General features: G+C 35.6%; 6 protein-coding genes across 12 annotated transcripts; 3 read left to right on the forward strand and 3 right to left on the reverse strand.

Moving 5' to 3' along the window:
• The first annotated feature begins 4659 nt into the window (after positions 1-4659).
• LOC120623864 (circadian clock-controlled protein daywake-like) lies at positions 4660-14369 on the forward strand. The gene is made up of 5 exons (XM_039890139.1): positions 4660-4789; positions 9503-9731; positions 12509-12645; positions 13405-13557; positions 14120-14369. Exons 1-5 carry the CDS (start codon positions 4711-4713, stop codon positions 14284-14286), a joined length of 765 nt encoding a protein of 254 aa, XP_039746073.1. The 5' UTR covers positions 4660-4710; the 3' UTR covers positions 14287-14369.
• A 1899-nt stretch (positions 14370-16268) lies between these two features.
• Positions 16269-27824, reverse strand: LOC120623930. The gene is made up of 10 exons (XM_039890224.1): positions 27778-27824; positions 25480-25785; positions 23980-24110; positions 23266-23520; positions 21241-21403; positions 19812-19987; positions 19043-19217; positions 18529-18837; positions 17842-18011; positions 16269-16543 (listed from the first exon to the last, which is right to left on the reverse strand). The coding sequence occupies exons 1-10, from the start codon at positions 27822-27824 to the stop codon at positions 16269-16271; spliced, it is 2007 nt and encodes a 668-aa protein (XP_039746158.1).
• LOC120624023 (TIP41-like protein) lies at positions 26923-32900 on the reverse strand. Its single transcript, XM_039890331.1, has 6 exons — positions 32646-32900; positions 32416-32573; positions 31905-32084; positions 30787-31000; positions 29751-29909; positions 26923-28792 (listed from the first exon to the last, which is right to left on the reverse strand). Exons 1-6 carry the CDS (start codon positions 32658-32660, stop codon positions 28691-28693), a joined length of 828 nt encoding a protein of 275 aa, XP_039746265.1. The 5' UTR covers positions 32661-32900; the 3' UTR covers positions 26923-28690.
• Positions 32901-34200: 1300 nt separating this feature from the next.
• On the forward strand, positions 34201-52695 carry LOC120623713 (dynamin-1-like protein). 5 transcript variants are annotated; one of them, XM_039889895.1, is made up of 15 exons: positions 34201-34454; positions 35531-35675; positions 38016-38224; positions 38634-38844; positions 40736-40845; positions 41595-41732; positions 42459-42699; positions 43290-43435; positions 44567-44710; positions 45338-45517; positions 46881-46952; positions 48351-48422; positions 49171-49294; positions 51379-51590; positions 52459-52695. In XM_039889895.1, the coding sequence occupies exons 1-15, from the start codon at positions 34353-34355 to the stop codon at positions 52513-52515; spliced, it is 2163 nt and encodes a 720-aa protein (XP_039745829.1). In that variant the 5' UTR covers positions 34201-34352; the 3' UTR covers positions 52516-52695. The 5 variants fall into 5 exon arrangements, with proteins under 5 accessions (XP_039745829.1, XP_039745830.1, XP_039745831.1 ...); XM_039889896.1 differs by lacking the exon at positions 46881-46952; XM_039889897.1 differs by lacking the exon at positions 46881-46952 and having other exon boundaries at positions 45338-45499.
• Positions 52696-59008: 6313 nt separating this feature from the next.
• On the reverse strand, positions 59009-100345 carry LOC120623669 (gamma-tubulin complex component 2-like). Of its 3 annotated transcripts, XM_039889835.1 has the most exons (17): positions 100240-100345; positions 99995-100162; positions 99691-99835; positions 98826-99012; positions 97888-98183; positions 97302-97430; positions 96077-96250; positions 95592-95769; positions 94257-94545; positions 93079-93194; positions 92294-92465; positions 90427-90595; positions 65186-65329; positions 63286-63363; positions 62029-62037; positions 60722-60882; positions 59009-59518 (listed from the first exon to the last, which is right to left on the reverse strand). In XM_039889835.1, exons 1-17 carry the CDS (start codon positions 100308-100310, stop codon positions 59431-59433), a joined length of 2574 nt encoding a protein of 857 aa, XP_039745769.1. In that variant the 5' UTR covers positions 100311-100345; the 3' UTR covers positions 59009-59430. The 3 variants fall into 3 exon arrangements, with proteins under 3 accessions (XP_039745769.1, XP_039745768.1, XP_039745770.1); XM_039889834.1 differs by lacking the exon at positions 62029-62037 and having other exon boundaries at positions 99676-99835; XM_039889836.1 differs by lacking the exons at positions 62029-62037; positions 63286-63363 and having other exon boundaries at positions 99676-99835.
• Positions 69604-88591, forward strand: LOC120623667 (transient receptor potential cation channel protein painless). The gene is made up of 2 exons (XM_039889833.1): positions 69604-69723; positions 85480-88591. Exon 2 carries the CDS (start codon positions 85500-85502, stop codon positions 88359-88361), a length of 2862 nt encoding a protein of 953 aa, XP_039745767.1. The 5' UTR covers positions 69604-69723; positions 85480-85499; the 3' UTR covers positions 88362-88591.
• Positions 100346-144179: the final 43834 nt, after the last annotated feature.

Below are 144179 nucleotides of genomic sequence, written 5' to 3' on the forward strand. Positions count from 1 at the left end.
ATACACTGTCATTATTTTAAAATCTTTAAATTTATCTCTCAATGACTCTCTCGGACCCATTTTGTAGATAGAACGAACAGCCCTCTTCTGCAGCACGAAAATAGTGCTAATATCAGCAGCATTACCCCAAAGTAAAATTCCATATGACATAATGCTGTGAAAGTAACTAAAATATACCAGTCTCGCAGTTTCTACGTCGGTCATATGGCGTATCTTCTTTACCGCATAGGCAGCAGAACTAAGCCTGTTCGATAAATTATTTACATGAGGGCCCCATTGAAGTTTAGAATCTAACGTTATTCCTAGAAAAACTGTCGTATCCTCCAGTTTCAGTTCCTCATTATTAAGTAGTACAGTGGTTTTCACGTGTTTAACATTAGGTAAAGTGAATTTTATACACTTGGTTTTTTTTCCGTTAAGAACCAAATTATTAGCTTCAAACCACTGTACCACTTTAGCGAGAGAGTTGTTTACGTCGTCAAAAGCTAGTTCACGTCGATTTATTTTAAAAGTCAGTGATGTATCATCGGCAAACAGAACTATCCCGTGTTTATCCTTGGCAAGGTAAGGAAGGTCATTAATGTAAATAAGGAACAGAAATGGTCCTAATATAGACCCCTGTGGGACACCTATTTTCATAACTGATCCATTAGACCGTTTTCCATTCACGTCGACTTTCTGAATTCTATCGCATAGATAGTTACTCATTAAGTCTAGAGCTACACCCTGAATTCCATAGTGGTGTAGTTTCCTAACTAACGTTTCGTGTTGAACACAATCAAACGCCTTAGATAAGTCACAGAACACACCAAGTGCATCACGTGACTCCTCCCAGGCTTCAAATATGTTTTGTATATATCCAAATAATATTTATGTGTATTAAATATAAACGGGGGTAAAGTTCTCCTATTCCATTTTCCCGTGCTTTAGCAGGTGGACACGTAATTGTATCCCTTGTCAGGGAATATAGTCGGGATATAAAATGTTTGTCTCCTGCCTTTGCTAGCACTGCTGGTGAGATTAAAGTCAAGGGCTAACTTGTTCTTCTTCTTCTCAGTCGGTTCGCTCTTGTCAGAGCGGTCGTGGTCGTCATTTAAGGGTTGTGGCACGCTTAACTATTCGTCGCCACTCCTCTCTGGCAGCTGCCTTTCTAGCACACTCATGTAAGGGGACAGCCACTGCAGCCTTTATTTGGTCAGCCCATCTCATGGGCGATCTTCCGCGTGATCTGGTGCCCTCGATTCTTTCTTGGACAACCAGACGTTCTTTGGTCACGTATCCAGACTCTTCTGGATACGTGACCAAAGAACGTGAGAATACGAGCCTGTACTATGGAGGATAGACGTTGCGTGATGCCGAGTTCTTCAAGAATGGCCTTATTGGTCCGGAATGCATTCCAAGGTATTCTTAGCATTCTTCTCCAGCACCACATCTCACTAACTAACTAACTAACTTGTAGTGGAATAAAATAAACAATCAAATCATTTGTTTTAGACGGCCGATTGGCGCAGTGGGCAGCGACCCTGCTATCTAAGTCCAAGGCTGTGGTTTCGATTCCCACAACTGGAAAATATCATGAATGTTTTTCAGTATCTGGGTGTTTATATGTATATTATAAGTATTTATGTATGTTATTCATAAAAATTTTCATCAGTATCCTTAGTACCCATAACACAAGCTACGCTTACTTTGGGGCTAGATGGCGATGTGTGTATTGCCGTATTATATTTATTTATTTATTTGTCTCTATTGGGGATTTCTGTCCAGAAAGTGTAAGTCATTTCAAACAAAGTATCCTGTATGTTTTATAGTACACTAACACCACCACAACCTATAAACAGAGCAACATCTCGCAGGGCATGCATGGAACACGTTTCTCAAAGTGCCGCCCAGTATCCATTAATCTGAGACATAGGTGTTAAGCATCATTCTATAATTTCATCGGCAAACAACCCCTTTAGAACTGAACCCAGCAGTAGTGTTTGGCAGCAGAAATAAGCATGTCGGTACTACTTCTCCGGAGGAGCTCTGACACGATAAGCTCAACTGCTGCAAGGTCTCAAGATCAAGGTCACAGACCAGAAAAGCAAACCAACCTTCTTTCTTGCTAATAATTTAATCAGTTTCCTAATACCTCTAACTCTCAGCCAACCTGACAACAACAAGCCAACATTACGCCTGATTTCAACAATTTATATATCGAGTAGTTCAACTCAAAAGGGCTTAACTTTATGCATTTAAACTACTTAATAGGAAAGTCTCACCAGTTCAAAGGTTGAACTAATCGATTGGACCTACAAAAGGGAACGGGCGTAAAAGTATACTTTTGCCAAATTTTTTTGTGTTGTAATTGAAATTACTATACCGATTTTTAAAATTCTTTTACCATATTCATCTAATTTATTCAGAATTAACGTAGGGTTTATTTAATTTCTCAAATATGACATTTGTTAAGCAAGCTTTTTCCTTTTTTTCTTAATTTAATTTATTTCTATTCCAAGTAAGTATTTCATTTTACAGGTATAAACATTGTTTTTGGTAGTGTGGGTGGTGTTGTACATATTTATTGCAATTATAAATATTTTACTTCATTACAAAAGGGGTGCTTTTATTTGAAACTCACTTGAGAGACATCCATATAATATAACCGAGGCTTCATAGCCCTACTAATTTTTCATGCTTTGAGTGTTAGAATATTCAACATTTACCTTTTAATTATACTCACCGCCGATCCTAGTCCAGATTTTTTTACGAGGTCTGGGATTATCTCTGTGTGCATCCTGGCCACCTGCGCTACCCTGCAGAAATATTTTATTCATTTTTATTAAAAATTTCTTGGTATTTTCCGATATTTTCCAACTTTTCAAATTTTTACTCGCAATTTTCCACAGTTGCGTGTACTCCACACGGCCTGCATTAACCGCGCACGCGCATTCGACTGAAACTCTCATCTTTTCGACAGTCGAAAGACAAAATTTAACATAACCGAGGCCTCATAGCCCTACTTATCTTCCATACTTTTAGTGTTAGAATATTCTCCATCAACCTTTTTATTATACTCACCGCCGTTCCTAGTCCAGATTTTTACGAGTACCTACTGCCTGGCCTCCTTCCTCCACCTTCATATACCTATTATCGAACATTGACGCATTCAATGCTATAGATTTAATGTTTTCGGTCCTGCCCTTGATCTCTTTCCGGTCGTGTCGGAGCTGCCGTAAGTGATAGAAAAGAGAGCGCACCTATGCTTGCGCAAAAACTTGGGCACTATAATAACTCCCACGTATTAAGAAAATCTCTCTGGAGATTGACCACCGTGGCTGAAATCGGTCAACAAACTGTTGTTGTTGACTATGTGTTGTTATCGATTCTTATTTCATTAAAATATCTAAAAAGAACTACTAACTATCCCCTTATTTCCTTAATTTACGAAGCGAATAATCTGAAATGGAATAAATTTAGAAAATGTATCTAGAGCGGTATATAGTTTTACCCATACAAAGCAGTTTCCGTGACTAACATAGTTTAAAAACCCCAGCAATAATCCTTGTAGCTTAACGTGAAAATGTCGGACCACTGGACCAATTTTTTTCTAGTTACTTATCCTTTATAGCAGCCAAAGTTTCAATATTTTATAGCAGCCAAAGTTTCAATATTTTATAGCAGCCAGCTCGTCTATCATTAGCATCAACCTCAGCAAATTACCGCCAAAGCACATAGATGCTCTTCGCATAGTAGAATTTACCGGGACCGAAAGCTAAACGTGCTTTTATGCGATATAATTATAAGTTATTATAATATACGAGAAAATAACATCCATCATACATACATCATACATCACACATCACAACTTATTGCCCGAACCAGGGTTCGAACCAATCAACGATTCTCCTTTTTGACGACCTCCCTGGCGGGCTTGACAAAGATGTGCTGCCAAAAGAGAACGATGCGGTAGATATTGACGGCCGATTGGCGCAGTGGGCAGCGACCCTGCTTTCTGAGTCCAAAGCAGTGGGTTCGATTCCCAGAACTGGAAAATGTTTGTCTGATGAAGATGAATGTTTTTCAGTGTCTGGGTGTTTATATGTATATTATAGTATTTATGAATGTTATTCATAAAAATGTTCATCAGTCACCTTAGTACCCACAAGCTACGCTTACTTTGGGGCTAGATGGCGATGTGTGTATTGTCGTAGTATATTTATTTATTTATTTTGGAAAAGAGCAACTACTGAGTTTCTTGCCGGCTCTTCTCGGTAGAATCTGCTTTCCGAACCGGTGGTAGAGTCACACAAACATGCATACTTGACGTTTCAAAAGTGCTTATAAAGTAGGCCTACTTGAAATAAATGAATTTGAATTTGTATTTTGAATTTGAATTTAATAGAAGTATGGGTTAAATGTAACTCTCATATCTCTAACAGGTTAGCCCGCTACCATCTTAGACTGCACCATCGCATGTCATCAGTTGAGATTGCAGTCAGGGCTAACGTTTGTTAACATTGCAATTTTTTTTTTAACCTTGCAATTTAAAAATTTTAAAGACGTCACGTTACCGGATTATGAATCCTTCCTAGTTGCATGGCATTGACCGTCAGGACCATAAATATGTAACACAATGATCGCCCTGCACAGTTAGTACGAAGCCGTTAACAATAACTGTTCAAATCTGTCAATATCCTAGTGCTCCAGTTATCTCAGATCGCAATAATGGAATATTTATTAGCACTTGTTCTTCTAGTTTCCATGTGTTATGCTAAAGTTGAAGTTGAAGAGGAAAGCTTCTTCCGTAAGTTACATTCTGTTTTTATTTATTGATACTTACTCAATTTTATATATGTAAACAAAATATCACTTTCTTAACGGTGAAGGAAAATATCGTGAGGAAACCTGCATAGCCTGCCTTAGACTTCTCCGTATTATTAATAAAAGCGTTTTACTATTTGTTCGAATATTAATAGTTTAGTCCAGATCCTCGGTTTACTTATAAACTGACTTTGTTTAGTTTCCACGATGAAATCAGTGATTAGGATTGAACTAAACCTTTTAGTGATAACGTCGCCTTTTGTCTGAAATATTTTATAAGAACTCTTAGATTTTCCTGTTCTATGCAATAAAGAAGTTTTAATATACAAATAAAATAGGATTCACATGATACCTAATACCTACCTACTACCTAGCCGGTTTAATCTATGAATTATAGCTTAAATCTCTACTTCAAGGCACCTATCAAATCGCATTTAGTTTGTTTTTATTTGTGAAATTACAAGAGTATAATATGATATATGCACCTGCCTACCTACTCATACAATGAGAAACATTTCATAGAAGGTAAATAGCTACGTAATCATTATTTTCCTTGTGCTGAAATATTCATCTCAGTCTAGGCGCTACTGAGGCCGGAACTGTCATTTCTACGTTAACATTACAATAATTGGAACTCGAAGCATAGACCAGCACGCTTCTAAAGTATAGAATTCATCCGTATTTGAGAACATTGTGGAGAACCCTCAGCATGCAAGTTTTCTTCACAGCCGGCCGCGAACTGTTACAGTCAATACTCAACAAACCTATTTTCCTTGAGAAAACACGAGCGTTACAATAATGAATATTTTCTTCGAATTACCTTATTTCAACCTTTAATAAGTAATGAGATCGGTTATAATATCTAGCAGGGAGATATTGTATCCTCTTATACTCTTGGCATTGAACTCATTCCATTTGTTTTTAATTAAGCAAATATTTATCTACCTTATCCTTAAAACCTTATAAATATAGAATCGTTGTAAGGTAAGTATAATGGTATCAATCATCGCTTAGTTATTATCAGCGGCGTTTAAAAAAAAAATCATTCATTTTACTACTATTTTCCGCGGCTTTTCCTTTTTCTTGCAAATGGAGATCTGTAATATAAATATATCACAAGGTACAGGTTAATATATATATTTATAAATTGCACATTTACAATACTAGCTATTCCCTACGGTTTATTAATCCGGGTTACCTGTGGATCGTAGCGCAATTATATTACCATAGTCTAACCGAGTATACATACACATTTACGTAAATTCACCACTCGACCCCCAGTGTCTAGTCTAGTCTAGTCTAGTCTGACTTGAAAAATATTTTTTTTGTTGAATAAATAGCCCATTTATCAAGGGTCCATTTGTATTATGCATAATATTTTCTGTTCTACTTCTTCTAACTAAATTGTAATCATCAACGTTGTTATTTGAAATTCAATTCGATAGTAGACTACGGTACATTGGCCTAGTGCGGATTAAATCCCAACTAATATTATAAAAGTCAATGCAAGTTTTTGTTTGTTACGCTTTCACGCAAAAACTACTTAACCGATCCTCATGAAACTTTGTACACATATTCTTGGAAGTGTTAGAAGTAATATAGGATACTTTTTATCCCGACATTAGGCTCGGTTCCTTTGGGAGAGGGGATGAAAGTGTTTGACGACTTTACACCATGACTCCGACAAATTATAACCGATTTAAATAATTATCTTTGTACTATACAGGTTATAATAATATGTTTCATTTTGCCTAAACTTTGTGATGAACGAATGCCTCATCAAATACAAAATCAAACGCAGACGAAAAAAAATATACTACGACAATACACACATACGACATCTAGCCCCAAAGTAAGCGAAGCTTGTGTTATGGGTACTAAGATGAGTGATGAATATTTTTATGAAATATATACATAAATGCTTATAATATAAATAAATAATACAATAATATAATATATTACACATAAACACCAAAACGTTGAAAATCATTCATGTTCATCACACAAAAATGTTCCAGTTGTGGGAATCGAACGGCCATGGACTAAAAACGCAGGGTCGCTGCGCACTGCGCCAGAGGGCCGTCGATTGTTGGACTCTTAATAATAAACTAGCTGACCCGTGCAACTTCGTTTGTACCAAATCGGTTATTACCGGAAAACACGAATAAAATGACATCTAAAAATTAATCATAGCTAGATCGATTTATCGCCCCCGAAGTCCCCTGTATGTATATTTCATGAAAATCGTTAGAGACGATTCCGAGATACCAATTATATATATACAAGAATTGTTCATTTAAAGATATAAGATAATACTTAGATATATTTTAAATGCGAAATTGTGTTTGTTAGTTTGTTTGTTGGTCCTTCCGTTACAAAATGCTCTACTACTACTAAGCGAGTATAGGGGCTAAAACAAAAAAAAACAAAAAAAAACTGTTAGTCTGTAGTCGGGTAAATAGACGATTATTTGGCAATGCACTCATTACATATCGAAGTACCAATTTAATTGTAGTCGTAGCCAATTCATTATTTCAAAGTAAATAGACGGATAATTAATCGACACGTAAATGTAGGAAGATACGTAATTGTATCTAGAAAAAAGCATCGACCACTAATAATATACAATTAGCTCTTATTATTGCTTACATTGAATATCAAAGGGAAATTGTGTAACGGTTGTTATAACATTATGTTATTACTGAACAAATAAAATTTACAAAGTAGTAATTAAATCAACGTTTACTTTGTATTTAATGCGAGCCTTTTATACTAACTTAACTGTTTGTAACAAAAAGCGTTTAATAACCTTATTGCTTATTAATCCAATTAAGACACTTGGTAGTAGGTCGGTGAATAATGTAAGCTTTTTAACTGACTTCAAAAGAGGAGGTTCTTAACTCATTTGTATCTTTGTAGTTTTATATTGGGTTATAGGTACACGCTATCTACCTATAAAAAGAGCCTTCAAAAGAAGGTACTTAGGTAGATATAATAAGTCCTCGTAATCTACATAGCTTCTTAGATATTTTATACCGAGAATACGGGGCTATTATAGGTAGGTACACTACGTTTTTTCAAACTTATGTTATAATAGAAAACCATTAAATCATTACTTTTTAGTGTTAAGTATGTTTTGAAAGATATAAAAAAATTAAATAGAATATAATAAAAAAAAACAAAAAAGATGTTCTTTATGAGTTTGTGTTTTTTATTATTTCTTAACAATTCATAATATACTTTACACTAAAAAGTAACGAAAAGATTATTTTCATTATAGCACATGTAAGAGAGAGTTGACTTTATGCCAACTTCGAAATGAATAAAATAATGGTAGACGAATGATAAACTTAACAGTAACATTTACCAACTTACTAAATTGCATATTCTTTGTTTCTAAATAGGTACATTTTAAAAGTTTACTAACACTAACCGATACTGTCATATTAATATTAGAATAGCTAATAATCGATACGTGGCGAAACGGCCAGTGGAAAATATCAGTAGGTATCACGTATTCTTCTTCTAGAAAGAACTTACTGTAACTGAGTGAATCAATCATGATCATCCTATCTCACTGCTAGACAAAGTCTACCTCTCCCTTTAAATAGAGGGAGTAAGAGATTATAGACCCTTATGTACCAGTTCAAAAGGTAGATTACCAGAAATCTCTTTAGAGATTAGTTGTCGGAACCTTTTTTTAATTACTCAGCCTTTGTTTGCTGCTTCATTGCGGCTTGACGGATAGTATTAAAATTGAAACGTCGCGACATTTCTGACGCAGGGCGTAGGTTTCAAAAATATTTTTATCACACTGCTTCTCATCGATATCACGATCAACTTAATCTACCGGATTGTTTTGGGTTATGTGGGTAATGGGTTTCTACCTTTAGAGAAATAAGTACCTAACGGTCTTTACTTTCTTAATTATGATAAAATAAGTTCAATATCACTCTAATATCCTTATCAATAGATATATTATGTTTATCAATATAAAAAGTAATAATGTTATCCTTATTTCCGATAAACGAAATACAATGTTGCATAGCTATCATGTCTGTGCCTGTGTATCAATCTAAGATAGCAGATCTATTCGTAAATTAAGGCATTTCCGCTCCCTAGAGCTATTTCGCGTCCCTCTGGCAAACTTGGGACACCAAACGCCCCAATTATCCAACCCCTATTTGACAATACGAATACATAAGTAGGTCCCTATTACCCCTTAAAATAAACGAGTGCAGAATAAAATATCTTTTCTGATATTTACGAGATTATCTTAATCACATGGATCAACTATATATTGAATTTTAAATATAAATTAGTAATTTTCCCTCCTTACAAATCTTTTATGGCGCGATGGACGCGACTTTTCCTGCGAATAATTTCTGTTTTCTGCTTTTATAATATGGTTGACCTTTTGAATTGAATTTGAGGAACGTCCAGTTTTTAATTAAATTTATGCTAATTTTAGGGGCTTTTTGTCTCACATGTGCTACATTGTATTAATGTAATAAAAAAACCAGGCTAGAATATTATTTAAATAGGTATGTTTTGTTTGTAATCCTATTTCACTGTGTTACAATCCAGCACAAATGTATTCACGTCGATGATATTACTTACATAAATAAGTATAAGTAGGTATAAGAGGAGTAAAACTTACCAGCATACCAGTAAAACTGATTTTTTTTTATTGCAGCTGAATATATCCATCCCTGCAATTTTACTGATGACGATTTTGAAAAATGTGTAAAGGAACAAATAGAGGAGAGTCTACCATATTTCGCAAAGGGTATTCCTGAGTATTCGGTGCCGTCCATAGACCCTGTGGATTTGAACGACATAGTCATTGACGGGAATGGGCTGAAACTAAAATTCAGCGATACCAAAATGCATGGTCTCGCCGGCCTAAAGCTAACGGATTTAAAGTAAGGCTAATTCCATGATTGCAGCATTATGACCTGTTATAATAGCCGTATAGGATATCTAAGTAGTTATTTTTTTTTTACAATATTTTTCGAATAATCAACTATTTCACGTGTAGTTAAACCTCAATTTTATTATGATGTCCAACAATATCACGTTGCATCCTTCGTTGTTATATAATATAGCTTTGAAAATAAGTTGATCTAATCTTAGTCGGCTGTGTTATACAAATAACTCTAGATATTATTAGACTAATTTTTCAAAAAAATAGGTAACGTAGTATGTAAAATGCCCTTCCCAGCACTTCTTTGTTGCCGCAGTCATCATCATCATATCAACCTATTACCGGCCCACTACAGGGAACGGGTCTCCTCCCACAATGAGAAGGGGTTAAGGTCGTAGTCTCATCCACGCTGGCCTAGTGTGAAACGTGGATTCCACACACTTTTGAGAATATTATGGAGAACTCCCAGCAGCAGATTTCCTCACGATGTCTTCCGTCACCGTTGAAGCAAGTGATATTTTAATTGCCTAAAGCACAAAAAACTTGGAATATTATATCATTATATATGTTGTATATGATTGTTAGTAGTTTACATTAATTATGGGTAATTTCATATATGTTTATATCTTTTTTGTATTTATATATATATATATATATATATATATATATATATATATATATTTATATATATTTGTATAATTTTTAAATCTTATTCATTGCACCACCTACCTCTTTCTATGTTTTTTTTCTTTTACGCCATTGGTTGCCTGGAAGAAATCGCTATGTAGCGATAAGGCCACCAAATTGTAATCTCCTGCTATGTATTTATATGTCTGTAACTACTTTTTTTCTTTGGTGTATAACAAAAGTGTATTCATTCATCATCAGAAAATCTCCAGTACGAGTTTTAGAAACCTTACAGTAGGCTTTTTATAACTCCAAAAATGCCTACCCTTAAGGTTTTTATAACTTGTGCTGGAGTTTTTTTTTCAACCTTTATCATCTGCCTGCTTAGTGCATACCCTGTGCTGGGTACAGGGTACTGTATGCAAGCCACTGATCATCATCATCATCATATCCACCCATTACCGGCCTTCTGCATGGCATAGCTCTCCCACACACCAGAAGGGCTCAGGAGGTAGTTTACCACGCTGGCTTAGTGCGGTGCACACTCAGGCATGCAGGTTTCCTTACGATGTTTTTATTAAACGTTGAAGCAAGTGATATTTTAATTGCATAAAACACACATAAGTTAAAGGTGCGCGCTGGGATTCGAACTCGGCCCCTCCCGAAAGTGAAGTCGAGTCTATCACCGATTTTTGCCATAGTAGGACACTAGCTGCAAAACGGCATTTCTTTACGACAGCTTAACATGGCTTTTATTTCGGAGCAAAAGGTAGTCAGAAGGGGTTTTTAGTCGCTAGAAGTCCGACACTATCCATAGGGATGTCCTTCAGGATTTTCCCCGCCTAATTACAAAAAAAAGGTAGTCAATACAAAGATGGATAACGAAAATGTAGCCAGAGGATAGCCATAGGATATCCGTCTTTCCGATTGCACCAACGCACGCTTCAGTTTGGTTTTTGAATAATAATTAACCCATCCAGACAGTTAACAATGGACTACATACTTGCGCATGGCGAAAAACTACACATTGTATGTAAATGATGCATACACATGATCACATGAATCAGAACTCGATACCTACTAGGTACTTCAGGTTATTGAGGTCACATAGACAAAGATATCAAAAATCCAAAAGTGCACGCCTCATAAATTTATAAGATTATTCTAAAGAAAAAAAAAGTATTCTATAAGTTTTTTTATAATTAAAGACAGACATTTTCATTTCGGAACAATTCGGTGTCATTTTGAAGCTACTAAAATAATAATGGTTTATTTTTTGGGCGTAATCGTGGCACATCCACTGATACACACAAGAAGTGTTTCTATTCAGTTTTTTAGTTTCTGCTTTTAAAAATAAAGTTCTACATATATATATCAAGAAAGCAGTGATAGCCTAGTGGTTAGGACTGCATTTTCGGGAGGCCGAGATCGAATCCCAGCACGCACTACTAATTTTTCTAAGTTATGTGCGTGACATGCAAAACAAAAAAAATATAACTTGCTTCAACGTTGAAGAAAAACATGGTGAGTATACCTGCATGCCTGAGAGGGCACCGTACTGGGCCAGCGTGGTAAACTACCGCCTTTACCATTCTCACGTGTGGGAGACCCGTACCCAGAAGTGGTAATGGGTTTATATGATGATGATATACTTACCCGTATATTAAGCGCAAGGGTTGTTTTTAATGTTGTATTAATATTTTCTTGTAAGTGCAGTGTATTTTCTATATTAGTAAGTCCAGATAATGGCCTGACTTAGACATGTTGATAACAACACTAACATCAAACACTTCCTGTTATGAAGCGGGCAATCATCCTAATCCTCCTAATATTATAAATGTGAATGTAAGTTTGTTTGTTACGCTTTCGCGCGAAAACTACTTAACCGTTCATCATGAAACTTTGTACACGTGTTCTTGGAGGTATCAGAATTAACACAACTTTTTACTAAAAAATATATATATTTTTTACGAAAGATAAAAAAAATGTTTGTCAATTATCTTATGACTATAGGTGTAGAGTGTAGACTATGTAGAAGTACGCTGCGTCCCGAAATTAACGCGGTGAAGCCGCAGGGCAAATCTAGCATATAATAGGGCAAGCGGCAGGGTATATCGAGTTTATTGTGTATTTTTTGTTGTATTTCAGGATTCAGTTGGGTGGTGATAACGAATCATTCACTCTATCATTGAAGGGAAATTTAAGTTTAACTGCCCAATACAATGCAGATGGAAGAATTTTGATACTCCCAATCAAAGGTGAAGGAGATGCATTCATCAACTGCTGTAAGTTGAATACCTAGTTTTATGCACTCACTGGGGCCACATAAATCGTTGTTACACATCCTTAGTAATCGATATATGACCTTAGTTAATTAAATTTGTTGGCTATGCGCCCGGCAGCATGTCAGGTGATATATTATTATGGGCACAGATTCCGCCCATAACTGTTATGTCAATTGATGTATCTTTGGACAGAATGAGAATGGATCCGGTCCAACGAACCCAGAAGCATGTGGTACTTGCGGAATTTCTGCTTTTTTTCTACTTATGCAGCAACATTTTTTTAGCAGCAAAGTGACGGAATAATTAATAAGAGTATGCACAACGTACCTAAATATTCTAATGAACTGGGGCCTTGGGCGGCAAAGACTGAAACATCACTGGTCAGGATAACGTCACCCGGGTGCGCTAGTATCTCAATCAATGTATCATCCCGTCGGATGGAAGCTTACCTAATAATTTCAGTTAATTAAGATAAGAAGAAAAAGTGTAATGTCAAATCATTTAAAAATTAATATCTAAGTATTAATTTTTAGTAGCGCTTTCAGTAATTAGAAACCTTAAGTCGACTCTTTTCAGTGATACAACAACCGGTTATGACAGATTTTCCGGAGAAGCGGGCAAGAAACTCAGAAGTTCACAGATCATTTTACATTGTTTAACAATCAATAATCCTGTAGGAAATTAATCAACTGTATAGTATCGTCTATGTTATAAATCAGTGTTATGTTACTGAGTATTTTTTTATAAAATGTTTCGTAGATAACATCGAAGTTAACATAAGCAGCAATCTGACACACGTGAAGGGCAAAGACGATAAGGAGCATTTAAAGTTGTTAGCGCCGAAATACAAGTATGATATTGAGTCCACAACTTTCGATTTGAAGAATTTGTTTAATGGCAATAAAAAATTGGGTAAGTGCTTGTACCGCCATATTTTTGTATCTTCAGTTTCTATATCCAAAAATAACTCAATTGATTTCATGAAACTTTTCTCATCTTTTTGGTTTGCCTTGTCCACGCGCATGAAGGCTTCGGCTTCCCTTTCGGGAAACTGAGTTTGAAACTGAGTTTATCTGCACGGACCTTTAACTTTTCGGAGCTATGTACGTTTTAAGCAAATAAAATAGAACTAGCTTCATCATGAGTTTCCCATTATGTTCTCAAGGGCGTGTGAAGTCTACCAATTAGCACTTGGCTAGCGTGGTAGGGCCTAAACCTTGATCATTCTGAGAGTAGACCCTGTGGTGGGTCGGTAATGAGTTGATGTGTTTGTCGTCAAAGCCTTTGGTTACCTAAACTTCAATAATAACAAGGTAAAAGTAACCAAGTGAATCCTTTGGAAAATGCTTTCATTAACTGAATAAGTAGGTAATGACATCGATCACCGAACATCTTCAATGATATTCATCTATGGTTGAATATCCATCGTAAAACTAAAGGGTAAACATGTGATTTTATGCCATTTAATTTTCAGCGGAAACAACACTGCAATTCGCTAACGAAAACTGGAGTCAACTCATGGACGATCTTGCCCCTCCCGTGGTAAAGCAGATTGTTAAAACCATAGTCAAAACTATCAACAAATTCCTCTCCAAAGTAACCATTCCACGCATCATCATCGGCTACAAAGAGAGACTATAATGTTACTTCTATTTGTTACGATATTTTAATATGATCTCCATTATAATAATAATAATAATAGTTGTTTAATTCAGGTAAAACCAATCTCAATATACACGTAAAAAAAGTAGCAAAGTATTTTAAAAGATCTAAAAAATAATAAATGAAATCAAAACAATTAAAAACAAAAATTAACAACAACGTTAGGAATTTATGTGATGTCTAGTTATTCGGATAAGCCTCCGTTGTATATAATTAACTCCATAATTAGGAGATATGTTTGGCCAATTTTAATTAATAAAATAGTTATAAGATAATTATTACAAGCTACGGAGGCGTATCCGAATAACTAGACATTACATACATTCCTAATGTTGTTGTTAATTGTTGTTTTTAATTGTTTTGATTTCATTTATTATTTTTTAGATCTTTTAAAATACTTTGCTACTTTTTTTACGTGTATTGAGATGGGTATGTCCCCTTTTGAACACTTGGTGTATGAGTGTGTTCCATAAAGGGATTTTCCCATTTATTGCTTAATATTTTCAAAATACTGTTGGAGCGTCCGCGTATCCTGCTCATCATTGATGCAGACCTTTTTCGCATGATTGCGTCAAAGTCATCAACGTAATTCCCCGCAAACATTTTTGATGCACTGCAGAAGCGCGGCAGCCCCATCAATACATCAATAGCCATTATTGTACTGTGTGTATATCGTGATGATATCGATTTTTTTCTCAGATTTAACTAATATTGTTAAGATGTAAAAAACATCATTGCTCAGTCATTTTTGGAAATTTTATAAACTAGAAATCATATAATAATTAACTATATTATAAGGCATCAAAACCTTACTCTCGCTTTATTTTTTTGTACATGGACAGTCTTCATTTATCGATAAATAAACATTTATTTTTGTAATTGTTTCTTATTCTTTATCAAATACATCACGTTGGCTCCTGTAATCATTTTTTAAAATAATCAAAGTACAAGCATCGTCAATGCCTAAGATATAAGCGCGCTAATCTGGGTAACCTAATCTGGTGGTCAATGACCGTGTTACCAGAGCGATTTGGCGTTCCAGTAGTATTTCGCGTAGAAACTAATTGGGGTTATGGAACAGTGAAGAGAAATTTGCGGTTAAACGAAAAAGCCCATTCTGTTGTAATTGAACGATCTATGTTGCTTTGTCTATGACACAGACAGGAACTGTATTACTATAGACAATCATTTCTTCCTTCAGTAATCTGCTCTCTCTTGTGTGCTTGTTCATCCTACTGTGAACTTGTTTTTATTGCAACCATGCATTGCTACAAGAGAAGTTGCATTCGGGCTTTAAAACAAGGCTTGTTAAAAAGGGAATTCTAAGACGATATGTCCTTAGTCCTTTTCTTCCGCGTTGGCTAAGGGTCGCAGTGTAATGCTACATAGTATTCACCTTTTTAAGTAAATGGGCTACCTAGCATTCAATCGGACTATTAGATCCAGATATACGCCTTTCTAATTATATGGACTACCTAGAGAAGACTTTTTCAGTCGGGCTATTAGATACACAAACAAACAGTTAAGCTTTATAACAAATGTTAAGTGCGTAAAAGTAAATATAGCGATGCAACTTTATATTCGACTACGGAATGCGGGAATATATATGGGAACGTCCCGGGGACCTAGAACTAATATTTTACCTAACCCTACCACAAAAGACACTTTAAAATCGAATTATCAATATAAAATGACTTTGATGCCAAAACTTAAATGCGCCTACGCTTTTTGATATTATGATCATTTCTTCGTATATTAGTTATACTTTTTATATTAGAAAGTTCCTAGTCAAATTTTTCATTTATCGCATCAAGGGACTTTACAAACCTAAGACCTTTCATAAGTTGGGAACCTTTATTTGGTACTGGACAGATTCTGGACTCTTCATGTTCGCATATGGCAGATACACAATGAAAATTAGCAGACTTATTTCAAACTTTTATTTAAAAGGTTATTCAACATTAAGCACTAGCTCCGACTGATTCCTCGCTGCTTCCGCTACTAACACTTCCTAAGATAGTACTGCTAATGCTTCCCTGTGCAGAGCTACGAGATTGGAAGGCATAATCTCCTACAGCCTCGGTATTCGTAGTCGCCCTTCGGATGCGTAGAGTAAGCAAACGCTGTATCCAACCTCGTTTATATGTAACGTAGCCGATAAGGATTACCACAAGTACCGATAGACCAGCACTTGTTCCGATGATGCCAGCTTGTAATCGGGGACGACGGGGTGCCACTACAAGAATACATATTATTAGTTGAATAACTTACATCATCCTTATCAACCTATCACTGCCAATCATCATCGTGTGAAATTTTCTACCTACGTTTACTTATTCAATCGCGTGAAAGTTAACTACGATTAATATGATATCTAAGCAGCGCCATCTAGTAACAGTACTGTGAAACCGTAACGTCACTAGATGGCGCTCTTTCTTTTCTTTTCTATTATAAAAACGTAGGTAGAACACTTGGCACTCTGAATGGTAGGCCGTAGTCCACCACGCTGGCCAAGTGCAGAGTGGTGGACTTACCAAGCCCTTGAGAACGTTATGAAGAACTCATGCAGGTATCATCACGATGTATGCTTCACCTTTAAAGAAGTGATGTTTAATTGCTTCAATTAAACACGCACATCAGTCTGGAAAGTTTGAGGTAAGCTCCTTAAACTTTCCGGATATACGTGCTAGAGATCGGACTCGGTTTCCCCGAATGGAAGGCCGAAGCCTTAGCCACTAGGCTTTCACCCCCATAATAACTTAAAATCTAATCTTATATAAATGACTAGCGGTCCCTCCCAACTTCGTCCGCTTACAAGTCAATCTTAAAAGATAGGCATAAATTTTCAATACATAATTTTGTAGAACCTTTAAACGCGCACGCAGCGAAAGCTTTCAAAAGGAAAGAAAACCTCGATTTTGAAAAATTCTTCATTAGTGCTATGCTCCTACTGCGTTACCGTGATGATATATAGCCTTTCCTGATAAATGGGCTATCCAATACTGCAAGAATTTTTCAAATCGGTCCAGTAGTTCCAGAGATCATCGTGTTCAAGTAAACAAACAAACATACAAACAAACTCTTCAGCTTTATATATTAGTTTAAGATGTTTAATTATAACTCAGCATTATTAGGCCCTATGTAAATAATTATAGACTGCACAACTAAAGTCAATCCATGCCATCTGACTATTTTGGATTAGATTGATTTATTAATAACGGGGGTTAGAATACTGTTATTTTTGTTCCTTTTTCTATAATTTAGTGTACACTAAACTATATTTAATAATTTAAATTGATGTCCTCTGAAAGATTAACTTGAAGAGAGCAAATGTTATCAAAGTGTTTGTCTTGAAGTACTTAAGTGACGATGTAGTCCAAGATGAAAATGCGCTAACCTGTATTTTCATAACTGAGCTTTAAATACCTGTAACTAACGACCTGTACCTAAACAAACTTACATGTATCTTACCTACTGACCTTATCTTAGTTAAGAAATCGAAAACCCTATAAGCTGAAGGTCTTTGCTACTCACCACCAAGAAAAACTCGTATGCTATCCCTCGACTCAAGTATCTCGTTGTCAACAACTGCAGCACAAGTCCATGTACCTATATCTTCCTCTTGAACAGAAGTTATACTCAGGGAACAATCGCCAAAGTTCAGATCCCGGCCGGTGGTAAAAAAGAAACGGGCTAATATCGCGCTGAAATGAAATATGATAGTGATAAATAAAATATTGGCAATCTGAGTGCTTAGCGGACGAAGCTATTAATAGGCTATCTAAATCCATTTATTGTAATCAATTCAGGCTCTCAAACTTACTGTAACACGCAATAATATGAAGTGCTTTAAGAAGGCTGAGTTTATTGAATTTATACTTCGTATCGCTTAAAATGGACTTGATCTCATCAATAAAAATTTACTTGGTTTCATCAATAATTAAAAGTATTTTTCTGGTGTTCTCTTACCAATCTTTTTCTGAGGAGATAGCCAAAAAGGAGTTTTTGCAAGACACACAAGATTAGTTGATTTTAAGAGAGAAGAAAGATAAGTAAATTTAGGTTTTCATTCATCTTACAATCTTTATCCGAGGTATATTCAAGTTAAGTTTTGTAAAGCAAATCTCTGAAATTAATTTCTCGTGCGGTAATTGAAAGCTTATTACAATTAAAAAATCCACACTTATCTAATCGATGTAAAAAATATATCTCGTTACTTACTTCTCCGGCGTTACAGAAGAGTCTACACTCATGCCCACAAGCTGGGGTGAAAGGAATCTACAGTACTTCAACGCTCTTCTTCCATTCGATGTTTTACAATACAAAGTTGCATTTTCTCCGACGATTACAGGAACCTCTTTGAGATTTGCAGCCAGTGGTCCAGTAACTCGAACTTCAACTTGATCTTTTATTTCGATTCCTGTATTAAGCTTTGGACCCATGAAGCATGACCATTTGCCACTGTCAGATTCGTTAGAATGTGCGAAGGTTATACCACATTCCCCCACTTCGAGACTTTCGCCGGTATACCTATCATCAAACAAAATAAGTAGTTTCAAGATTTTGTTACCATCGATAAACATTTTTAAATTATTCTGGAAATTTAGCTATGCCGAGGAAACTTTGGCATTAGAAATGGATAAGTCTTATTTATTCTAGTAAGTATGGGAATTGGCAAATCACTATTTGTGTTTTGGGTAAGTTCTTACAAATGATATAAAAAAAAAGAACTTACCAGAACAATTGTTCTTCATTAGCAAGTCTTACTGGCGTGAACTGAGTTCCATTTGGATGTTGGAACCAACAGTATCTGAGAGATATTCCAGCGTTACATGATATTGTAAACGGCGAGTCTTTTTGAACAAATACGTTTCTGATTGTACCTTCATTCTTCTCCAAATTTCCTAAACCTAAAAACGACTTTAGTATTCAACGGCGGTATTAATTTAATATAGTTTCTAGTATAGCAAATAAGCTTAGGGCATTAAAAGAAAGGTCAGTCATTCACAGGAGATGGAGAGGACTATGATCGGAGTAGATACTTAACTCTCTACGTGTTCACGTGATTTAATTAATGACGTCGAGATAGCCAATCATAAATCACAAATAAGGAGTTCCCTGGGAGAACTAGAGTAAACCATCACACGTTGGCATGTTGCGATGTTAAAGTGGCAATGCACACGGGGCACATAGCTCGGAGAGCTGATGGAAATAGTGGTACCAAGGTGCTGGAGTCCGACCCCTCACTAGAAAACCTAACGTTGATAGATAAAAGACCCCTTAAGCGATCACTAAGTGGACAGACAACATCAAAGTGTTGCAAAGAGTCAATTTGGAAATCCTGACAAATGACAAATGCAAGTCCATCGATTGATCATCATCATTAGGTGCCATCTTCATATTGAAGTTAATATCGATTGATATCAAAATTAAAATGAATGCAGATGCTTATTACTAGGAAAAAACTCAAGATTGAAGAAAACAAATGACAAGAAATTAATTACTTTTAATGTTCGGTGCGGTGACGCTAATCAAAGCTTGCATCGGGGTTTGCTGCTGCATAGCATTTCCAACTTTGATTTGTACGCCAACTGAACATCGCCATGTTGCGTAGTCTTTTGCCGATGGTTTCTCTATGGTGATCCCACACTGTTTAAGTTCGAAACCATCGCCGAAGTAACTAAAATTAAAAACAAACAGTCTACCTCCTTGGCTCAGTCTGGTGAGAGGTCCCAGTTTTTATGCCTACGCTTTTGCTCCAATTTTGAAATGTATTATTTCTTCACTGACAGTGATCTGGTTTGGTGGAAGAATTCAGTCGTGGCTAGTTAGCACTTTATTTACAAAGACATGCCGCCAAGCTATTTAGCTTTAAGCTATTTAGCTTTTCAGTACAGTGCCTCGTAGAAACTTAGTGCTTTGGAGCAATAAAATTGGCATACCTTAGCCGCGGCCATCTTAGACTGTATCTTCACTTAATACCTGATGCGATTGCAGTCATTGGCTAACTTAAAGCTAAATAAAAAAAACAACAATCATGCTACAAACATGTACTACAAAGTGCCGCCCTGTGTCCATCAACCTCAAGTACTTATAGGTGATGTGCCATAACACTGGCAACCACGCTATTCGGAACGGAATACAGCAATGCATCTTGGCGGCAGAAATAAGCATGACGTAAGTATGGATATGGGCTCTGTCACAAAAGCTCTACAAAAACTGGTGGCAGAAATAAGCATGACGTAAGTATGGATATGGGCTCTGTCACAAAAGCTCTACAAAAACTGGTGGCAGAAATAAGCATGACGTAAGTATGGATATGGGCTCTGTCACAAAAGCTCTACAAAAACTGGTGGCAGAAATAAGCATGGATGTAGCATGACATTTTATATTTATTTTTTACATAGCTTACTTACTATATCATACATTGGGATATTTTCTAAAGAGATAGGTAAATTACTATATACTGTATTGTTTTAAATGACTGTTGTGAACAACAGTCATTTAAAACAGAAAATTGGCTAAACGCCAAAATACAGCTTGCAACCCATATTTCATGTTTTAATGTTTAATCTAGCTACTGAATTGAGAATATATTATAATAATCAATAATACCGCCGCAGAAATATAAAATATTTCCGCACTTCTAACTTTTCTGATCTATGTGCGTTATTAATAATTAAATGAATGTGCGTTATAATTAATTAAAGAAATTAAATATCACATGCTTTAACGGTAAAGGAAAACATCGAAAGGAAACTTGCATCGCTGAGAGTTCTCCATAATATTTGCAAGATCGTGTGAAGTCCGCCAATCCATATTTGGGCAGCTTGGTTGCAGACTAAACCATTCTGACTGTGGATAGAGTAGACCCGCGCCCTGTAGTATGCCAGTAATGATGACGATTATGATTATATATATTAAGACTGTCACCTGTAGCTGCCATCGCTGAGACCGTCAACAACGTTGTATCCATAGGGATTGGATGTCTTCTGGAACCGACAGAAGGTAATCTCCTTGTTGGAATGTAGAATGTTACAGTACAGATGTAGCCTTTGTGCCGCGTCATGCACGTACCCGACGTCTAGTCGTTCAGCTAAAATTTTTTTTTACAGTAGGTATTAATTGACAGATCAAGCAGATGACCCTACTGATTCCTATAAACAGAACAACACTTCGCAGGGCATGCCCTAGGAGCACCGAACACGTCCAACGAAGTGAGCCCCTATGTCCATCAAAGAGAAGTAGGTGTTAATATAATATAAATAAATATAATATAAATAAATAAATATACTACGACAATACACACACCGCCATCTAGCCCCAAAGTAAGCGTAGCTTGTGTTATGGGTGCTAAGATGACTGATGAATATTTTTTTTATGAATAATATACATGAATACTGGTAAAATACATATAAACACCCAGACACTGAAAAACATTCATGTTCATCACACAAACATTTTCCAGTTGTGGGAATCGAACCCAAGGCGTTTGACTCAGAAAGCAGGGTCGCTTCCCACTGCGCCTATCGGCCGTTAAATGCCTCATGTGTAAGCCTCATGAGCTTGTAATAACACGGCACCCACGCCCTGCAGACCGGAAAGCAGCATTGCAACAGTGCCGCAATGATAAGCGTGGTGCTACCACCATGCTTCCCCTACGAGCTTTGTCGCAAAACCTCTACTACTACTTAACTTTACTCATAAATAGTTAAAAGTCGCTTTAAGGTTAATTAAGAAGCGGTGATAGCGTAGTGCTTCGGCTACCCTTTCTGGGGTCTCTCTCTCTATTCTCTCTTTTTGTACCTCTCCACTACTGGAGGTTGGCCGTCACCTCAGCGAACTTCTCGCGGTCTGGCGCCAAGCGAAACAATGTTTTTAACACTATATTTGTATACCACATCGTTAACATATAAAAAACAGAAACATGAAGAAAGAAGTAGAATACAAGAGGCGGCATTATCGCTTATTAGCGATCTCTGCCAGGCGACCTTAGAATTAGGAAAAAAAAGAGGAGAAAAGGCTGGTGGTACATTTTTTTAAATACATACTTACATGCGAATAACTACATACTAATACAGCTAAGCTATGTGCGTTCAGTAATTAAATATAACTTGCTTCAACGGTCAAGGCAAACATCGTGATCTCCATAAACGTCTCAAGGACTATTGGTAAAGTCTACCAATAGCCACGAGGCTATCTTGGTGGACTAAAGCCCCTGTCATTCAGAATAGGCAGGAGACAAAAACTATATCCCTTCCAAAGCATGGCAACAGGGAATAGGTGAAATTTACCTCCGTTTATGCTTACATAAAGATATAGTCTTTGGTTATCATTTCCACTTGGACGCCAATACTCGGAGAGTTGATAAGATAAAAAAATCATAATTCATTTATTTCAAGTAGGCCTGAATAAGCACTATTAAAAATCAAGTATGTATTTTTGTAGCGACTCTACTACCGGTTCGGAAGGCAGATTCTGAAGCGAAGGAGCCGCCAAGAAACACACCAGTTGCTCTTTTCCAACATCATTTTACAATTCGACAATCATTGTTCTATCTTGTGTAAGATGAAAGCGGAGCAGCTTGCTTCCAAGCTACCTTGTCATTATGAAAATCATCAAAAGTATAATAACCTCGATGTATTAAATGTGTTTTTATGTAAAGGTAAATCTAATATTACCTTAAATTCATATAAAATCGTGACTGACTGATAAACAACGCACAGCCTAAACCGCTGGGATTAGAAACATGAAATTCAGATAGTAGGTTTTTAAGTAGGTGTAAATTTCACACCCAAGAGAGTAAAATAGGGGGTTAAATACTTTTAATGAAACTGCCGGTCCTATATGTGATATTTTTTGAAAATTTTAATTATTTTTTGTGTGTCTGTCTGTCGGTCTGTTAGCGCATTACGGATATTACAACGGATTTAAGTGCAATTAAGTATAGGTACTTACTTTGAACTGTAACGTGCCTCTTCGTCTGCACCTCAGACACTCTTCCCGGCAAACCCAGGAACACTTGCCAATTCCCTTGTACAGCTCTAGTCGTCCTATCAAGAGTCACGGTACATTGTCCGGGCACTAAAGAGCTCTCTGCGAAGGGTTTAGCCACTACGCAATACGCGTTGTCTATTGATGACAAAGCCACTTGCGTGTGAGTCTCTCCGTCCTGGAGCGATATTGGCGGTGCTGCTTCAGGCGATGTTATGTCTAGAAAAGATTCTGCTAGATTAAAGCATAAGTCGGCTATCTGAATCCCTCCCTAATGTTATTAATGCGAAAGTGTATTCATAAATGTAGGTAGATTAGTTCTACTTTTACGTAGCAATAGATCAACCAATCGAAGTTATTTTATTATATAAGCGATAAGTGGATTATACGGGCCCATGGAATTTCTCTGGCTCGGCGGCACGCCTTTGTCAGTAAGGTGGTTTCTAGTCATGCCCGAAGCCTCCCACCAGACCAGACCGGACAAAACACTGTCGCTGTGCACAGCGCTGTCAAAAGTATGTAGATAAAACAAAAAGACCTTTGTCCAGGAGTTGACCTCCGCTGATGATAATTCTTAAGTGTAGCTTTGCTATTAAGTACTTAATTGATACAAGGGTGACTTTATATTTAAAGAAGTCCTGACGATATAAAAAATATTGGAAGTCAATAGGTATTTACCTAACACATCCAACTCAATCCATCCCACGATGGAGTCGTTGGCTTTACTGGCAGTCAAGCGCCAACGTCCTTCGTCCTCTTGTTTGATGTTTTTTACTCGAATTCCACATCCATCGCCCCATTTCTGGTACCTTTTGTTTTAATACCAACAGACAGTGAGCTTATAGTAACATATTAAATCGATACCAAAAAATTAAATACTTTAAACTATCAAATCCCATAGTAGTATGGGACACTAATATGCTGAGGATTGTGAGACCGGCCTCAGACCACAGAAATTTAGAGCTACAACCATCCATGTTGCTCTAATGCGGCTTGGTGGACTATATATTATTATCTATCAAATGTCAGTAGCTGGAACCAACAGCTGCGTAAATTGCTTTCCAAGGCATACAATTTGAATGCCTACATATATATACTAGCCGGGATACAGAATTTATTGATAAAAAAAGCCACCCCAGGGCCACATGATCTGTGGTCGAAAATGACTAGGTACTACTAGAGGCAGTTCTGTATTGTTGTTATATAAATATCTTAACATTCAGAATTAATTTTATTTTTCTAGTACAACCCGTACAAAAATCAGAAATCTGTCCGATCTACATTTAATACACTCCCAAACAAAGCCCCTCCAACCAATTAATATCCAACTGCTGCGAGCCGTCCTATCATAGGAGTAAGGATTAATGCACTATTTAGAACTTAGGGTGGTTGAGCTCCGTCGATGTCCGGAGTTAGGGTTTCTAACTACCTAGCTGTCATTTGACGGCAGAGTGGCGCAGTGAGCAGCGACCCTGCTTTCTGAGTCCAAGGCCGTGGGTTCGATTCCCACAACTGGAGAGTGTTTGTGTGATGAACATGAATGTTTTTCAGTGTCTGGGTGTTTATCTGTATATTATAAGTATTTATGTGTATTATATTCATAAAAAAATATTCATCAGCTATCTCAGTACCCATAACACAAGCTACGCTTACTTTGGGGCTAGATGGCGATGTGTGTATTGTCGTAGTATATATTTATTTATTATTACACTTCAATAATTTAGGGCCCAGACTTAGTAGCTATATATTGTGTAGTATAATCGATGCTTAAGAGCTTAGATGCGCCACGAAGGAATGCGGGTTGGTGGGCTATTGCTATTATTATTTATTGTAACACCTCACCCCCATTAACGTCCCACAGCTGGGCAATGGCCTCCTCTCTTGCTCCTCCTCATGCTCACCGAAGCATGGGAATGGACACCATTAATTTCCGAATGAGGTAAGGCTAGTAATGCAGATTTTTAACAGAAAAATTTAATACCCATAAACTCTTGGCACGACCTGGGAATCGAACCCAGGACCTGATAATTCGTAGAACCATGAGGCAGACCCATATAGATATAAAAATAGATGTATCCATTTAACTTTATTTAGTCGTATGGTATTTTCTACGAATAAGCGGTTTAAATTAATCATAGCATTCTTTATCACTTAGGTACTAAAAATAAAACAACTTACCTATTATTAGGGGGCTGTTGAACATCAAATTCATTACCAGCGGGATCAGTAACAAGACATGCACGCTGATTGGCCAAAGGTATTCTCAATTTCATGAGAGCCTCATTCCCTTTGGCTACTTTTAACTGCGAGGGCCAACCAAGTCCATTTTGTGCGAGGAGAACATTATCGAAATTCAAATCGATCGTAGCAATCGCATTGTTACACGCGCCGTATGTTATGAATCCTGACACCCGCAAATAAATACAATAAGTCGGTGCATTTAGGATATAAGGGTCGCCTATTCTTTGGCCTGATTTACAGACCCTGCCGATAAAAATAATTACTTCAAAAATACAAAATGTCAATTTTAACATTTTGTATTTTTGAATATTTTATAAACATCTTATTTTTATTCCTAGACGAAAACTATTTATCCTTCTATAAATGTAGCCTAATAACGTACCTACCTTTTTAACTTTGTATATATAAGATTTAACTGTGCACCTTTTAGGTACATGTGTACAAGTTTGATCAGTAGAATCTTTAACCTTCTTAAGATTAACTTTAACGCACTCAATGGTACCTGTATCGAAAGTGCTTTTTATCTCCAAGGTGCCATTTCTGTATACAAAATATCTAAAATGAAATAACCTTACAAGTCGATCTAAAATTTAGTACAGACCGTTTCACTGTATCCTCTGAAAAGGATAGCACTAATGTTATACATGTCAATTCAGTTTAGAGAATTGTGTACGAAAATGACACCTTTATATATTTTTGGAGATAAAAACACTTGCGATACCTACACAGTGGCATAGCAAAAGTGGATTAGAAGAAGGGAATTATTTTACCAATCAACTTGTATTGAACAAGGTTAACATTAAAATCATGCAAAGTTAGGTAGGTTAAAAGGCTGGGTGTTTAAAGGGATATTTGTAAAAAAGGGAATCATAAATTTCACGTTTACTTGTACGTTTAAACTAGATATAAGATACAAGTGTCGAATAATGTGTTGGATGGAATTAAAGACAGATTGATAAATCATCATAAATATAAACTCAAATCTATCGCCGATCATGCGCATAGAACCGTCAATACAAAAGTACTCTGATAATTATGTAAAAATAAAAAAATAAAACATTAAAAATCCTTTTCATTTGTCATTTTATTTAATTTTTATAGTAATTGTATTTTTTATACCTAATTAAGTTTTATGATGGATCAATTAAGTACCTAAGTGTCATAATGTAAATAAATGCTGGCAAATATTAAACCTAGATTTAAGAAGCATATGATATTATACAATTTGAAAATTGATAATCGACAGTTTACTCAGAAAAGCACGAAAAAATTGGCAAAATAAGTAATAAGCAACCCACCATATTAAAGTTGCAATATTTCATTAGGTATAGAATTAATTAGGTATAGAAGCTACACGAATCAAGACCACTAGGACGTTACTTCACTATATGTTTTTATTGAAACCACACAACCTCTGTATACTTACCACAGATCAGAATAATAATATTAAAGTATAACATCAACATTTTTATAGAATGCTATGATTTATTCACGTCAGTCTTTTACATAATAAAATTTCACTACAAAGTATTGCTCGTGCGGTAATTATATTAAATCATTATTATCTTTTATCACAATAGATCTTGGCTGATAAATTTCAAAATTCCATGATCGCCATCCGTGTCTGAATGTCACAATACTTGAGTACTGAGGATGATTTGTTTATTATTGTTAGCCTCGAGAAATATTATGTCAAAGTAACCGACCTAAGTTTGTCTTTTAGCAAGGTTTCGATAAAAGTGCTGTTTTTTTTTTTTTTATTCCACTATAAGTTAGCCCTTAATGCAATCTCACCTGTTGGTAAGTAATGACTGCAACTTACGTCTGATAAGGTTAAACTGCGCGTTAAATTAGTCGTGAACGATTGTTTTTGTGGTGCCCCTATACAGTCTTCACGGGTCTTCTCCCACAATGAGGAGGGGTTAAGGCCGTAGTCCAACACGCTGGCCCAGTGCGGATTGGTGCCCCCATATAATGAATGATTTCAAATAACCCAGCCATCATTTCGGGGTCAATTCATTTCATACGCACAGTCAATTATTATTTAAAAACTACGTAGAAAATTGGCAGAATAACGTTACATTACGGCGTGGCGTTAAGTTGACATATTTTTATGGACTTGACAAGTCGTGACGTGAAAGTTATTTGTTCATATGAAGCGCTAAAAGCTAAATCTTATGCCCACGCGAGCAGTGGCGTGCACTTCATATATGCACAATAGCAGGTACTGCATACCCAACATTTTCGGGTATGCGGTACCCGAAAATTTTTGTATAACTCATAATGGGGAATGATTTTTAAATTCATTCCCTGGTCAAAAACCATGTGAAAGCCACTGTACTTGAGATTAACTTAAACAGTGTGCTCTGGCCCTGAGTATATTATAAAATTGACAAACGTTACGTTAATCTGCCATAAAACTAGCATTCATATATTTTGGTGCATAGTCCGATTCAAAATGTATGTCGTCTCGGAAGTTAGCTACGAGTGTACCACCCTGGTGACTGGCTGGCTCAAAAAGTTTTATTTGGAGTACTTTTACCTATAAAGTGATAGGCAAAAACCGATGTCACGTTTGTGTAACATAAGAGTATTGTTACCACAAACAACTGTGTGTCATATTTGTATGGAATTTACAAATCATAATGATACAATCCATACAAAACGACATAATATTGTATTGCCTTCGCTTATAATCCCATACCGCGTAGCTAACATTGTTATACAGGTTCATAATATCATCAATTAAAGCAGTAGTATTTTTGTATTCTAAACGCTCATTTTTTTAAATAAAAATAAGCAAAATCAACAAAAAAAACTGTTATAAACAATGATTGATTGATTGATTGCATTTCAAAAACAAAATACGAAAATTGTTTCTTCTTGCTCTAATATATTCTTATTTCTGAAAGTACTTTTTCTTTGGTGTACAACAAAAGAGTATTAATTCATTATATTGGATCACAACTTTTATTAATCACTGACACACTGTACTTATGTTTGAGGTATTTTACAATGTTAGTTATGTGGTACTGAACTATTAACAACATGAAATCATTTCAGTATAAAAAACCTATTATTTGCATCAATACTTTATACATAAAGCTATAATACACATTACTTATGTATAATTGAGATCACTTGCTTATTAATTAGTATGTGTATTTACTAGTAATTTCTCTGTTATTTTTTCTTTCACAGGTAAGAATGCTATCACATCGTCAGCCTCCTTCATTTCAGATGTTGGGATCTGTTGACAAATAAAACACCTATAAATATACAAGTAAATGCCTAAATGATCACAACAATGCTAATCTAATATCTATCTATCTATAACTAATAATTTCGTAATCGGGAGGGAAAGAAAGGCTCTGGTACTGTGATATGTTAGGTTGTTCTCATAATAGCTTTGATTATTTCTACTCATTCAAATGTTATTTGGCACTTAACAAAACTAAACATTTTGTAATAAAATAAAAATAGTATGGATGAAGCGGTGGTAGCCCAGTAGGTGAAACTTCTGCTTTACTTTTAGAGACCAATCATACCCAGTCACAAACCTAAGCTTTATTGCTTAAGTGCGATTTAAATAATTATAATGTATATCTCCATTTAACAGTGAAAAAATATTGTTAGGAACCCTGCATGGCTGACAGCTCCCCACAAAAACGTGTAAAGACGACCAATCCACACTTGGCGAGGGTGGTGGAGTACGGTTTACAGCTTTTACCCTTCTCATTCTGAGAAGAGCCCTGTGCCCTGGAGTGGGTAATAAATAATAATAAATAAATATACTACGACGATACACACATCGCCATCTAGTCCCAAAGTAAGCGTAGCTTGTGTTATGGGTACAAGATAACTGATGAATATTTTTTATGAATAATATACATAAATACTTATAATATACATATCAACACCCAGACAATGAAAAACGTTCATGTTCATCACACAAACATTTTCAGTTGTGGGAATCGAACCCACGGCCTTGGACTCAGAAAGCAGGGTCGCTGCCCACTGCGCCAATCGGCCGTAAAGGGTAATGGGTTAATGATGATGATGAATTTTAAAATCTCAACTGATTTTTAAATTCATTCAATTCATTCACTCATTTTTTATTTTTTAAAAATGTTAATTACTTAAGGTTAATTTCTTTTCACTTTATTAGAAATAAATTAAAGTAGATTTGAAACATAATTTTTACTTACATTAATATCTTGTGCCTTAGCCTCTTTGGTAGAGTATTCTCTGAGAACATAGTCTGTGTTGAGCATATGGAACATTCTGGTCTCATGAGAACGCACCATCACATCATCCACTCTTAGGAAGTATCTTTGTAACACATACCAATAGGATGGCATTACTCTCTGAAAAGCAAGCAATATTTTATAACTCCCTTGTTAAACAAGTGAAGAAAAGTTTCTGAGTTTACTATGTGAAATTGCACTCCATCTGTCAAAGCCCTATAAAGCCGGAATTCAGGAGCATAATATCTTGTAATCCACAAAAAAGATATTAATGTTAATATTAAAAGTACACTACCATAAAGCTGATATTCACAGGCTTGTTGATAAATTAAGAATTGTAGAATATTTATTTATTATTATTATTATTAATACAGAGTAGTATTTTGATACCACTATATCCACTATATTGTTACTATATTGTGGCCTATCAAATCAAAGCATTTCATTATCACGTTATCCATCTCAAAAAGCTATAATTTTAGCAAAGGAAATGAATGGTGGACTGGCATAAATGTTTAAGTTGTGAATTTAGAAAAAAATGTTAAAAGATAAATTACTTTACGAGTGTTAAGCACTCTCTGCCGGTGCTGCATTAAACTAGGAAATGGGTTGCCGTTTAAATATATATGTTATGTTTATATTTATTATAATTATTGAAAATACCATATATTACTGTTTCTATTCATGGTAATATATGGATGGCTTAAATCTGAATTTATGAGACTCTAAATATGAAATTGAGTTAGGGTTAGAATTATAATGCTTAACACCTTAGGTGTTCACATTTACCCAAAAATATATTTATTTTGTTTTTAAGTCAAGGTATTTAAAACAATTCATTTTCAAAACCACCAAAAAACAAAATTTAAATACTGCAGCTTGTTCTGATACAATAAAAGTATTCCTAACTGGCAATATTTTTTTAAAGTTTTTTAGTTCAAAAACATTTACAATTTTCCTGATCAACCCTATATATATAAAAACTTAAAATACTCACAATTTTAACAGATAATTTGGAAATCCCATGATCATGAAGTTCATCTTCAAATAGAGTAAGATCATGGTAAAACAAAATTTGATCTTTACGTTTTAATAATTCAAAGTCTATTATCTGATTTGTTGTCTCCACAGCAATGTCATTAGAAAGAGTGCCTTTGTAATCTGTCGAAAATGTCCAGTCAAATGGCTTCTTGGGTTTCTCTGCACCAGGTCTTAAAAAAACAAATTAATAATATAATTATTGCTATGTTCAAGGAATTCAAAAGTTCAAGAATTTTCTTCTAAATAAATATTATAATATTATATTGTATATAAATATTTATTTACATTTTTTTTTACTACTAGGACGCAACTGCAATTACACTGGTATGGATAGCATGGGCACAAGACGATGTGTTTGACGGCCGATTGGCACAGTGGGCAGCAACCCTGCTTTCTACTTTTTCCCACAACTGAAAATGTTTGTGTGATGAACATGAATGTTTTTCAGTGTATGTATGTATATTATAAGTTTTAACGTATATTATTTATCAAAATATTCATCAGTCATCTTAGTACCCATAACACAAGCTACACTTACTTTGGGGCTAGATGGCGATGTGTGCATTATCATAGTATATATATATATATTTAATTGTATCCCTAGGGAGAGGATAAAAATGCCACTTCTCTCACAGCTTTATCAACTCTTTAGAGCACTGGCGCAAAAGTAGAAATAATATCGAAATTATATATGTGTAATTTAAACGGGAGTAAACTTCTCCTATTCCATGTTCCCGTGCTTTAACAGGTGGACACGTTAATTAAATTTCTTGTCAGGGGATATAATTGGGGGATATATTTTTTGTCTACTGCCTGTGCTAGCCCTTCTGGTGGTAAGTAATGATGTAGTATAAAACGTTAGCAGGCAAAGCTACATTATAGAATATACCTTTCTCCCATCAAAGTAGAAGTACAAAAAATTTAATTTAGTCAGAAATAAAGAAAAATATTCTGAGGCATTAGGCTAAGCTAATTAGGAGATACACATAAATGGAAGTCCTTAGGAAAGAAATAAATATTGTTTAAATAACTACTACTATATCTCTTCATAATTGTAAATAACTTAAACCTTACCGAGACTCCAGCCAAGCTTCAGCACAAGAAACTTCTATAGCGTCTAATCTGCTTGAAACTCTGCGTAATGCATCCAAGGGATTGAATTGTATCAAGGCACCATTGGTGTGCTCTAACCTCAGAACATTTTTAGGAAACACCATGTCAGGGAAATGAGGTATGCTTAATTCTTTACAGTATCTGGAAAAAAAAAATTGCTGAGAAAATAAAATACTCCACCAATGAACATGCACTCTTTTATGATATTAGGGATGGACTGACAGCATATTCTAAGGTTAATTATAAACCATCAACATTATTAGAAAATTTATTTATCAGAAACTGTCAAAAACGATTTTCTGAACTGGCATTCATCATATGAGTAGTTGCATATAGATATTGACGATTTTGTGTTATAATATTATGAGGGAAAAGCCTGCCAGTTCCAAGCCATGCAAAGTTTACAAGAGATACTTTGAATAAGAGGTTCATTCAACCCAGAATTAATAATTTATGAAATAGATAAACTTACAAACAAAACTGGCAAAACTGATCATCATTGCGTTCGCAAACAACTTTTGTTGAACATACGCTGGGTAATATACAACTTATATCGTATGAAATGTGCCATGGGCCAAATTCTATAGAATTTGAGTTCGTGGTATAACGCCCCGAATCGATACGGCTGCCCTGTAAACAATAAATTATTAAGAAAGATGTTTTTTAAACCCTAACAAACTTTATTAGAAATATGGTAGGTACCTCAGCTAGAAACATATTTCTTCACTCTATAAACAACGAGGATGAATATTTTACAAACATAAAACGAATTATTTTTTCAGCGTTCTTTACGATCTCTTTTCTAAAAAACTGCTGCAATTATACAATTGGGAACCTATGTCATTAATGACAAACTTTAAACCTCGATAATTAAGTGTAAAAAGCAAATAGGGCTTCGGCATTTGCAAACAAACTAGGTACCTAAAATAAATGCACAGGTATTTGACAGGTACTCAGTACACACGACACAGATTTAAATGAAATTGGAATGTCAACCTTCTTCTGTCAAATAAACAAACCACAGACTAACATTCACTTATATTTTAATCAAAGAATTATAAAAGACAAGTTGATCCCAAGAACAGGAAATAAATAGTAATTAATAACAATATGCCATTTGGTTACGGCAGATCAGAATACAGTTATTATCACTCCTCTTTTTCTCCCAGGTGTAGTACGAGGAGACTAAGAGAATAAAATATATAATGGAGATCGGACAGCAGCGTCCTTGTTGCTATTATTACCATAGGTACACGTCGCGTCTGTCCAGATTGATGAATTGGGCCACTCCACCCGTTTCATAGGAAAGTCCAGTCCAGTCCAGTAGTTTAGTCCAGCCGCTAGTTTTGAATAAATTATAGGCTCTTGATGATTTATGATTATCAAATAGAAATAACAATATAATAGTTTGCCTCAAATGTTTTAAGACAAATTATAGAAGTTATACTTCTTTTGGCGCGATGGAGTTTTAAAAATGATGAGAATGAATTTTTACGATACGCGCGCACACCGACACCTGAATTCTTCGTCGTAAAGTTAGATCTAGGTGGCATGAAAATCCATAACTATGTTTAAGTTGTATATTCTAGTATTTTATATTTAGAACACGTGTTAACAGTACAAAGAGTGTGAATATATATTATTACGTTAATTAAACCTTTTTTATTTAAATAAAATATTTTTGATTAATTTTAATATTTATCGTTAATCACTACTGCAGGGCTAGCACGGGTGGGAGATAAAATTTTTATCCCCCGATTATATCCCCTGACAAGGGATATAATTAACGTGCCCATCAGCTAAATCACTGGAACATGGAATAGGCGAAGTTTACCCCCGTTTATTAATACACATATAGTATTTGGGTATTATATCCACATGTGCGCCAGTGCTCTGAGAGTCAATAAAGCTGTGGGAGAAGATAAATTTATATCCTTTCCCCGGGGATATAATTGTCTCTAGCCCATGCTAGCCGGGCTGCATTTTAGTTATTTTTTTGTCCATACGCCAAAGAAGTATAACTTCTAACGCGTGTACATAAGTACACACACTCTTTTTTATAAAAAAGTTTGGGTAGGTATATAAAGAATGTAGGATTGGCACTTGAGTGCACACATAAAAATGTGCACCGATCTTGGTGGAGTTTAGGATCCTGTTGCCTGTGCACAACCCACTACCCATCACTGACCATAGATGTTAGATGGCAGATGATAATCTATGATAGATTTGCCTGTCATCTTTATTCTTTATAGTCTGTTCGCCATAAATCAATATGGCCGTCTTTTACCGGTCGGTTTATATGTTTTGATGATTTCTAATTTAGATTCAAAGTCGTCGGTCGTCATAACAAGTGAATCAGTGCTGATTATCTAGGATAATTTTCTATCGTTAATTAGTGTGAAAATAATTATGGAAGCGCTTATTCCAGTTATAAATAAGCTTCAAGACGTTTTCAACACCGTTGGAGCTGATGCCATCCAATTACCTCAAATTGTTGTACTTGGGACTCAGGTTATTTTATTTTTTATATCTCTTGGACATGCTATTTTTGTTTAGAAAAACCTCAAAGCGCTCTGGAGTCCATTTTTTGTTCGAAAATATCGTGACGGTTATGTAAAGATGTCACCGAGATTCTTTGTCCTCATTATGGTCTGTTGGACTTCCCTGTCAATGACCATTCACTGGTAATTGAATGTTGATTGATATGCAAAAGTGATATAAAATGTACCGACGGAAAGTTATTATTTTTTGCTGCATTGTAGAATTCTGTAAATTTTGCAATTTTCGTTATGATAGAAAATAGCAGTTCTTTTATTGCCTACCAGATAATGCAATATTCAAAATAACACAGGGTTAAGAAATATAAAAAACGAATTTTCTGTATTGGAGCATCCTAAGGAATACTAGCATTCACATACAACTGTTCCCACTGAAGATGAATACAGTTTCTGGCCTTTCGAGAAATCTTTCAGGAATTCATTCAGTTTGGAACTTGAAAGTATACTTTGTACTAGTTCAGGACATGCTCTGTCCTTTTACCCCATTTCATTGCAATCCACTGAGCAACTTTACTTTTCTTAAGGAACCAACACATCTTAACAAACTTTCACATGCATGTTATACTTTTAAAAGTGTGTGTCTTCATTTGTTTATCTGTTCATTTTATTTGCATCATGGAGCACAAAGAATTCTCTATATGTTAACTAGGTACTGTGGGGCTATAATTTACAAACACAACCTTAGTTACCTGTGGAAAGCTTAACCAATCTATATCAAAATTTTGCATGTAGTTGGAATTGCTGTACCTGGAAGATCAACATAAGATATTTAAATAGGATGGTTCCTGTGGGATTTTTGACAAATACTATTTTTATATTTTTAACAGTGTTATTAACCACACTTTGAGTAAATATCAATTTTATAAATTTAAAATGCATGTTATAATTTTCCATTTAATCACTAAGCTATGGCTCTCCTTCTGAGAGTGTTTTAGTGAGATATTTTTATATGCAATTTATATTTATAAAAATGTTATTTTATTTATTATATAATTTATAGTAAGTTGCGCAAATCTTACATTTTTGCAGAGTTCTGGCAAAAGTTCTGTAATAGAGAGCCTTGTTGGGCGTTCCTTCCTACCTCGAGGTCCAGGCATTGTTACAAGACGCCCACTCATCCTGCAACTAGTGTACAGTCCAAAAGATAGTAAAGAACATCGCTCTGCTGAAGAAGGTATCTAATATCATCCACATGTTTCATTTCAATATTATGCTTAGCTTTTTATCTGTATATTGACAAAAAATTATCTTATATACTGCTTGATAGTGAATTATTACAATAATTTGAGGATTATTATAGAATTTTATCTGATATTGGTGACATAATTCTTATACTAACCTGTTTTTTTTCTAATAATTTTCATAGATTTTATTTTCAAAAATACAAAAATGATATTTTGAACTTTATAGTGCCTAAATTTTACTAGACATCATACTTGATACTTATGACCATGTCTCAGGATTTCAATAAAATACAGTCACAAACTAATTGATTTAAATTATGTATGTTTTTTTATTGTTGCAAAGTCTTATAACATACTTGAAATTGAACTTAAAATCAATATATTATGACACCTTAACCTAGTTTTGTGTAACAATGATGATTCACAGGTGATTACCAATGTTTACGTTTTTTTTTCATAAAATACAAGCCTTTGTTATGCAGCTCTTGATTATTCAATTTTCATTGTCATTCTTGTAACTGAAGCAACTGATCTCACAGTATTGTGTTAATACAATCATTATTTTAACAATGATGAGTTGATGATTTGAACTAATTATTGTTTTTATTTGCTAATAATTTAATTCCTCCAATAGTAATAATCATTGCTTGTATCTTTATGTTCCATTAATTATGCTTAGTTAATTATTGCTAAAATGTTCATTCCTCACTTCTAACTCTATAAGTGCATTCCAAAAATGCCTATACTCTGCATCTGTTCATATTATTTGTTTGTTACTATCTGTGTTTTGAGATATTAACATGGCATAACATCTGAGTAGTTGTGCAGTGTTTGGTCACAGTCCAACTCAAATCACTTTTCAAATGTTACTGATACTGAAAACAATGCTGTTGTATACAGATGATTAGCCACTTCTCTTTTTCCTAAACTAAGAATACATAGAAATTTTTTTTATTCTAGTACAAGTCAGCCCTTGACTGCAGTTTCACCTGGTGGTAAGCCATTATACAGTTTAAGATGGAAGCGGGCTAATCTGTTAGGGTGTTATATATAGGTATAGGAGAAATCGATTAGAGGAAAGTCTTTGTCGGTAGGATGGTAACTAGCCACACTAAAATAACTAGCCAAACCAGAGAAAATTCAGAAATTATAAATTTTCAAATTGCCCTTGCCAGTATTTGAACCCTTAAAAACACAGCGCTTACTACTGAGCCATGAGGCTTGTGAAAACAATAAAAACACAATTATTCTCAAAACTTGGTAATATTTATTAGAGAAATAAAATGCTGTATCTCTCATGTTATATAGATATTCTTATAAGTTACTAGCTGACCCCAGATTTGTGAATCTAAGCCATCCAGGGTGCCACCCAAACGCGTACCGAAAAATTCACTCAAATCGGTCTAGCCGTTTAGGAGGAGTTCAGTGACATACACACACATACAAGAAATATATATATAAAGATATATATATATAAGAGTATTGATCTCATTCAATTATGTGTTCTTAATTAAGCTAATGTATTTTTCTTTGTGTTACTAGTAATTGTGAAATGTAAATTGATTATACACATACATATAACCACAACATGTTTTAAATAGCTTGACTCACTCAATAAGTAACATGTCCTATCACAAATAGTTGATTTAACCTTAGTACCTACTTTGTATTATTACTTTGATTTGTCTATAAGTATATTATTTTGATCACTTCAGTATATAGAAACCAGGAAACAGGAAGTGTATCATGGAATCCGTTAGTTCAACTGTCCCAAACAATTATACCCAAAGGTTTGTATTTCATTGCAATGGACATTATATATTCTATCCATGTCCATCAAACAAATAGTCATTATTCAATTTATCTGTAGTTTATAATGAAATGGTTTTGTTTTGATAGCAACAAAACTTATTGTTTAGGCTATTAAGTTACTAGTACAAAAATGTATATTGAGACTTCTAATTACAAATTAATGTCATGTGTGTGTAATGCTATTTGGTTTAACTATAAACAAATATTTTACTTGTTTTTATTATTGCTTCATCAATAACCTATAACAGCCTACTGGACTACACCCTCCCAACAGGACGGTTTGCCCATAATCACCACGCTGGGCAGATTGGTTGGTGGGCCCAGTAGGTGTTAGTAGTAGCACATATGTTGCTGCTGCTCATTCTCTGTTATATTTCCGTATAACGAATTACTTATGAATACATTTTCATTTATTATCATAAGAGGAAAAAGGGAAAATTAAACAAATAACATCCTTCCATGTTTAGCTTATTGTTGAATGGGTATAGATATTTCAACTTTGTTTTCTTTTGTTTTAGGAACTGTAAATTTAGAAGAATGGGCCAAATTTCTGCATACAAAGGAAAGGATCTATTCAAACTTCGACGAAATTCGACTAGAAATAGAAAGGGAAACAGATCGCATGGCCGGCAGCAACAAGGGTATATGCCCCGAGGCGATAAATCTGAAGATTTTTTCAACCAAAGTTGTCAATTTGACACTTGTAGATTTGCCTGGAATAACAAAGGTAATATGCCCTGATTCTGTGGAATTTCACAAATGATTTGATAGGTAACTAAGTGCTCTGTAAATAAAAAAAAAAATGGTCATAACAGCCATCTAGGTTGTAGTTTCTCATAAAATACTAATTTGTCTGTAAACTACGCATTATTTTTATTACGACTCACGCACCTCTAACTTTTCTAAGTTATGTGCGTTTAAGTAATTAGAAATATCACTTGCTTTGACGGTGAAGGAAAACATCGTGAGGAAACTTGCATGCCTAAGAGTTCCTGTTTCTATACCTGTCCAATTAACCCCTTCTCATTGTAGGAGGAGACCCGTGTCCTGCAGTGGGCTGTTAATGGGTCGATATGATGAACTCCATTACCTTTTTTAAAAAAAATTGTGTCATAATAAGAAACTGACTTTTGCAGGTGCCCATAGGTGATCAACCCGAAGACATAGAAAATCAAATTAGGAATCTTATTATCAAATATATCGCCAACCCTAATTCAATAATACTGGCGGTCACCGCCGCTAACACAGACATGGCAACAAGTGAAGCCATCAAAATGGCTAAGGAGGTGGACCCTGATGGTAGGAGAACATTGGCTGTGGTTACAAAACTTGATCTCATGGACGCAGGTGAGCCTTTTTAAGACAAACAGTTGTCATTACCGTATGGCGATACCCTTTTCATATAATCTTCAGCGACAACTTCCAGAATTAAAAAACATGTTTATTAATGTGTAATAAAAAAATCAGCTTCTGTGTGTGTTTACTCGAACAGTACTTTATCTTAATATTTAAGCAATTTTTTTCACATTGCATTTCTTTATAAGAGTGTTTTTTTTTATATAAGTACTTTTCATACCTAAGTTTCAATGGAAATGGGAGTACAAGAAGTATAAATGAGTGCACAGCTAGTATTTAATAAAAAATTTAAATTGTTTCATTGAAGTTTTATGTGGGTACGTAATACATGATTTAGATCCCGATTGTAAAATGTATACATAACTTTTCGTCAAGTGGCTCTTCCTGTAGCTATTACTAAAGATAGATAGATCAATATCAAGTTGTCATACTGTTATGTGCGACCTTTACATGTGTTTAGTTATACAATGATCATTCTTTGGCACTAGATTAAATTTTATTCATTAATAACAGTGCCAAAATTTGAAATCACTATTAAATCATTGATTATGTATCGTGGTTCTTAAATCAACACAAGCAATATCCACAACTATTTTCGGATTAAACTTAATTTAAAACCATTCCGTGCGGGCATGACTTGGACAGTATTTAGTTTAGTTTTACTGTAACATAATTGATAAACTTATTTTATTATTTAAAAAAAAACAAATCGAATCTAGCATTAACGAATAAATCATGAATAAATCATTTACATCAGGTTTAACTAGCAGTCTTGTCGTCAGATATGTGGGAGAAAAAATAACAAGGGATGTGTGGATATTCCATCCAAGAAACTTTTCGTTCTGATTGTTGCAGGATGTATTGTTTCACAGATCATACCTTTGCTGTCTCACATTTCTAACTATCGTAACACATTATTGCTGGAATAGCTCCTTTTGGTATAACGCTACATGCAGTTCTGAGTAAAGTCAAGTGCAATTATTATTAACAAATAAATAAACTTTTTTCAAATATTTATTGCTCAATGAATAATACCGAAAAAGTAACACGTCACATAAGATTAGATAGCAAAACCATATTAATGCAGGAAGGTATACCAAACATTTAAAAAAAATCATTGTATGACTAGAATCTGTTCAGCTTTTATCCATTTATTATTTAGCTATTCGGTTTTTATTGCCCGAGATAAAATACAGGAAATATAAAAGAGAATGAGTTGTACGTTATATATATATAAAAGAGCGCTACGCGCTTTGATATGGTACACTTATGCGCTGTGCGTTAAATAGATTTAAAAGTATCACATTTAAGGCTTAGATCCGATAACTATGTCTACACATTTTTTCGTCTTATCTCATTGAAATAGGACGAGAATATGGTAGAAATAATTATCGCGAGCGCGCCTGTTAGGGCTCTACTATAATTCTCTGTGTAACTGAAATCAAGGATTATATTTCGTTACGCAAAAATATTGACACCTTTTTATAAATGAACAGATTGCGCTATCTTGCTAGCCGGGCTGAAATCGGCACTCCGCGATGTTCGTGCATATACCATTTCCAATTTGAACATTTAATTCCCAAAAACTATCAGCTTAGACTCTTGTGACCTTTTTCTGTCTGAATCACACATCACATTACGGTTCATATGGATTTGCGATTAGATTTAATAGAGAAACACGGCCCTGGGGTGTATTGGCGCTGAAAAAAGCGCAATATTCTCCGCGTAAAACAATTATATACCATAACTAAACAAGAACTAGTCGGTCTTCAAGTGTAAAGAAGACATGTTGCGCCGAACTCAAAACATCAAATAAGGCCAAAAAGAAGAGGAAGAAGTGGCGCGAGCAATAGTGATTTAGGTACAAATAACTATATTTCAGGAACCGACGCGATCGACATCCTGTGCGGACGAGTGATTCCTGTCAAACTGGGAATCATTGGTGTCGTAAATCGATCGCAGCAAGACATCATCGATAGAAAAACAATAACGGTAATAAAATAAGGATATCTACTGTCATTATTGTATTTCCAGTGTTATTGTATCTGTTTCTAGGGCGAATACGAAATGCAATGAAATCCATTATAGTATGTAATGTAATGTATCTACTAAAGTGAATAATGTGAAAGGTGCATATTCTTTTAATATTATATTACCTTGAAAGTAATATTATGAAAACAAGATATATATATATATATAAATAAATAAATAAATAAATATACTACGACAATACACACATCGCCACCTAGCCCCAAAGTAAGCGTAGCTTGTGTTATGGGTACTAAGATGACTGATGAATATTTTTATGAATTATATATACATAAATACTTAGAAAATACATATAAACACCCAGACACTGAAAAACACTTAATGCTCATCACACAAACATTTATATATAGGTGTTCAATTACCCCAGTAACAAACACTCTTGATAATTTCAGAAACCTGATCAGTTTTAGCATTTATATTTTTTAAATAATAAATTAAACACACACGTTACATTATTACATATACGTATATCAATGGATATCTGTGGATATTAGTATTGTACTATTGCAGTGTCAGTAAACAGTTATGGAGCAATGTTACATTATGCCCTATATGTGTTCTCTTACGAATATCAATAAATCTTAAGACATTTTCACATCCAAAAATAGTAAAAGACGTGTATCTACAAACACAATAAATATAGCACGAGTTAATCAAATACAGTTTTAAATAAAATAAATGTTTCCTTATAGGATGCCTTAAAAGATGAAGCTACATACCTCCAAAGGAAGTATCCAACGATAGCTTCACGTAACGGCACGCCGTACTTGGCGAAGACCCTAAACCGGCTTCTTATGCACCATATAAGAGACTGTCTACCGGAACTAAAGGTAGGTTAGTTAAACTAAGTGACACTGTCAATGTTTTTAATTAACGAAAAGCCATTCTATGTAGCCACCTAAAAAATTATCACTGAGAGCTTTGTATGTGCGGATGCATAAATTTTGACAGTTATTCCAAGTTATTATTTCTACTGGAAGCGTGTTAATCTCATCGTTAACAAAAAAGTTGTATTTTGGTAAAACATAATATGTAATATTTTGGACATTTTATTTCATGTTTATGTATCTTTATTAGTATTAGTGTATGGACTGACCCAGTTACTAAGATTTATAAAAATAGTAATCGATAATCATAAGGTTCAATAAAGATTATGCACTACCCCATCCCTACTGGACATCTGTCAAAATTAAGTAATAAATAAATAATCGTCCTGAATAAGAAAAAACATAATCGAAACCGTTAATTTCTATTTCAGCAGAGAGAGAGATAATTTATATTACTTATCTCTACATTGCGAGCAAATAATAAATAAAAAAAGGAGAAACAGATTTATTTAATTTTAAATTTATATATAAACATGTCTTCATTGTCATTCGCGACTAGTAACTCCGGCCTTTCTTAATAATAAACTAGGCTTCAAAATAGGTATGAAGTGTTTGTCTCACTTCACCTTTTAAATGAAAGAGCATGAAAGAGCGAAATGAAATATCTTAACTATTACGACGTTAACTACACTAACGACACTAGGGAATAATGTTAAAGTTTAATTCCAGGTACGCGTTAACGTGATGATATCACAGTTCCAATCATTGCTCAATTCGTATGGTGAGGATGTATCTGACAAGTCTCAGACCCTCTTGCAAATCATAACGAAGTTCGCCAGTGCGTACTGCTCTACAATAGAAGGCACAGCAAGAAATATTGAGACTACTGAGCTATGTGGCGGTGCTAGAATATGCTATATCTTCCACGAAACTTTCGGACGCACACTGGACTCTATACATCCTTTAGTAGGTCAGTAAATTTATCTTCTTTTCAAATCACCAATAAGCTGTGACAATTGAATACTTTTAGTTTGGGCTTTCCTATTGTTTTATTGTTTCGCATATTTACATAATTTTCTTTCGTAGTAGTGAAACCGTTTTAGGTCATTGCTTCTTTATGATTTTGTTTGATTTGTGAAACTCATGTAAAAAATGTTAGAAAAGTTAGTTGCTCCTGCGCCATACTCGTACGAGCAATAAAAGTGCAGAGCACTTTGAAGACGTTTATTATGATATTTAAGTAGCGATTCTGGCGACGTCTTCCGCCCACAACTTCTTTAACTTTTTTGAAGTTGATTTTTTTACTCTGTTTTTAAGGGTCGAAACGTAATGTTAAATAGTTTATCAGTATGCTTCCACATTCTAATGGGAATTTCATTTTATTTTTCCACGCGAAACCCTCATTCTTTTTCAATAATAAAAGCAGTCTTAGTTACTCCATAAAATCAGTAATCTGTCAATAAAAGTCCCGACAAAATAGGTCTACCGCTTCGGAGGTTAGCCAGCCAGAACAAAATGACATACCAAAATATGATTATTAAATATGACATAACTGTGCAGGTTTAACACGCATGGATATTCTGACTGCAATAAGAAACGCTACCGGTCCAAGACCAGCGCTGTTCGTGCCAGAAGTCTCATTTGAACTGTTGGTCAAACGCCAGGTCAGAAGACTGGAAGACCCCTCATTGCGCTGTGTGGAATTGGTAAGAGACTACTTGCCATATTCTGAATCATCTATTAATTACGTTACAGGGTTTAGGATGGGAAAATAAAGACATGTTTTATCTTTATCGATAAATAAAAACATGTTTTGCATTGTCTTTTGAAATCTCGTTTTCAATTTTACTAGTACGTCGGCTGAGAAGCAATTTGACCGATATAAAACTTACATTAAACGAACCACCATCTTGAATAGCGCGCCCGTTGCTTTCCCCTAAGGGTCGTAGCGAGATGTTAAATAGCCTATCTCAAGAATAGGACCAATTAAATGGCAGTTACAGTGAGTGTGTTCTATCAAACAAACAAAATTCTTCAGCTTTATTATAAGTATAGATTTCAAATTGTTTTCATTAAATTTCCTGGACGGTTAACCTATAATAATACAGATTTGCTTTATGTATGTATCAATTCTGGATGGGTTTTATCCTGTGACCTATTAAGGGGCGCTGTAATTATCAAATTTAAATTCAAATCTCTATTTGCGTGATTGCACGTTAACAAATGTAATCTTATAATAAAACATTACATGTTCCGTGCTACAATCTGCCATTCTTTGGTATGCAAAATATAATTTATTATTAATAACACATTAATTATAAAATTATTTTTCCATTTTATATAAATGTCAGAAAATTAAGGTAACAAAATTAAATAAAAATGTAAACTTAGTATTAAATAATATATAGTAAACCAAAATATAAACCTAGAAAAACAATAATTTAAACCTTTAATTATTGTTTTACAAACACCACACAGACCATAATAATAACTGTTACTAGGGAAACTAATCTTTAGGGAAATTATATATATATTATTTTTTAAGTGTTCCTTTTTTGTTTCAACTTTAATCTTATCTTTACTTTTGTTTAATTTAATTCCGTGTTGTGTACACATACTTTGGGTTGTAGCTTAGAACAAAACTTGTTATTAGTTATATTCAGATCTAATTTTAGTTATTACCTGTTTTGTGTACCTAATAACAATAAACAATAAACTAGGGTTTTATTGTTTTACTATGTTACAAGGATGGTATTTCGAGTCTTTATGTCTATCTGTGTCTTAATACTTAACTAATTGTTTTACTAATTGTTTAACTTACTACTAATTGTTTATAGGTCCACGAAGAGATGCAGCGTATAGTACAGCACTGCGGTACGGAGGTACAACAGGAGATGCAGCGCTTTCCTCGGCTGCATCAACGTATCGTGGACGTGGTCACGCTACTACTGCGTACTCGTTTGCCTGCTACCAATGCCATGGTGAGATACTTCACATTTGTTATGCAATCCTGGTATCATATATCGTAAAGTCATGTAAAGTACTTTATATTACAACAAGCTTCTACCCGCGACTTCGTCGGCGTGCACTACAGAAATGGGTCTAAAGCTTCGCTCGAGTAAATGTCCTTTTCCATGCATAAAAAATTTCAGAACTGTCTGCCCGCGGCTTACTTCGAAAACAACTTTCAATTTTCCCTCGGGAACTTCTTAAGGAATCGGGATAGAAGGTAGCCTTTGTTCTTTTCCATGTGAAAGGCTACATGCATGCCAAATTTTATCCAAATCCGTTCAGCCGTTTTTGTGTGATTGTGTAACAAACATCCACTCTTTTACATTTATAATATTAGTGGGAAAGTAGGATTAAAAATACGCTTTACACGACTCTGTTCTTTATAATCCCAAAATAAAACTACTATACGACATCCTGGTTAGATCTTTCCGTCTCCAGTGTTGTCCAAAAAACTACACGATTTGTAATAACTCGGGCAACTAGAAAAGTCCTAGAAAAGTTTGCGTCCCGACACGGGTTAGACACGCCTTAAGTCAATTAATCTCAAATTTCAATTTAAAATTAGGTAATAAATTGTGTTTTATTGTTATTAACAGGTTGAAAACCTAGTGGCCATCGAGCTAGCGTACATAAACACGAAACACCCGGACTTCCACCGCGAAGCCGCCCTCGTTTCGGCGTTACTGACGAGTGACGGGCTCGTAGAGGAGCACGACCGAATGTACAGACAGAAGAACCCTCGCTCGACACCCACGCCGGTATCCTCAATTTTCAAAGTATATATCGCTTTTAATCTAGCATGGGGTAAGCAGTTGTGCTAACAACTACTAACAGGATGGGTAAGTAGAGCTTAGTTCACCTAATAATTGGATGGTATTATGCAAAAAGCTTTATTTTGGTTTCTCCCATATTTCATTAGTAAGCTTTTTGAACGGCGTTATGCAATGAAGCTCTAAATAGGTTCTAAGTTTTTTTTGGTTCCTTTTGGGACATGGCCAACGAAAGTCATTAGTAAGAAATACAGTCCTCTATGCTAGCGGGTATCCTCAGTTTTCAAATATTCATCGTGTATATAGACTCGAAATAATACTTCACATGCTTAAGAGGTATATTATGTACTGTCTCTGAGACTTATCTTTGAAAGCGAAAACCTAATAGTTTTTGAGTAAACCACTGTTTATTCTTAAAGAAATCAGATACAGCCCTAAAATCACATGCAAAAATTGAAGTCATGTGACTCCTGCCACTTTATTAGATACCCGTCGCGTAGTGTAGGTATAGTACCTACACTACGCGACGCTTGTCGGTCTTTTATCTTCAATAAGGTTGTCATAAGTAAACCCTTAAAATGTAATGAATTCGTTTGTATGGACATTATTTCGTAATACGTTTACACGTTGTATATATTGATTAACCTCTATGATAGGATATGGAGTTGTGCTAACTGATACTAACAGGGTGGGTAAGAGGAAATATATTATCAACTTAAATATATTATAAACTAACTTATCGTACGGTTTAACCCAATGTAGTCAAACTTCTATATATATATGTCCTTGCGTGTTAAAATTTTGCCTGTAATGGTTTGATCCAAACATACCACTATAAAATAACATAGATCAATTTTACCTTTATGGTATAGGGTTTCGATAATCGAAAACAACTAACGATTCTGCATATAACCCTCATACCAGGTTGGTGGCAAGCACGTAATCTAAGATCGAACTGCTAATCTAGAATGGGTATGGTAGTTTTTAGTGTTCCTTACCCAAAAGGGTAAAACTGTGCCCAATTACTAAGACTGCTATCCTTCCGTCTGTCTGTCTGTCCACCTGTCACCAGGCTCTATCTCGTGAACTGTGATGGTTAGAGACTAAATAAACAGAATAAAATGAAAATAAATATGTATGGGTGCTCCCATACAACAGGCATGATTATTTTTTCCGTTTTCACGGAAACTTTTGTGCGCGAGTTCGACTCGCACTTGGCCGGTTTTATTTTACCCTGATTTAGTTTCTACACGAAATCGTGTCGGAACGATAAATATCGGCACGTTTTTGTCATAGGGTTAGAGCCCCGCCCGAAGCGTGCCACAAGACTTAATTTCCAACTATTCTTACTGTTGCGAATTGTTTGTAGCTATTCCTTCGCCAAATGGGTGAAAGAGGGTCCATACTGGTATTCTTGGCAAAGGTACTGGATCGCGGTCAGGTAACCTATCGTGAGCTTACTTCATACTAAATAGCATTTCATTGTTCCATAGAGCATTTTTAAAACGTCATGCCATAGCTTTGAAACATATGGGCTCTCTTTCGACAAGCCGTAGCTGTAGTTGCAATATTAATGTAGCTTGAAAATCCTTTAAAAAAATTCACTTTTCATCAGTTGCACGGGGTAAGGAATTGTACTAAAAATAGTGGATGGGAAAGTATGAATTTTCAAACTTGGTACTGGTAAACTTTGTCAATTGTGTTGTGAAGTTTTTTTATAAAACCAAAGTGTGTTTTATGTGAAAATCGGATAAAGCTAATGTTGCAGTTCTAAAATGGTGTAGATACGTACCGATTTATATAGAAAATTTGCAATATTATCTTAAAACATAACTCAGTTCTGTGCGATATAGCCAGTGTACAAAAAGTTCATAATAGTGAAGAGTTGAAATAGGATAGATCCTTAGTCACTTGCAACGAACGCGCGGCTAGTCTCCACATCTAAACTTCCACTTGAAAGCATCCATTTTTATTTTTTATAATATATACTCAAGCTGATTTTCGTTCAGAAACGTACTAAAATTTGGATCGAGAGATGTGTGACTAGGTTCGCTTAGATTAATTGCCCTCCCCCTATTACTATTAAATAATGCGATTATAATTATAATAAACGCATAAATAAGCAAAACAGGAAAGATAACAAGATCGGTAATCCGTGTTTTATTTGACACAAGGTTGTTTATGTTTGCTATCTTTAAACAACGCCATTTCTCAAAATGTTCGATTTAAAGGAATTTAATTCTGTAAAATTAATAAATTTATTGTTTACACATTAGATCGTGAGTAATAAATATTGCAACTTCAGTAGAGCTTTAAGGTAGAAAAACATTCAATACCCCCATCAGATACAATATATCGACATATCATTACTGATCAATCAGTTTAAAAAATGCATGGCTTATTAAAAGAAGGGCTCTGAACCGGTTTTAATTTAGTATTAAATTTTGGTAAGTAACCGGTTCTTTGTTTAACCGGTTAATTCATTTAAAGTTTTCTCAACGAAATACTTCATAATGTTGAATTAACCTTAATAAACCGGTGTAGGATGATTAAAAAAAACCGAAAATTTAAGAAGTAACTGGATACTTTCACAGTATTCCACTACTTTTAACGTATTGTTTGATTTTTTATGCTAGTTTTACTCATCTTTTGCAATGGGCGTGAAAAAACACAAAAAGAGATACAAATTATGAGCTCGATAAACTTTCTGTTAATTTAACCGGTTAAATAAGTTAACCGAAACAGTTGAAATACCAGGTTTACTGACCGAAACGTGTTCTAAGCCTTGGTTATAAGTAACGCAGTCACATGACAGAGACATGGTATTGTGATGTTTCAGCATGTCCCAGCTATCACCGACGGTCAGGACAGATCACCGCCTCATCCTAATGACTCTCCTATGACACCTCAGGTATGACATGAGCAACCCAATTAGCAGCTATTAAATTTATTAATGCTCTTTGGACACGGACAAAACGAGATTATATCACGGCTAAAATGTTCATGCGCATGGGGATACGTGCAAAGTATATTAATTCCGTACAGGATTGACGCGCTTAGTAAAACAAAATAAACTAATACTTATATAAGGTACTTAAAAGTTAATTAAGAGTGGTATTCGAAGTAGTCGTAGAAATGAAGTTCAAAGAGCGCTTGCTTTTGAGAACGTTAAAAATTTAAAAAACTACAAAAATTTACAAAATATGTGTATCACTTTTTTGGGCGAGTTAAGTGCTTGCTATTATTTATCACATAAATATAATTGAATATTTAAATATATACCAATCTTAAATTATACAAATGAGTTTTAAATTAGTCGGTAATCGAAATTATTTTTTAATGTGACGAGTGAAAAACGCCCCTAAGATCCTCCTTCATTAAGATCGCCTCAGTAGCTGAGTCACAGACGCACTTATGCTTTTATATAGATTAGTATGGCTACAATAGATTACGATTTTAAGGAAATGGGCATCATTATGGTAACATTAAAAATATTAATAGGTAAGCTTTTACTAAACTTTTATCCATTTTTATAAACTGATCCCTCATATTTCTACTAACTCCATACTGCTGTTGCTGAAATAATGTTATGTATTTGAGTTTGCATGTTCTTACGTTAAACACTCCGATCTTGATATACAAAGTTAGCATACAAATAGGTGAATGGCAGTCCAGAAAACAAAGCGATGACTCCACAGAAACCTGTAAACTTGCTACCTGAGGTGCCGAGCCAGACCTCCAGGAAGCTCTCCGACAAAGAACAACACGACTGTGACGTTATTGGTGAGAAAACTTTTGAATTAAATCGCATTAACCATAGATGTTCCATGTTACGAAATGTTACACTTTTGTTTGTGGCCAATGTATTTGTGTGTGTAAATCTGAGAAGCGATGGCAATAAAATAAATGAAATTTTATTGACTAATTGACATATTTCAAAATATCAAGTGAAAATGAATACAGAGTTTCTGCCTCTTTTCATTATTTTTTTAACTTTCCATTCTAATACAGTATTTATTTTTATTTCTATGGAACTAAAATGACAATAATGCTTCAACTTTATCACCGATCAATTATTAGTACTTTGGTACAACATCGACGATGCGAGGTATACTTTATGGCATGATAAAATTGTGGTTAAGTGCGCATTTTCTGCATAAAGCTTCGCAATGCGTTATTCTCAATTAAGGCGCAGAAAATTGGCCTCAAATGAGTGCTTTGTGTGAAATTTTCTAATTATTCGATCACGTAAAAGTTAACTACTATTTGTATGAAATCAAAAAAGCGCCATCTTGTAACAATATTGTTTTCCAGAATTTTAACTAGATGGCGCAAATCGTAGTTAACTTTCACGCGATCGAATAGAAAGTAGGTAGAAAATCTTACAGTAGGCATTCTGGAATTAAGCGCGTAATATTTTGTTTTAGTAAATTAAGGTGTAATAGTGACGCAAAAAGGTTGTTTTTATGTAATGGTGGCACTGTCAATTTTATATAGCGATTGTATATGGGAGTATGAACACATCTCGAGTATGAGAAGCTATAAGTGATGTTGTATCAAGTATTAGTTGGCCGATGATTTACTTTTAGCCTGATATAGATATAGGCATTTTACTAGTTTTCTCTTGTGATGCTAGGTGGACGGAGCGACACTACAATCCAAAATTCTAACACAAAGACCATTGAAGGCATCCGCATGATGCATTTGAACCATATGGGTGACTTAGTGGGTGAGACTACCGATAGTAGCGTTGCAAATGCTTACTCAATAACCATTCTCTTCACAGATAGGTTTCCGACCACCTTCCATCTAAATTGCTTATGTGCTTTCCGCTTATTGTTGATCACTCACTGCTGAAAGATTCGCACGGAACTAATTTTCCTATAACGAAATGTGAATTACCGCTGTGAAAGGAATCGACTACAACAGAAATATTTTATTCTGTACCCTCAGACAGACGGAGAGGAATAAAAAGTTCGATCTGCCCCCCCGGCTGCTCGAGTGGACAGATCAAACGAATTATTTCCGATCCGTCCCTCCACTGTTTTGTTAGGTGAAAAGACGTGTCAAGGTCATTCGAACTTTGCCACCTTACGATATAGTGTACTCGTGCTTCTAAGACAATTTCATTTTCAGACATTGGGACAGATTATTTCAGTAAAAAAACCTACTGACACATTGAAAAAAATGATTCGGATGAAAAGTTTAATTTGGGAAGCGTTTTGGATAAGATTTTGCGCGTAAACACAGTGTAAATGCTTTAAACACGAAACTAAATATATTATCTTATTAATAGGTATTCCATATAAATATTTAATAAGAATCTTAATTACAATTTGTGAATTTAGCTACATTTAAAATCTCAATGTTTTTCTTCTCATTAATTACGAGCACTTCACTGCCAAACATGCACATGCAAAAAATTATTTTAATTTATTAGACTAGGCACACTACACTAACTTGTCTTATATTGTAAGCAATCTTTTCATTACTTTTTAGTGTAGTCTGTTTTAAAAATATAAAAAGAAACAAGTGCGATAATATAAATGAAATAAACAGAATAGAACACAATCGAATAAGATTTTCTTCATGCATATATGTTACTAAACTGAAAGTAATAAAAAGATTGTTCACATTAAAAGACAAGATAGGTCAATAGAATGTACGTAGTATGATCACTATTAAGAACAACAAAAAAAAACCCCCGTTGCTTCAATGAGGCAATTTAATTTGTAATTTTCAACTTCTTTTTTATTTATGTTATTTGTTCTTGACAATAATAATTTAAATTCCATCGAATATTCACGGACAGCGTTAGGACCATCATGTCGTAACCCTTAAGTCCCAAGTCAAATTTTTGTTTACAGAGCGTCTGATAAAATCGTACTTCTACATCGTACGTAAGTCGATCAAAGACACTGTACCGAAGGCTGTGATGCACTTCCTAGTGAACTATGTCAAGGACAACCTGCAGTCGGAGCTGGTCACGCACCTATACAAGTCGGACCAGGCCGACAGCCTCCTCAACGAGTCCGAACATATCGCGCAGCGGAGGAAGGAAGCCGCTGATATGCTTAAGGTATCGTATATGAAGTATATAATTTTCAAATTTATTGCTATTTATGTAGTACTAGCGACTCGCACCAGTTACATTTAGATACCAATGTGGAGCAGTTTGGAGTTATTAAATGTAGTAAGACAATAACAATACACACATCGCCATCTAGCACCAATGTAAGCGCAGCTTGTGTTATGCGTACTAAGATGACTGCTGAATATTTTTATGAATAATAAACATAAATACTTATAATATACATATATATCATTTACGGTTCAGGCTATTAAAATATGGAACGCCCTGCCGTTAGATATCCGTGAGGTACAGTCGATTGGGACCTTCAAGAAACTAGTGAAGGATCATTATTTGTCTCTATCAGCCGAACCTCGCTGAAGCGGATCATCTTAAGTGTGTAATTTTACTTATTTATGTATTTCATATAAATTGAGGATGTTATCTATGTATATTTATATCTAGGTATTTATGTTATATATTTTATATTTAATATATTTATATGTAATATATATATATTTATATATTACATTTAAATATATTATTATATATTATATATCGTGCTAAAATTTTGAGCGGTGCAGAACTTTTTGAGTTTTTGAAGCGTACACAAACCAACATAACATTTTTATGTATATAGATTATTATTAACACCTACGCCTTCGGTTAATGAACTCAGGGCGGCACTTTGCAAGACGTGCCTCTTGCATGCCCTGCGAAGAGCGCCTATGTTTACAGGCGATAGGTTTCCGCTCACCATCAGGTGGGCCATTACTGCGTCTATTACTGTAAAAAAGGTCTTTGCCTTCAGAGGCGTTTGACATTGTTTACTTTATTGCTGAAGAAAACATCAACTCATACCCATATTTGTTTGCAGGCTCTACAGCGCGCCGGACAAATTATAAGCGAAATTCGCGAGACCCACATGTGGTGATGGTCAACCGAACAAGAAGACTCTAGTCTGTGAATTAGTGAATTAGAGCTTAGAGCTCTGTACATACATACTCGTGTATCTACACTCCATTGTTTTTAACTTGTATTATAATGGAAACAATCTTTTCGTAATCTTTTAAGTGTGAAGTGAAGTATGTGTTAAAAATATAAATTTATTGCGGTAAAATAAATAAAAACAAATCTTTCTTTCAGTTTATATTATTTCTTAAAATGAAAAGAACAAAAAGATTGTTAACATTATAAGAAAAGTAACAAAAAATAGACTTTAGGTGAATTTGTGCATAGGCATTTTTACTTATTAATAAAAATAAACTTTACATACATTTGCTTCCGCGCCGGTTATATTTTCTGCGGCTCCCCGCATCCCGCTCTCATGACAATCCGGCTTTGTATTACTTCTTAAGTTTTGTATTTTAAAATACCAAAAATCTGAGCCAAAGCGGAGAATATCGGAGCAAATGTGTGTTAATGACCTTGAGGCTTGATGCTATTCTTCGAATATGTGATAGAAATGAAAAATGCACACAAGGTAAATTACACCTTTTCTTACTATGACAAAGAGGATCATTTTGACCTATAATTTAGTCAGAAACTAATACTTATATTAGCGTATACCCAATTGCACCTGCACATGGCGTGCATAGAGGGTATGCAGTGTATGCAGATTATATAAAATCAAGAAAATCCCCAATACGAGTAACAAACACTTAAGGGTAGGCTTTTTATAACTGTTACAATGCCTATCCTTAAGTTTTTTTTAACTCTTACTGGAGATTTTCTTAATTTTATATCATCTGCATACCCTGTGCATACCCTCTGTGCACGCCACTGCGTGTATGTGTGGCGTATAAAGAATACATAAATTGTATGCGACTAATTGCCGCAGATTATTGAAAAATAAGCTTAATCTTCATTATATATTTTGAAAATTGACAGTTTGATAGGAACCTTGACTGATAAGCGACCTTCTGTATATCAATCAGATCCTTGTAATTTTTTTTTTAATATTTATTATCCATCTCTTACCCAATAATAAGTCTATACGGCACTCTTTAAGGGAACAGGGTTCTGTTGTCTCTGTGGGACGTTCCTAAGGCTTGATGATTAATGAACCTCTTACTTAGATCGCCTGTTGTTTAACATATTCGATTCATAAGATCATTCGCCTCTAGGTCTATTTTATTAGTGTTATGAACACTTTTTGAGACACGCGCTAAAAAACGCAAAAGTGTTTTTATGTTTTCCATTAAGTATTCGTTGTATTAATTATTCGAAAATATACATCAGTTTATTGGTTATTGTTTAACGCAAAGGTGGTTTTTAATTTTAATAATATATGAATAACCAGCAATGAAAAAAAATTAACAGTCATTAGCAATTGCACTAAATGTTGTAGCGCTTGTTTTTCCATTTAGTTTCCAAAGTTACCATTTCACTTTTAATCATGTATTTACAATTTTATTATGATAGTCAATATTCACGTGTACATTAGTCTATTGTCAGTGATATTAATTGTATTGTAACAACTTAAAATTATCCTCCTCGATATTAGAATGTTTAATGATTTTTTTAAACTATAATTTTTTTTTCTGTAATGAACTGCGATCGTTCGTGTGTATGTTTGTATAGATGAGTTTTGATTACTCATTTGTTATTTTCTCCTAAACAGGGCAAGGTAAAGTTTTAACTTTATTGTTTTAAACGTTTTTGAATTGGCTATTTAGATATTTCGTAATTTTTCATTCTTACATTAACTCATAGTTCCTCGTTGTTGATATCACGCATGCATTCTCGTCATTTTGTGTCATCGTTTAAACGTATTTATTAAAAAAAGAATTTTATCATCGCCAATATATTAAAGGTAGTGAGTAATTCCAGTGTTAGAAAATGTATTTATTGTTATAGTCCGATGTGTGATGTGCTTTATGTACCGAACGAAACCATTTGAATGTTAAACAAGATTGTATTTAAGTCTGTTAAAAATATAGAATATTGTGATGTAGTCTGGGTTTTTTTTTACCACATATACAAATGATTTCATTATTCCACCTACATATATACACACACTTTATCATTTATAATATAACGATTGGAGCTTAAAGAGCTAAAAAAAGGATAAATACAGGAACAAGTCCAAAATAAGGTCAAGAAAATTAACCTTCCGTTCTATCAAAAATTGCAATTAAAATGTATCGCGTTCAGATCCACAACCATATCTAACAAATTGGTGAAGTCCATACCAAATATCATAATTGGCTATCCAACAAAAACAGAAGTGTGGCCATCAAAACAAAATGAACGTACAAATTGTGATGCATGGTGAAAATGTATAAAGCCACTGATGAACTTCTTCGGAGAGTTCTGTCAACAGCCAATAACACGCAATAATTATAATACATTAGTTTAGTAACTTCGAATGAATCTTGTACTATTGACTCTAGTTTATAAATATCAAGATAAAGTATTTCGGATCTGCATTAAGGGTTTGGATAAATGAGGTTGGTGGAGGCGATATTTCCATTAAGAGCCCGTAGAAACTTGTCTGCGGGATTTGAATAGACTGCATTCAACTTGAAGGCGCATTAGCTTTTATAATTACAGTATGCGATTTCTAAACTAGGATTATGGCTTTACATAAAAATACGCAATATAAGACCCATGTTTTTTTTTTAATGTTATTAAAATTTCAAATGCAAAGGGAAGTAACGAGGGGAAAAAAACCATTTTATTATTAGATTTTTATTAGCTATTTTTGTTCATCAAGAAGTAACAAATATTAAACAAACAATTATCAAGGTATCAATTAAATGTTTATTTCGAACTTTTGAATGTAAAAACTTAGTGGTTGCAAAACTAAGCTGTGTATTAATACATCTTAAAATAAATGATATACTAGTTGTACTATTTCTGTTTAAAGGTCAATATAAGTAATTAGTAAATAGCACAGCCACTAAGGATATTTGCATCAAAATTACAACACATTTACACATACATCAATTCACAACAATTATTACATGCATACAACGTTATTGATATGGCGTTTTGTTTTTCATGGCAAGGAATTATTTTAATACCACCTATAATAATCTACGTTGAATACTAATACAACACATTTGGGACACTCGCTTATTCTATAAATGTTTTAATACAATTTATGGCTTCAGAGGGCTTACTACTATAGCTTAAACCAGTATTATTTTGGTATTGCTGGCGTATTTTTCATATTACAATCTTCAAGTTATAATGTATTCATTTTGAAATATTAGTGCTTATGCGATGGTAGTAACTACCATCTAGTAGAATTGCTACCATCGCTATGATGCGATAATTTGAAGTTCTTAAAATAAGGAGTATAATTCAGAAAAAAGAGCTTGAACAAAACAAAAACAATACTGCTTTTTAGCAAAGGTAGGCGTTATCGAATTCAGTGACTTTTTCAACGGGTTGCAAATTTTTGACCGTCCAGTCAATGCAAATTTTGTATGGAGATAACAGATCGAGAGCGGTTAGCAACTTTTAGAAGAGTTACTAAATACTGAGTATTTGGGATAGGGTCCTGATTATCTTTAACATTTTGTTATACACTCGCAACCACAATTAAGTCATCTTATGAATAGGTGTCAAAATTTAAGACTGGTTAAAGACTTCAATAGCAGGGAGAATTAGGATTCAGGACCCAGGTAATATGAATTATTCTCTTAGATCAATAATATAATAGACCTGGTAGTCGTCAAAGCGTCTGTGTAAAAAAGAGAAGAGAAAAAAGAAAAGAGTTCATTTCCTTTAAAAAGTAAAACGTTGCGTTTGCTAGTAAAAAGTCAACATGTTCGCGCCTTACGTCCGAAAACACAATTAAAGTAGGTATTACCGTCAATTTAATTGCATATACGTTGACTTTATACTAGCAATCGAAACGTTTTAGCGTGGTAGTCGTCAAAGTGACTGTTTAAAAATTAGAGTTCATTTTCGTTAAAAAGTAAAACGTTTCGTTTGCTAGTAAAAAGTCAACGTGTTCGCGCAATTAAATTGACAATAGGTATTACCGTCAATTTAATTGCATTTTCGGACTTAAAGCGCGAACACGTTGACTTTTTACTTAAAGACACTTATTATATTACAAAAGGCAAAACAAAATAAATACTGTCCACTTTTTCTGGTTTGGGACTACATATCTAGTATGTTATTGATCGAAGATTATTCTAAACTACTGTCTTATGCTCCATTATTTAGCACTATTACGGCTGTAAAGAACTTTTTTGATGGATGATAAACAATATCGGTCAAGACAACCATATACGCTGATTGTCTTCAATTGAAATAAGTTTAACAGTTTTTTTTTGAAACATTTACTATGTGATGTAGGCGTAACTTTGTGGAATTTCAATTGTAATACAATGCCAAGATCCGGAAAACCAGGGAAATCTTTTTATATAATTGTTGTTAATTGTAAAGTTAACGTCCTAGAGATTCTCGGTGTCAGAGCGAAACGTGGGTAGACAGCAAATTTTGTATGTTCTATTTTTTGTAGAGTATAAAGATAGCACCGGACAGAATTTCTTTGTTTTCGCCTATTATAGCAGAATAAGTTTCATTTTCAATGAATATTAAATATGTATTGTCGCCGCCCAACGATTGATGAGCTATGTTAATTTCAATTCAGCAAAAAAGAGATCAAACATTGGCAACTATAATTCTCGATTGCGCTGGGTATTACCTTTGGACCATCGAAATACCAATAAGGTAAGTATGGCAAGGTGTTCATATTAAATTGAAATCGAAATAAGGATCGAATGAAGATAGATAAGTTGACACCAAATCTTCAACCCAAAAGTTCCAAACGATCATATGAATAGCTTGCAAACTTCTTTGGTTCGTATTCAAAAACCGAAATCGGTCTCGGACTGAGTCAAATCCTCGATGCCAACTCTCCAAACGTTAGCGGCAACATTACATTTCTTGCCTATCTAAGGATTTCCTAACTCCTAAGGTAAACAGTAGTTACTTTATGTTTCTGTGGCGACTCGGAACACAAATAACAAGTTTTCTTACTAACTACTTATGTCTATTTTTTGAAGTGATATACATATGAAAAAAAATCAGATCTTAAATTTTTTACTCTAGTGGTGTATTTTATATTCGAATTATAACTATAAATACGGACATACGCATCCACGATTCATAATTATTTAGTAAAATATTTGGGGCATCATTTACCTGTAATAGTAGACTGCTAATTTCATGATAGGTATATTTTTTTATTTATTTACATTGATACAATTATTGGCTACTTACTTGCGCGAACCTAGTCTCTGAAAATATAATGTACATACTTTTATTTCGAATATTTTTAGCCCCGTTAAGTGGGTAGTAGCTCGTTAAAGAACAACTTGACAAGACAAGAAGCAATTGACAAGAAGCATGTCTAGAAAATCTCACATTAAATTCAATTTGCGCGCGGACTGCCTCATCGTATAAAATTTTGCATACAAAAATTAATATCAGGTCGAGTATTCAATATAATTTGTACTTACTTCAGTGTACTTTAGACGCAAAGGAGAGTTTCCGGATGGATTGTACAATTTAGAGCGCTATAACTAATGTGCCCGTATTTTGCTTTTGTTAGCGTGTCTTTATGTTAAAAGCGTAGAACTAACTGTTAAACTAACCTAACATGCGGTTATCTTACTTTGTAGGAAAAGTTAACTATAGTTGTAAAAATGTAATAGGCCCGTTTTGACATTTGTGCAAGACCATAGAATGTAACTTGGAACGAAACTGAAAGAAACAATAAAATAAAAATCAATTACATACAGTGTTTTAAAAAATACGTAAATTTTTTTGGTACGTTAAATAATATGAAAGAATATATCGCGAGTATTCTTTTTGCGCTTACTTTATAGTAGCATGCAATTTATGATTGTTGCGAAACGTTCCGAAAACAGTTACGTTTTCAGTCTTTTTTCTTTTTATACTAGAGCTGTAACCATTTTTTTACTGAATATCGAAATTAAATATTGTGTAGTAATCTTTACTGCAAAGAATGAGCTTGGTTCTCAAAATGGGTTCTAAATAATGAGTCTGAGTTGATGTATCTGACCAAGCGGCACATGACTGAAGCGTCCCCGCGCGCACTGCGCAGTTTTTTGTTCCTCATCTTGTAAAGTTGACTGTGCGCTCGTTTAAGTTTGATATATTTTGTTTACTATTACGTTAACTATGGCTCTTCTATTTTGGACATTAATTTAAACATAGTGATTTGACTCGATTTTTGTGTTTGTTTTTATATAGTACTAACTCTGTTTCAACATGTTGAAAAGTGGACGTATAATCAACAGCCAGTCACGCGTATTGGTTGTGAAGTTAAAGGAATAATTTGAACGAACGAACACTTTACAATACATAATAATATCAATCAAGTACTGATACAAACTTGAATTGATTTATCGTGAGTATCGAGTCCCGAGTCTTATGGTTCCATAACTAGTTACGTCGCGATGACAAATGTCAAAACGGGCCTATTACTTTTTTACGACTATAGGTGTACATATTCGCGAACGATACTACCTATATACCCATCTAGAAAAATGACAAATTATCACAATTTAGAACAGGTAGATATCTGCCTAATATATAAAATATTTCTAATTAAATTATTTTGAGTTAACTAAAGACTGGAGATTATCAGAGGCATATATTTTATAATTTTATTTCTACGACCGAATTATTCATTGTGCTTATTTAATTTGTGCATCAGAACACATGCACCCATAAAAAACATCCGTGGTAATTAATGATATCTAAATTAAAATTGATTAGATTATGTTAAACATTAATATACAGTTAAAAATTGTTCGGTTACACGTGTTTAGACCGCGGTAACACGCGGAAATCTGTGCTAGGAGGATTTCTTAGGCTTAGATTCAAGTAGCTTCTCTTCGGTGAACCTCTCCAATTGCTTCACGTAATACGTGTTAAAGTTTAATCTGAAATTAAATAAGATTAATAAAAAAACAATAATTACTCAGGAGAATAAGGCCTTAAATTAAACAACTAGTTAAAACAGTTTTTACAAGACAAAATCCTACAACTGAGATATTATTAAAAGAGCGCAAATCGTTTATTTTACTGATTATAAGTCGGTAAGTATATCCAAGAACGACCGCCGAAACTGCCATTTCTATCTAGAGGCAAATTGTATATTGTCTGCTCAGGGCCTACATTGCCTAGTGTTACGGTTTTGTGTGGGTGGTAACTAGCCTCCTAACAGACAAAAGAACTTTGGTTTACCTTCATACACTTCCTATGTTTATATTACAGTAGCGTCGCCTTGAAGCATAGTCTGTGGAGCGATCGACAGAGCGAGATTTTATTCCTGATTGTATATAGCTGGTATCCAGAGTAGTTGCGTACGCGTCGGTTGGGCGTGCGCAGACGTTCTGCCAGCGGTTGAGCCCTAGGGTTCGAAGTAATTAGGAAGAGCCATATTCCAAGTCGCCTTAGACGAGACTCGGTATTCCGCTTAGGATGATCTTGTCTAACAGGGTAATTGATTAAGATTAGTTCCAACACCAATTAATGGAAGTTAATGTTTAGAACCTGATGTCATCCGAAGCTTTGTTTTCGCAGCGTCTTCGCGGTCGAAGACGTCCTATTTCTCTTGCTCTACTTAGTAGCAGTATTTATCGTTTAACGAAGCAACTGGGAGAATTGGCATTCCATGGAAGTAAAAACCGGCGTTGTAGCAACGTGTAATGTTCTCGAGTGCCATCTAGTCCAGACACAGCTACTGAGAGAGCGAATCCGCAAGAATACCTACACACCTGGCCGATATTTCGTGTTATTGTTATGAGCCATAATGAAAACAGCGTCGCTGTGAACCGCAAAACCTAGTGCATATATTGAGCCATTGGTTGATGTTATCCTTAGCCATCCGTCTATGATGGTCAGCACTGACAGCAACTTCGCTGTTAAACGCAGCCCCTAGCACGATGCAAACTGAGAACTGAGAGAAAGATTCCGCGGAAGTAAGAATTACATACCTGGGGGATATATTGAGCATCGGGTTGTACTGTTGCGCGTCATCTTGTTTTTGATGGCCAGCTAAGAGAACAACCGCGCCTTGAAGCTCAGCTTGTGAGACATGACACTGAATGATAGAACTGTTCACTGAAGCAACAACTATGTACCTGGCGGATATGTTGAGCAACTTGTTTGTGTTGTTGTCGCGCGCCATCTGGTCTATGATAGCCAGCACCGAGAGCAGCGCTGCCGTAAAGCGCAGCCCGTAGCGCGACACCGACTGAGAGAACGAATCCGCAGAACCGCTCATGTTGCCGCAACCTTCAGCCTGGCATGGAATTATTAAACAATATGTCACAAAAGGTTAGAACTTTGGAGCTCCGAATTTAATCACTCTCTTATAACCCTGATATTGCTGCAAAGAGTTTAAGTTCTCGGCCCGAAATGTCTATTACAATCGCTAAGGTGCTACGCGATTTCTGAAGAAATTGATTCCATACCGGGTTACAACTTAAAACGTAGTCATAGATAGTCCTTGTATAGAAAGATATCAACACTTTCGTTTAGAATAGAGACCGTAACGAAAGAGCATATATTAGGAGGAAATTTTATAGCATTTAAAAGATACCATTAGTGCAATTGAAATAAAATTTATTTTTAGAAACGATAAGGCTGGATAACTTTCATCACTTATAATAAATTCTTGTGCAGTGAGGACAGGTGACGATCCTAATGCCCGTTTTCACCAAATCTAGGCATGTGTGAAACCTAAGCAATGTTTTAGGCGATGTCTTTAAAAATAAACTTTCCACGATGTATGCCTAGGAATCTCCTTAGATTAGGCATTACTTATTTAGGCATTGCCAAGTTGAAAAGGGGCATAAGATGATCAAATAGTCGTTCAATTCTCTGTACACATAGATAGTTATGCATGCCGCTTTAGGATGCTTACTTTACTCTGTTGCTTCATGTATATCCTTTAAGTGCACGTTAAAGTTGTATTTAAGCATGCCCACATAAAATCTCTGACTATCCTGCTTGTAATTTCTACCTACCGTCAACATATTGGTGCCTTTTGTAATGCAGATATTCATAGGTGACGGTAATGACCGGGGACGAAAGGACAGATAATTTATATTTATATTTACCTAAAGTAATTTCATGCGTAACTTGTGGTAACAAAATTCTGATTCCAATATTAATAGATCGACCCCAAGTTATCATAGGTAGGTATTAGATTTCATTAGAATCTGTAATTCTCTAACACCAGTTACGTATGAATCTACGTATGAATAAAGATAAAAATCTGTGGCCTGCTGCCGTGGCGTTAGCCTTTACAAATGGCTCAATTGAGTATTGATATATAAAAACAAAACTTCATAGGTCAGTGAAACAAAACATATTTAATTATGCTTGTAGTCCAAGAGCAACTAAAGCTGGATCAGTTAGATACAAGATAAAAGAAAACACTCACCGTATAACTCTAAAACAGAAAAGTCATGAAAAAAAGCAAGAATATGTTTGTCATGATTTCGATTATTCACAAATACTACATGAAGGCAGTACTTAACTATGAAATAATTTGTTCTACAATATTGTATATCCGCTATAATATAGAATATTATATTACAAGTCTATTGGTTTGTATAAAGTCGGGTACAGGACACCTTGCTAGTTTTTAAATCAGGACTACATTTTACATTAGAGCTTTCATTGTTTACTTGTACGAGTATGTGTGAACCGATACACTTTCGGAGTGACGATCATAATTTTTGCCCTCTGAAATCGATTGATATATCATTACTTTATCTTTTATACCTAAATAATACATCAGTTATTTACTGTACTTTCTGAAAATCTAATATTACTTATAGGTGCAAAATATTTTCGATTTATTAAATAGTATATGTATTTTTGTGTAGCTACTATCGAATGATATCAAAATCTCAATACTGAAATGCTAGAAGATGGTTTCGTAAAATAACAAATAATAGTGGCAATCCAACGGTTGTGATGTGATGACACATAACAACCGTTGGATTGCCACTGCTGGACTTCTAGTTCTTTATTGTGGAATTCTTAATTCAATGGGTTGTGCCACTAATATACAGCGGATCATTGCGACGCCCTCCACTAATCCCAATGATTATCGATTCATCGAGCTATGTGCCCCAAAAATAGACCCTTTAACTTTGCCAGTCCTTTATTAGCTGTCGGTAACAGTGGTTCTTCTGCGGATCACCGTATTTTTGTTATTTTGACCACGTAGAAATACTCTGATCATCATCATCATTACTACAGGATGCGGGTCTCCTCTCAGACGGAGAAGGGTTTGATCAAGTGCGGATTGGTAGAATTCACCCAACTTTAAGAAAGTTATGGAGCATTCTCAGGCAATGCAGGTTTCGTCACGATGTTTTTCCTTTACTGTTGAAGAAAGTTATTTTTAAACGCTTAAATTAAAAACAATCATGGCTCCGACCAGTAGGCTATCACCGCTTCCGAGCGTAATTATCGCCTTTTGAGTAACTGAGCTTTTCTTTTTAGATTGATATTTAAATATACCTCGTATTCAACAAAAAAAACATTTTATAAAAAAAATATATAGTGTTCCCCAAGTCAGATGAATACTAAATACACCACGTTAATGGTTTTGTGCTACAATGCAGTGGTTTGATTACATGATTACGCTGTAGTTTAGTGCGCAAGTGGTATCTATAATGCTTTATACCTCACTATAATCAGAATTGTCATACGTCGGCCCAAGCATACTGTTAAGCTCTGCATCCACGAAGTACTTGTGCATCTCCTTTTGCCAATTATGTGTTTTGGTTGCGTTAAAAATAAAAACAAATTAATTACTAAATAATACATTAATTAACAAGTAAGCGAGTGGAAGGAGCGTAAACAAAAAATGCCTTAAACATACTTTTAAATAAATACTTTCTCAATCTGTTGGTAGTCCTGTAAAAGAAAATCATCGGTTCTATTAAAAGCGTGACTGAAAATTGGTTGGCCCTTCGTACACAAGAGTTCGACGAGTTATGTATTCTGATGCCACCGAATTGAATGATATTTTCTACCTATTCGATTGCGAATAGATAGAAAATATAGACAAGAAACTCTGATGATATTCGTTGCCTTGAGACTCTTGTCTCAAACCTTGCGCCAACCGTTAATAATACTATTTCCCAAATCACACACTAGGCAATTCGGCGACGCCACTGTACCAGGCTACCATAAAATGTTGCGGCTGGTGTTTTATTGCGTACGAAAGGCCTGATAAGGGTGCCTTTCTATCTCAGAAGTGTCTCAGGTATTGAAATGATAGCTTGCTAATTAGAGAGTTCAACGCAGCTTTTTTTTACCCCTTTAACGTTGAGGGATGTTATAATTTTTTCTGTCTGTCAATATTATTACAGTTCTGTAACGGATGAGCGACTTGAATGTTTTTTCGCATTAAATACACTTCTAGGCAGGTTACACCATAAAAATTACATCTACTCACAACGGAGCGACAAGTACCATTTTTTTTCCTGAAAACATACTACAGACTTTAATGCAGTTTTTTGTATTATCTAGATATCAGCTTAGAGTCCACCCTAAGCTCTAAAAAGACCCCATTCTTCTGAGGAAATTTTTTTCCCTCTTTAATTACTCATTTTGGATACGCGCAAAAGTGGGATATGTATGTAACTCGTAGCTTAGGTTCGCTAGATAGGATTATAGATTTTACAGCTTATTTCGGACTTTCGCAACGCTAAGCCGTGTCTCACATCTTGGAACAAAAGGCATCCTTTGAAGGGGATTATATTCAAACGCCGAAACTATTAGTTACAAAAGTATCTATAATAACCTACACCAGAGACATGCACTTTATACAGATAAAAAGCCTTTATTATATTAATTAAATAAATAACTAGTTACTGTTACTGGGAAATTATTAACTAAAGATTAAATAAACTAATTTGTTACAATTTAAAGACTCTATAGAATACCTATCACGTCTAATAACCAGTGATCGGTAAAGGTAGAGTATGTTTTCGTAAACTGGAAACTTCCGTAAGACTAAATTTTATAATATAGGGACATCTGCGGGACTTCGCTTATTTATATTTCAAAATATTATTAATATAAAAAACAATCGAATTCAATATCTGTTTACCAGAAATGTCAAAATTTTGTGACACGTTTTTTGTAGTTTATTAATAAAATTTATTCAAGTTTAACTCAATAAATTTTGAATGTTATATTGGAAAAAATTTACTAACTGACCAGCAATTAATTGAATATAGTAATTAAAAGGTACATTAATTAAATGTACAGTACAGTACCTACTTGTATCAATTTCAGCACTGCATATTATCTATTGAATTATTTTTAGTAATTCTATATTAATAACATTTTTTAAAGGTAGTTACTAAAACGATGTCCCGGAATGTACAGAAAAAAAAGTAGTACTTACTAAGGAAGCCTCAACTTTCCTCGAAGATTACTGTAACACACTCTAGACCAAATTATATTATAACGGGACAGAATTTCAACAATCCCAACTTTTTTTTTCATCATAACTGTTACTTTTCGTAAGTGTTAAGTATAATTAGCTACAATGCAAAGTTAACTTCACATACCTGTATGAAAGTGCAGAACTGTACGCAGACTAGGCAGAGCGTGGTGACCGCCTTCAGCAACTGCGGACTCGTGAGCATGCAGTCTCCGAGACACGACTCAAGGAAGTCGTTATGTCGCTCTAGAACTTCATCTACGTTGTTGACCTTGAAATTAAAAAAATATAATTCTTTTTTATTTCTTGTTCTTCCTGTTTGATCGTTTCTATTCCTGGAATTACTCTCCGTCCTTTTGACTTACTCTGTGCTAAAAATGAAGCGGATTTTGTTGCTAACTTAACGCGTGAAAGAAGGTCAAACAAAACCGTAATAGTAAATATTCGTAAGGATTTTCACGAATTTGTTTTCCTAGGATAAAAAGTAGCCTATGTACTCTCTATCCTTTCTACTAACTCAATGCCAAAATCAAGTTCATTAGTGGCAAAGTTCGCGGGTGAAGGCAGGACAAACAAACAATCAAATCAACAAACAAACCCACTTTCGTATAATAATATTAGTAAGGATAATTCCTATTTGAAAGCAATTAGGATGTCTAGGTTTGAGTTTGCTTGCCTAGCAAGTTCCAGTATCTATAATCTTGCTCATCAAAAAATCACCCCACCTTAGCAGTACGTATCAGAAAAGTTGATAAAAAACGTTTCTTCAAAGGTTTACAAAAAATTTCCTATTAACAATAAAATAGCACACACTAATTAACAAATCTTTTGTAAGCGTGTCATGTTAACTACCGTTTTATCTGGTATTATGAATATTTTACTAATTCCAAACTCCCTTCTCTGGTTCTTGTGGATTCGAATGATTCACTGTCATAGAATGCATTGATTGGAGACCATTAGAGATAAGGGACAACTGGTCAAATAGCCAGTGGCCTTTGTGTTGTTTGCCTACGGAAATAAATATTATTAGTAAATCGTGTGGTACACACAACTTCGTTTCCGGAGTTATCCTTCTATTTGAATATTCGTCCTTTAATAATAATAATTAGAAACTTGGGCGTTGGGAATGTAACGTCATCAACATAAAACTATATTATGAAGTCAATAAATTACAAAGTTAAAAGTTTGCTTTGTTCGTATGCTAATAATAAATAAATAAATAAATATACTTCGACAATACCCACATCGCTATCTAGCCCCAAAGTAAGCGTAGCTTGTGTTATGGGCAGTGGCGTGCACTTCATAAATGCACAAAAGCACTGCATACCCAAATTATTTTATATAACTCGTATTGGAGGGGAATTTTTCCATTTTATGCCATCTACCTGCTTTATGCATACCCTGGTCGAAAACCCTGTGCACGCCACTGGTTATGGGTATTAAGATAGGTAATGAATAATATTCATAAATACTTATAACATAGAGATAAACACGCACACTGAAAAACTTTATGATCATGACAAACTTTTTTCCAGTTGCGAGAATCGAACCTACTGTCGGCTAAGATTGTTGTGGGCTTCTTCTTAGACCAGGAAGAAGAAAGACCATCATCTACTACCGTGTAATTTTCATGTAATGTACGCATGCAAAGTGCCACCTATGGGCCTACTTAAATAAAGATATTTTTGACTTTATATGTACGAGATGCGCCGCGATTCCCATACAGTAAGTAGCGTAGTACGATAGTAAGTATATAGTTCGTTATAGTTTGTCGTATAGTTTGTGAAAGTGAGTTAGTAAGGTAAATAGTTAGTCAAGTAAACGTCCTTTACCAGCGAGTGCGTTTATTAAACTGCTTTTGGTTAGTCGATTAACATCTGAAGCCGCAACACCGCAACAATGTACACCGCAAAAATATGCGATTTCAGCGTTATTGCTGTACATACAAAAGTTCCCTAGGTGATGCATACATTTTCCAAAATGAGTGGCTCAAACCAAACTACGAGCAACTCTGGTAACAAAATTTAAAAAACGTATGCGCCGTCACGGGACTCCTGGCAGAGACGCGTGAAACTTCGAAATTGTTTTCTGTAAGTTATTGCATAATGAAAAGATACCGACTTACAAATTTGTAATGCATAACCACACCTTTTAGTTCGGTTAATAATGACTGTTTATTACAAAATAATTATTCATTTTTATTGTTACATATGAAATACAAAAATTCAATCATATAGCGTGGCGATGCGTCGCGTCGCCACAGCCTGTGTCGCCGCGCCAAAATTCAGGCTTACCCTATAGATGTTTCACATCAATAGCAATTTCGACATCCATCCCCTATACATGAAGCTATCTTATAACAATAGCCACTATTAGTTAGTATATCAGGCAGTGAGTAACGCAACCTTGCAAGTTATGGCGTAGGATCAGGCGAGAAGTAACGCCTACAGGTGGTCGGAAAGCCGCTCCGCCCACTGCAAAAACTTAAGGCTATTCTACGCAAACAAAAAATAATGATATTCTACGGCCTTTGACCACAGTATTATCACAATTCCTTTTGGGCTGGGTCACCTCAACACTAACGCTTCCATTTGGCCGGATATAAATGCGGGTTGTTCGATTTGTTGGCATTCCCAAAAACCTACACCTGCGAGTCCCTAGAACACCGTAGAGATGTTAGCTCCCTTTACGTGTTTTATCACGTTATAACGGAATGTTCTAGAGAGCTATTAGAGTATATACCACCGTGCTTTTTTTTGTTATCATCAATAGCCTAGGTAAAGCCAGTCCATTGTTGGACTAAAGGTTTCTCCCAACGAGAGGGTTTGCCCAAAATCACCACTGAGCAGTCGGGTTGGTAAACGCTGTGGTTAGTAGTAGTAGCACGTAAGAGCTGCCCGTTCTCCGTTATATCGCTTAGTCGACTCGTACGACACCCACGGGAAAAGGCGTGATGACAAATGTATTCTTATCTGCCATCAACTCCCGTAATCCCAGATCATTACAGCGCACGTTAATTTTTGACGGCCGATTGGCGCAGTTTGCAGCGATCCCGCTTTCTGAGCCCAAGGCCGTGGGTTCGATTTCCACTTCTGGAAAATGTTTGTGTGATGAGCATGAATGTTTTTCGTGCTGGGTGTTTATATGTATTTTAAGTATTTATGAATATTATTCATACAAATATTCATCAGTCATCTTAGTTAGTACCCATAACACAAGCTACGCTTACTTTAGGGCTAGATGGCGATGTGTGTATTGTCGTAGTATATTCATTTATTTATTTATTTACTTGCAAATCGAGGAAAATCTCCCATCTAATGTGTTCCCTCAAAACTATGCTATCAGGTTGTTCAAGGTTCAAATTTCTTAAAAGTCGGCTAAACATAGGAGGCGTATCTGTTACTGCAGATCACTTAAAATCAAGTGATAGCAAAAAAATTTAGTGCCTATGGGTGACCACTTTATTATGTTTGTTATATATTTATTATGTATATTTATATATTACGTATATTTATTTAAATGATCTTTGTATTTGTATCTTTACATTTTGGTATTTATGTATATCTATCAACACTTTTGGCACTATCCCGTTCTCTTGCTGTAAGTCTTATCTACAAAGGTTGCCTGTAAGAGGCTGCTTGCAGCAATAAGGCCGCCTTTGCTTTTCTACATTGTGTACTGTATACTCCTTACTGTTTCTTTTCCTGTATGTTATACGTGCAATGAAGTGTTTCTTCTTCTTCACTTTAATAAACATGGTTGCCATTGAAGGTACCTACGCGCTACCTTTTCTTCCTATTCTTTGATTACAGTAGTCTTTATTATCACTAGAAAGTGGCGTACGCAGAATTTTCGACAATAATAGGTAGTAGGCCTGGTCTATTGACATAAATGAGGATTTAAAAACAATATAAAACGGATTATACTGTAAATAACTCTCGCCCTATCTTTCGGGAGAACCGAGTTCGACCTACTGTCTAACTTTTCCGAGTTATACTTATGCGTTTTTAATTTAAGCAATTAAACTACTTGACTGCTATACTCCCTAACAGGTTAGCCCGCTACCATTTTAGACTGCATCTTCGATTACTAACAGGCAGGTGAGATTGCAGTCTAGAGCTAACTTGTAGTGAAATAAAGAAAAGTAAATATAAAGATGTTTTTATATGGCTGGTTTCTTGAGGCATACTATTCTAATAAAATAAAAATAAAACTTTTATGTCGATTCACATTTGGCGATGATAATATCGCGTTTAGTCGTAATGTCATACCAAACTTTAAACCTCTTCCGATGCAGGTACAAATGTTAACCAAACACGTACAGCTAACTAACCTACATACTGTTTGTTCTCTTTTAGGATTAAACGAATTAATTCGACATTAAAAGTTCCACAACAGTACGGGTCAATAGATTGATGATTCAAAGGCTGTGAACGGCCGTGGTGTAGAGCAATACGACTCTACGAGCGGTAATTGAGTTTGCCAGCGCAGGATCAGCAAGTTTCGCTGTCGCCTCCCACTCAACTGCGCATACGCCGCCTCACTCTAACTACGAACGCGCACCGCACGGCCGCACAACATGGCACACCAATAGCGAACAAAGTGAACAAGTGCTTGGTGACTGTGAAAAGTGATATCATTGTTTCATCCTTCATTGTTCTTCAGGTGGGTTCAAATTCATATTCGATTACAAATCCCGCGATCCAGAAGAAAGGTTTTTTATACAATTCAGTTTCAGCAAGATTCGCAAGTTAAGCGCAATTTCGTATCGCGGACATGTTTTTTGTGAAATAAGTGTAGAAAATTATTTACTCTCAATAAACTTTTCACGCGAATGATACATAAACAAATATTAAAAAGTTACCAAATTCCTAAAGCTCAAAATCATTTACGCAGAAAATCTTAACGAAATATCCGGAGAATTCTAGGATATAGCTACTTAAAACGAGAGATTGTTTCTTATAAAAATAGATGAAACTCTTCTAAGTAATTAATTATTAATCTACATGCATTTGAAAACTAACATGGCAAGTTCAATGCAAAAAGAAATTTGCGTTATAAGTAAATAGGCCTTTCAAATATAGGGAGTTCGATTGTGACGGTTTAGTAGAGATCGTAAATGTTCAAATATTTATCAACGGCAATGAGACTACTTATATGGGTAAAAAAATTGGGCAATAATATAAACATCTGTGGGTGTAAACATTGAAGTGGGATCTTAGCATACGACTGGAAGCCCTCGGACAAGGTCGACGAGGGTGACGTCATGATATTTATGATGTAGGGACATACGGGTCGACGAACAATTCTCCGCGGGATGTAGGTATTATGGTAATTGATAAAGTGGGCTAACTTACTTGATATATTATTAACAGCAGTATCTATGTCAGTAAATAAAAAAAAATACAACGCTTCGATTTTTGACCACCTCCCAGGCGCAGAGGTGAGCGCTGTGTTCGATTCCCGGCAGGGGCCATTTAGGCATTTATAATTTCTGAATTTTCTCTGGTCTGGTATGGTGGGAAGCTTCGGTCGTGGCTAGTTACCACGCTACCGACAAAGACGTGCCGATAAAGCGATTTAACGTTCCGTTGCGATGTCGCGTAGAAACCTAGGAGTATGACTACCATGCTCCCTAACAGGTTAGCCCGCTACCATCTTAGACTGTTTCATCACTTCATATCAGGTGAGATTGCAGTCAAGGGCTAACTTGTAGTGGAATAAAAATAAAATAGTATGCTATTCTTAATAGATATTAGAGGAACCGCGAATTTATACACGCAGAACTTTTATTTCATGTTATCCGCGGTATCAAGTCTTAGGCACTCTACTTACCTACCACTAATCATCATTACCATCTCTTACTGGCCCACCACAGGGCACGGGCATCTCTTTTCAAAATGAGAAGGGCTCGGGCCGTATTCCTCCACGCTGGCCAAATAGAAATTCGTAGACGTCACACGCCTATGAGCACGTTACGTTCAAGTTATTGTTCAATTAATCATAATACGGGCTTATTATTAGACAGTCACTTCGAAACTCCGTCCCTAACTTAACTTTCCTGTATTCCGGCGTCAGTTGTTACAAGAATAGACTTCACTTGTGATTTGAGACCTAAATGATTTCCTCTGAATTATCTGTAGGTCACAGAAAACCTTCGAATAAATTTTATGAATGTTTCTTAGATTGTTCTAAGACTTATATGTTGGTACTTATAAGGTGAGCTGTATAAACCAAGATTTTTATTAAACTTGAGATGTAGACCATCTTCTTAATAAAACTGTAACAATAACAGACTGACTGACACAGCTTAAAGTCTGGAAGCGTGAATTTATGCACACGAGTCATTTATGTAAATGTAGCTTGTATAAGATGAAACTTTAACCGTCTTATTAAAAAAGGTGGTATAACACCAGAATAGTAGGTAATACTGTTTTGTCAGTCTTTAGCTGTCATTAACTTTATAATGTCAGACGTGAATAATCATCACATCAACACATTGCCGGCCCACTACAGAGCATGGGTCTCCTCCCACAATGAGAAGGGGTTAAGGCCGTAGTCCTCCACGTTGGCCCAGTGCGGATTCGTGAACTCCACACACCTTTGAGAACTCTCTGAACCAACTCTCAGGTATGAATTAATTACTTAATTTAATTACTTAAAACGCGCATAACTACGCCCGAGGTGCGTGCTGGGATTCGAACTTGGCACCCAGCAAGTGAACTCGTGCTCCTACCTAATGCGCTATCACCACTCGTGAATATACTGTAGCCATATTAGTTTGTATAGACTATCAAGCCTTAACCGAATAAAACAATAATTGTTAAATAGCAGTTTTTAATCATAAAAATGCGCGGCACAGCCCTTAAGACGTTAAGACAACAAGCAAATATTTAAAAAAAATGAAACCTCATAACATCATATATCGCATAACATATCTACGTAAAGTTCTAGACTGAGCCTAGGTTCGTAATATTGCTTAAATCTCGATTAGCGTCTGTGCATCTGTTATTGCGGTTCTGTTAGATACACCTAACAGGTTTTAGGTTACAAGACTCAGGTGCATACCTACCTACCTACGTATCTAGTCTGTACAGCTTTCCCGCAGTTACCTATATATAGCAATAATGTTGCAAACATTGATTTGTATCGATAACAAAGTCCCAACTAGATTTATAGACAAACCAGCTGGCGCCGGTGTTCCTTGTTGGCGTTAATTACGGTTCTTTGACAAAACCCGGTGCAACAGTTTGTTTTCCTGGGATTTTTTTTTTTAAATATATAGACAAGTGCTTGACTGCAATCACACCTGATGGTAAGTGATGATGCAGCCTAAGATGAAGCGCACTTGCCTAGCAGATGCCTATTCACTCTTGATTTGAAGGTACCCAGATTATAGGTATCGGGGTAGACGGAAGATGGGAGGGCATTCCAGGCCTTTGCGGTGCGGATCAGAAAGGAAGAAGCAAAACGCTTCGTACGTGTTGATGGTATTTCAACCACGTAACGGTGCAGATTCTTTCGGTACCTCGCAGTTCGATGGTAGAAAGGAGATGGTTTGACCAAATCGAATAGCTCCTGAGCACACTCCGAAATGTATCTTGTAGAAAACAGCCAGACAAGCAACCTTGCGCCGGTGTTCAAGGCTTTGAAGTCTACTGACTACAAGGTCGTTGCCAACGAGTCTCCTAGCATAAACAGTGGCGTGCACTACATATATAGCTCGTATGAGAGGAGGATTTTGGCCATTTTATGCAATGTTTGTGCTGTATGCATACTCTAGTAAGAAACCCCGTGCACGCCACTGGATATAAAGTAGCATATGTTACTCTACCTCCTTTCATTAAACTATATGTCAAAAATCAAGTCTATTGGTGGCTTAGTTATGGCGTAAAGTGAAAAAAAAAACAAAAACTAACAGTCGCATTTATAATATTTATATATACTTACTCGTAAATTAGGATTAAGGATAACATTTTAACTTTTCCTTACACAATTCAACCGTGCAGTGACTGTGGTTTAGAACTTTTTGTATACAATTAATATAAGTGATAGATAGAATAACTTTACCTTTATTGGACGGCCGATTGGCGCAGTGGGCAGCGACCCTGCTTTCTGAGTACAAGGCCGTGGGTTCCATTCCCACATCTGGACAATATTTGTGTGATGGACATTAATGTTTTTCAGTGTTTATATATAGATATTATGAGTATTTATGCATATTATTCATAAAAAATATTCATCAGTTATCTTAGTACCCATAACACATTACACAAGCTACGCTTACTTTGGGACTAGATGGCGATGTGTGTACTGTCGTAGTAAGTATATTTATTTATTTATTGGATTGAAACATCGTAAGAAGTCGAATTAACTATTATGGCGTTATAGGTATACCTATTCTCTTTTTTTTCGTAACCTAAGGTTGCCGGGCAGAAGCAAGTAATACGCTTTTTTGTATTATTTCTTTCTTGATTTTTCTCTTTTTCTAATATCCCTTAATTTGATGTGGTGTTATATTTTTTTTAAATGGATTACTCCATTTAAATATAAAATTGACGGACCAGGCATATGGGCCATATGCTGATTGTAAGCGTAAAACCGCCATATAAACAGAGGAAACGTGCCGACCTGTGTCCATCAACCTGTGTTCTTAACAAGCCCCATCCATGTACCTGTAACTATACCGCCAAGCACGCTTTTCAGACCGGAAATAAAACAATGCAAATTTGCTGCTTAGCGGCAGAAATAAGCATAGTGGTAGAACATTCTTGGACGAGCTCTATTACAAAAAGCCCAACCACCAAAAACGTATTTTCATATTTCACACATAAGTACCCTCTTTTTTAGACCTGTGATCTAAGACAACTTCCATCCAAAGATTCTCATTCTTACCGGAGCCAACGGCTTTACGTTCTCTGCGAGACACGCGTGCATATGTAACGAAGTTAGGTATAGTGTATAGTGAAGTTAACACCTGAAATTCATTATTAATCAATGTTATACTAAATCCACAGGTGACAGTTTGTAATTGGTTGTGCAATCCGTTGTCTACTCTTCTCTGTAAATAAGGATATCTCTACGAAATTCACCTGCCATCTCTAGATTTTAGATTAAATTGATTATTGACTTTTGGCGTAAGTAGCAAGGTTTTAAAAGTATCATATCTACATGAAAATGTGTGCTTATAGCTATACCTACGGCTGCATATTTAAATCATACGGGTATAGCGCTAACGTGAATTAGTGCGGGTAGTTAGATAAACCGTTTGATTTTAAGAGTTTCGAAATTATTAAAGGATTTTATAGTCTATTTCCGAAAAGCCGTGATAACCTAGTAGTTAAAAGTTCAGTCTACTTTTCGGTGGATCGAGTTCGATCCCCGGCAATTCCTCTAATTTTACGAAGTACTAGTACTAGTACTAGAAATAATCTAATTATATTAGCGGCCCCTAGCGACTTTTTTCGCGTATAAGTCCGCCTTAAACGATTTTTTACAACTTTTAAAGGGGAACAACTTTGTCATACATGATTTTATCGAAACTTTAACCGTTTACGCAGCGCACGCAGCGGAAGCTCCCAAAAGGACAAAAACCCCGATTTTGAAACATTCGTCATTGGCGCTAAGCTCCTATTGGTCTGGCTGCTTCCTCGATAAATGGGTCAAGAATGTTTTAAATCGGATTAGTAGTTTCTGAGGTTTTCCAGTAAACAAACTCTTCAGCTTTATATATTAGTAAAGGATTATTATTAACGCCGAAAGTGTGTATGTATGTCCTTCCTTCACGAACTAACTAAGCAACCAATCGTGTGATTTTTATAAAAAAATAAAAATATTCTTTACCATATTTCTAACCGAATGGTTAAAAGATTAAGTAAAATCTTGTCATGTTAACGCAAAGTAGTAAGGTTACGATAAAATAAAAATAAAAGTATACCCATATATATGAGGATTACTGATTATTTTAGTTATGCATGTTTCATTCTATTAAAAATTGCAAAAAAAAAAGTGCCTGAAGCGGCCATATCACCTTTCAGTTTGCAACGTTTTGAAATAGAATCCGGTCGTGTCACACTCTTAACATAAGGAACATAAGGACAAGAACAACGCATGCATTAAACGCACATAAGATAATGATGGACACCAAAGATGACCTCAAACATCTTAAGACGTAAGGGCTCACCGAGAAGTGCCCTGTCAACATTTAAAATCCATCAACAGAACAACAAATCATCTTGAAAGATCGATTATATCAGCAATCCGAAGCACAAGATTTGCTCGCTCGCAATCGAGTAGACGTTTCGAGTATCGAAATACTTGAACATCGGAGTAAAATGGCTCTCATTCAAATTGCGTTAAAGCACAAATTTGCCTACAGTTCTTCAGCTCGGGCTTTTGAAAGAACTTTTGTAAATCAAAAATCAGAAGTACAGAATTTACGATTTTAAAACCAGTGACGTTAGGGCCCATTTTACTTGGACGACACTTAGTTTGATATGCGAAAATGACTAGTCGATTGCGAGCGGTAAAATTCTATACTAATGCTACAGCGCCATAGGTTACCATTTTCTCACGCGTATATCCCATGGATCGGACTTGTTTGCAAAGTTAAATTTGTAAATTATGTGTGTAACTCCATTACTTATTCAGTGTGGCGAATGAAAGGGGTTTAAAACGTACCTTCTATTCTCATTAGATATTACAGTAGTAACTGTAAAATCTATAAGACCTACTTGAATTATGTCATACGTGTAAATACCTACCTACCTACCATTACAAATTCTGTGAAGTCGTACACTCCTTTTTAACTTACCTCATTTAATAATAAATCAAGTTTAATAAAATAATTTTAATTAAATTAAATTAAATGTAGAAGACATTTAATGCACTGACCGAAAATTTAAAGAGACAGAACATTCCACTGACTTAATATTGTGTCATCTCAAAACTAATCAAATATTTATTTATGATTTTTTGTAGACTTCCCTTGCACAGTGATGATCACTATGGTCTTCATAAGTGAGAGTTCCCGGGTTCGATCTCCAGCAGTGGCTAGTTACTACCCTAACGAAGACGTGCCACCAATCGATTAAGATTGCTATATAGCCGGTACAGTATCGGTACGATACCGCGTATAAACCGATTAGAGTTTTCGGGTATTACTGCCGCACCCCTAAACGGGTCAGCTCCATAACATCTTAGAAAACATAAGTACCATCAGATGAGGCGTTTATAAATTTTTATTCACAATCCGTTAGGCCCATAGAAATTGTTCAGACCATAAACTATGTATATGCAACAAATCAGACCAATCGGTTGCTCCGTTGTTACGTGAAAGAAGAAAAACCCAACAAATTTTCAACGCAACTATGCTAAAACAAATTAATGAATCACGCAATTGATATTCTTCTTCGTCGTATCAGGCTTCGTTTACCTTATTATTCTCATGTTATATTTTGGTTATTGTTCAGCTATAATAAACATAAGTTTTAACTGAAACATAATGAATCACAGGATTGTGTTAACAAGTTGACGTTATTATTTATTACCTATGGTAACCGGTATTGCTATATGCACGATAATAAACATCGATGAGTTGATGCATTATTGCCGGTGACTATTTCGCCCACAGCGGGCCACGATGCCATATTGGGATTGGAGAATAATGCATAATACGCTCTCATTTGTCACATGAATACATTATTAGCTTCCGTCACAGATAATACAAACGGGTGCCCGGTATAGGTACGACTCAATTTGGTAGCCCACCTGTTATCACCTCATATAACATTAGACTCCTAATAGAAATGTACTTGGATGTATTTGGGTGTGTCAAAAATATATAATAATTTGGTTCTGATATACCAGAAGGTGTATATCGGAAACATCTAGCGTCATCCTTACGGCTGTTGTCATGTATTTGTTTTCAAAAATCCTTTGATTACCCGGGCTAAATATTATCCTAAGTCGTCTCATCAAAACGCAAGCTATTTTCATGTAAAAAAATCCTCAAGATTGGTTCAGCCATTAATTATTGCATTAAAAAAAACCTAATAAAAACTCTGTGCTACTACTATCATCATATTACCGGCCCACTACAGGGCACGGGTCTCCTCCCATAATGAGAAGGGTTAAGGGTTGAGGCTAGTCCACCACGCTGGCCCAGTGCGGATGGGTGGACTCCACACGCCTTTGAGAACATTATGGAGATATCTCATGCATACAAGTTTCCTCACGATGTTTTCCTTCACCGCTTAAAGCAAGGGATATTTAAATTGCTTAAATAAAAACGCACATAACTCCCAAAAGAAAGTGATGCGTGCCGGGGCTCCAACTCGGTTTCCACGAAAGGGAAGGCAAAGCCTTACCGACTAGGCTATCACCGCTTCCTATCATCTTATGCGATCACCGATTCATCTGCCCAACGTGGTGATTATGGGCAAACCCTCCCGTTGGGCTTTTAGTCCAGCAGTGGACTGTTATAGGTTATAGATTTTCGTTATCGCATTATTATCATAACAATGGATATAAGTACAACTTTATAACAGAATAGCTACCTCTGTTATCTCCTTTCTAAAACTAACTACGGAAACTCATCTCAGTCCGAATAGTGATATTTCGAGCATAACGGATACAATACAAAACGAAAACATACGAAGCGAGCAAATTCGTTTTGGGTGTCCGCCGTGCGTAACAACAGATGGAAAGTGTTTTGTGCGCCCGCGCCACCATGTTTAAATGTAGCAATGATCTCGGTAAAAACTGTTAATCAGAAAACGGCTGACATCGCCCCGCTCCAAAGGCTCGAAATAGAAACTCAAAACAGCATCGTTTTACCAGCAAGTCAGGGTATCGTAAATGATCCGCCGTTTCACATGAATTTTTATGGGCTATTAAGCACTTTGATACGGGAGTTCAGCGGAATCGATTGAATGTGCAGGCAACGCAATTACAGTATCGAGTTCTAAAATAAACAAACATCATCAGTTTAGGTATGTTTTCATTACGTGAAAAGAGGACAGGACTATTAAAATAAGTTTTTAAAACATTTGCTCAAAAAGTTGACTTTTGCATGTGTGTTCAGCGGCGAAAAGATATTCTATTCCACACTAGTGTTTTTTCCTTTGGTTTTAAAACAAAAATTTCTGTGCAAAATTTTTGTATTTTTGAAATGACTATTTTACAGCGCCAATAGGTACTATTAAGACGTTCATATATTTTATGTAATAATCGTATTTATGCTGCAAATTATATTTTGTACAAAAAAAATTATTATTGTTTTTTTCCGGACGTTGAAATTAACTATTGTATAAAATTGACTGTGATTTTTCCGTTAAGATGTTTACAAAATAAGTCACAAAGTACGTTCAAAAGATAAAATAAAGAGATAATATGAAGAAAGTGATAGAAAGGGCCAATCTCGAGTTTAGGGCAAATCAAATTAAGCACAATGTTGACAAAAAGCCCGACCTACTCAACGGAAAGTAGGCCCAAATTGAATTGTCGTGTGCGGAACGGAAGGCTTTTACTGTTTAGTAATTTAGTTGGCCAAGTGCCGGATATGTGGCAACCATAACTCATTCGACAGAGGTTAAACCGTATATCTGTAGAGGGATCTACGATACATGTAAAATCCTCCTTATGCGATAGGTCGGGTCACGATCCAGATACAGAAATACGCTGTCTTGGTAACGTTCACGGTCATCCATGGCACACATAATTGTATGTGTTATTATAAGCAGGTATCTAAGATAACCAAGTAGCTATACTCATTTGATATACGGTACTTATTAGTAAAAGTGTCATTGACTTTTCTTTGAAGTACCTAACTGCACAGCCAACCGTTAATATGTGATTTCACCTGAATCACATAAAACCAACTGAACATGCGTTAATTAATAAACATACGCATTTAAAATTTAGAGCAACTCTATGACCACGAGCTCAGACTTTAGGAATATGAAAGATTAGCTAACTTAAATTTTTGATTTGGGATTTATTGAAATTTAAATCGCTTAAATTTCAGTAAAAATAATACATAACATGTGGCTATTACTGAAATATAGGTACGTAATATTGTCCTGTCTCAACTTTTGAATTTACATAACTACTAAAGGCAATCTACAGAATACAATTCTGATTCATCCGTCAGGTTAAACGTATTGCTCAGTAACCAACCTACCCAAACTTACTTTTGCCCTTCGCCTACAAAAAAGAACACTTACTTTAATATTCTTTTGTATGTTGGCTTTAAATATAAGTACACTATTATTTTTTAAGCGGTGATAACCCAGTGAGTAGGAGCTCGACTTTACTTTCGGGGGGCCGAGTTCCAATCCCACACCTCTAGGGTGAAGGAAAACATCGTGAGGAAACCTGCATGCCTGAGTTCGCCAAAATGTTCTCGAAGGTGTGTTATGTTCCAATTCGCACTGGACCCGGCTAGCGCACTACGGCTTAAACCCTTCTAATTGTGGGAGGCCTGTAGTGGGCCGGCAACGGGTTGATATGATGATGATGATGAATAAATTTGCCAAGTTTGTTTAACGCATTTTATCCCTGGAACTAAAAGTACCAGTGGGATACGAAACATTTTTTTTTGCATTTGATAGGCTTAGCCCAATTCTTCATTAGGCTATAGTTTATTAAAACATAAGGCAAAGCCCTTTAAAAGCTGAACAAACGCCACAGCGCGGGCGGGTAGTGGATTGACTATATTGTGTGAAATAGCGAATCAAAGAAAAAGAAAATCCGCTTGTACTTTATATGATAATGCTGCATAATGTTTGTCATTAAGACTTAGGTTCTATTACAATTAGCAAGTTAATTTCATTCATAATGACACATAAGAAAATCTTAACTACTATTTTGCGAAGTTTGATATAGCAATTAGTTTTGAAGTCAAAAATAATGTTCAAACTACAGGCTAAAATTCACAAGGTCTCAAGTATTATTAAGAGAAGTAATCAAGAAACACTTATATCCTACAATATGTTTGGTAAACAATAATGAAATAAAGAACACTATAGATAAAATGCGATGCCTTAATAATACATGACTGCAACGGAAGCTGGTAACGATAATTGCGTGGTTTGTGATCATAGTGCTTTCTTTTTTTTCTATACAACGAAGTTCAAAAGTATTCCACCGTATGATCGGCGAATCCGGTTATTTAACAAAGATATTGTTATCAGTGCAACAATCAACTGGCTCTTTTAGTTCGTCAAAAAAATTGCCTCTATAAAAAACTGACTTTATAGGTACTTACTTTTATAACATGCACTATCCTAAGTTTACTTTTTTCACTATTTGCGAACGCTCCAATAGTGTATTCACCCTACATTGGCAAAATATTTGTGCTCTGTGCACGTATAAAGAAGAATTCCCTAAGAAAAGAAGATTTTTTTTACGGTACACGTGTATGTAGAAGTGTGGTTGCAATAATTTCTCCTGGTGTTTGAAAGCAGTGACTTTTTTTAATTCATTTCTTTAACGGTACCAACAGGAAATTTAATCTTGCTGAATGGCAAGATATGAATACGTTTGCTGCCGTTTGCCGAATTAGCTCTCGAAAAATTGAATGCATATGCTTACTTAATTCGCAATACGGTACAAACTGTAACTGATAATCAGCGCAGCTACTAACACCTATACCTAACTATACCTAGCTACTAATACCTATTTCTGTCCGGCCAACATATATATCGCGGAAGAAATTGCTTTAAGCAATAAAACCGCGTTTGTACACTGCTACTGTACCTACAAACTTAATTCGTCTTTTTATGTAGATATAATCATGTATGTATTATTTTTCTGAATGAGCAACAAAGCAGTTACTTATTTTTGATAACTAATTAATGCTTTGATCGCATAGGTAAGTACTTCTAATTCGTAGTTAACCTCGTAACTAGACCAATTATATAATTTCGGGTATTTTTCAAACCAATTTTTAAAGAGATTTTCAAGGATTGCGTTTATCCATCAATATTCAATAATAGTATGGAACTTTAAAATACTACAAAATTGTAAATAAACTGTCGATGAGTTATTGCATTTCGAACTGGATACATAAATGCCGAAAGCAAGCGAGGCCGGACAATAGCTGGCCACGAACTGACTAAAGAGAACATTGTATTGTTGTTTTTCAACATGTGGGGAATCTCATTGCTAGTGTTCCGATGTACGAGCAGTAAACTATTTAGGTATGTAGGTACATTGGAAGTATCTACATTCTCAGTTCTTAGTACGTTTTTAACCCCCGACGCAGAAGCGGGTTGTTACAAGTTTGACGCGTGTGTGTGTGTTTAAATTTTCAATTTATATATAATTTTACAGTATTTTTAGGGAAAAACGGTTCGTCGTCGTGTGCAAAACTTCCCGTTGGGAGAGGCCTTTACGCTACGCTATTGATGATGAGTTTTAGGATCCTGTGAAATGGAGATAATGGAGAAATTTATTAGTCCTTGAAAAGTTCCCTAGGTACCTGCTAAAGTCCCGTCATAATCAGTTCTGGTGAAAAGCCTGGCAAACAGTATCGTGCACAGGGTATTTTGGCAGGGTATGCATAAAGAAGGGAGATGGCATAAAATGGAAAAATCCTTTCCTTTTTAATGTATAACAAAATTTTAGGGTAGGCAGTGCTTTCCTGCATGTTAGAAGTGCACGCCATTGCAAGCAAACATTTAAATTAAACATAATTATTATGAGCTTAATAAGGGGCATTAATTTCGAAACACAGACATACCTTAAATTTTAATTAGGTACCTGCAAGGCTATTTGGGGGACACCACCCGCCATAAACATTATCACTATTACAATAAATTAATTTTAAAAGTGATTTTAATTTCAAACTATCAACGCTTAACCAAAACGGCTAAGCGTTGATGTTAGTTGTTAGGACTTCGGGTTCCGAGGATTGAGGATTTAGAGGTACTTGCCGAGTTCGAACCCCGGCAAGTACCTACCTCTAAATTTTATGCGTCTAAGTTTAACGGTAAAAAATATATCGTGAGGAAAACTGAGAATTGCCATAATGTTCTGAAAGGTGTGCGAATCCACCATACCGGTTTGACTTTGCGAATTTTTTATAAAACCATTATTGCTCTAGAAATAAAAATCTGGATTTGTCGAACAAAAGATTTTCATTATTATGAACTGCTGCCCGCTACTTCGTCGGGATTTATTATGGGTTTTTAAAAACCTCGCAGAAACCATTTAATTTCCCGGGATAAAACTGTCTGTGGCTGTCTCAAGGATGACAATTTTCACCAGTATAAGTAAAGCGCTCAAGGCATGTTTTACTTATGCATAGATAAAAATCTATATTTTAAACCGCGCTTGTAGCTTTTACGGAAGCATTTTTGGTATAATAATATTTATCCCGAAAATGTTTATCGCCGAAATTCTTCGTCTATCTCCAGGATGCAAACTTCATGTGTGTAAAATTTCATCACGATCAGTTAAACGGTTGAGCCGAACATAGGTAACAAAAAAACAAACAGAAGCGAATTTATAATATTAGTATGTATTACTCTACCGGCGTGGTAGGCACTTTCCAACTGCCCTTACATAAGTACGAGTATATTTAATATAATCTGTGACAAATATAAAAAAAATAACTCATAAACGGCTAGATGGAAGACAAGGTATTCGGCAAATAACTTTTTATCTCGTGCGTGCAATTCTTTCAACAGCTAATATTGTGAGACGGACATTTTTAATGTCAAAATTGGCACTTTTAGGATATTTATTATGGCAAAATAAGTATTATAAGCTTTAAAGCTTTTGTTTTTCTTTTTTGTTTTAATTTAATTTTGTTTTCTTTTTTTTGTATAATTTTCGCTTGGTATGTACTTATTCCTAAGCAATTGTGGTTAATGTTATTGTATATGTATAGGTGGAAACTTCATTGGTTTATTTTTAATTTAAGGCATTATTTTTAAGTGTAATAGTAGGTACTGTTTGTTTCCCTTGAAAAGCTAATAAATAAATAAATAATCTCAAATCTCAAGTTGATATTCTAAGAACAGTTAGCTTAGTATGCCGTAATAACAAAACTCAAGGTAAGCTTTAGTCACGGTGTATCCAAGAATAAGCCCAAGACAAATATTTCTCTTAATAATCCGAAAGCCATGGCAAATGTTACTGGTTTGTTAATGTAGTCACGCGATACGATCTAAATCGGATATACCTCCGCAGAACTATACAGGCTGTATGTAAATAATAAGTATAACTAAGTATAACTAGTATATAAATAAGTATAACATATAAATAGTAAAATAAATATAAGTAAATTTAAAAATAGATTTTTTAACTTCGCGTAGGAACAGAGAGCACTTAAGCTTTAGATTTGGCTAAAACTTATATATACTCTATACTAATATTATAAAGTTGAAAAGTTTGTTTGGTTGAACGCGCTAATCTACTGTTAAGGAACTACTGTTTCAAATAAGATTTTTTTCCTCTTTGTGTTGGATAGTCCATATATCCAGGAACGCTATAAGCTATATAACATCACGCTATAATCAAAAGGAGCAGGAGGAAAAATGTTGCAAAAAAGGGAAAAAAATCATAAATTTGAGAGGATCCGATGCGTGTGATATGTAAAAAAAACGGTTCCTACGCCGAAATAATGTATGAAGGCTGTTCTTCTTTAAGAGTTCTAAAAGAAGGTCCACAGTTCTATATTAATTTGAAAATGAATTATACTACGCGACATCGCACCGGAGCTACCAACCAATTTAATTTGCCAATTTAATTTCACTTTAATTTCCTACCAATTTAATTTCACTTCTAATGGTTGAGATCTTATCTAATATTTTAATGCAACGAAATTCATAAATTAGGTACCTAAGTCCATAATGATTGTTTATCTGAAACGTCTGACTAGCCAAATTCACACGTCTTTCAAGCCTTAATCATATTTAGACTTAAGAGTCCCTAATCTACAGGTTATTATTATCCATTAATGGTCAATATTCATTATTTACAGCAAACTTTAAAAACAAGACTTTAAAAAATGTGTATTATGTTTAAATTTTTTGTCTATAAGCAGAATGATTCATATAAATTTCAGGATTTCAAACCGAAGGAGATCAAATTAAAGAATCGGAAACACACACATATCGCAGTATCCGTACATACTGTAGTATCCATACTTTTATTATAAACGCAAAATTGGGTTTGCTTGTTTGTCCTTAATTGACGCCCTAACCAAGCAACCAATCGGCTTTATTTTTGGCATTTATTTACTTGAAAGACGGTGAGCTATATAAGCTTCTTTTTATCCCAGCAAAACAACCGGTTCCCATGGGATATGTAATAAAACCGTAATACGAAGACGCGGACGAAGAACGCGGGCAACAGCTAGCTATTGGTCAAAATTAGTGATAATGTATCAAATAGTACCGCATACAAAATACCATCAAACGCTTCATTAATAGCTAACCTATTCAATTAAACCGTTATAAAGTTCATACAAATTAGACTTAATGAGGCAAAAGGTGCATTTTAGCTTCAGCACCTTTTATTATAAGGTTCATTTTCTCTCAAGCACGCAGTATAAAAGCTTTTCACAATTAAGTTAAAAGAAGTATAGTGCAAATGGGAGCAATTACCTATATGATTAATAGTAAGTTAACGGCGCGTGCGCTAAGCATTAATTTTATGGCGTAGCGAGAAATTCTGACTTTTAATAGGCACTCGGATGCTCATTAAACCTCTTGACATATATACCTTTAATATAATAACATACAATTAAATAAGTTAATTATTATAGTTAAAAAAAAACTGTAACAACAAATACGAAGACGCGTGCAACAACTGGTATATTAATAAAAGTTGACGCTTAAAACACAGTTTATAAAGTTGACGTCAACAAGAAATATGAATGGAATACTATCTTACTGTAATTTGTAAGCACACTGCTAATAATTACCTACATGTGAACAGGTTTTTGTTATTATTATCTTTTAAAATAACAACTGCTGAAAACTTTTCTCAATTTATTTTACACATAGAGAAAAAAACTTGGGCTACCGGCGAAAAAACTTCGGCGTACATAACCGCTAGTTTGTACTAATGAAAACGCTTTACAAAGAAACCGGTATCTTGTTATTTCAAAGATTAACACGCAGCTAACGGCTACCATGCGCCAATAATACTGGATTCACACGATAATTTACACAGCTTAGCGATTTTAATCAAATTGTCAGACATAAGGTTCAAAGCAAATTAGTACATACCCATCCCATGAAAGTAGCAACAGCTTTTAACTATCAATCCAGAACACTATGTCGAATTGTTAATTGAATTGAATTGATTAAATACAGTAATAAGTGGGTTGAGACCAATGACTACCATATGTTTACTTTAATAAGAAAATTGCGTGACCTAAATAAAGGATACTCTTTGTATTTTCAGATGCCAGTGTGTTATGAGACATGACGCGGGACAGTTACGAAATGAAACCAAACCGCTTGTCCAGGGGTGGCTCCCTGTTCGGAAATGATCCTCAAGTTCAGCTAAGAACAGCACTCCGTACAAATGACTTCGCAACCTTCAAGAAACTTGTAAGTTACGGTGCTGTTAATCTAGAACACGTTTATCCATATCCTGATTACAAGACTTGCCTTGAACTAGCCGTTTCGGAACCAAACAAAATTGAGTTCGTAAAACTATTGTTGCAACATGAGGTGCAAGTCAACAGAATTAATGAAACCCACGCCGCTGCTCCTTTACACTTTGCTGTAGAAAATGGAAATCTTGAAGCACTGAATTCTCTATTAGAAGACGATAGAATAGATATTAATATTAAGTGTAAAGGAAATACTGCATTACTGATGGCAATTAAAAGTATACAAGAATTAGACGATGACCGCGAACGTGAGTTAGATGTATATGAAGATATGATAGAAAAGCTTCTAAAAGCTGGTTGCGATGCTAATTCTCCTGATTTAAAAGGCGTTACTCCCGTTTATTCAGCAGCAAAGCAAGGACTTGAGAGAGTTGTCACCTACATTTTAGATTATGCAAAAGATCCTATTGATTTGGATTTTTACAAGGACGTTCGAGGTAGGTCGGCGAGATATTATTTGCAAGAAGCTTTTCCACATCTGATAGCGAAATTCGAGTCCAACGCGGAAATCGAAGAGTCGATTGACGTGGACAAATTATTTTCCTATTTAAGTAGACATGAGGAGGATAATTTTATTCGCGATTTAACGAAACTTTTCAAAAAAAATGAGCACCGACCAATTTTTGCCGCTAATAATGGAATGAACACAATGTTACAACTTGCTGTGGATAAAGGATTTGAAAGAGTTGCATTAGCATTGCTTAATTCGGGAGCAGATCCAAATGCCACATGTCCAGGTAATAATTCTCGTCCTATTGCCATTGCTTGTTACAACGGATATTGCAAAATACTCAAAATGTTCATTGACAACGAGTTAACTTTATTTGATCCAGTAAATAACGAATCTCTTCTTCAATTAACCGTAAAAGGAATGAGGTCTGCTTCTAAAAACCCAAAAGCCGACTTCAAAGGATGTTTAAATTTACTGTTATCCAATCCAAAGGTAAATATAAACATTAATTATCAAGATATGAAAGATAATACGGCATTACATTATGCTGCAAGAAATGGCGACAACGACACTGTTTTAGAATTGCTTAGAAAAGGGGCTTGTGTAGGGTTATACAACAGGTTCAATGAACCACCGTTAGCAGATATAAATGCGAGAACTCTAGAAACGTTTTTGGACGAATGCATTGAATCAAATGGCGAACGACCTAGTGACGAAGACTACGAAATTCGTATCAAATACAGTTTTCTCGTTTATCCTAACCATTCATTAGAAAGTGAGATGTGCAAAGTTCCATTAATGGATAACTCTAACAATAATAACATAGTTAAAGAATACGAGGCTATTTTGGCTCCAGAAACAGAAGCGTTGTTATACATGACTAGAAATGAAGAATTACGACCACTTTTAAAACATCCAGTAATAACCAGTTTTCTTTATTTGAAATGGCAGCGAATAAGCTGTCTTTTTTATGCAAACATAACCTTTTATTCACTATTGTGGTTATGTTTAATGTTATATATAATATTGGGATATGGAATTGAAAAGCAACAATCAAAGTCCGTTGAAATGATAAATGTCATAACTTATATCGGAGCTTGTATTGGCCTGATACTCTTGGTAATTCGAGAAATATTTCAGTTATTAGTATCACCGACAAGATACCTGCAAAGTATCGAAAATTTGATGGAGATTGCCTTAATATTCGTAACGGCAACGATTTTATGCAACGATTCAGCACCAGAATCTGTCAAACAACAGTTGTCTGCAGTTGCTATTCTACTCTCGTCCGCAGAGCTTGTGCTACTCATTGGTCAATTTCCTACATTATCAACAAATATCGTTATGTTGAAAACTGTTTCTTGGAATTTCTTCAAATTTTTACTTTGGTACTGTATCTTAATAATAGCATTTGCTCTGAGTTTCTATACGTTATTTAAAAAAGGCGAAGAACAGGAAGACCAAAAAGCACCAAACCCGAACATCACTGGCCCAGAGGATGAAGAAGAGGAAGAATTTTTCGAAGACCCCGGAAGCTCTCTGTTTAAAACTATTGTTATGTTAACGGGAGAATTTGATGCTGGATCTATCAAATTTAGTACATTTCCAGTGACAAGTCATATAATATTCATTGTTTTCGTTTTTATGGTTCCCATTGTCTTGTTTAATTTACTCAATGGTTTAGCAGTCAGTGATACACAGGAGATAAGAGCTGATGCTGAATTAGTGGGGCACATATCAAGGGTTAAGCTTATATCTTATTTTGAAAGTGTGCTTATTGGCAAAATGTATACACAACCGCTAAAATGCTGGTCATGGTTGCCCCCTTCCCTGCAAGATTTAAACATTATCAAACCGCAGATGGTCTGCATAAAACCTCTGGCTCATAGAATCAGTCTGTTTCCAGTATTTTTGCCTAAATATGGAATAACAGTCAAGCCTAATCAAAATAACGTTATAGAAATACCGCGACCAGAAAATATTGGCAAATTTGGTGATGATTATGAAGATGTTGAAGGAGGCAAATGTTGCTTTGAGCAGTGTCAGGCCTTTAGGTTGGACAGAAGAATTGTCAAAAACGCTAAAATAATTATCAGCAAGAGGACATACGTATCCGAATTCGACGAAATGAAAAATATACTTTCAAAATATGAAACAAAAATTTCTAGTATAGAAAGTACACTAAAGAAGGTTCTACAGCAGTTAGAAACTCGTTGATATAGTTTTTATTTTAAAATAATACTACACATGGAACTGATATGTACTTATTAGTATGTGAATAAATGAATATACTTCAATTTTTCACAACACAACATACAGAAATATTTAAAACAAAAAAGTAACTCAGTATTTTCTAATTAGTATATACTGATTTTTTAATAATTTAAAATGCATATAAAAATTTTCGGAACCGGCCGGATTTGAACCTGCGACTCTCGGGCAATCGCGGCGCGGGAAAATTTTTATATGCATTTTAAATTTATAAATTGATAATTCCTCCAAGTGTAGGTAAAAACACTAATAAAAAAATTATAAAAATAGTATATACTGAGTTGATATAAGTACACATTAGTTCCATGATTATAACTATTCCATCGACACTAATGTATTTTATCTATTAAGAATTGTTTTTTTAATAAATATCTAATTTATCTAACACTTCTTTTACGGATATATTTATTGTAGTTACATATTTATGTATCTATGTGCTTTTATTTGCTAAGATACCACTGCCGTTTTATTATATTAGTAAAGTGTAATAATACAGCAATTACAAATTTAATTAAAAAAATTCCTATGTTACTGTATTGTCGTGTTATAATGGTAAATAAAGATTAAAATAGCACCAAAAGCACCATTTGATGGTCTACAAATTACTGAAATTATATTTATTGCATACTGCTTTACAAAATTCAAACAAGTACAACTAAAAATAAATAATTTAATCAATTGTAAACCACTTAAAAATCATTATTTATACCAGGCCTGACCACTGGGTACGGATCTCCTATAAGTATCAGCAGGTTTTTGGCCGTAGTGTTCTAGTACGGATTGGTAAACTTTACACGCCTTTGAGAACATAACGGAGGACTCTCAGGAGAGCAGGTTTCCTCACGATGTTTTTCTGCATCATGCACGTGATATTTGCTTAAAACTCACATAATTTGGGATTGAACTTGGTTGGTAAGGACTTCGTCTTCCCATGCGGGGAACTAGGCTTTTTAACTAGGCTAACTACTAGGCTTTCCCCGCTTCTCAGTAATGCGACATATTTGAGATTTCGGAATGCTTGCACTAGTTGCAAAGAAGTCAACGTTGACAAATTGGTGGTTGTTTGACTGTGTCATTATATGCACTGGTGAAGTATTAAATTATCTTTTTTTTATGCCACAACAAGACAGCCCTTGACTGCAATCTCCCCTGGTTGTAAGTGATGATGCAGTCTACAATGGTAACGGGCTAACCTGTTATGGATTTAATATAACTGCCATACTCCCTGTATGGCAGTTATATTAAATCCATAACCCGAATCGGTTTCTACGCGACATCGTACCGGCACGTACAGTACGTTTGCTGCGTACGTTTAGAAATTATATAAAATTGCCCGTGCCGGAAATCGAACATGGGGTGTAACGCTTAAAACCACAGCGCTCACCGCTGCGCCAGGGAGGATTACCTGCATTAGTGCGTCACCTGTATTCTGATGTATCTTAAATATGATGTATTCTGCAACTACTTATAGAAGTTCCAAATGGTTTATCTTTCTTCCACGCAATAATTCTAGCATTTATAAGGTAACGTAAAAAAAGAGAAGAAGGAATACAGTAAAACCAAGGGCAGAGGTACGCCTAAACTAAATTTGGTTTATTTATTTGTGCTCTTTATTTGTTACACTACCAGTTGGAGAAACAAAAGAAGGATACAAGAGCAACCTTAGGATAAAGAAAACCTGCGGAAAACAGTTGTCCAAAAAGTACACAAGAATAAAAACATAAAATTAACTAATACTTGAACGAACTAAATAATAAAAATATCAGCTAGCTTCAACGGTGAAGGAAAACATCGTGAAGAAACCTGCATGCCTGAGTTCTGCATAATGTTCCCAGAGGTATGTGAGGTCCACCAATCTGCACTGGGCCAGCGTCGTGGACTACGGCCTTAACCCCTTCTCAATGTGGGAGGAGAGCCGTGCCCTGGGCCGATAATGGGTTGACATGATGATGATAAAAACTTGAACTGTGTGTGTGTTTGTGTATAATGCTAGATTATATTTAGGACTTACCTTATCGAGGCTTTGTATAAGCTGGCACCAGGAGGGCTCGATGACCTCGACGCACATGTAGTATTGCAAATGTTGCACGCAGCTTAGCATCCTCTGGCGCAAGGCAAATGCGTCCGCATACAGCCGCGCTTCAGAGAACCTCTTCACCACTTTGTTGTATAGCCAGACTCTGTTTCGGGGAGAATAGACATGACGACAGTTATAAAGTATCGCTAAAATATTGTATTTATCTAATGATAGACGATTCATGTATCAGGAAAAAACGTTTTTGTATTCAAATTCAAAATTTCTTTATTCATGTAGGCCTATCACAGGCACTTATGAAGCGTTCATACATATATATTTGCATAATTGTAAGGGGATGGTGATAACTTCGTTCGCCAACTTAAACCTAAAGCTACGTGGGTACCAAAAGCGCCCTTGTCTAAGAGCCCACAACAAACTTAGCCGGGTATTTTTTTTTTGTTATCACCATCTCATAGTAAATTTATAATAAGCTATGATGCAAGAGCAATTAATAGAGCAATTATTCATATTAGTTAATTGTTAGTTAGATTTTTGTTAGATATTCTTGCTTAGTTTAGCAATAATATCAATAAGTGAGTCTTTCGAGGGGCTGAGTTTGAATTGTTCCAACGGTGAAGGAAAACATTGTGAGGTAACCTGCATACCAGAGAGTTCCCCATAATGTTCTCAAATGTGTTGGCTTTAACCCCTCCTCATTGTGGGAGGAGACCCGTGCCCTGTACCCAGTGGCGTGCATAGAGGGTATGCACAGGGTATGCAGATGATATAAAGTAAAGAAAATCTTCAGTACGCGCCATCAAAAACTTAAGTATAGGCATTGTAAGAGTTATAAAAAGCCTACGCTTAAGTTTTTTTTTTATGTTTATAGACGAGCGCTTGACTGCAATCACACTTGATGGTAAGCGATGATGCAGCCTAAGGTGGAGCGCACTTGCCTAGAAGATGCCTATTCACTCTTGATTTGAATGTACTCATGTTGTAAGAACTGGGGAAAATGGAAGCTGGATGGGCATTCCAGATCCTAGCGGTGCGGATCAGAAACGAAGATGCGAAGCGCTTCGTACGCGTCCGTATATCGACCACGTAAGGATGCAGATCCTTACGGTGTCTCGCGGTTCGGTGGTAAAAAGGCGAGAGGGGAATAAGATCAAATAGTTCTTGAGCACACTCTCCGAAATATATCCTATAGAATACCGAAAGGCAGGCAACCTTGCGACGATGTTCCAAACTCTTAAGTTTTTTATTGGCTATGTCACCAATAAGTATGACGGAATGACGGCTGATTGGCGCAGTGGGCAGCGACCCTGCTTTCAGAGTTCAAGGCCGTGGGTTCGATTCCCACAACTGGACAATATTTGTGTGATGAACATGAATGTTTTTCAGTGTCTGGGTGTTTACCTATATATTATAATTATTTATGTATATTATTCATAAAAATGATTTATCAGTTATCTTAGTACCCATAACACAAGCTACGCTTACTTTGGGACTAGATGGCGATTTGTGTATTGTCGTAGTATATTTATCATTTATTTATTATAACTGGAGATTTTATTCACTTTATATCATCTGCATACCCTGTGCATACCCTATATGCACGCCACTGCGTGTTCCACTACAGGGTACGGGTAGGTAATGGGTTTACATGATGTTGATGATGATGATGATGATGATGATGATGATGATGACGACGACGACGACGACGACGATGATGACGATGATGACGACGACGATGACGATGATGACGACGACGACGATGATGATGATGATGACGATGATGATGATGATGACGATGATGATGATAAGAGTATGTTTAAGAGCAGGGTAACTCGTTGCTTACCTGCATAACAGCCTCTCGACGTGTTTACAGAAGAACAGATGCCTGAATATCATCTGGTAGCACGCGATGGCCTTGTGGTTCAGTATCAAAGACACCGGCCATTTAACTTCCATACCGAACGAGAATGTCTCTATTCCGGTCAATGGTAAACAGTCTTTGTTCTGTTTGTACTCTAAAAAGAATTTAAAAAACATGTTAATAGATAAATAATAATGTATTCATGCTTAAGTGAGTTTTGCCTTTTTTTACTTTTTATAACTTAACAGATTTTGTTGGCACTGAGATAGAAACTTTGAATTCGTTTGTTTGAAATATTTTACAGCGTAAAAATTATGAAATTAAATATGCATCCTTCAATATTTTTTTTATAATTCTGTTACACGTTGAATAAATGGAGAGCGCAATGCTTGGAGTATCTCTACGTGATTAAATCAGGAATGTGTAGATCCCTAGAAGAACCATAGTTACAGACGTAGCTCAAAGAGTCGCGAAGCTAAAGTGGCTGTGGGCGGGGCAGGACACAGCACGGAGAACGAATAGAGGTTGGGGTCCCAACGTGTTGAAATGGTAAGAGCAGCGTTGGTAGACTTCCCACGAGGTGGAGGGATGACATCAAAAGAGTCGCAGGGAGTCGCTGGACCCAAGCGGCACAGTACCGTGGTATTTTGAACTCCCTATGTCCAGCAGTGGACGTCCATTGGTTGACATGATAATGAAAGGGGCAGCATCGTAAAAAACATCGCATCTAATTATTACATTTTTTGGAAATAAAAAAGGTGACAAACCGTTTTCTTCCTCAGTCTCGATGGAGAGAATTTTAAACATCTGGAACTGTAGGTCGTATGGCAGCAACTCTACTCTCATGTCTTCGTTGTAAGGATCGTGACTAGCAGCGGACAGCCTAAAATAAAGTCGATAATATTTGAACCATCATGAACCCCTTACAGGGCACAAGTGAATGTCACAGAATGAGAAGGGTTTAGGTCCATCACGCTGGCCAACTGCGGAGTGGTAAACTTTACACGACCTCGAGAACATTATGATATATTCTGAGGCATGCAAGTTTCCTTACGATGTTTTCCTTCACTGTTAAAGAAAGTGAACTGTAACTGTTAATAAAAATTACACATAAATCTGAGAAGTTGCAGGTGCCTGCCGGGGATCAAACTCGGTCCCCCGAAAGGAACCGCAGAAGCCTTGCCCAATAGGCTATCAACGCTACTGTATCACATTTACAGAACTCAAACTGATGCTATGAAGGTACAGCCTCAATGATTGACATCTGTTGGTGAGCAAATTCAAATCACTTCTTTACGAAGGTATAATTAACAGAGCACGGGCCGGAGCCAAGTGCAAAATCAGGGGAATCATGTCAAAAACTTTCGCACCAGGCGACATGTGTTTAATATAACGGCTTTTTGTAGGACTGTATATATAGACTTATGTATATTTAGCGTTTTAAGCCCTACGTGGAGAGTGTGAGGTATTACTCCTGTGGATGAAATAATTATAGGGATAGTTTTGGAGCTATTGATTTTCTACTGTGTTTTTATTTCTATGGCTAGATCTGTGTATTTTGAGATTTTATCGGTGTAGGTGGTGGTTAAATTATGGGTGTTACAGATTTATTATTAACTGACGACCCATGATAGCGTCATAAACTATATCAATATGTTATCGCATTAGATGAAGAATAGGTTATGTTACGAATAAGTAAAGTTGGTTCCTTAACAATTATTCATTTTAAAGTCAACATCTCCTAAAGATGAGAGAGTACATTGCCGAAGATCTGTTTTGTGTGGAGTATAAGGATTGAAGAAGTTATAAATTACACCACACAAATTCTCCTGCTTTTCGCGGAGTATAGAAAATTAAGCTTAATTTTCATAATATATCATGGAATTCCGCAAAGTAACGCCTGCTTATATCCAATATTTGATAAATTAATATAAAGTAGAGTTACCTCAGACAAAGGCCTAATAGCGACTCCAATTTTGATGGTATAATATCATCAATCTTTTTCGACAGCTCCTGTTCAGTGGCATCCATGAACTGTACTATGAAATCACCTTGACTCATGAGGAAATAGTTCTTAACAGATTTCAGTCGTCCCATGAGATCATACTCCTTTAATAAAAGCTCCAGTAAAGACTTGCTAGCGAATGCATACGCCTTTTGTATAATAGCACCGTAGTTTTGTTCTCTGAGTGAGTATTTTATTTCTTCTGTGTTTGGTTTTGCTATTGATTTACCTAGAACATACATATTAATGAGGCACTTTGGCGTTAATGTGAATAAACTATTTTTTTAATGAATCATTTACAGGAAGACACTATGCCCTTCTATCTCTCGATATTGTAAAAATACTTAGGGAAATTATGAACAAAATAACCAAAATATTCCCATAAATTATATCTATTCATTGAAAACATCTACTTATATGATAAAATACTGAACTAGGTTCAGTGCTATTTTTTATTAACTAGACTTTATGTATTGAGAATGTTAAGTCTCACCATGTTCTATTATTCTGCGAGATATATTTGATTTCTAGTTTGCTCCAGAAATGGTTAGGTATTTCGATTTTATGACCGATACTAAATTCAAGAAATTGCAATTCTCTACAAACGTGTCGTAGGAGAGTATTTGAAGAATTTGTTCCAGGTATTACTATTACCATAGCCTGCCAAACTGCATTGGACGAGCTTAGGCGTCTAAACTCTATGCGATATCTCCCATATACAACGTGTAAATGAAAACCGAAATAATACTAGGCTTCGGAGGTCTTATGTACTGTCTCTGAGACTTGTCTGTGAAACCGAAAACCTAATAGTTTTTTTTAAATTAACCACTGCCATAGTTTTTACTGAAGGAAATCAAATACAGCCCTGACATCACATGCAAAATTAAAATCACGTGACTCCTGTCACTTTATTAGGTACTCATCGCGTAGCGTAGGTACTATGCGCGTGTCGGTTTTTTATCTTCAAAAGAGTTGTAAGTAGACAAAGTATGCCCAAGTACGTCGATTTCACTTCCAATCGATTTTCAATAGGTAACTCATATTTGTCTATGATTCTTGCCACGAGGTGTCGTATGGATTTAAGGTTATTAAAAAATACTGAATCTTTATTTTTATTCACCTGTCAAGTGTCAGTTTTCTAAACATAACTGTTTTATTTTGTTTAATGAAAGTCGGCATAAGCTTCTCCACTTGTTCAAAACATAAAATAAAATCTAACTTATGTATTAATAAGAAATCAGCTAATATTGAATACGAGAAACAAACAAAACTTACCACATTGGCTTATAACATTCAAATATTTCCCAGTTCTAAGTATGATATCGGTAAATTTGTCTAGAAACTTCGGGACCCGATCCCTCTGTACGCTGTAGCGTTTCTCCCAATAGTCGGCCGAATAGTCCACAGGCAATTCTTCTTTGTTAATGAGTTCATTATCTTCTATCATGAATTCCTTAAAACACATAAAGCATTAATTAATTTTACATTTTTTTAAAATATATAGACCAGCACTTGACTGCATTCACACCTGATGGTTAGTGATGCCTAGAATATTCCTTCACTGTTGATTTAAATGCAAAGTATGGGTATCGGGGAAAACCGAAGGTGTTTCTCGTGCTACCGTTCTTTAATAATAAGTTAGATTCTAATAATAAGTTTTGTCACCAAAAGCAACTAGTAGCTTACTAGAACTACACTAAAATTGAGCTATTGGCTCAAATAAAAAATAGCTTTGATACACTTGAAAACTTATTTGTTACCTGAAAAGGATCTACAATAGTCCCCTTATGTATCCACTGGTCCAAAATGTTAAGATACGGCCGACAAGCTCTCTCGGTCAGGAATAAAGATATTTCCTGTGCACGCGCATCGCCCATCAAGATACTGGTCTTTTCGTGCAAGACTGTTAATACTGCACCACCTCTTAGCTCACTCTGAAATTAATAAATTCATACATAAGAGAGAATCGAAATCTGGGTAGGCCCGTTAGACTGTCGGTCATGGATATCACTACTTATATGATAATATTCTTTAACAGCGTTAGAACTCAGAAGAAAGAAATGAAGAAGCGTAGTGGGTGTATGCTCTATCACTATGAGAGAGGGTACCTGTATCCATTGCATTGGACATTAATTAATTATGACGAAAGGGTTAACTTAATAACAAATGAAGGCTGCAATATAACATCTATATATATAACGAAAATAAAAGTATAAAGATTAAACTAGACAAAATTAGAAGAAATTTTTAAATTTAATATGAAATAAATATCATTAAACCAACTTGAATACCGCTGGGTCTGCAATAATGACATTCGTATGGAAAAAGAAATGATAAATTAAATTCGCAGTTTCTTTTAAAGGGACCAAATGGAATGGGGACAGGATTTGAATATTTTAGTATTGCCAGGCTGGCTTACCTACCCTCAGTCGTTTTTATTTCTTTCGAAGATAGTAGCCACAAAAACAAACTAATAATCAATAGCTGACATCAATACAAAGTACCATTATTTATAATCAAAATAGTCTAAAGTGTCAGGTTTCAAAGTTATCCAATTTTTGCTGGTGGTATGTAGTTTTTAATGTACTTTTTAATTTAGGCAAATTTAACTTGCTTTACCAGTGAAACAAGAATTTCTTGTGGAATTGTATTTGTGCGAGTTCTTGCGTTCTTGAAGGCGTGTAAAGTCTACAAATCCGCAAATGGCCAGCGTAATGGACTACAACCCTCCTGATTCTGAGAGACCCCTAGCACCCTATGAATAATTATTTTAATTCATACCATCGATTGAATAATATATTTAATTATGTTTCATGCGTAACCGCTATTTTCAACAAATATAAAAAAGTAGGTAAATCCAATATTATTTAAACCCCTTTAAAAAAAAAAAAGTGCCCGAAAAGTTAACTAATATTATGCTTATAAAAAACATTTTAATGAGCTACGAAAATTATGAGGAGAAAATTGTTTTCGTGCTTTTATTACCTTCCCAATGCTGGTAACAATGGCAGCTAAGACTTGCATGGTGCGCATGGTAGGCAAGACAAAATACCAGAGCTTCTGCAGTGTTAAGTTCTCAGACATGTGCTCTGTCTCTAGTTGAGCTATCATTGTCTGAAACCAGAGATAATACATGTCAGCAATATAAATAAGAATAATAACATAGAAATAAGAAATAATGGTTTGTATCTGTCATGTCTACACAAAATTCTATCTTTATTTACGGGATACAGAGTGAGAAGGACAGGACTACTTTTAGCTGTGTACTTCTAACTGTAAATTTAGTTTCGTACAATTTAGTACAACAGAATCTGTACCAATTTTACACATGTCTTTCTTATGTTAAAAATATACATACATTATTTATACTCATCATTATATTACTATTATACATTATTTATATATCATTATTTTAACTCTTGCTAGGATCTAGGATTTTAGAACAAATAAATATTTTTCCAATTCTAGCAAACCGTGTTGCTATTTCAACAAACATCATTTCAAATTATAAATGATAAATCAATTTTGACTCCTTTCTCAAAGTATAAAAAAAATAACTGAAAACACTTACATAATAATCCTTTAACAAGACCTCTATAGCACCAACCAATGCATGCAGCACCTGACCAGACCACATATCACAACTCTCTATAAACCTCCTCACTATGGAATAATTTGATGCAAGTGGCAACATCTCTTGTACTATCTGTTTAAGTGCATCATCTAATTCATCTGAGATAAGGAATGTTCGCTGATCATATGTGTCCTTAACTGGCTGGTGAACTATAAAGTTGCCAGGAATTCCAGAAAAGATATACAAGAGTTCATCGATAATTATATTTTCTTGAGACAGTACTGGAATTCCGGCTAAAAAAAATTTTAAGTGTTTATTAAACTGCATGTGATCTTATTGTTTCTTAATTCAATATCAATATGTTATTGACTTGTAAGTGGGTCTACAATGGGCATTTGCTAGAGGGTGCAAAAGTTTATTAAATCCACATTGCTTATTTACACTGCATGGTTAATTTCTAAGCGAAAAGTGTTTGAATGCTTAATTTACACTGCATGGTTAATTTGGTTAATTTTAAAATTTTGATGTAAAAGTGGTTACCATGCATTACCGGTCAATTTTGAAATAAAAGCTCTAATTTGATGACCAGTTTGTTTCAGAATAAGCTGAACTCTGATGGACCAGGGAAGTTGTCAAAATCATCTCTTGTTATATAAACTACAAGCAAAACTTTGATGTCATAAAACAATAGCAATTAGCAATCCACCAAAATCCAAGCTAGTTTAAGGTATTTATAATCTAAGCAAACCCTAGATTTTAAGAAACTTACAAAAGATATACTTAATCTTCCATAGTTTCCAAGTTCCTGATTTTTTACTAACAACCAAGCTATTTTTACAGAGACAAATTTACTTAATACAAAATACATACATACTTTGACCATTATTATCTCACAGTTCCAACCAGTTATGTAAGAAAAAAAATGTTGTTATTACCTAAAGAAGAAATGATAGGTAATTGCTCCTTAGGGAAATCCCATGACATAGCTGGATGGTCTTTGTGCCAGTTGGGCAGATCTAGATTTTTGTACCAGTTGGGAAGTGTTTTGACCTCTTTCTCTTCAAAAGACTTCATGACCAATTTCTTACTCTCATCTACAGCTTTAAGTAGTTTGTCTTTAATCTGTAACATGGCATCTTCTCACTATACTGATAATGCTAAGATTATTTTATGAATATTTTATGATTATGAAGCAGCGGTTGTTAAGTAATTAAAAAATATATATCTCTTCTTCTCATTGCTCTATTCGAAAATTGTGTAGGGTGGGCACAACATAGTGGAATGTAAGTACTCCTATTATGAGATTTTTTTAAACAATTGAGAATAATTCATTAACTATATTTTAACTGTTCCACTGTTAAAAGGCCTATCTAATACAATTTGGCATTTAGAGATTAGATGTTCACCTATTTCAATGTGGATTTTATAACTCAGCTGGACATCTTACCATGCTCTCTCATGGGGTCACAATCATCTGAATTTCATTGCATTAGGTGTACAAATGTAAATAAACCTGATTGGTTTTGTTACACGAAAATAAGTGTAAATTGGTTTGTTATTATATCATGTAAATTTAGATTGTATATTTTTTTAATAAAAAATCATTAACTCGTCTGGACCAGACATTTTGTTGGTTTTGCCCTAAAACAATCCTAGGGCCTAAGAAATTACTAATAGACTAGCAAGGCAAACCTTTTCTTATTTAAACAAACAAGTTAATATCATAAACATACAATTGTGTTGTGAAGTTTAAAGACTTCAGTTATCAAAATTCTCTCAACTCACTGAGAAACATAATACCTGGGGAAGATCCTCTTTGGTAATTTGGTGCTTATTGTCACCCAAAACAGGCTTTGGAGCCACTTTAGGCTTAGAGATTTTCAACCTCTTTTCTTCGTGAACTAATTTATAAAATAGATAAATTAGGTCCGGCAAATAGTCAGTGCTGAAAATAAAATAAACTCATATAAAAGTAGTGCCATAGTGATAGTAAAAAATCGTCTTTTATATTTTTGTTTTGTGCATTCTTATAGTAAAATTTGTTACAACAATTTACAATTGGAATAATCGCGGGAAATTTTATACCAATTCATATAACACTTACTTGCGGTTTCTCATCTCCTCATACTTTTTCAAAAATGCTTTCGCGTTGGATGCCTTTAGTGCCAATCGTTGTGCGTATTCATTTACTTGCTTGGAAGAGAGATTACTGTTGCCGTAATTAGGATCGTTTTGAAGATGGTCCAGTACAATATCAGCTTCTAAATTACATCTGGAATTTTATTAATTTAAGTCAACAAACAAGTACTTTTAAACTGTAGAATTGAGTTAGCCAAACGAAAGAAGTACCCTAAAGCATCTAGAAGCTCCTTTATGGTGCTTTGCATTTTTGCCTCGGGTATTATCCAATTTTGAAACATTTAAAATAAATTTTAACAAAACCCTATGCGCTTCATGAATGTTTTGTAAATTTGATTTTTGATTGACAAATGACAATTGACAATTCCCAATTGACATTGACAGCGGTTCGAGACTACACCACAGATTAATATGACACTACGTAGTCTTCACCAAGGTTCACGCTAGGCTTCACGCATGCTAATTTAACTTTTGAAACTGTGAATGATAACGGTTGACAGTAAAGTTTTGACGTATGGTAGGTTTCTAAAAACAATAAATTATTTTGGCACTACTAAAAGCCATAAATCAAAAGAAGAAGAAGAAGAACAATGAATTCACAATAATTGGATTACTCTTCAACTACTACGTATAGCTATAGCTAGTGTCCTGTGCCCGAATTTGCTACCATTAGGTTACGCGGATATACTATATTTTAAGTGTCCCCTTAACTGCAGCTTTAAACAATCGTATAGTTTGTGCTCTCGGCAGCACACCAAACGTGTCATTATTGATTGTATTTTCTTTGGCGTAAGACTACATTAGTCTGATAAAGTTAAAATAGATGGCACTACATGACGATAAAAAAAACAATTTTCCAAGATTATGCCCGAAAGTTATTTGAGGGTGCTTTGGGTTCGCGATTAATTTTAGAACCTTGTCGAAAAAATAGGAGTATTAAGAGTTTTAGCGCTTTATATGTTCGTGATATCGTAGCGCTTACCTGAGGATGGGCCGAATTGAATGCGATTCTTCGTATTATGCACTTCTGGCTTACGGACAAGTTTTCCTATAAAGTTAAATGCCACAAAGAGGCGCTGTATGCTAAATGTGTCTAGATACAGAGGAAAACACACAGTGGTGGCAATTCCTATGTACACTAATCTCTTAATTGAAAGTTCTAAGAGTGTTGCTGTTCTTTTGCTGTGTAAGTTCGTAAAAGAAATTATAAATACAAAAATATATATGAATGCGAGAGCCTCTGTTTGTTTGTTGTATCAAAGTACCTATGTTCCATCAACCACTAAAGCGCTCTTGATGAAAAGTATCGGTATATTAAATGGATTGTAGGTATAGACCTAGAGATGCAAATATGATAGATTGTATCCCGGATAAAAATATAATATTTTTTACCCCAAAAAAACCCGGCTAATGTTCCCGGGGTAATTAAAGAAAATCCCTCTTAGCAAAATATTGCAAAGATAAGGTAAGAGGATAGGGGGTAAAGGGTCTTAACAGATCGCAGATACTATTTTCTCCCCCGATCTCGTTGAGCCCTGGGGCTCTTCTTATGGCCAGCTTTCGCGGTCTCGCTATCTCCCCAGTGACGCTGTAACAACTGCTCAGGTGGTAATCGGCTACTCTCCTTCCGAAAAAGAAGAACATTTTGATTCGCGTAATCATCATCATCATCATCGCCACTTTTACCAACTGACGTCAACTGCTTGACACAATTCTCTGACGTTTTGAAAGGCTTCCAGCGGCTCAAAGTAGCTTTTGAAATTTATTTTATTAGATATTAGCTTTTTTCATCTTTGTCAGATGAAAGGGACCTTCCGTCTTTTTATGTGAAAAAATTGTGACGTGACATCTTATCAAATTACAAAATGTGAATTCAATAAACATACTTGAGTATGTAAAGGAACCGGAATAAAAGGCGGTTTCTCACAACAAATGTTGTGTCAACTCTCAACAATCGATGCGCCGCTTTTTTATCTTTGTCGTCTGTGCGAGCGGCGGTCGGCGCGGCCCTTTGACAAGAGATTTGTAAAAATTTCGGCAGCTATTCGCAAAGGAATTGAATGGTTCTGTTTTGATTGTTAGATATGAAAACTAAAGACTTTGCACTTGTGTAAAACTGCCGAATCACTAGAGAACAATGTTTTAATATGATATGTTGACAAACAAAGCCAGAGCACATGTGTACCTACCTTGCACCTATCTTTTTTTGACATTTTGTGATTTTTCGCAGTTCCAATTTCAAAATTAGAACTGCGATAGGAAACTGAACTTGATCTTTTTCTATTTTTAATAAAAGTTATAATGGTTGATTTAATCTTTTAAGTATATAAAATTCGCGTGTCGCGGTGTTTGTAGTTAAGCTCGTCCGAAACAGCTTGACCGATTCTCATGAAATTTTGGGTGCATATTCGGTATGTCTGAGAATCGGACAACAACTATTTTTAATCTCCCTAAATATGGTCAGCTAGTTTTTAATAAAAATAAGTTCCGAATAGGTACACGCGAAATAGTAATAGGTACAAGTTATAATCTATATCTACCTAGGTAAGTACCTACATAATGAAAAAACGTTGAGTTTAAATTTCGCTTGTTGCTAAGGATCCGAAAATCTACTCAGATTTCGTCTTTAGGTTTGATATGAAATGTATATTGGATGTTTTTTTACAAACATTTTAATGACACAAATTATTGTTACGTTAACTATTGGGGTTTCCTGTTATATAATACTCTGTGGCGGTCTCCAGTTAGAAAATTGACGATTTGCTTTGCTTCATTTGAAATCATAATGATTCTTAAATAAATCTTAAAAGGTCGACAGCCCGCTTTGGGTCAACGTGTTGGGCCTATCCTCTCATAAACTGAGGTTGGTGATGCTGAGTACATGGTATTTATAAATACGTACCCAACTTAATTAATTTTCTACAAACACGATACATAAATCTCTAAATAGAAATAACATAGTAGTAGATATAAATAAAATAGAAAATTCACTCTCCCCTCAAAATTAGTCCATTACATTATTTAAAGTTCTCACGGAATGGTTTGAAAAATGACGAACTTCTATAAACACCTGATTTTATTAAGCTAATGAAAAACGACGTGCCTTTGAAATCAGTTTCTGTGATGTTGGGTTGGGTTCACGGGATCGTACCATTCTTTGGCTCGAGATTTATGTGAATTATATGGCAGGTCTATAAACGCCGCACTTTTATTGGCCGCGAGACATTTACTGATTAATAAAGTGGACTGAGATGCGGAAGGAGCCAACACTACAGCTTCCTAGAATGCCAACGTTAGTAGATTATTATTTTTAATGAGTTTAGAACTATATATTTAAAGTCGCTTCATATGAACGCTGTTTATGGTAAGTTTAAAGTTTTATATCATACTTCAAAGTGCGTTAAACCCTTAGTCCCGACCGAGGCATCCGCATAGCCGCATGCCGACTCGTGCGTTTCGACATCCAATCTGAATTACAATGTACGGAATTTACAGACTTCAACCGGTCCCTGTGTCCGTATCCGAGCGGAATAAGAAGCAGCCTTACTGTTAACTCTATTGTTCGGGAACATACACTAAACAATGTATTTTTGCCCAATATGGAGGCGCGATTATGTCAACGGCTTGTGTTTTGTTTTTAAATAATACCTACCAATGCTTCGTATCAGGAATCGTAGAGGGCATCAGTGTGCGTTGTGCATTTTAATTTGGTTTCTGTATATTAAGCTTCTCGTTATGTACTTTTATTTTTTTAAGCTGGAGCTTTTATTGTTTCGTACTATACCTACGTCGTTTACCTATACGGCCATTGAGTGGGTACCTTACTTGGCTCGAGCAAATATAAATCATTTTGTATTTACATCATAAGAATTTATCATCTTTTATTTTCATTTTATTCATCTTTCATTTATTTAGAATATTGGTAAGGGCACGGAATTGACACAATAAACATGGTGCCACGATAACTGTTGCAGTAGTATAAACTGTGTCTATAGAAGGCTTTTTCTTCAATGACTGCCTTACTGATTGCCAACCTACAGCCTAAGCGGCTGAAATTCGAAGTTTTATAATGCTCAATATTCTTTTAGCACTTGAGTTGAACCTACTAAGAAAGGTTTTTTTTTAATTCTACCTCAAATGGCAGGGGGAGACTGTTTGTAAGAGAGTCGGACGTTTTTCAAGTTATATCAACGAAATTTTTAGGTCTTAAAAATAGGAAACACGTGTTTCAAAGGTCTTAAAAACACTTTCCCCAAACGGGTTGATTAGGGAATGTAAATTAGTAAAAAAGGCCATTATTTTTTAAGTTACATCCACGCAAAAATTGGTAATGAACAAATAAACTTTTATTGCACACCACCTAGAAAATAGAAAAACGTGCACAACACAATCCACACACACAATTTGGTATTTTGGTTATATATTATCATCATGTCAACCAATGAACGTACTCTGCTGGACATAGGTCTTTGGTAAGAAGCTCCAATTAGCAAGGCATTGTGCCGCTTGGGCCTAACGTTTGCTGGAGCGAGGTCCTTATTCAAACACTTCGGAGCCCAACGTCCATCGGTTCTCAGTACCACTTTAGCTTCGAGATTCTTTGTATAACGTCATAAACTCTGGTTCTTCTACGGATCTTCTAATTCGGTCGTACATAACGCAAAGCTCTCGCAATCGCCCGCTGAGCCTTCTTATAAAACCCGTAACCCATTTTTTAGAGCTAATATTTTTTTAACCCGTACCCAAAGCGTACGGAGCCCTAAAAAGCCAAGTTTAAACCAAATTTTTTTTTTTACAAAATTCCGATGTGTGTGTGATCGTTATTCTTTACCTCCAAGTCCAAATACAAAAGACGACATCATCAGTCAGGTCAAATACTAAACTTATGAATTTACTAGCGTTTTTATAAAATTATTCTATTTTATTTATTGAAGCATATAAAATAAATTAATTGGATAAGGTATAAATTTCTTAAAAAAAAAAAAAACTAACGTGACTTAAGGGATTATGCCCACATGTTAATTTTGATAAGGGTCATAAACACCTCAACATCGTCTAATATAGCGTAAGATGAAGAGCAATTTTTTTGTATAGGCAACACACAAGAAATATGAAGTCGATACTGCTTTACGAAACTTGTTCCGAGCGGTGACGCAATAGTCTAATTATTTCCGCATCGGTACGACTGACACTATTTAATACGTCTGTAGGACCAGCTGGGGATTGCGTCAGCGGAAAGGTTGCGGCACTTGTGGTTACATCAAGTGTTGCTTACGCCTCCTGCAGTTACCCAATACGGATGGAGATAAGCTTGCGGCAATCCCAGGTTCCCGTGCTCGATGCAGGAAATAGTCGAAGAGCCCTTTGTTTCCGCGATTAGAACGTTCTATGTTCGTAACCTCATTATTGTGCTGTTGTTGAATATTACCTAACGCTTCCGTGTCTCGAAAGTAGCGACAATGTTTACTAAAATATTGTTGGGATTTCATTTAATTCTACCCAGGTACGAAGAAGTCCCTCAATTATTTTTTTGCACGGTCAGAGGTTGGCTGGCAAATGCTTAAGCATTAGTTAAGTCCGCCTTTTGTAAACTGTTACTGAAAAAAAATACCGGCACAAGCAAGTCTTACTTTAACATCATCACATAAGCCCATTACCGGGCCACTACATAGTACCTACGGGGCTATAATGAGAAGGGGTTAAGGCTCGGCAACCACGCTGGCCTAGTGCGGATTGGTGGACTCCACACTTTTGAGAACATTATGTAGATCCCACAGGCATGCAGGTATCCTCACGATGTTTTCCTTCACCGTTGAAGCAACTGCTACATTTTAGAGGTGCGTGCTGGAGCTCGTACCCAATGCGCTATTCTTATGGTTCCAATGATGCAACCCAGTCCTATATATATTAATACTCTTCTAATCTATCTAAATAAATATCTAATCTCTTTCTTTTAAGAATCTTTGAGGTGAATATCGCAGGCCTAAAGATTCATGCCACCATTAGTTCAATCTGGACAACACAGAATTAAGAATATACATAACCCTCATTAATTCATTCCAAACGCAGTGAAAACGTGTCGCGCACATCTCACTTCAGACCCGCGGAATGATGCTAGCTCACAAACTTTTCCCATTGCCCCATTTTATGGTAAACGTTCAGAAATAATTCTGTCAACTGCTAAATGGAAAGGAGTGACTTATTTTTAAATTCAATATATTTTTACAAGCAAAGTTATCAATGTTTTAATTACCTAGTTTAGACCAAAACTTTATTGGTACTTAGTTAAGACCAAAACGGGAAGACCCAGAGAAAGAGTTACAAAGAAATAAGGATCCAACCAGTTTTATGTAAGCATGTACATACCTTCCTAACTTCGGTATGTATAGTACCTACTGTAAATATTGAAGTCTAATAAATATTAATAAAAAAGAGGACGGTAAACTTGTTTCCGGTATGTTCGTGGAAATGACCATTTTCGCGGTAGATATATTGTGAGTTGTGACCGGTATACACATGGTGGCGGGGAAGGGGGGTCGGAGTCGCTGACCGCGCGTGTTGACTTGCATAAGGACCAGGGAGTAGTCGTCAACCTGTCTTTATATTCTAGTAAGGTCGCGGGGGCCCAACTAGCGAGAATACCGCAAAACTATTGACGGTGACACGGTTCGGAGGTACCAACTACACGCGTACCATTGTCATTTTTTTCTTCGGTATATTAATGAGAGGCAAGTATGTGAAAATAACAATGGCCAATTTGAAATTCAGTCGCTGTATTTAGAATGCTGTGATTGAAGAATTGCGAACTCATTTTTTTAATTCTCTTGTTGCTGTATTTATGATAGGGTCTCGGCTTGTAAAATTAAAAAAAAGGAAAGTCAGTAGAGTCAAGGGGACTCTACTTACTCACTGTTAGAGATAAATCTAAAATCTAATCTTGTTTATTCTTTGTCACTTATTTTGGTACAAATTTAAACAACCTCTCAAGATTCGGTTGCAACGGCCGAGCCCTCAAAAGTTTCGATCGGAAAAATGTCTTAAGGAGTTTGAACTGTGATAGCTAACTTACTACAATTTTCCATTTGGTAATAGACAGTTGAAGAGATGACGGCCAACATCCAATAGTGGAAAGGCACAAGAAGAAAAAGAAGTGCTTCGTGAATAACGAAGTTTCTAACTTGACAATAATCGGTAACATCTAAACACTATTTATTATGCAATGAATTGGCTTTACACCTTAATAGCAAGATGGAGACAATCTCGCTAAATTGTGAAATATGCGTAACAGTGCGGTTATCTTTTACGATTGCAGTTTTGATAGAGTTGCAATAGGTACAGGGGAACAGGAAGTCTTGTTTATGCAAGCGCTTTTAATGCAAGGGTAAGTTTTTATGCGGCTAAGAATATAAATTAATTTTTTTAATTTATTTTGGCTATTCTTACCATGAATACAGTAAAGACTATTTCTTGGATATATATCAATAATACTCTTGAATTTTATTCGTTAACAATAAATAGGTTTTAAATATTCCATTATGTATTGGGTAGTTATGTTTGTAAAGAAGAAAATGTTTGATGCTATTTTAAAAAATAACTTTACTGCAGGCCCTTAATAAAAGTTATTTACTATTAAATTAAAGTCCAGGACCTCCCCAGAAATCTTATTTTCTCCTTAGGAAACGGTTACTGCAGGATTTCTCTGAATTTTCTCTGAAGCATTTTTTATTCACACACAGCAAATTCAAATTCATAATTTCTTTATTCATGTAGGCCTATCACAGGCTATGCAGTGATAACTCGTTCGCCAACTTAAACCTAATGCTACGAGGGTTCCAAACGCGCCCTGGTATTTTTGTTTGTTATCATCATCTCACAGGATATTCATATTAAGTTATGAATTAGACCAATTTACACACAAGCTTTTTTATCATTTAAGTAATCCTGAACATTATAATAGGATTTTTCTGTAAGTTTACGTTTTATATAAACTTTGAACTTATTGAGAGACATCTCAAGTCATCTCAGCCTTATTAACGTCCCGCTTATGGGCATAGGCCTCTTCCTTCATAGGAAATAGGGCTTTGAAGCATTGACCCACTATGCTGCTCCAATTGGTCGGCTTTTTTTTAAATACACGGAGCCTAAATTAAGAATTCTTAAAAAAAATCATACTTCTGTTCTTTTTGTTTTTTTATTGATATATCTTATAAAAAAAAATTGTACCAAAATAGTTTAGAACCTTAGATAAAATTTAAAGAATATCGGAAAGTTCCAGAACACTACCTTTGCAAAAGGTTTACGAATATATCAGTATTTCTTTAGCAGAGCCATACGTAATAAGCACATTATCTTTCACTATGATGATCATTGGTTGCCTAAACAGTTTTCAACAAAAGTCGTATAAATACGTTAGGCCCTTAAGTCACTATTACGACAGTTTGGATGATTTCTGCAACGATTGCTAAAGGTATGCGCTACAGAATACAGACAAGCTTCCTGCTGGCCGCGTTCCCGGTATTGCGAGTTGAAGGGAGTCTCCACACTTCGTAGCCAGGTCGCGACTATCCTTATTCGTCATCAATTCAGTCTGTGGGCTTCCACTGGCTTCCATCCACCCCACTCCGCGCCACTCTCTTTATGTCGTCGGTCTATCTTGCTGAATAGCGTCCATATTATTCTTGCTTGATCGTGGTCTCCAGTCTAGAACTTTCCTGATTCAGCTGTCGCAGTCGTCGCAATAAGCAACCGTTTGACCAGCCGTTTTTCTAAAAGTGGTTGGTTTTTAACGTAAACCCTCCGATATCGTTTACGTAGAAAATAGAATAGCACAGTTATTGCGATAATCTCCTAAACACATCCAACTTGACGCATCTTTTTTTTCGTCGTTTTTATGGTAACAAAATAATAGGCGGACCTAGCAGATGGCCTACCTGATGTTAAATGGAAAACTATCGCCTATAAGCAGAAAAAACACTTTGCAGGGCATGCAATGCATGGAACACGACCTAAAAAGTGCCACCCTGTTTCCATCAATCTGAGGCGTTGTTGTTATAAGCCTCATGTGTTTTAATGAAATCGGCAACCCCGCCCTTCAGATATAGCATATATATAGCAAGACGATCGTATTTCTTTGAACATGTACTATCACAAAAAGCTCTACTGCTTCCACTCCTGTGTAAGAAGACAACTGCATGTTTTGGACCCTCAAAATGTTGCAGCAACTTTCGCACTGGCTAGCTAGGTACGCCGAAAACACGGCTGCCAAGTGCGGCGGCGTCCTTATTCAGAATAAGACGCGGAAATACCATATGACCACTCTGATTACGCTATCTCGGTGTAGGTCAGAGGTCTATTAGATTTATCGTTACGGGATTTCCTTGGTTTTTTTTCTAAAAACAATAATTATTTTATCTGCCCACTTTACCTTATACTTATAATTTATGAAGCTGATCAACGATTCAACTTTGTAAGGAGAAGAATCCTATTCTCTGCCTTTTCTTGCATGTGCTTTAACTTTTGGTAGGTACTAAAGAAATAAACTAGTTCCAGGATCACATAGCTTCTAGGATCATTAAAAGGGGGTTCTTCAATGGAATATGGCTCTCTACATACAACATATTATGACAGCCGATTGGCGCAGTGGGCAGCGACCCAGCTTTCTGAGTCCAAGACCGTGGGTTCGATTCCCACAACTGGAAAATGTTTGTGTGATGTACATGATTTTTTTTTGAGTGACTGGTTGTTAACCCTTATTCATAAAAATGTACATTATTCATAAAAATGTTTATCATCTTAGCAGCCTTAACAGAAGCTACGCTTACTTTGGGGCTAGATGGCGATGGTGTGTATTGTCGTACTATATTTATTTATTCATCTGAAAAAAAAAAGAAAATTTGTTTTTATCGGTCGACGGCAAGGTCTCGACATTTCGTGTTAGTTAAAAAATACTGATAAATTTTTACATTATATACAAGATTTGCCAATACAGTAAATTTCAGGGAACCTCTTATGCTAAAAAAAATCTAAATAGGTACATCATAGAAATACACATAAAGTGGTAGGTACAGTTTGAAGCCGGGATTCCCGTCTACTTAGTAGGTACATTATGTGAGCCCTAAGGCCTAGGGGCGATGACACGACGAGTTGTGCCAAATGTGAATAATAACTATGTGCAGGACGACCCACGCGAGTCATCAAGTGTGTTCAGATCCTTGTTCGCCTTTGGAATGCAAATTGTGACCGTTTAAGTATGAGAAGTCCTTTGGGACACCCACCTATTGTTTATATAAGCATAATCTATTACAACACCGAATACCTATGTGCTGGAGTCTTACAATCGGTTTTACACTACTTAAATATTTGAACCTAATTTGCAAAAAGTAGCTGTATGTTTATGGGTATTTAATGTAATACTTTATGTTTCAATTATTCCTGAATTAATGAAATGTCAAGCTTTGTAGTAACTCTACCACCGGTACGGCAGGCAGATTCTACTGATCAAAAGCTTGCAAATCAAACTCAGCAAATTTACAATTTAACATTATTTCCTATGTTTTGAGAGATCAAATTTAATAATCAACCCCGAAAAAGTTCGGGGGTAGGAAATTTGTATAAAAGCTTTTTAATTTTCAATTAAAAAGTAGCCCTGTCTTAGCCTAGAGTGCAGGCATATATCTACTAAGACAGAGTTTTTTAAAAATTAATCCATTAGGGGTTTTTGGGTGTGGAAAAAGAAATTATTAAAGAATTAATTAAATAGTTATGCTACGTAGAGGTAATAAAGCCGATTCATAATTCTATTAATTATACACAAGTCCATACCCAACACTAATAAAGCAAGAATAATATAAGTTCAGTGAACTGGTTCCAAATCTTTTTTAGGTAACGTGTATAATTATAGCTCTAATATTACATTTAAATAATGTATCCATCGACTTATCGTAATATGGATGACTGACTACAAAGGATTATATTTTGACAAATAATTATCATGTACAACAATGGGCTGTAAAGTTCGAGGACCTAAATACAATATGATAGAGTCCATAGCCATGTTGACATAAAAATAAATGTCGCAATTTCGATTGGCTAGAGTTTCTGATATTTAAGGTAAAGCTTGGGAAAATTAAAAGCATATAAAAGCCAGAATCCAAATATATGGATATAATTTAAAAAAAGAAAAACGTTTTTAGTAGTAGTAGAGCTTTTTATTATTATTATTATTATTATTTTTAGATTCATTATTATTCTTATTTTTGTGACAGCTCGTCCAGGAAAGTACTACCGCCATGCTTGTTTGTGCCGCAAAGAAGAATTGCTGTCACCAAATAGCAGTCCAGTGTTCCGGTCTGAAGGGCTTTTTAGCCGTGTTATTACAGGTTCATGAGGCTTAACCTCTACACCGATCGACACAGGGTGGCACTGCAAAGTGACGTCCATCAATAATTAAAATCCGAGTTAAAAAAAAGACAATTACGTATCTTTATATATATATTTCTTGCGTGCGTGTGCATGTCACTGAACTCCTCCTAAACGGCTGGACCGATCTGAATGAATTTTTTGGTATGCGTTTCGGTGGCACCCTGGATGGTTTAGATTCACAAATCAGCCCGACAGATGGCGCTGGGATCTGCTAGTATATAATTAGATCTTGAAATATAAAGGATTTTCATTCTCTATTTCACCCGTTAGGGGGTAGTATTTTCAAAATCTGTATATTTTACAGAAATCTGTATTACATTAATAATTTGATTTGTAGTACCAGGCAACTTAACTGCAGAGCTGATTAGTAATGAGTGCAATAGTTTAACCTGTTGCAATTGTTTTTAACCATTAGTTACCTACTACCTACTTGTAAATATATAAACAGGTGGAAGGCTTAAATTGTTTTAAATCCTTTTATGGTACGTCGGTTGGACTGATGGAGCTTGAAATAAGTTATTCGGGAGCGTTGTTAGACAAAGGCATTTGTAATAAAATAAAAAGCTCTAAATGACACAAAAGCAAATGTAAGTGGCAACTTACTATGCGGACTTGTTCTGCTCGAGTGTACTTTGAATACAAATTATTGTATTTGGCGGTCAAAGTAGTCAGGACACCAAAGTTTAATTTATTACTGGCTGTAAGGTGACGTTACACTATTCTATCACGTATGCGATATGGGAAAACTTTTGGGAAAATGGGTTTATGGGAATTGATACTACGAATGCCGTCATAATTGCTTCCGGCCACAATATACATAGGAGCAAAACTTGTGGTAGGTAGGTATATTTCAATTATCAATATCGTAGATATATAAAACAACATAATGTTTAAGTTATATCTTAAGGTACGTAGTAGGTATCTACATATAGAATTAATGGATGCAGTGCCATTGATCTCCTTAGCCATCTCGAAAGATTGTCATAATAATATGTAAATACTGGCAATCAACTATTTGGTGTTTTGTTCTAAAAAAAAAATTTGTTAGTCTATCGAACTACTTATGGGAGTTACTACTAAGGTATAAAACTCAATTCTAAATCATTTGAGTTTCTTTTAAGTACCTAGGCAGTTATTATAATGCTCAAATTTATTAATTTAAGTATAAAACTCGAAGTTTTTTTATGGTCTGATTATTTTTCAAACGTGTGTTCAAAATATGTACCTATTTATGTTTATAAACTATGCCTAATTACTCTAAAATTACCATTAAATGAAAAAGAGCTTTTATAAAGTGCCATCTGCACTTGAATAGCTAACCTTTAAAGTTTCATCTACTTCTTCCAAGATGGCGTTATAAGTAGCTACGTTGACATCGTAACATACTTTGTTTATGTTTACGACCTGGTAGGTTCATTACTTATTGGAATAGTATGTGATCATTGTAGGTACATCAAGAACCGTAAATAATGTGGATAATATTGTATTTTACGGATATTAATTTCGTAATAATTTAGATTTTAATAATATACAGTAGGACTTTAATGTTACTTTCAAACGTTTTACAATAAGTTATTTCGTAATAACTTAGATGGAAGATTTAGGAAGCCGGATCTCTCAGTCTTTTACTGCTGTATTGTTCGTCACATTGAGTAAATAAGGGTGAAATCACATTTGTCAGCATCGATTCGCACATGGTTAGAAGGGTATATGCACATATGTATTGTGGGACAAAGGTTGGCTTATAGTTTGCTATCACTTGCTCCAAGCTATGATGGAATGCAGTCGTGCACCGCAGTTAAATTTTTTAGAGGTACAATAATCTGTGGTTGCAATTGGGTTAAGATGCTTTCGCATAAGACATACATACCTACCCTTTTTCGAACCTTGAAATTTGCAATTATCCATTAACGTATATAAAGCCGTGGCTGCACATAAAACACAATAGTGTAAGAGCTATATTCATGCTGAAGGTAGAATATATGCTTTTTTTGTACCGACGCAGTACACATTCTAATAGAAAATAGCCATTTTCAGTAGATTTAAAGTAACTATCCACCGAGCTTCTAAATTAACAAGCATTTTAGAATACGCATCACAGGATAGGCTTGGATCAAAATTATTCTTAAGTATTGAATTTTTCTCTTATGCAATTATCAGTACCAGTCCGGTATTAGGAAATTGGCTGTGTCTAACCCCGCCCTCCGTTAACGTTAAGCTGTCGTGGTTCCAAGTTATTATCTTTAAACTTCACATTTCCACATTGAGGCATATTTAAATGGCTCTCATATAAAATCCATTTCCAGTAGATTTATTGTAACTAACTGCCTTCCTTCTCAATTAGAAAAAAAATTTAGACTAAACATTACAAGACCGAGTTTTTCTCTTGTACTAGTCCAGAATTAAGAAAATTGTCACTGTCCAGCACCAAGTTGCAGCGTGAAGTCGTCGTTCCAAGTTCATAGCACCTAATATTATTTAAACATCACATTTCCGCATTGAAGCATATTTAAGTCCCTCTTATATAAAAGGAAGACATGTGTCCATCGGTCCAGATATAAGTAAGGATGTAATGCGAATCGAAAGCTGTAAATTGTGATTTGACCCTCAATACAGGCTTACACAAAAGGGTTTTGTCATAGCTCCATCAAGATGTTAACCGCGCCGTGATTCAAGTGGGTGAGTGGTCTGCCTTCTGCGGGCACATTGTGCACATTAATGCACTCGGCCTGTTCATACGTCGTGTTGACTTTTTATTTTGTTATTGAGACGTAATTGGACGTATGGAATTACTCTTCCTTGATACGACTTCATATTTGCGTATAACATTAAAGTTTATTATTATAATAGGTGGGTGTGTAGTGTATGATATCTAGGGCTAGCATAATCTCGACCCGCTACTTGTATTTTTTCTAAACAGATAGATAATTTATTTTATTCGACAACATTAGGCGTAGGACGATAGTAACATAATATTAAATTAATGGTTATAGTTAACTATTTCTGGTTATATTTTAGACAAAGGTACGGTTCGCGACATGACTCTTTACTTTTAGAAAGGTCATCCAGGTATTATGTGAGTGCACCTGCTGACTGCTGTTTATAAGCAAATCTGTTTTAATTGAAATTTTAACAGCTGCATAACCATTTGCAGTCTTCTTCACAGCGGTCAACTTACGTTAAAAGAACACACACACACTTGCAAAGGCGACATTATGCTGCCAGCAAGCAACCTTCGCAGACTTACCTACCAATTTTACTTAAATATATAAAGCAGATTACTCGTATTATATACTTAAAAAGAGTAGAAAAAGCAGCTTTTATCCGTGTTCTATTTTAAATAAAGTGGACAACTAGCATCGTATGTACATACATACATACATACATACATACATACATACCTAATCAAAGTTATTAAACGAAATCTAAAAATATACTTAGGTTATAATAAAAGTTCCAGTAGGTAACTTCTTTAGGTAGGCAAACTTTTAAAAGTAGGTAAACAAGGTAAGAGATACCCTTCAGAGTCTTTACAGTCTAAAACCTAGTAGAGTTCGCAACAAGATAAAGCCAATAGATACAAAGGGTGGGTGGAGCGGAATGGAAGGCGGCATGGAGGTACCCACCACTTCCTCATGTTTGCTGTATCTACGTTGCGTGGCGGGAAATGTCAAGGCCGCGTCCGCTCACTTCCTTTGCCTCCGTTCCAGCGACTGTGATTACCGCCTTACAGATAATAAATATATGCTATAAATTTAGCTATTGCGGAAAAACGTAATGGAACTTTCCGTTGGCAAGCTAGCCCGACACAAAGCTTCTTTCCATAAGAGGCTTCTACTTATTAAAAGTATGCGTAAATTAGTTCTTCCTACACTATCCCACTTATAATCAACAGTTTTACGGGTTTATTTCAAGCGCGATCTTAGTTAACCAGTTAGAACTAAAAGGGTAAATAAGAGAAATAAAATAAATCCCGGGTTTTGTTGAGGAAGATCTTCACTTAAAACAATACCTACGATAGAGCCAGTCACTACGTTTATTATTGCTCTTAATTATTCACTGATGACGCCACAGGTACAACTTGGATAGCTTAAATTTCGGAACCCGACGCTCTATGAGATTTTGTCACATGCAAATTATAAAATTTGTGTTTGCCTTTATTTCAGCTATTAAATCAAAACTATTATTTTATCCATAACCACTTTTTTAATAATTAAAAAAAAACAAAAATGGCGGACAAGAGGGTAAGCTAATAATGTATAGCCCTTTCCAAAGAGTTCTAACCAAAGTTTTCATCATGGGGTCCACAGTTGTATCGTTTAATGACTTTTTTGCAGTAAATATGTAATAATGAGAATGGAGAGTAATGAAAGGTACACCAACATTATACTAAAGGTTTATTGCTATTTGTTTACCTTAATTTTAAGTATACAAATAGAATAATTTATTAATAAAAGCAACCTCTTATTACTCAGGTATCTTATCAGACCTTGATCTGACAAACCCATTCTAACCTTCCGACTTCACCAGATCATTTCCACTGTACCATATTTACATATTACGGATAAACTGATAAATTATATTATACTGTGTATCTACAAATAAAAAATGACACTGCACAGAATCGTTGTTTATAATAATTATTATTGTAGAAGTTTGTAGCATCTAGGGTTAGATTTTAATAACTGGAAAATGCTAAGTTTTCCTATTGCAGCGGACGCATCAGCTTAACATTTAGGAGGCCACATATTTTGGTTCATATGAATCTATAAAGCAAGCTAATTCATTTAGGCGAAACAGGAAATGGGTCTGATGTAAAATTTTGCATTTGATCGATGGCGCACGTACGAAATTTCTTATGCCTAGCTAGATATTGAGTAATTTCCTGAGTATTTTCCTGAACGATAAGAGATTGTCAAGGTTGGTGATTAATTACCTCACCGCCGAGTTAATCTTGAGCTGTGCGGAAATCACTTTTATACGTATTTTGAAATAGGTATTTGGCTCAGTAATACGAGTTATGTAAGTTAAATAATTTCGAGTTTAAAGGCCACTACGGTACACGTTGCTGTTATATAATTTGAATGAAATTATTATTTGTTTCTTAAAGGTATGTTGGCACCTGTCAGAATACAAACAATATTTTTAACATGGTTTAATTAGTAAGTCATTTACATTTTGTTACATTTATTCAAAAGAATAAATGTAACGGAATCTTTTAAATTAATTTTCACTCTAAATCATTTCAGTTGGTTTTTCTGCTGTTTCTGTGCCAAACTATCATAAGATCGGTTTCGCAGTTAATAAGTTTATATAATCCTACGAAGCCTTCGTGAATTAACGGGATAAAAATGACTTCTCCAGCATATAAACTATGTACTAATATGCCAAATTTTGCCAAGACTGGTGCATTCGTTAAACCTTGTAAAGGAAATAATTATGTAGGTTATTTTCGCATTTACCTATAACATTGTTATAGATTTAATAAAAGGTGTATATTGTGTCTATCATTTATTATTTTTCTTTTTAAAAAAATATTAGGTATATTGTGTTATTGTTATCGAAAGCAAATGACGCTTATAAAAAATTTATTAAGTTTTAAAATATACACGTCAAAAGAATGAATTATATGGTACCTGGAGGTAACGGTACTTAATACACATAATAGCTTTAAATTACAGTTGAAATAAATTCTACTAAAAATAGCTAGAAAAAGGATGTAAGTAAATAAAGAGAATTAATAGGTATGCAATTATTATGAGTCAGCATATTATTAGATAACGCCTTTGTTGTGACTTCAGTTCGATCGGTTAGATAAATAAGGAAACAGCTGTTTTAGAGTGACTGGCACGAATCTTATCCTTTTCATTTAAAAAATTACATTTCTAGTTGTTCACAGCGTAGTTTAGATACGACAATAGCGCTGCTTGTGTGATTTAAACCTGTGCTTGTGGAATTCCGTCAGCCTGCTGATGATCTATATCGAAATTTCTTCCAATATTTTTAATGTATTGACATAATCGTTTAAAAGGTAACCCAAATAATTGTTCTTATATCAGCTTTCTCGCTATTATGATAGTAGTTAGGTTATATAGCATACATTATTTTTAATTAAACCTTTCATTATTGGCAATGTGAATTAGTCCAATCATTCTGAAATGCAGCTTTCGAATCTGCAGAAATGCTTATCTAGCTGTTATTAGTAAGAACTACGCTTTTGCGGGGCTTATATTATAAGACTTGGGCAATGGTCATAGACATATTTTTTATACTTAGAGTGTATCAAGTAGATGGCCCACCTGTGGGTAGGTGGAAAACTATAATAACTAAACTAAAACTAAGCTTTGCAGGAAATGCAAGGAATACGTCCTACAAAGCTCTGCCCTGTGTCCACCAACCTGAGGAATAGGTGTTAACCCTCGTGATCTTGGAACTACACCGGCAACTATACCCTTCAGAACGCAATCCTATTAAAGGGCATTAAATTATTAGCGTGGACGAAAAATTTATCCACGCGTCTCCGAGTCCGTCCCAAGAGTCGCCAAGTCAAGCAATACAAACAGATGTCTTGGGCACTATTGCCATATCATCATCATCATTATCAACTCAAAACCGGCCTGCTACAGGGCACGGGTCTTCTCTCAGGAGAGTTGCAGAGTCTCCTCTGAGGAGGGTTGAGGCCGTAGTCCACCTCGCTGGCAAATTGCAGATTGGTAGACATCATACTCCTTTGAGCACGTTATGGAAGACTTTCAGGCATGCTATTTTCCTTCACCGTTAAAGTAACTGATTTTAAAGTGATATGAAAATATGGGCAGCATATAATTTTAAGTGTTCTCATGCTACCATTGTGGACCTAAAACCCTAATATATATTATGTATACATATATTTTTTTTATAAAAGGCATTATAGACGCTCAGGTCGTGGCGAAGGGATGGCGTAACTTCGGCGCCAATGGAGCGCGGTTCCTGAACTCTTCTTATTGTTGGCACTGATTTAAAGTTAAAGAAAACTGTAGAGCAGATGATATTCCCCGTAACATTAAACATTGGTAAAGTTAATAAAAGGATAGAAGTCTAATAACAAACGCTAAGTTCATAAAAAAGAACATAATAAAATTTTCTCCATTTGTTCTGTGCTACAAGTTAACGTACTTATTATGTTTACTAATAAATTGTAAACCTTTGTACATTCTATAACAATCTCTTAATTAAACCCGTTTGTGGCGTAAACATTGTAATTTTTTTTGCTGATCAGAGTAAAGGGAAATTGGGTTTTCATTAATTACATTACTTAATATTTCTTATTACAATAGGAATTGTAATCTACAATAAAATTTGTTGTATGGTCACACACTACAGACAATAATATATCTATCTGAATATTCAAATTCGAAAATCATTAATTATCTCAAGTAGACTTGTTAACTCTATAAGCACGTTTGAAACGTCAAGCATCAATGTCTACCATCGGTTCGGAAGGAAGATTTTACCTACAAAAAGCCGGCAAGATACTCAGCAGTTTCAAACTCAACAATTTACATTTTAACACTTTTATATTTTAATATATGAGAGGTAACATTATACTATAGTTACAGCATGCCGTCCCGATTTGTCAGGTTATAGCAAATGAATCGTAATATTCGTTGTATACCTAAAGGGGCTATAATAATTGTGATCATAATAAATAGAACGCCTCAAGACATGTCTATGTTCCAAGGAGCGTAGTTTTCGTGTCCGGTGAAGCGTCAAGTGCGTGCCCAACCGCCTACACGTTCCCACCGTCAGCGAAGGGCGCGCCGTTCTGTCACCCGAAGCCTTCAATGTGCGCTAATTAATTCATCCACAAAGCAAATCAGAATGAAATAACATCATGGTGTCAAAGAAAATTTGTGAGCAAAAGGAAAGGAATGAATGAATGGTTGTATGACTGTATGAAAACACTTTTATTGTACACCACGTTAAAATAAAGAGAAAATTGTAAATAAAAATTTTACACAATATTTTCTAAGTTATCATCAACATTATTCTCAGCCTATTAAGTCCCACTACTGAAGGGCTAGCACGGGCGGGAGATAAAAATGATATCCCCCGATTATATCCCCTGACAAGGGATATAACTTACATGCCCACCTGCTAAATCTATTCCATGTTCCAGTACATGGAATAGGAGAAGTTTACCCTCGTTTATTAATACACATATATTATTTCCACTTGTACGCCAGTGCTCTGATAGTTGATAAAGCTGTGGGGGAAGATATTTTTTTATCCTTCCCCCGGGGATATAATTGTCTCCTGCCCGTGCTGGGCTACAGGTTACAGCTTCGGCTTCCCTTTTAGGGGTAGCCGAGTTCGATACCCGGCAGCTCTAATTTTTCGGAGTTATGTGCGTTTTTAATTCAGGACTTCACAGGAAAATATCACTTGCTTTGACGGTTAATTAAAACATCGTGAGGAAACCTTTAAGCCTTAATGTTATGCACAACGTTCTTATATGTGTGAAGTCTACCAATCCACACTTGGCTAGCGTGGTAAACTATGGCCTCCTCATTCTGAGAGGCGACCCGTGCCCTGTAGAGGGCATGCAATGGGTCGATCATGATGATGATCATGACTGGGCACAGCTAAGCGGTGATAGCTTATTGGTTTGGACTACGGCTTTGTATTCGTTGGAACCGAGTTCGAATCTCGGCTCTAACTTTTCGAGGAACGTTAAGCAGGATTCTCCATACAAATTTTTTACCTTATCTCCTCCCGAGATAATGCTTCTAGAGCATTATTTTTTACTTTAAATTAAAGTCTGGTGTAGACACGTAGCTATCACTATATCATCCTGAGCCATCGGTGTTAGTTATGCGTAACCTTATTTGCCTGTTACTGTACTGGAAACCACGCCCTTCAGACTGGAACACAAAATTGAAACAATGCTGCATGGCAACAGTACCTAAATGGCGGTACAACTGTTAATTATATAATAATGTATATTGGAACAAAATATTTTTTTTTTTTTGATGTTTGAAAAAAAATAGTTTTTTTTATGTACGTCACTCATTTAATATATCTCTACGTCAGTCGCGTGCAAGCAAGTAATTCGTCGATGATAGAGCAGCTTACGCGGGGAGAGTGCATTCTCGATCTAATGACAATGACGCGGCGCGGGCGCATCCCCGCTTGCCGCTTTCCAAGTTCAATGACAATGAAAGTGTGTGCGTGAAACTCGCGCTATTATAGCATTGCGATGCAAGATTGATTATAATTACACAAAGTAGCGCGGGAAGAATTAAAATGTTCACTGTCTCGCCGCAGTAAATTTATGCGTTCCTTTTGTTTTTCTTCCCCACTACAGAATGACACTTTTTCCAGGCTTGCATTTAATTGGAAGAAAGAAAATTCTTTATTTGTGGCAGCTTTGCACGAAACTGTGGGTGAATAACTATCAAACCTATAAAACTCTACACTTAAAAAAATTATACAACAAGTTAGTATAAAAACAAAATATGCATAAAAGTATACTTAAAACCTTTAATATACAGTTAACATATTGTAATATTGGCATTATTTTTGTGCTACAGTATAATACCATAAAAATAAGGAAACATAATATAAACTAGATTAGTCATCTCTCCTCTTTTTGGAATTGGGTTACCATACTATCTTTTAACATCCATATTGTTGATAGATGTAGGTACTCCAAAATTCAATGAATAATAAATAATTTAAGCTAAGCTATACTTAAGCACTTCTAAAACTTCAAAGCTGTCTGTTTGCACTCTACAACGGTAATGAACTGCAGTCGTTACTAAATTTAATAGTTATTACTAGATGTGTGAAGGTATGCTTCCGAAGTTGTAGTTATCCCCTACTTCAACCTTCAACTTGGCAAGAAAATAGAAGTAGAAGTATAAGGAAAGCTTTCCCAACGGGAGGTTTTGCACATAAATACGCTGGGCAGACGGGTCGATGATCGCAGAAGATGGTAGTAGACGAACAAAGGAAGCAGCTACCTCTTATCCGTTATAATACTTCCTTAGTCGCCTCGTACGACATACGCGGCAAGAGGAAGGCTTCATTTGCCATACCTACTCTGCGACAAGCTGGACAATCTGTACGGAGTAATTTATAATTGTATAATTAATAATTTGACGGCCGACTGGCGCAGTGGGCAGCGACCCTGCTTTCTGAGTCCAAGGCCGTGGGTTCGATTTCCACAACTAGAAAATGCTTGTGTGATGTACATGAATGTTTTTCAGTTTCTGGGTGTTTATCTGTATATTTTAATGAAATATAATACGCATAGTATTTATGTGTATTATATTCATAAAAGCTATCTTACTACCCATAACACCAGCTACGCTTACTTTGGGGCTAGATGGCGATGTGTGTATTGTCGTAGTATATTTATTATTATTGTTATAATTTTTCTAAGACATAACAACTGTTCATTGTAAAGTCAACTTGTCCTGAGGATGCTCCGGTATCGGAGCGAAACTTGCGTAGAGACTGCACTACCGAAGATCTGTTTATTATGGAGTATAAAATTTAAAGATAGAAGGAATTCTAAATTACACAGATTCTCCTGCTTTTCGCGGTTTGTAGGTATAGCAAATTAAGCTTGCCCTTCTTTATTGGAAAAAGAGGGGATTTTAATGCTGAAAATCGTCTGATTTAATCGTATAATCAAGAAAATCGCGAGTTAAATATTTCATAAAAATACTAGTATTTAAAATAATAAATGTACAGTTTAAAAACTGCTCTTTCTATTAATCTATAACTGCAGAAATTAAAAGTTACCCACTCAGTAAATATCCTAAAAACCACCAAATAGCATTTAGTAGGCATGGTGTTTACCGTGTCTGTGTCGCACACTCAAAAAAAATCTTTTATGTTCTATAGTCTATAGGCATGGGCCGCAGAGTCGGTCGACTCGTGTCTTGGGCGGTGTACGCGCCCGGCTGAGCACGCCTCATTGCCAAGGCCGGCGTGGCGTGCTTTCTCCCCGATACGCTGTTACGCGCCGCAGTACTTATATAACTATTACTCGTAGATCTGATGTAACTCGGATAACAGTTTGTCAACTGATTAGTCATCGAGGACAAAACGTATCCAAGAGGTTTTTATCTCGAAACAATCAATACTTCTACACTATACGATCTAACGGAACTGTATCTGTTTGTTTGTTTATTTTTTGTAACCTGTATTCGTCTTAAGCGCTTAGCCGATAATAACAAAATTTGACTTATAGTTCCATCATGTCTAACAGTAACAGAGGCCAGTTTTTATCCCAGGAAAACTAACGGTTTCGATGTGATTTGTAAAAAATCCTAATCATCGCGGAAGGAGACGCGGGTCTACTCTAGTAATCTATAAGCTACTTAAGTGATATCACCCTCACCCATTATCCTTCGCTAAGTGAAATTGTTTAACAGATCACTACGGTACTTTTAAATAACGAAGATTACTTAAGGCTGTAAGCCGATAACGAAGGTCTGTTGTAATTAGTCGTTAACCTTACCCGTGTTTTATAATGCTGTTACCGTCGCGCATTTGAATAAAACTTTATAAATGTAAACATACTAATATTATTAATGTGAAAGTGTTTGTTTGTTTATACATCTATAACATCAATAGAGAATAGAATAGAATAGAATGGAAAAACTTTATTGCAACACAAAACAATAGGAAAAATGCAAAGAAAACAGTAATAGTACTTAGTGCTAGGGTGCAAAGGCGGCCTTATCACTAAAAGTGATCTATTAAAGGCAACCTGAGCGTACGAAGCCGATAAAAAAGTGGAAATTTGACAGTGCATAAAAAAAAAAACTTCCATGAACATACATACTACATTTACATATTAACTACACAAATACCGATATAAAAATAAATAAATAAATACACTACGACAATACACTCATCGCCATCTAGTCCCAAAGTAAGCGTAGCTTGTGTTATGGGTACTAAGATAACTGATGAATACTTTTTATGAATAATATACATAAATACTTATAATATATAGATAAACACCCAGACACTGAAAAACATTTGTAATTACACAAACAACCACACCCTTTAGACCAGAACGCAGCATTGCAAAAATGCTATTTAGCCCCAGAAACAAGCAGTAGTACTTCACGGACGAGCTCTGTCACAAAAAGCTCTACACTACTACTAGTACTAAAACTACAATAACTATATTATATATATACTTATAGCACACAAGTGCAGGTACACAATGCACGCGGACCAACCCGCGATCAGATCTAGTAAAGCATAAACCGTATTTTTTACTAATTTATTAAACCTTTACAAGGATTTCCGACTTGCTTATGCAAAGTGAAGGATGTTAGCTCGACGCTCTTGACCTAAAGTCTTGAGACTCGGTGTCAACTGGGTGTTTCCGCGTCGGAATCGATTGTTACTCGATATTGAGTAATAACTGTTATGTTACCTACATAACAACGTGGATTCGAACGAGAGTTCAAGGGATCAGGTGTTTTTTTCTTACTTAAAGGGGTTTTTAACTTATTAAGTTTTCGTTTTCTGCAGCACAGTTTTTTTTTTCAACTGATGATGCAGTCTTAGGATGCGCATTTTTATTCTTTTTATATTTATGTTTTCAATTTATATTATCTTTATCCCTTAATTGTGTGCAATAAAGAATTTATCTATCTATCTATCTATCTTAGGTGGTAGGGGGCTAACCTGTTAGGGAATATGGCAGTTATATTTAACCCAAACACCTAATCGGTTTCTACGCGCTACATCCCTTAGCGTCACGTGTTTCTCGCTAGGGTGGTGATTAGCCACCGCCGAAGCCTCCCACCAGACTAGACTAGTAATGCCCCTGCCAGGAATCGAACCAGGCACCTTCAACTTCAAACCACAGCGCTCACGACTGTGCCAGGGAGGTCATCAAAACTGGGAGTGAGTTGCTATAATTTAAATTAAAAACAGAAGGTTTGCAAAACTAGCGATAATAAATAAATAATAAATAAATATACTACGACAATACACACATCGCCACCTAGCCCCAAAGTAAGCGTAGCTTGTGTTATGGGTACTAAGATGACTGACGAATATTTTTATGAATTATATATACATAAATACTTAGAAAATACATATAAACACCCAGACACTGAAAAACACTTAATGCTCATCACACAAACATTTTCCAGTTGTGGGAATCGAACCCACGACCTTGGACTCAGCAGGGTCGCTGCCCACTGCGCCAGTCGGCCGTCAAAAGCGATAACCAATGATAGCGTTGTAATTATTACACAAAGAGTAAGAGTAAAAAGTTTTGGAACAAGGTAATTAACTGTGATGATCATGATTTTGTAATTACCCACTACTAGTTTAAATTGTAATTGCTACGAATTGTAATAAGATATTTAAATGATCAATTAAACTTGAAAAGGGCAAATGAACGAACTATATAAAAGAGACCGCCTCGTTATTGACCGAGGAAAAGTAATCTAAAAAAACTGAGGATTTAAAAAAAAAATTACCCTTCTTTCAAAGTCAAGATACCTCCATAGTTATATAGCTCTGTGATTGAGTACATCTTCAAGTCAACCTGTTATAGTTCTAGGTAGGTGGTAGGCACAGAGTTAAGAACATACAGAAACCGTGTACCCGACTAAAATTGTAGCATCAAGAACCACTCCACTTTAGTAGTGTTTCTCGAACAGACGGTCACTTCATTCCATTAAGCAGATGACAGTAAATATTTAACCTCTACTGTTCTAAAAGTTCTAAAATTTTGTTTTCCTTATCCTAAGGTTGCCTGAAAGAGATCGCTACAAAGCGATAAGGCCGCCTTTTGTATACGTCTTCTGTCTGTGTTTTCTTTCATTCTTCTTCTGTATTTTTATTTGTGTGCAAATAAAGAGTATAAATAAATAAATAAAAGCTTACCATAAATTGGGAAATATGGGAAAATTTGTGAGAAAGCGTCATTCCGCGGGTGTGAAATGTGTGTGGGGCGTTTTCTCTGTTTTTGGACGCAATGCACCGCATACAATAATGGTTGAATGAAGGTTCTGTACGTTTCTAATTCTATGTTGGTAGGTATCTACCTAACTTAATAAGCCGCTTGCGTCACTGCCATAGTAGGCGAGTAGGTGCACATTTAGCATTTGACTTCCGTGTGCCTGTCATGGATCTCACGGCACCGGCGCGCATTGCATTACCTGTGCAAGACACTCAATCATTGCGACCGAAATCTGTCTTGCTATTTACAGCACATATATTCTATTTAGTAGACGGCCGACTGGCGCAGTAGGCAGCGACCCTGCTTTCTGAGTCCAAGGCCGTGGGTTCGATTCGATTGGGTGTGATGAGCATAAGTGTTTTTCAGTGTCTGGGTGTTTATATGTATTTTCTAAGTATTTATGTATATATAATTCATAAAAATATTCATTAGTCATCTTAGTACCCATAACACAAGCTACGCTTACTTTGGGGCTATGTGGCGATGTGTGTATTGTCGTAGTATATTTATTATTTTATTATTTATTTGATACATTATAAACGTATAAGTCGCGTTACGTTAAAAGAGCACTGAAATTTATATTTAACGTGTAAATGTGTGTTTGTAGTAAATAGCATTTTAAGTTGTCAGTAGTTGCCTACTAAAAACAAGATTGAAGCGCCCCCAATTCGTTTGAGATGTAAACATTAGCTGCGTGTAAATGACACATGCGTAATGAAAAACCCGCAATGAAATCGATCCATCAGTTGACACACACAAGATAGACGGATAGACATATAAAGCTGTTAAACATATTATGATACCTCTTTTTGGGCCAAGGGTTAAGGAATAACGGATATTTTTTTTTATGTAGTAAACGGGTAAATTAATAAGCATTTACTAATGTAAGTAATCGCACTCATTCACGTGTGATTTGTTGTAAATATTTCCACTCAGTATTTAGCGCCATTTTTACGTAAAGCGACCTATATATATAATATCTGCCAATAAAAACTTATTAACGAAAAATTTCATTAGCGATGAGTATTAGAATCGGTAAAATTTATTATAAGACTGCTTTGAAAAATAAATCATCTATTTTCTCTTTGCTGCAAATCAAAATACCATAGTCCATAAGGTCTAGTAATCTTGAAAAGTCGTAACACACGTCTTTACTTATCAATTGCCGAAAGTTGCCAGCGGCAGTCGATTTGTTTGCACTGTTTTGTTCATTCACAAAGTAAGCATTATGCCGCATCGATGCATTTAAAATACACCTATAACGCAAAGGCATAAAAAGTTCTGTAGATATAATGTGAAAGAAGCCGGACACCCACGTTGCATACTTTTGCCCATTATCATGCGCATCCCACGGGCTCACGTATCGGACAGGAGCCGAAACTGGGCGGTACTGAGTGCACGGATTTAGTTTTTGCGACATGGCATTCTTCCCAGCTGATCACATGAACTACTGAATTTTCTCCCAACACTAAATTATGTAAGTGAACATGGTTATGGCTTCCACAGGTGCCAGTTATTACGTTACCGCGTATCGTGTAGCAGTTTTTAGAATTCCTTTTATAACTCATAAATCAACAGATCCTTAATTGTTTCTAAAGTATGAATAAAATTTATAATAGTTTTTTTATGATATAAAGCGTACCGCAAAATGTAATAGATAAGAAAGTGTCTATTAAATCGTAATACGATGAAAGCCACAAACACATGCTCTGTAAAATTTGAAACCGTAATCATCATACGTAAGATAAAATAATACTTTGTTATTGTTTACAGACCACCGGGTAGACGGTAGGTGCAGTACATCTCCCCCGCGAAGCCGCGATCCGATGTCTGCTCGGCAGTCGGCACCTACATTAGTATTTTGTTAAATATTATTTTTAAACGCCCTAAGCAGAAGAGTACCACATGTGGCACCACCTGACCTTACCGAGCTTTCCCACGCTGAGAATATCTTAGTCCTTGAAACAAAAACGTGAACGTTTACGTTCGCTTCCTTAATGATAAACCATAAAAGGTTAACTCGAACGTCTACTCCTTCTTTTTTGTTAGCGACTCCGGGGTCTGTTTCGGGAGAAAATGTCTCGGTTGCATCGAGGCTTAAACTTTTTTTTATGTTTACTTAAATGAGCTGGTGATTGTTTTTTAATTTATTTCGTCGTTCAGCGACGTCATGTGGTTCCAATCAGCGCCCGACAAGGCTTTTAACGTTTTTCAATCAATATTTTGTAATTTAGTGGTGATGATTTCCAAGATACTGCAACTGTAGCGTTAATTAATGTTTGTAAAGAAGACATAGGATAAATGTCTGCATCAATTTCTTGTTAATAAAATCCCTATAGTCCTATATAGTCCATAACCCTAACCCTATAGTCCCATAAAAGCGTCAGTGTTTTGGTTGGTTACTCCTACCATTTTTAGGCGACGTCTCTGGCGAAGTGGTGACCAATATAACTTTTTGGTCTTGTAGTATGTCCTCTCGATTTCCGACTAAAGGGCAATATCGAAATTTACAAACTCTGAATTTAACCTGCTGTGTCAGACTGGTCATAAACTTAGGACGTGCAACCTCTACTGACAAAGACGTTCCACCAAGCAATTTAACGTTCATGTACGATGCCGTGTACTTACCACTAGTTGAGATTACAGCGAAGGGCTAACTGTTCTCGTTAAATAAAAAAATCTTTCACGCATCGACAGAGCAATAGTATGGCCTTTTTTTGCGTTACTCTGAATTTTAATTCCACAAATTGGAAGGCTTCTATTGGATAGATTTAAAATGCAATACTGTTAAGCTAAAATGACTGAACAAATTATTATGATTAATGCAAACATTTCTTTGAAGAATGTTTCTATACCGATGTAACTTCTACATTTATAAAATCGCTAAAGAAGAACAGATATAAGCATTATGCAGCCGAAATCTTGGGCAGGGCTAGTCTGATAAAGAGTAAAGAGCAAAACTAAGTAAAATGTAAGAAGGTACTATAACTACTAATTATCAAATTTAGAATTTGATACAACAGTGTAATTAGGTACTGCCTCATTCAGATGGCACTAATGGTTTGGCATAGGAATATGGCGTGCAAATGTTTTATAATAATATTATAATTACTGAATATTTATTATTACGAATTATTTCATTACAACTATGTACGATTTGACAAAATATAGAATTATAATAATAAATATGGAAGTCAGATCTTAAATTTTTCTAGAAATTCATTAACATTGTAAAAACATTCGTCAATTAGGTAGTCAAAGTAAAAGTTTCTTGAAATAAAATAAAAAAATATGGCATCGGTTTACTCAAAAACTATTAGGTTTTCGGTTTCACAGATTAGTGTCAGAGACAGTACACAATGTACCTCTGGAGCATGTGGAGTATTATTTCGGTTTTTATTTACACGTTGTATACTTGGCTGCGATTATTATACCTAAGTAATAGATATTTTTGTTTACGAGATAGGATGGAATAATTTCAAGAATGTTACTTAATTATTATAATAAAATATATATTTTAAACTAAGAAATGCTGAAAGAATTCACGCCCTAAAAGTAGCTTTGTGCGAGTTTATCAAAATTGGTGTTTACACAATCAATTTAGAATATCGATAACAAACTACAATAAGGCCCATTGAAAAAACGCCATGCAATACTTTGAATGAAGTGGCTTTTTCATTTGTTTCGGACCCTCGTGGGGTAAGAGGTAATAATAATGCAGTGTGAATGTACGTCAATTGCGAAGTCAATGAGGCGTCATAACCGTGGACATCCCGCGGCGCCCCATTGTTCCTACATCTGTCGTGTAGAGGTACAACTGTACAACCATTATATAACAAAGCTTTAGATCGATTTTTTTAAAGTTAACAACTTTTTAAGCTTCACTAATGGTCACCTTAAAATGACAACCAGTGAATTGGATTGTCAGATTTTCAAAAAATTATGTAAGTAGAACCGTGGCCAAATTAAAATTTTAATTTTAAATTCATTTATTTCAAGTATGCTTACTCTATGACCGCTTTTGAAGCGTCGAGTGGTACTATTTACTATAAAATTAATAGTTAAGGGAGTTACTTGCTTACATGAAGTTGTAAAGAAATACCAACTTCTGGTATCAGATTAACGATGACTACAGATTCATGTTAGTTTACATGAAAACTTACATTTAAGGGATTTTGAGAAATTGAATCAAAAAATGACATCAATCACAAATTTCTGCTAACCCAGCTTAGACAAGGGTAGTCGATTTCAATGATTTAGCAGTATTTTGGAAATATGATAATGTATATTTTGCTTTTAAATGAAGTGCGGAAACAAAAAGCTACACTTAGGTCCATATGACCTACGGGCTTCATTAGCCTAAGCTTATTACTAATCTATTTTAATGCAACTCGCGAATCACGATCTCATCTCTTATCCGCTTGGACGCAAATCATTAGATAATTATGTACGTAGTTGTGAGTAAAGTAGAATAAGGAAGCGGCGAGCAAAGGCATGACGTCACGCTCAGAATAAACTCGCTTCCGAGAACGAAACGTTTGTGTTGTGTCAGTGCACTTGCCCTGATCGATGGCTCGGCCACACGTGTTCGTAACATTGTTTATCTGATGTTGTATAATAAGTTACACTTACAAATAATACTGAAGTTGTATTAATTAGCAGGCCGACTGTTGCGACTTAGTTGCCGTTGCGCGACTTTGTCAGCAATTCAGCATAGCGCAAAATACCTATAAGTGTTTAAAGTCCATTAACTTAAACGTGCATGTCATCACCGAATTGGTCCTGCCCAATCGGAGGTATAGGCCTCGAGGCAATACCTCATTACCCGTGCCTTTATCACAGTGACCCGTGGCGGCTTTATATTGACCTAGCAATTCCTCGCGACTTCGTCTGCGTACCACTTCTGATAAGTTTCCCATACAAGCTTACTGCTGCTATTCTACACAATATACACTGCGTCGCCTCACCCGACTGCGCTATTATCACTTTACTAAGTGAGGTCATAGCGTGATGTAAAGTTATCTAGGGGCCATCAAAAAGCAAAAACATTTTTTAAATACGACTGGTAGTTTTCTGGTGATTAGCGCGTTCCAATTAAAAACAAACAAGAAGCTCTTAGCTTTGTTATTAGTACAGATAGATATAGATAACATAAAAGCTAAGGCCTGGCTTTACCCAAAGGTCTGGTGGTCGAAGCCGATTGGTCAGTGCATTTACTTATTTTGTGGTTTCTACTCGGCGGGATGAAGTCTGTCTGTCCTCATGGCTTTGACTCTTTACCCGGGCTATTTCTCGCGGGTTGGATTACTTCCCAGTGTTGGTCTTTTAGCCTTCAAAACCAAGGTCATTTACTTATGCTATCGATAATGGTATATCAAGGATATTTTTCTTGATGGCAGGAGATTTCTGGAATTTTGTATTTAACCCTGTATTCAATACCTAGTTGAATAATATTAAATATGGTAGATATGGCTTAAACTACTAATAATCAATGTACTTTATGACAGCGAAAAGAAGTATATGTCGAAGTTAAGAACCTAACGAAAATATAAAGTACGATACGATAGTTATTTATTTAAAAAAAATGTGATAAAAAAAAATACTGAGTGATATTGAGGTAATTTTTTTTAAATTACAAATTTTAACTGATATTTCCAATTTCAGCTATATAAGTATACCTAAACATTGAAATCTAACACAATTTAATTTACACTGAATGTGATGAATCCTAGAAATCATAACTATTACAAAATAAGTGTAAGTTTTGGGAAACATCGGATTGTTGATTTCTACTTTGCGTTAGGAAACGCACCAGTAACCTATAACGATGCACTGCTGGACTCTATGAGATATAACTAGATGAGATCTACTATGGACGGATTGGTGATCATAGAAGATTTACTATGATCACAAATCCGTCAGTCCGGCGTGGTTATTATGGACAAACCCTCCCTTAGGAGAGTCCAGCAGTGCATCGTTATAGGTTACTGGTGTGTTTCCTAACGTTTCGTAGTAGCACAGAGGACGCTACTGGCCGTTCTCTGTTATATTCCATAAGTAGCCTCGTACGTCATCCGCGGTAAGACCGGTGGCGGTGAAAACGTTGTTTCGATGACCTCCCTGGCGCAACGGTGAGCGCTGTGAATTTAAAAAGGAGGTCCCGGGTTTGATTCCCGGTTCGATTTGCGAATTTATAATTTGTGAATTTTCACTGGTCTGGTCAGGTGGCCAAAAAAGTTCCGGTGCGATGTCGCGTAGAAACCGATTAGGGGTATGACTACTATACTCCCTAACATTCAAGGGCTAACTTGTAGTGGAATAATAAAATAAAACAACTGTATTCTGATCTGTCAAACTTGAGCTAGCACTGTATTTGGACAGTCAAGATGAAGCGATCGCAATGCTTGATTGGCGGACACTATTTTAGCGTATTTAGGTATTCCATAACTCAACTTATGTATATTTTTACCAATTTAACATTTAGTATGGTTATCAACCATACGAATAGGTTACGATAATCCCTATCTCATAATTTAAGGTCTAACTGTGAGGCAACTTTGCTATAACTAAATATTAACATGTGTAGTTAATAACGAACCCAATAGAAGTTATTTCCTTTTTACACCAATGGACTATTAACTATATGAGACTATGGACTATTGCATTGAGTACCTGCGTACCTACTTAACTTTAATGAAGGAGTTAATAAACTTATTTACCGACATCTATTGCCAGCTTCACATAGGCTATTAGCTTTGTTTACAGAATTACGAAAGTTTAATGATCCCAAAACGTATCAGGAGCTTTCAAAAACTCATTTATCTAGCGTTGGTAATTATAACGCCAGTAAAATTTTGTTTAATGACCTCTTACGCATTTATGATATTATCTTAAAATCTCAAGCGTCCTGTTGTCCGCTAAAGGATAATATATAACAAGGAAATTATATATATATCTTTAGATCAACGAAAAAGTAGGTATTTTAATTAAACTTGCTTGCATATACGTATTATTACTTATTTGGTTTTTTTTTTTTTCAATAAACAGCTGTTTATATGTTTCTATCGGATATAATAGCCGGCCTCAGGTGTAGCACTTCTTAGGGTTTGCAAAAGACACACCTGCAAAGTGTTGCTCTGTGTCCACCAACCATCTGTGCGAATGGGACTTTACATCAACGCCTCAGTTGATGTAAATTCCCATGTGCGTGTAATTACGGGAACCAGAACCGGAACACAAAATTGCGACAATGCTGCTTAGCGGCAGAACTAAGCGTGGTGGTAGTACTACTACTGGAAATTGTTTGTTATAAACTGATATAATCTCGCTAGCTAGCGCGTCGTGTAGTCGTACTTGACATTCCTTCAGATCCTACAAAAAAAGGATTATCATTCTGAATGAAAACGACAATAATATTGATATACTGCTTTCAGCAATGGTATTAAAGGTCAAAGGTCAAGAGACAAAATGAGCATACAAAAATAAATACACTAAATAAATATAATACCACAGTAAATACATCGCCATCCAGACCCAAAGTAAGCGTAGTTTGTGTACCGTACCTACTGGTACTAAAATGAGTGATGAATATTTTTATGAATTATAATATACACAAATATTTATGATATATTAATTATGCTGTTCCATAACTTTTTATTGTTACTCTTTGGAAAATAACTGTACAAATATGATGTATAAACCATAAAATCAGCTGTGTTTCACCGTTTACATCGCCGTCTTGCCCCGAATATAACTGATGAATATTTTTATGAATAATGTACATAAATGCTTATAATATAATAACCATTCATGTTCAGCACAAAAACATTTTCCAGTTGTGGGAATCGAACCCACAAACTTGGACTGAGAAAGCAGAGTCACTGCCACGCAAATCGGCCGCCTAAAATTTACAGTTAGGTATATCATAATATCGATACAGATATAGAACAAAACCTATGTCGCTAATGGCACTTATGTAATATAAAAAGAGTGGTATGTAATCTGAGATCGCCGTACCTACTGCGTAGAATGACCGTCGGCGCCAGGCGCTCCAGAGTCGCATCCGTTGTGCTGATTAATTCATTACTCCCGTCGGGCGTCGCTTGGACCGATTGCACCACGCTAAGAAAATAAAAAGGAATACCTACCGCTGGATTTATTAAGTTATTAAAGACATTAACAATATACATCTTTACCATATACAGTACTAAATGTGTACAATATTCTACACATTGTACATCGATAACAAATGACTAAGGCATTCACAAAAAAAAAATGATAATGACATGTAAACACAGCAAAAATAATAATAAAGATAGAAAGGAATCGGTGTTCTGTAGACTGTACGTAATATCTATCTTAAGGGAGGGCTCACCGGTAGGTAAGCGATAAGCTTTTTTTTTAAATACCATAGATTCGTCTATAATTTCTAGATAAAATACTTTAATCATTTTACTTAACGGCCGATTGGCGCAGTGTGTAGCGACCCTGCTTTCAATGTCAAAGGCTGTGAGTTAGATTCCCAAAACTGGAAAATGTTTGTGTGATGAACATGGATATTTATATTTGCGCATATTATTTATAAAAAGATTCATCAGTCACCTTAGTACCCATAACCCAAGCTACGCTTACTTTGGGGTTAGATGGCGATGTATGCATTGTCGTAGTAGGTCTATTTATTCATTTTATATTCCTAAAAGTAAGGCCTCGATTGCAATGTTACCTGGACAGCTAGCATGGACATTTTTCTCCCCGGGGAAAGGATAATATTATATTTTATGGTAGATTAGTTAATATTTATAGTCCTTATTATGTTATGATTATTTAATACTAATTATGAAACGTAGGTAACTTCTTAGTAGGTACGTTTATATCCGTTAGAGGAAGGCAGCTACTTCCGCGACCAGTCCCACTTATCCGCATTACTTCTATTAGCTATTAGGATATCCGTATCCGGTCTGCCATATCATTTCTACCAAAGACAACCATATTTTTAAGCTACCGGTATGCGGTAACTGTTTTACGCGACGGGTTTTCTACCCTCCGAGAGATACTGATATCTCTTCGAAAAAGTGACAGAAGTCTGAATATGGCAACAAGCAATCTGCTGGCAATTTCTTGATCTTAGGTTGCACATCTACTAGCACAAGTTTTGGTAATTAGTTTTGCGTCTAAACATAAGCTGCAATATTATCGCGGTGTAAAGATTACCTCTTTTTGTTAATAATGAATTTGATGGTACTGCGAGTCTCTGGCCGCAAAATATTCTCTCGTAAACTCAATATTTCAAATAAATTATTCATAATATTTTAAGATCATATAAGTATTTAACCCATAGTTTATCCGAAACACACGTTACATCTAATCGCAGACTAATCTTAGAGCCCATTCAACCGACTTTAGCGGAACTAGAGACCTGCAACGTGTGATGAAGACTACTTTACGGGTAACGGGAGTTTTCCCTCTTAAATTATTGGGATGGAATGATATAACTAGTTAGTAGATAAGTTTTACCGGGCTACTTATATTACCTCGTCACTTGGATGTTTTAGCACTTTTCATCATAAAAGGTTTAATAGTTTTTGTCTTTGGTTGTAGCAGCGCGGGAAAACATAAGTAGGCTATCTTATATTGTTAACCGTGTTTAATCATACATTTGTCTAGCAAGACTAGTTCCGCTGTCGCAAAAAGTAGGCACAAAAACGACTCTACCTTATGTTACTAAGCCACGAATACGTTAGTTGAAATAAGGTGCGGGCGGTGTATCATTTTTAGGTGGGTACTTATGCCCGAACTTAATATCGCGTTCTCGGTAATTCAATATATTCGGATGAGTTTTTGAGTCAGTAAATAGATTCATCGAAATCCCACTCTCGAGAAAATTTTATTGGATCCCAATATTAACTAGATGATATTTTAATCTTCTGGCATCGAAAGTTCCTTTAATATCGTATCTTAAATATTTCTAGGCAATATTCAAAAATAAGTGACACGAAAAAAAAAGTCACCGTGTATAATATTAATTTCGTGAATAATAAAACTTATGATGAATTATCTTCGTCGACAGAAACTTGACACTCGCTGCAACAGAGCGCCTGAGCGTGTGGCAGTTACATTAATTAATGTAACCTAACTATTTTTTATCTACTTCCTTTACCTACGTAAATAGACCGCAACGTTACCACATTTAATAAAATTTCAAGCGTTCATAGTGGAAAACCATCTCAGGAAGAGGTATTGAGATGTTGAAAGAACTTACCTACTTGAATTCAAGACTTTTTCTTCACCATTCTCTGACTACTTAACTAAGTAAGCGCTAATAAGTGGTGATAGTCTGGATTTTAGGACTTCGGCGTTACTTTCGAGGCGGCTGAGTTCGAACCCGGCACGCACCTCTAACTTTTCTAAGATGTGCGTTTTAATAAATTAAATATAACTTGCTTTAACGGTGAAGGACAATATCGTAAGGTAACCTGCATGCCTGAGAGCTCTCCATAAAGTTCTCATAGGCTTGTAAACTCCACCAATCCGCACTTGGCCAGCGAGGTGGACTATGGCCTAAACCTTTCTTATCATGGGCGAAGACCATTACCCTGTAGTGAGCCAGTAATGGGTTGACATGATGGTGATGAACTAAGGCCTACTATAACTGAACATAACCCACCAAGCTGCTTTAATGCGGACACCTCATAACTGCGACCGGACAACTATCGAGCAGGTACTAAGAACATCTAGGAGCTACCAACAACCTAATACTTAGTTATATTTGACCTTACCCGAGAATCAAATACAGGACCTCGTGATCCAAGGTCGAAAATACTAACAATTAGACCAACGAGGTATTTCGGACTTAAGTCAAATAAAACGCAATTTAAATTATCTTACGATCATCATATATCGTTAACGAATTTCGAATAATCTTTCACGAAAATTAAATGCATAATACTCAGTACCTATAATTTTTTTTATGAAAAGTCAAAAGTCTCCGTCATGACAACGACCAAGGGTGATATGACATTTCACTAGATAGAATTGCTATCAACAATAATAACAATCACAACCAAAGCACCAAAACTATTATATCATAGTTGCACGAAATTTAGAAAAAATTGTGACGAGTTAAATATAAATCTAACTATAAAATAAAAAATTGAGTACTTATAATTTTTATTTTTGTAAAAATTCAAATTTAGTAAGTATAGATTAGAACGAACCTACGGATTTTATACGAAAAGTACCTACTCGGATATTCTGCCAAAGTCAAGCATTTAACTTAGCTACCAGTCATAATAAAATCTACCTCAAAACAACTTATTACGTTCCCAACTTCCTACGTAATAAGCCAAATATGGATTACTCGCGTAACATCGGCTATAATACATGACTGTACATATGAAGTTGTTAGGAGAATTTAAATGCGATTACTTAAAGCGAGGTCGGTGTAAGTTACAACAGAACCTCTCTGTTTGGAATTGATTTACCGTAAAACATTTCGAACATGCCTCCCGATTCGCTTAACATTTTTCGTATTAAAGAATCCTTTATTATCTGCGTGGCATTTGATACTGCGAAGGCAGCTGGCGCCTGTAGCTTCCGATGATTGGGTGCGGATTCGATTGCAGGTCTGCAATTCGATCTTTTGTTGTCGGAGGCGATATTTAGGCATTTATCAGATTTGCGATGCCTCGTGCTCATCTTCACTTGTAACTCGATATTGGGACAACCTTTTGTGGTAGTTCTATAATGGTGAAGCATGCGCCAACTGTCTCGATCGGTAGATAAAGTATCATCAGTGTCGTTTGCCATTCAACTTACCAGTTGACATATGTCCAGATAAATCCATACATGCTTTGTGTAATCCGGATGCATATTTAATTGTTGTCTGACAGTAGATAAGTACCTATTCGCTTATTCTTGTCATGCTTACAAGCGTATTTTATTTTGCTTACTACACTTATCATCATACATTGCATCGACTGCAGCTAGCAATTTCCATAACCCTGTTCTCATGTTTCATTAAAAAGCCATTTGAGACCATGTAATATCTAAATTGATGTTCTCTTCTTTCAAAATTGTCGATGCAAATTTACGAAAGATTAAAAATATATCATTTAAGGAGATTTTTGCGTTTCAATACGTAGTCATCTAGGCGGGCAGTCAAGTTAGGTGAGTTGCCGTATACAATCGTGTATCAGCACACGAGGCGGGTGGACATTTCTACAAGAGTCCTTTATCCGCCGCAGCTGCAGTTGCTGGGTGTTATGGTGCATTGTGAAGATAATATCTCCTGAGGATACTTTAGGAATTGAGAACGAAACTTGCGTACCTAGAGCGCACATTTTGAAATATCTGTGTGATGTGACATGCTTAACAATCGATACGAAATACTAATAATGCAGATGCAAAGTTTACATACTAGTCGTCTGGCTGTCGCAGAAATCAGCAATTTAGGCTCGATCAGCTTAGACTATGCTTCATTGTAACCTATGGACTTCGGCGAAATATCGTGAGGAAACCTGCATGCTTGTAAAATCACCATTATGTTCTCAAAGGCTTATTAAGTCTACCAAACTACACTTGGACAACATGGTTGACTACGGCCTAACCCCTTCGTTATATATATATATAGTCAACGGGTTGATAATGATAAAACAATGCCTTACTACAGTCTTCTTAGCGGAAACATCCAAGAACCCTTACGTGGGTGATGTTGATTAAGATGTTGTCGAATTAGATCATACAGTCATCAATAGCCTATTACAGTTCACTATTGGATTAAAAGCCTCTTTTTTATGTTTATAGACGAGCGCTTGACTGCAATCACACCTGATGGTAAGCGATGATGCAGCTTAAGGTGGAGCGCGCTTGCCTAGAAGATGCCTATTCACTCTTGATTTGAAGGTACTCATTTTGTAGAAACTGGGGAAAATGGAAGCTGGATGAGCATTCCAGATCCTAGCGGTGCGGATCAGAAACGAAGATGCGAAGCGCTTCGTACGCGTCCGCGGTATATCGACCACGCAGATCCTTACGGTGCCTCGCGGTTCGATGGTGAAAAGGCGAGGGGGGAACTAGATCAAATAGTTCTTGAGCACACTCTCCGAAATAAATCCTATAGAATACCGAACCGCCTCTCCACGCCACTCAACGGGAGAGTTTGTCCATAATCACCGCACTCCGTTTTATTATTTTAGTCTCCTTCTACGACACCCGCGGGAAGAGAAGGAGTGGTGACCACTGTATTGTGATTTGCCGTCAGTCACCACACGGCACATATAGTACGAGGGTAGTATATTGCTCACATGCGCCCTACATTTGCAGCGCTATTACGCGTATTACGTGCCAGTCATTATGCAACGCGTGAAACCTGTAAGTACGCCGCCCCGCGTGAGAAGCGGCGCAATATTCAACGTCTGTTAACGTTAAAGAATGGCTGCTGTAGCGGTATTGAACAATACCTTATCAGGGTTCAATAAACTTTATTTCAGATACCAATACCTTATGAAATTTAAACAATTATAGTTAGCTTACAAAAATTGGGCCAAAACCTAAGTAAACCTTCTTCATCCAAACGCAAGAGGGATTTTATTTAAAAATAATTTATCTATCGGCAACTTCTAATGTCATTATAACTTCAATCTTCTAAACTCGTATTCGGGACTCTTACAACAGTAAGAGTCCGCAGTCAAAATCGGATCAATTACGACTAGCCTGGAGGAACAGAAAGGCGGGAGAAAAATTCAAACGTATCTTTGAGACAAACTTTCCTTTCAATATTCTAGTGAGCTAAAGAGGCACTTTTCTAAATCAAAAAGACCTTTATTAATTTAAAGGTATGAACATACTTCATTGGGAGAATAGCATAGAAGCTTAGCAAAATAAAATAGTCAATAATAATATAGCTCCCGTAGAATGTAAGCCGAGCTCACATTCAACAAATACAACATGAGACGACAAAAAATGTAATATAATTGAAAGACGTCGCCTATGTTGAACAAACATGTGCGACGCAGTTCCTTAAAAAACGTGGTGCCCTGAAAAAATTTAGAAAAAAGACACTTCAACGCTGAAGCGCGTTCGGTTGGCAGGAAATATGATATTTTATTTTAGCCGTGGGATCAAACCGACTCGATAATTTGTGTTCCGAACAGAACATCACAGGAGATGGTAAAATTAAATTGTTTGAGAAATTCCTTTTACGAATTTAGAAGATAAAGGTGTTCCTTGATATAGTTTAGCGTTGCAAAAGGAAAACTTACTTTGGAAGAATGATATTATGGGATGACAGTAAAAGGTTGAATTAAATTAATGATATTTTAAACTTTTTTTGGGGTTATTTAGTCCGTTGCTTCTTTGTTGGTATACCTTTCATATTAAAATTATTTAAACACATCAAAACTTTTTAATTACTTGAAGCAGCAGAGTTAAAGTAAATACTCACTTAGTTATTAGCAGTATCTACCGAAATAGTAATCTACATGAAAAACTCAACCTAGTAAGTAGTTTAGATTGAGCAAACAGACGACAACACTCACTTTCTACCACAGAAGCGTTTAAGATAAGGTAAAAAAGAAAAAAATTACACAAAATTATTTATTTATTTGAACTCTTTATTTGTTCACCACTACACAGTTAGGAAAATAAAGTACGAATAGAGAGAAACATAAAGACTGGAGTAGAATACAAAAGGCGGCCTTAGAAGCGATCTCTGGCAGGCAAATATAAATATGATATATTAATTAGTCATATATAATCTGAATGAGCTCTTGTAGTCTTGTATAGCTCTTGTAGCCATACAACAGTTCAGACAGTGTTAATAATACCAGGAATCGATTCCAATCAGCATCAATCTACACCCGGAAGCCGTATCTCGCCGGAATGATTGTCCGTAGGTACTCCACTCTGTCGTCGGCTTATCACGAATTGATGGGTGTATTTGAACTAATCTAATGTTACTATACGCATCCGTTATTAACTTAAGTCAGAATTTATTCGTATGCAGATTTATACGTACGAGATTATTTACAATCATTTTAAGTACTTTAAATACAGTAACTGCAATGAAATCCTCCTTTAAAAATTTTTGACATAAATATGACGATTCAAATGTTCTGAATCTATCCCCGTTGGAAGATTTTTTCCATTACGTCTAGGTTTTTTCTATGATTTTTTTTTAAATTTCAAAGTTTTGGGGTTTTTTTTTTTTTTTTTAACGCGTCAAATGGTGTATATACAAACAGTGTATGTACAAAATAAGTTTTAGCGAGTTGTAAGAGAAAGAAGTGAAGTGCCGAAGGTGATTTTTATGGTAGTACAAACGCGCAAGCGCAGTATTCGCTGTGACTCCACAACAGTTGAGTGAAAACTTATCTGTTAATTGTTTACGTTTTGTATCAAATATTTTTGTAAGTTTTGCATAAAGTTCATGTTCCCTATATTGGTTTTGAGTATTTTATGTGTAGTTTATGTATTTTTTTATCAGCAGAAACAATAAATATAAAATATATAGTCAGCTGCAATGCTTGCTGATTTCTGTTGGTCAATTCGCCGAGAAATTCCAATAGAAACAATGAAAAGGAAAAAAACTACAAAATAACAAATTTTCTCACCATAATGAGATAGCTGACCGTTATTTGTTCATTTTGTGACTATAATTTAGGATTTTTCAATGTAAAACTTAGACTGTTATATTTATTAATTTCGTTATAATAATATGTATTATTTGTTAATTAAATAAATATTATATTGGAAATCGTTGAAGATTATCGAAAATACCCCGATCGCCATAGCACCTAATTTTCAGTTCTTGCAACCCATTTTGATCCTTTATAATTGATATCCTTGATAGCATTTAAATTAAAGGTCAATTCCGCTGTCACTAGGAGAGGAAGGCTAGAACTAGCTTCTAAAACCTCGGGATGCTCAATAGTGTAAAACGTTACTTTACACAGGCTTCAGTTAAATATTCTGCCGGTACAACAAGGAGTTATTGTAAGTAACTTAGTAGTAGAAGTTTCAGAAATAGTAGACAAACAAATACTTATTTCTGCCGCGGCAATGCTTTTTATAATTTGTTCCAGTCTGAACCGTGGTTGTTGGCGTAATTACATGCACATGAGGTCTAACACATACGCTTCAGGTTGTTTGAAACAGCACGTTGTGGAACTTGTTCCTTGCGTGTCCTGCAAAGTGTTGCTCTGTTTATAGCCGATGGTTTGCAGCCAGGTCAGTCTGCTTTGTCCGTCAATCACTACGACACGAAAAGAGTAGATAGTTGGTAAAGAGGTAAATACCAACTCCATCTATTTAACCAGAATTAACAGACCAAAAGTGGGCAGTTAACAAAACTTCTCTTGTTGAAGACTTGACTTGTGGACAGTTAAGAAGATATGTGCTCCTCGTCTGTTTACTGATCGCCGCAGAAACACATATCGTTCTCATCATCTGGATGCCTGGTAAAGCTTTACCACCCGCTATACCACATCATTTCCACATATTACCACACATATTTTTCCAATTGTGTTGTGTTGAAATAATTTTTTTCTATTCTATTCTATTCTATTCTATCTTTTCTACCGCGAATATAGGCAAGCGGAAAACCAAAAATTTTGACGATCTGCCTGGCGCAACGGTGAGCGCTGATAATTTAAGTAGGAGGTTCCGGGTTCGATTCCTGGGAGGCGCAGTTTGGGAATTAATAATTTCTGAATTTTCTCTGGTCTGGTCTGGTGGGAGGCTTTGGCCACGCCTAGTTGCCGCCGCGATTAAGGGCGTGACGCTAAGCGATTTAGTGTTCCGTTGCGATATCGCGTTAAAACCAATTGTGGGTATGACTACCATGACAGGCGGTTGGCGCAGTGGGCAGCGACCCTGCTTTCTGCGTCCAAGGCGATGGGTTCGATTCCCACAACTGGAAAAATGTTTGTGTGATGAACATGAATGTTTTTCAGTGTCTGGGTGTTTATGTGTATATTATAAATATTTATGTGTACTATATTCATAAAAAATATTCTTCAGTCATCTTAGTACCCATAACACAAGTTACGCTTAATTTGGGGCTAGATGGCGCTGTGTTAGGTTAACTAACCTAACAGGTTAGCCGTCAAGGGCTAACTTGTAGTGGGATTAAAAAAAAATAACATCCTGGCAGTATGTTTTTTTTGTGTTAAGTTTCATCGTAAATTTACAGAAAGCTCCATAAATTTAGAATCCTACATGAATACTTAGCGAGTGGCAGTAGAATACCAGATTGTAAGGACGAAATGTGTTTTGTAAATAAGTGTTCCATAAATTTCGAAACTTACTTGAAACACTTCCAGTGTCTCCAACATATTAGCCCAGTATGCTAATATGGCGCAGGGCCGGTGTCGTTGCGCCTATAAAATCGTCTCAAGTGTAAACAAGCGTAAATATCGCGCCGCACGCACTCATAAAATCTATTTCTCGCACCATTGCGGCACGTACTATTCAGACTTTTTATAAAACGACCATCTACTTGTTTCGTTATTACATAGTAAGTAACGTTACACCAACAATAAATTGCCAGTAGCACACTCATCAACACCGTTCCCAATCTCATTGTTTTCAACACACGGAAATAATTTCACGCATTTAACATACTTCTTAACAAGAATGCAAGAAGGTTTATTAAATTACTTTACTACTTGAGAAACTGCAGTTTATTGCTCAAATAACCGTATTGCTATGCCGTAACTACGCCTAGTATATGCCTATTATTTAAAATATAGCTGCTTAGCTAAATGATATGAGTAAAGGAGATGTTCCTGATATCGCTGATCTGAATAATAACATAAAAGTTATAAACTCTGAATGCCCAGAATCTAACTATTTGGACAGAATTGTTGGCTGAATTAACATGGTAAGGCTTGGTTTTACAAAGCGTAAAACGCATAGTAAGTAATTTAATAAACCGATTACAAATCCCGTAGGAACAGCTTGTTTCCCTGAGATTAAAAACCTATGTTACTCTCCATTTTTTCGATTAACTCTTTGCCAAAAATCAAGTTGATTGATTGCTTAGTTAAGGCGTGAAGGATAAACAAACATACAGACACATTTTCGCATTTATAATATTAAAGTAAGGATAAATACTGGATAACACACGTTAAATAATTTTCATTTCAAATCATTGGATCAACGTAGAGCAATTTGGTTGCTCTATATCATCATTCACCAGTTAGTTGCACGGCTTCCGACCGTTTGAGGACAAAGGCAGTCCTCTGAGTCACCGACGAGATTATTAGGCCTAATATTACACACATGCGCACACAAAGCGAAAGGGACTTTGCTTGCGATCCGTCTTGATTGCTATTCCGAGCGGCGATGCTCCTATATAGGTATTTTAGGAATAAACCTACTAAAAATGACGTAACTCATACGGCGATCGGTGTACCGACATAAACGATGCTTCCATTTTATATATTTTGAACAATCAACACTTAATTTAAAAGTAATGCTATTCTTTGCACAATTCTTCTTGTTTAAAAGAATAGCACTATGTCTTATTCCCTGTGTCAAAATGTCAACTGAAGCTGGAACCCATTCATTGTTCTTAGCGGAATGGACCCCTTGAGAAATGGACGGATGGTAGATGCTAAGTAATAGGTACCTTTAGGATACGGAGCTGAAATCTAGATGCATAAATATTGTAGAGTTCTTCAACACGTTTTTTTATCATCGAACATAGACAGCCTTTTATTCTATCTGATCTACAAAAACT

This window comes from Pararge aegeria, chromosome 5 (genome assembly GCF_905163445.1).
Source record: "Pararge aegeria chromosome 5, ilParAegt1.1, whole genome shotgun sequence".
NCBI classification, from domain to species: domain Eukaryota; kingdom Metazoa; phylum Arthropoda; class Insecta; order Lepidoptera; family Nymphalidae; genus Pararge; species Pararge aegeria.

Excerpts from the sequence above, each read along its gene's own strand:
- LOC120623930 (XM_039890224.1), bottom strand. The coding sequence starts at position 27,824 with ATGAGTTATACAAAAATTTTCGGGTACCGCATACCCGAAAATGTTGG. Across the intron at positions 24,111-25,479 it reads CAACAGCCCCCTAATAATAG|GTACCAGAAATGGGGCGATG; the intron begins GTAAGTTGTTTT and ends TTAAAACAAAAG. Across the intron at positions 23,521-23,979 it reads GATTGAGTTGGATGTGTTAG|ACATAACATCGCCTGAAGCA; the intron begins GTAAATACCTAT and ends AATCTTTTCTAG.
- LOC120624023 (XM_039890331.1), bottom strand. Across the intron at positions 31,001-31,904 it reads GAAGCTTGGCTGGAGTCTCG|ACCTGGTGCAGAGAAACCCA; the intron begins GTAAGGTTTAAG and ends TGTTTTTTTAAG. Across the intron at positions 29,910-30,786 it reads CCAAATTATCTGTTAAAATT|AGAGTAATGCCATCCTATTG; the intron begins GTGAGTATTTTA and ends CTTGCTTTTCAG.
- LOC120623667 (XM_039889833.1), top strand. The coding sequence starts at position 85,500 with ATGACGCGGGACAGTTACGAAATGAAACCAAACCGCTTGTCCAGGGGT.
- LOC120623864 (XM_039890139.1), top strand. The coding sequence starts at position 4,711 with ATGGAATATTTATTAGCACTTGTTCTTCTAGTTTCCATGTGTTATGCT. Across the intron at positions 4,790-9,502 it reads TGAAGAGGAAAGCTTCTTCC|CTGAATATATCCATCCCTGC; the intron begins GTAAGTTACATT and ends TTTTTATTGCAG. Across the intron at positions 9,732-12,508 it reads CTAAAGCTAACGGATTTAAA|GATTCAGTTGGGTGGTGATA; the intron begins GTAAGGCTAATT and ends GTTGTATTTCAG.
- LOC120623713 (XM_039889895.1), top strand. The coding sequence starts at position 34,353 with ATGGAAGCGCTTATTCCAGTTATAAATAAGCTTCAAGACGTTTTCAAC. Across the intron at positions 45,518-46,880 it reads CGGTATCCTCAATTTTCAAA|CTATTCCTTCGCCAAATGGG; the intron begins GTATATATCGCT and ends AATTGTTTGTAG. Across the intron at positions 48,423-49,170 it reads ACTCTCCTATGACACCTCAG|GTGAATGGCAGTCCAGAAAA; the intron begins GTATGACATGAG and ends GCATACAAATAG.
- LOC120623669 (XM_039889834.1), bottom strand. The coding sequence starts at position 100,310 with ATGTTTCAAAATTGGATAATACCCGAGGCAAAAATGCAAAGCACCATA. Across the intron at positions 99,836-99,994 it reads GAGGAGATGAGAAACCGCAA|CACTGACTATTTGCCGGACC; the intron begins GTAAGTGTTATA and ends TTTTATTTTCAG. Across the intron at positions 63,364-65,185 it reads AGTTCTGCACTTTCATACAG|GAGATGCACAAGTACTTCGT; the intron begins GTATGTGAAGTT and ends AATTGGCAAAAG.